General features: G+C 36.5%; 4 protein-coding genes and 1 pseudogene across 5 annotated transcripts; 2 read left to right on the top strand and 3 right to left on the bottom strand.

The window, feature by feature from the left end:
- Nucleotides 1-4386: 4386 nt before the first annotated feature.
- On the bottom strand, nt 4387-24418 carry LOC127428769 (carboxypeptidase D-like; annotated as a pseudogene).
- A 3316-nt stretch (nt 24419-27734) lies between these two features.
- On the bottom strand, nt 27735-31554 carry LOC127429198 (beta-crystallin A3-like). Its single transcript, XM_051678074.1, has 6 exons — nt 31469-31554; nt 30834-30906; nt 29555-29673; nt 29327-29468; nt 28799-28941; nt 27735-28298 (listed from the first exon to the last, which is right to left on the bottom strand). Exons 2-6 carry the CDS (start codon nt 30876-30878, stop codon nt 28151-28153), a joined length of 597 nt encoding a protein of 198 aa, XP_051534034.1. The 5' UTR covers nt 30879-30906; nt 31469-31554; the 3' UTR covers nt 27735-28150.
- A 2828-nt stretch (nt 31555-34382) lies between these two features.
- LOC127429195 (protein unc-119 homolog A-like) lies at nt 34383-67319 on the top strand. 2 transcript variants are annotated; one of them, XM_051678071.1, is made up of 5 exons: nt 34383-34856; nt 56432-56545; nt 57056-57155; nt 58298-58470; nt 59810-63288. In XM_051678071.1, exons 1-5 carry the CDS (start codon nt 34565-34567, stop codon nt 59830-59832), a joined length of 702 nt encoding a protein of 233 aa, XP_051534031.1. In that variant the 5' UTR covers nt 34383-34564; the 3' UTR covers nt 59833-63288. The 2 variants fall into 2 exon arrangements, with proteins under 2 accessions (XP_051534031.1, XP_051534030.1); XM_051678070.1 differs by lacking the exon at nt 59810-63288 and adding an exon at nt 65822-67319 and having other exon boundaries at nt 34389-34856.
- Nucleotides 67320-68541: 1222 nt separating this feature from the next.
- Nucleotides 68542-86392, bottom strand: LOC127429184 (solute carrier family 13 member 2-like). Its single transcript, XM_051678052.1, has 12 exons — nt 86250-86392; nt 83179-83307; nt 78574-78710; nt 78129-78367; nt 77521-77704; nt 75112-75234; nt 74081-74290; nt 73825-73955; nt 73563-73696; nt 70989-71150; nt 70672-70809; nt 68542-69628 (listed from the first exon to the last, which is right to left on the bottom strand). The coding sequence occupies exons 1-12, from the start codon at nt 86349-86351 to the stop codon at nt 69497-69499; spliced, it is 1821 nt and encodes a 606-aa protein (XP_051534012.1). The 5' UTR covers nt 86352-86392; the 3' UTR covers nt 68542-69496.
- A 9326-nt stretch (nt 86393-95718) lies between these two features.
- On the top strand, nt 95719-102048 carry LOC127429189 (vitronectin-like). The gene is made up of 9 exons (XM_051678062.1): nt 95719-95873; nt 95965-96084; nt 96844-97053; nt 97130-97269; nt 98796-98952; nt 99487-99636; nt 99743-99974; nt 101290-101453; nt 101627-102048. Exons 1-9 carry the CDS (start codon nt 95804-95806, stop codon nt 101746-101748), a joined length of 1365 nt encoding a protein of 454 aa, XP_051534022.1. The 5' UTR covers nt 95719-95803; the 3' UTR covers nt 101749-102048.
- Nucleotides 102049-110750: the final 8702 nt, after the last annotated feature.

Here is a 110750-nt window from a genome sequence, read left to right as displayed (position 1 = left end):
GGTTCACTCTCGGTGGGGCATGTGGTGAGTTGTGTGTGGATGCCGCGGAGAACAGCGTGAAGCCTCCACACACGCTATGTCTCCACAGTAATGCGCTCAAAAAGCCACGTGATAAAATGCGCGGATTGACGGTCTCAGACGCGGAGGCAACTGAGATTTGTCCTTCGCCACCCAGATTGAGGTGAGTCACTATGCCACCACGAGGATTTAGAGCACATTGGGAAGTGGGCATTCCAAATTGGGGAGAAAAAGGGGAGAAAAAAAATTTATTCTAAAAAAATTTGAAGCAATTCAGGTAAATGTAAGAGGGATATTTCAAAGTCTGTTAAATGTGCCACACTTCCTTCCGCCAGCTGGTGGCGCCACGAACATGACTCACAATAGCCACATCAATGTGATCAGCTCACAAGGCCAAACATTTGGCTTAATTTTGATGTAAATCAAATGATGCGCACAGAAGATATGAGACACTTCCTTTTTCCCATTTTTTGATGTTACTTTATCGCGTTGCCATGGAACACCGTTGGATATATCAAAAATCAGTTCACAATTTAGCATCGACAGTGCCTTGGCATGATGTCGCCCACATTTGGTACCTGTAACATGAAATCCCTAGGAGGAGTATTTTAAATTCCAGAGCATTCCAAATTCCTGTTGAGTGGAGTTTATGATGGTCAGTGCGAAAGTTTTCTGGCTTGAAGAGATCTATATGTGTACAAAGTTTGGTGAGAGTAGCTCAAAAGAGATGTGCTACAGAGCCCCCCTGCTGATCTCCTGGGATTTTCACACACAACAGTCTCTAGAATTTACTCCGAATGGTGCCAAAAACAAAAAACATCCATTGAGCAGCAGTCCTGTGGATGCCAGACTGATTCGAACTGACAAAGTCTATGGTGACTCAGATAACCATTCTGTACAATTGTGGTGAGAAGAATATTATCTCTGTATGCTATTCTGAGATGCGGGTTGGCGCTGGTTTGGCAGCACGAGGGGGACCTACACAAATGTGGCAGGGCGGAGGGTGGGGCCGTAATTCTGCACACCCGGCCCCTAATCATGCTGATCAAGCCCGAGAGGGATAAAGGCGACCGGAGGCGGCAGTTTGACAGAGGCAAGTGGAAGTTAGGCAGGTGGCTTTAATGTTGTGGCTGATCAGTTTATGTAGTCCAGTACTGTTCAACATAATGATAAATGATATTTTCAAGCAAATCAAAATAGACATAGGAAGATCACTATATGCTGACGATGGCACAGTGTGGAAGAGAGGTCGTAACATCTCACATGTAATAAGAAGCATCCAGACAGCAGTAGGTGAAGTGGAGAGTTGGGCCAATAAGTGGAATTTCCAATTATCTGTCAAAAACTCAGAGAACAAGGAAGCACAAAGAGGTCTAGTAATTTATATCCCGTCCACATAAGTGCATTCCTTTTATCTTTACATTTAGTCATTACCAGCCTTAAATGGAGTGGCTAAATGTAACTTTCTTGCACCAAAAGTAGTCTAATTTTGTGTCCATTTTATATAAGAGACATGTTCATAAAATGAGTAAAGCACCTTAAAAGAGGCTATTACAGTGTGTTTTAGCAATGATTCAGATATAAGATTTTGATGCCAATCAATATTGATATAGGAACTTTACAACACAAAGACATTTGTAATGAGCATCTGTTCACTAAAACCACAGAACTTTTTTTCTCTCCTTTGCATAAATTATCTTAGCTTCCACTAATGCTTGAGTGTTCAGTAGGGATTGTAAGAATGATAAAACCATTGACCATGCTGTTATAAATGGATATAATGATGCAATATCAGAGACCAATACCACACTCTAAGTTTAGTATTTAGTCAAATTGGATACACTTACATATATACACTCACTGTGCACTTTATTAGGAACACTATGGTCGTTATAAAGTGCACAACGTGGCTTTCTGCTGTTGTAGCCCATCTGCCTTGAGGTTCAACATTTTGTGCATTCTGAGTTGCTATTCTGCACATTACAATTGTACAGAGTGGTTATCTGAGTTACCGTAGCCTTTCCGTTTTCTTTCAGAGCATTGTTCAGTCAAACCCCCATTAATCACCATTCTTTCCTCTTTAAATCTTTATCATTTTCTAATCTTTTTTAACCTAACTCCCACAGCATTGGGCTCTGGATTTTGCAGAAAATGTTTAAGCAGACTATAGATCCTGCCATGCTCAAATGAAGTTTAGAAAATCAATGGCACTTACCTGCCATATACAGTACTCTGACAGATAGAAAGGCCCAGTTGTCCCAACGGGAGGAGTAATGTACATTCGTCCATTGTGCTACACATGAACATAAACGAAGAGTGGATTCCTCACCTCGCATATCCTGTGAGCACTGCATGAAAGCTTTCTGGATTTATTAAGAACCGAAATGTGGGGGCCTGGGTAGCTCAGCGAGTATTGATGGTGACTACCACCCCTGGAGTTGCAAGTTCAAATCCAGGGCATGCTGAGTGACTCCAGCCAGGTCTCCTAAGCAACCAAACTGGACCGGTTGCAAGGGAGGGTAGAGTCACATGGGGTAACCTCCTCATGGTCGCTATAATGTGGTTCACTCTATAATGTGACAGACAAACACATGCCGGGCAGCTGCCCATAACTCTCTATAATATGTGGTTCTCGCTCTCAGTGGGGCACGTGGTGAGTTGTGCGTGGATGCCGTGGAGAATAGCTTGGGCCTCCACAGGCGCTACATCTCCATGGTAACACGCTCAACAAGTCACATGATATGATACGTGGATTGACTGTCTCAGACGCGGAGGCAACTGAGATTCGTCCTCCACCACCCAGATTGAGGTGAGTCACTACGCCACCACAAGGACTTGGGAATTCCAAATTGGGGAGAAAAGGGGAGAAAAAAAAGAACCAAAATGTGATTTATGGGGGCAATGGAATATGAAGACCCAGTAGAGGCACGTAATAAGAGTCATGTAATGTTCTAATGAGCTGAAAGTTTAAACTCAAAGTTTAATTTCCTTCTACATTTATACCCAAAAAGCTGTGTATAACTTGCTGAGAGCTGTTTGCTCTAGTTTTGCTGAACGTGGACAGAGAGAGGTTACTTGAACCACACTATACGGCCAATTCCAGGAAACTTCTAATGGACTTTCCCACTCAGAGCTCTCGGAGGGTAGGAGCTGATATCATGGCAGTTTGCCAGAACGTAGTGAACATGACAACTAGATCCAAAGACCGGTGGAGGAACCAACCCTTCTATGCGTCAATGAATTTGACATTATCTTAAATGTACAGTAAAAGATGTGGGCACTTAAATGTTAGAGCTGAGGTATCTGTATAAAAATTACTATCAATTAAATAATTACATTTTGTCAGTACCAAGGTGCTGCAGCGTCCTTCATGAATACACATAAAAATATATGGAAAAAACTAACATGAACTTACAATGAACAATTGTATTTTTATAAATGAACATACATGAACATAAATATATTGACTGTTAATTCATGTTCCTAATGCATTTACTAATGTTAACAACAGAACCTTAAAGTTTCACCAGATTTAACTTAATTAAAATTTTTGTTTGTTTTGTAAACTCATACATATAGGCACAACTTATATTTGTCTACTAAACAAATTTTTTTTCTCCCCTTTTTTCCACAATTTAGAATGCCCAATGCGCTCTTAAGTCTTCCTGGTGGTGTAGTGACTCACCTCAATCCGGGTGGCGGAGGATGAATCTCAGTTGCCTCCGTGTCTGAGACCGTCAATCCATGCATCTTATCACGTGGCTTGTTGAGCGCATTACCGCGGAGACCTAGTGCGTGTGGAGGCTTAACGCTATTCTCCACAGCATCCACGCACAACTCACTACATGTCCCACCGAGAGCAAGAACCACATTATAGTGACCATGAGGAGGTTAACCCAACGTGACTCTACCCACCCTAGCAACTGGGCCAATTGGTTGCTTAGGAAGCCTGACTGGAGTCACTCAGACTGAACTCGCGACTCCAGGTGTGGTAGTCAGCGTCTTTACTCACCAAGCAACCCAGGCCCCCTACTAAACACATTTTTAAGCATTCAAGCATTAACTAAAATCATTAGTTCTTTAAGATAACAAGAGATATACATTCAATCAGGTGTCCAAATGTTTGACTTGTACTACATTTGATGTTTTGTTTTTCAAAAATCTCAGTGCTGTACACCCACCTGCTGTTCTTTTGCTTAATGATAACGATAGAGTACACATACAATAATCAGACAAAAGTGCAGATTATTTTAGAATTCTACAAACATCAGTCAATTAACTAATTGAAAACCATGTCTGCACAGAAAGACACTTTATTAAATAAAGAAAGACACTTTATTTACAAAATGGTGACATTTATATTGAACATTCAGCACCCCTCGACAAAGAAAGTGTCGTCCTCACTCTCACTATCACCCAGAAACTCCTGCCGTAAAGGCGACTTCTTGGAAACCACATCCTCCATTCGGAGGTTGTCCCCATTACAGCGTAACCAGCGAACCCCGTCACGTATGCGGCTGAACTTGGTAGAACGGAGGTGCCAGATGAGGAGAGCACAGATGAAGACAGTTATCAAAGATGCTAAAAGAGGATCATGCATCTAATTAATGCAGAACTGTTCAATATTAAGATCATTTTTGCCAGTTGAATGGTCTGTCAGGACTGGTGGCAACCCATTTATTCATTTTCACAGTAGCCTACTTATTAGTTCAGTTCACTTAAACTGTTTGGAAGCATGAGAAGCAGCAATATTTCAAAAAACTTGGCTCATAATTATGTTTTAAAGTTTAAGGCTGTGAAATAAAAATTCAAATATTTGAAGATTTAAAATTAAAATGCACATTCAATGCTAAAATAAGCATTCGAATTTTGGATATCTGCCAAGCACTAATGATAACTTCTTGGGTTAAAACAGTCGTAGTGCAACGAATAAAACAGAATGAGGGTGTCTCGAGACGCGTTTTAAAAATTGAATTTCGTTTTAAATTGAAAAAACAAAAAACAAACAAAAAAAGCATCTAAAAATGGTTTTCCCCATACCAGAAATAATGTCTTTAAAATTCGAATATAATTAGACTTTTTGGTAATACTTCAGTGAAAATTTTTAATTTAGTTTCTTATCCCCGTTGAAAGCCCTACTAAAGTTTTGAAGACATGTCCTAAGACCAGTGTTAATTTTTTCACAGTTTTTTGTTTTTGTCATTGTTTTAGTCTTTTGACAAAAGTCTCTTTTAAACTTAGTCAATATTTCGTCATGTCATATTCATTCATTTTAGCGAGTTTTACTCTGACGAAAATGACAATGACTTGCAAAATGGACAAAAAATAAACTGTAAAAGACCAAACTTTAATCAAATATTCAAACATTTAGGGAAAAATGTATAAAAAATGTCTAAAGTGTCAAACATAATAATTTACGTACTGTCTTTGTTGTGAAAAACCTGAGCTCCTGAAATAATAATGAATAGACTGAAGTATTACCTACTTTTTAGAAGTTAGACTACTGTACTCTGCAGTGGTGGATTTAGGCATGGACGACATGGGCAGTTGCCCAGGGCAGCATCACGAGGCACCCACACTTTTTCCAGAGCAGCCTGAATTTTTCACTTCTTAATAAGTGACTGAACAGTACTGACTGGCATTTTCAAGGCTTTCGATATCTTTTTATATCCATTTATCTTTATAAAGTTCATTTACCTTGTTACGCAGGTCTTTTGACAGTTCTTTTCTGCTCCCCATGGCTCAGTATCTAGCCTGTTCAGTGCATCCACGTGAGAGCTAACAAACTCATTGACTATTTATACACAGACACTAACTGCAATTTAAAAAGCCACAGGTGTGGGAAATAAATTTGTGTGTGTCACCTTGTGTGTCTGTAACAGGGCCAAACATTCAAGGGTATGTAAACTTTTGATCAGTGCCATTTGGGTGATTTCTATTATCATTATGATTTAAAAAGGAGCCAAACAACTATGTGATAATAAATAGCTTCATATGATCACTATCCTTAAATAAAAGACAGTTTTTTGCATGATCAGTCATATTTTCAAAAAATCAAATTTCTGCCAGGGTATGCACATTTTTGAGCACAACTGTATGTTTGCAAACAACTGCTTCCAATCTTGTTTTTGGTAATAAAATGTAAAACACACACATCACAAGCCTTTTCTAAATTTGTATGTCAGTACATAGGCTATATGTAAGGAATAACCTGTGGTATAAATATTTACATACAATTCTCATCGCAGTTTACAATTTCAGTCAATTTGGTATTGTAAGAAAAATTTTTATTTACAAACGAAATTGCTTATATCAATTTCATAGGTTGATTCTCAAAACTGTGAAGTCAGTGTGGGTATCTGTAATGAAATCACTCCACTGATGTACGCTTAAGGCCAGTTGGCCTTGAACCTGATAATAGTACTTGTGGCTCTACTTAAGGCAGGCCTGGGCTTTAACTGTAATCAGGTGTTTAACTTGTGCAACATTTTCAACATTGCAATTCTTTACCTCAGCCAGCCCAAATGGCGTTGTTTCTTTGGGATTAAGACTTCAGCATCAGGGCTGGCTGCAAGGTGAGGTGCATTAGAGTGGATGATGATCCCACATTGTGTCACAGAGACATCACAAAAATCTGAATATTGCCTCAGTATCTCAGGTTCCAGATCCAACCCTCTTTTCATAGCGCCTGTCTGAGGAATTCCTCTCAGAATGTGGGCTGCCAAGGCTTTGGCAGAAGACTCCCCGCAAACATGGCATATTTCACGGAATCTGCTGGTTGTATGTCGGGGTTTGCGTACCTGGTTTGCGTACCTGGTCCACAGCTGGCATTTTGACTGCAGTCAGGTTTCTGCCTCAATAGTAGCAGAGATCTCCCGTGACACCTTTAGGCTCTCCAAGTGGCATTGTTGCTTGTAGTTGGGCTCGAAATCTATTGGAAATTTAAAGTTGTAACTGTCAACAGGCAACTCAGGGGCACCAGGCTGTTTAATAATGTCTCTACTTATTTCAGGAGGGCACTGGTAAGGCACTGGTAATTTGACCCAAATGGCACAGGGCCAAATTTAGAGTCCACCAAATTAAGGCCCTCAAGCCCATGCAGCAATTTCTATATCCCCGGTTGTGGACGGATGTCTTTCAGTTTCTTCCCGCTGGCCATGACGTGAGGATCTGGAAGAGGCCCTGACATAAAAGTGAGATATTTCAAGTTTAATTTAGATTTCATAATAATGTCACCCGTCCTTTCACATTATAGCAGACACCTACACTTATCACCTCCCTGTACATGCTTGTAATGCAAACTGTCCGAAATACAGTAACTCTCCCTTTAAAAGTGTTTGTTAAGCTGCCCCAAACCCTGATATTAAGAATTTATCATAAATTGCCAAAGATAATAATATCAACTGAAGGCCTCTATGAAAAGCAATAAATACTTACCACTGTTATGTTTGTTATGTTAGAAATGAATTAAATTGTTTGTACTGGTGGGGGCTCATTCAGACTCCCCACCATATGCTCTGTACAGTGTGCACTTCACACTAGTCCTGACACTATTCTTTGTCTTTGCCACTGGTTTACACACCGACATGTCATTTGTTGCCTCTGGTGCAATTGCCTATAATATAATAATGATGAACAATTAATTGACAAAAGTCATTATAAACTGCTAGTCCAACATCATCAAGTGTAACAAATATTAATATGTGACCTGTGTCCTATGCTGCTGCCAGGTCTGCAGTGAGCTGGTGCACGACAGAGGCAATGGCACCGTCTTGAAGCCCATGGTACCGTAGTGAGCAGTTAGAAACAGAAATGCCACTATGTGATTGCATAGTGCTTTCCCAGCAGAGCAGGAACGTGACATGCACTTCAGTACTACAGGAACATCTTCAGAATCAACTGTAACCTGATAGAGACATGACAACACAAACATTTTTAAATTTCATTATATCTACAAAGAGTAATGGAATAAAAACTTAAGGATTACATACAAGTGTATAAGCTTTGAGCATTATTTTTATTTATACTTATTACACAGAATCTTTCTCAGTCTTTATTGTCCTCAAACAACCCACTTCTGTTTTTAAGGATATGTACAAAGTTGTCTTTTGGAATTTAGCGACACAAAATCATTGACATCAGACTGAGAAACACGCTGAACCACATTGGAACTTCTTAGGATACTGCAAATCTCTGCAATCGCAGCAAAACACAACCGAAAGAAAACTATACTCTCTAATCATAATGTTAGAGAAGTATTCATCTGAGAAACCTGAAGGTGATGAGTCTCCTCATATTTCCTCATGGACCTGTGACATTGCCCTCTCACTGTCACCTCATCGACAACTACATTCGAAACTGTGTTCCAATACAATGTTTTGGAGAAATGGTGCAACATTAACCATGAATAAGTTACTGAGATTTATCTTACAATCCAGAATCTGTAGCTAACAGCTGTAATATGGAAACGTGGTTGCAACAAGAGTTTGTGGTCTGTACTACAGTAACCTAATCAAGAATAGGGCCTAAAGACTTTCTATTTGCAAAACAGAAATCTAACAGATTGATGATATCAACTACCATTATCCTAGCACCTTCACTATTGTAAGGGCTAGAAAAGGCAAAAACACTTACCTACATAATCACACAGGTACTGCTCAATGAAGAATTTGTAGCCTTTATCAAGTTTGGAACATGTTGTAAGTGAACATTTGTCTGCAAGTCATTATACATCATCTAGCCATATTTGTGGCAAAGGGACTGGGGAACTCCATGCTGATGGCGCTAGCATTCCACTATGCTGGCGGAAGTAAACATACACCGCTTCAAGTCAGAACAGAAGTTGACTGGCGTCATGTGAAAAGGGCCTATTCTAATCCAATACACTTTTTGTCAAATTCTGCAAATATCTCCCCACATTCTGCTAGCTGTCCGTTTTGTGGGTGGGCTGAAAAAAAAAATCTAGTATTTGTACACTGCCCTGGCTCTGTAAATGGGACCAAACCAAAGTGGATCAGAACGATCCACACAACACTACTCCAGCCAGTCAGCAACAGGGGGTGGTTTTTGCGCATGCACAGGATGGGGGGTGGGGGCGGGGGCAGAGCGAGAGGGAAATTCATTAGAAGAGCGGTGGCAAATCTGGCTGATGCGAACTTTCTAAACTCCAAGGAGGACAAATGGCTGAGAAACACAAGAGAAAAAGGTCAGATGTATATAAACTAAAAAAAAAGAAAGATTATGATAAGTTGAGGGCTAGGAGCCGCGTCAACATCAGCAAGGCTTTTCAGTGGTGGAGAGACCTCTGAGAGGTAAAAGGCTTGAAGACGGATGCAGAATATAACAGTTTCTCAGAAATTGCTGAGTGCACCTTTAAGTTTTTCTGGCGATAGTTTAGTTACACTGCTTTGAAATATATAGACTGCACCGTTTAGGTGAGAATTTGATCTCACCTTTTTCAATCAAATGATGTAAAATATTTATATATAATTTGGTAAATTGGCTAATAATTTATATAAATTGCTTAGTTGTGTGGAGTGTGGTCAAATCTACAGATGGAAAAATTATCACCGCAGTTGTAACAGAAATGTTGTCAGCACGTATGCACATCCTTGCCAACAAAAGAGAAATCGATTTTGAAAACAGACCGCTCAACGAAAATGCGCAGAAAAGTTCACTTTTAATCACTATTCTTGAAGTGTCAAACGGGCATGTCTCATCTATGTAGGGTCTGTAGGGCTTGTAAAAAAGTGATAATGTGAAACTGATCCTGCAAATATCCTGATTATATTTGGTTCTATACAGCTGTGAGTCAGCCCTCTCAATCATGAACAGCATCAACTCAGTTTATTATTCTTTTGCCAATGATTATTACACAAAACTCTGGCTCCTGCATAGGCTATTGTGTGCAAATTCACAATATTTGCAGGACAATTTTTTTCCCTCACTGAATAGGATGATTCTTTATAGAGAAAATGGAAGAATACACATTTTATCTCTTTTTTTTTTTTTTTTTTTTTTCCAAAAAGAAAATTTAATTTAAATGCATTCTTTAGTAAACATGACATTTCTTTATGACCATTGTTTTCATATGTGGGTTGATAATGTGAGAGGGCTTTAGCAGATCTAAATGTTTCTCCTTAGTTTTCATAATTTGAAAACAATAGACCTAAAGTGTTAAAATGATATTGTTTTTTTTTTTTCATAGTAAAGTTTATAAAAAATTATTTGTTAGTAAAGAGTATAAGTCGTGTTTGTTTTTCAGCCAGATCTTATGAAGGAATTTATGGCCAGACCTCAACAAATTATAATTCAATATACAGAATAGTATTGCCTTGCCATGTCTCTTTGCCACTCATTGAGCAAATCAGTTGAATGGCTTAGTGAGTTAATACACTGGTCTGTAGGTTAAAAGGTCCAAGGCCCAAATCCCCACATCAGCAAGTATTTTTGATAGTATTTCACTACCTACTTTGTGTTAATGTAACTTTTCAACAAAGTCAAAAATTTTATTTTTTATTTATTCATTCTGTTATGCTCAATCTAGAAATTATTTTGAGCCATTATTTTGTGCAAATCAGGCAAAGATTGAAGGAGAAGTAGTAAAAAAACGATAATTGACAATCCAAGATGGCTGCTATTGGGCAGAGTTATACTGTATGGGGGTTCTTTTGAATCATCAAGAGGAGAGTAATCAGACAAAAAAACAGTTTTGTTTCTAGGACAAACGGTTCAAGAGATACGCGCAAAAAAAGTAAGTATTTGAACTGGTGGTGGTGCTATAGAGCATGACTTAGAGACCCAAAATTTGGTATGGGGGCTATTCATGCCCACCCCTATCAGTGTGCCAAATTAAATCAATTTCCTATGTACGGTTCATAGGGCTGCAATAGACTCCCACAGACTACCTTCGGTGCTTGGCCCCTAATTACATTTTCTTAGGAGTGCCAACCCTTCTACATTCTGTGGCTATCATTATTTCTGGATTATGCATTTGAATTCACAGAGTTTTAACAAAGTGTGATGATTAATTATAAATAAACCATAATTTTTTCATATCAGTGTTCTCATGCTTGAATCCAATTTGCTGATCATTTAAATTTGGTCAGTAATTGGCCGACACATTGGTACATCCCTTTAGGACTGCAACAACTAATCATTAAAATCAATAATTAGCAATAATGGAAATAATCAACAGTGAATGTCATTATCGATTAGTTGGATATTTGCAGTAAGCACAGAGAAGCCCCGTCAGTGCAATTGTATCCATCTGAAGAGCCGCAGAGCCATGCGTCACAGCAGTTTAAGGCAAGCAGCACCAGGCCAGCAGTCTCAGGCTGGAAGTTAGGGCAGAGCTAATGACAACACAACAATCATGGCAGAAAACACAATAAGTTGTTGTCTTTGTAATATCTTAATAAATCTATCATTATTTGGTGAACAGTGAATCTATATATTAATGCATAGTTTTTACCTGCTAACTACTCTATCTGTAGGTGTGTTTCTTGTTATTCTTACTGAAGCTTGAATTTTTATATATATATATTCAGTACTGTGCAAAAGTTTTAGGCACTTGTGAAACATTTTGCATAGTGAGGATGTCACTATGAAATTATCAATATTCGGTGTGGCCACCTTTGCCTTCAAAACAGCACCTGTTCTCCTAGGTACACCTGGACACAGTTTTTCTTGGTTGTTGGCAGATAGGATGTTCCAAGCTTCTTGGAGAATTCACTGCAGTTCTTCTATCTATTTAGGCTGTTCTCAATTACTTCTGTCTCTTCATGCAAACTCAGACTGACTCGATGTTCAGTAGAAGGTTTTGTGGGGGCCATGACATCTGTTGCAGGGCTCCCTGTTCTTCTATTCTAATCTTTTCTATTTGCTAAAGTAATGTTTGCAAGTCTAACATTTATATTTCCTACTGACACACTAAAGCTGATGATATAAATAACCATCTTAAGACAAATGTTTTTGTGAAACAGCTTATGTGTCTAAGACTTTTGCACAGTACTGTACACACACACACACACACATATATATATACTGTATATGTAGGTGTTGTTGCAAATATTAAAACCAAAATCTAAATTATTCTTTACTCTTCTCTAATGAAGGAGCTACCAATAAGACCTCAAAACAGTTGTGAAATGGCTGCATGGTAATAAACAGCAGTTCATGGGCACAGATGAAGAGCCTCGTTTCCTACAATTGGAAGAAGAGGACAAGGAAAGGGCCATCCCCATGTAAACATGTTATGAATTCAAAATCAGTCGCGTATTTCGCAAAACTGTTTTTTTTTTTTTTTTTTTTTTTTTTACCACAAGCGAGTCTCCGTCAAACTCTAATAAGCAAGCGAGCGCGCGCATCCGCGTCAGTCAAACCCATCGCAATGGAGAAAGGGAGCGTGATCATTTTGCATAAACTATCCAACATCATACCACGATTTCAGTTTCAATGTAATCAGTTGTGCAGATTTCATGGATATCAGACTGAAGTCTCAGCAGTCAAGGTGTGTTGGTTTAAAAAAAATAAAAAAATGTCTTTCTCCTGCTCATGTAATACAGTCTTTTCAGCGCGAGAATGAATTTGTACAGGGTTTACAAATGACTGTACTATATTAAACTGAATGTAATTCTGAATATAATGTATAATAATGCTAAGGGTCCTGATATTTGATAGCCCTCCTGATAATGCCACATTTAATGTCTGATTTCACTAGTAAATTTATACTATGACAAACATTATTTTACTGGATAAACATACAGGTTTTTTTTTTTTTTTTTTTTTTTTAAAAGAATAGTTTAGAAACATGTATTCAGTAAAAATACTATTTTAAAAACTATAATATTAAAATAATTAAATGTATATAATCAGTGACAGTGTACAAGCACACATATCTAACATAATTATGTATTTTTCAGCTGGGCAGAATAATTAATATTTCTATTCTCGTGTCACTATTGTCCTCTGCTGGGCTGATTTTCTGTCCCACTCCATGCCCTATGGATCATTTTACTCTTTAATGATGAGCATTTTTTAAGTTTTACAAGTGAAGGAACTGTTTTGCATATGTCCTGAAAGTAATAATAATAATAAATGTAAACGTAACTTTTCATGATTCAGGCTTTGTTCAAAGTTTTGTTAAAGTATAGAATCGTGAATTCAGTAATGTAAATCAAACCAAATCCTAACGCCCTTTATCAGATCAGTTTTTTGAAAAATCATATTTGAATAAAATACAGGAAATAAAAAAAAAAAAATTATCCGGATAACCGATTAATTGTAGAAATAATTAATGATTAATCGGTTATCAAAATAATCATGAGTTGCATCCCTTGTTTGAAGCTATTATAATCTACCCTTCAAAACTAGAATGATACATTAATTCTAGGGGACAGAAAAGTTCCCCTTATTGAACAATCACACAATCATATCAATACACTCTTAGCATTAAGGTTGCTGTGACAGTTTAAACGTACAAAAAATATGAAGTTATATCGAGAAGATGTTAAAAGTACCTCCAGCAGCATGCGGAATAAAGGCATCCTGTTCTCCATCCACAGTGAGAAAAGCAGAGGTTCAGATGGGAACATACAACAGCCCGTATACACAGTGATCTCAGGGCAGACAACCACATCCAAGCTGAAGTCCTGAAAGAGCATCATTAGTATTTGTAAGGGTTGTAAAACACTACAGCACATTTTCTGATATGTAAACAAATTTGCAAGTGTTGCAGATGATAGGATGTGAAAGGATCAAAATGGTCAAAATGGCTGTTATTTCTTATCCACGATTAGTTATTTGAACTGCATTATGTCAAACACTCTGGTAAGTCACAACAAGCAAGTCATAAGCCACATCCGTCATCAAAAGAACAACATTTGCACGTTACGAGAAACAGCAAATGTTGTCCAATACCATCATATTGCCGTGGTGAGCGCTGAACTGCGCCCCCTTCAGGATCCCTCCCGCAATTTCTTCTATTGAGATAAATCATCCAGATAACAAAACACACGAAATGAAGACGATTCCAACATTCTGTGTGACTGTAGCAGCATAAACAAATTTTGAGCAAATATTAGAATGTCTTAGATTCTTTTGTACATCCCAGCCCAGGTTACCAAGTGCATGATTGAATGACTGCTGGCCTACAAGGAGGCCAAAAATCTCAATGTCTTTTCATTTAGCTCTTTCGAGACATGTAAGGGATTTAAAAACAATGTATGACCTGCTTAAGTGTGATATTTCCACTAATATGAAGTGAACGAAAAAAGTCTAAGACTAGATTCTTACATTTTCTGCAGAAAACACGAGTGCTTCTTGACCGTGCAAAACTCGGACACAATACTAGTGTGTTGTTGCTATGTGGTTGCTAACAAACCGCAATTTTTGAGGTATCATGTCTGTAGCACAAAAAGGCTGGTTATGCACTGTAATTGAATACTTAAAGGAAAATTCCCGCCTCAATACAAGTTAAGCTCAAATGACAGCTTTTGTGACAATGTTGATTACCACACAAAGAAAAAAAAAAAGAGTCTTTTCCTTCCTTTCCTTTCCTTTAAAAAAAAAAAAAAAAAAGCAAAAATCTGGGTTACAAGTGAGGTACTTTCAATGGAAGTGAATAGGGCCAGTTCGTAAACGATAAAATATTTACTCTTTCAAAAGTATAGCCACATGACGTAAACAATATGCATGTTAACATGATTTTAGTGTGATAAAATCGCTTACCAACCTTTTCTGTTACATTTTATATCCAATTTTACAACTTCCAGGGGTTGTACAGCTTTTTAAGAGTGATATTCAAGCATTTTTCAAGCATTTCCAAGGTACCTTAATTATCTTTTTCAAGCACCTCGAAGCTTTAAATATTATCCAATTCTAAATGTCACTTGACAAAAATGCAATGATAAAAAAGTATCCTCTGTGATTTCAAACATTGCCCAATCTATACAAATTTAAACCCAAAGCCAGCTAAGACTGGAACTGTGGTAATTAAAATGCCACGAATGCTGTAGATTGACCTTTACTTGTATTGAACCCGCAATATTCCTTTAAAGGGATCATGAAATGCTATTTATTTTTATCATTTTATTATCTTCCCTGAGGTCCACTGATAAGGTTATAAAAGGTTTTTTGTACCAAAAGACTCATAATTTAGTAATATATGATCATTTTCCACCTTGTTTTTGTCCCTCAATCTGAAATGCTCGGTTTTGTCCTCAGTCTCCTTTACTTCAGTGTAAACTCTGTTATGTTTTGTTAACATCATGCAGCTCCTTAAATTCAGCCATTTTTGAAACTCAATCGGAAGAGAATGAACAAGTCCCACAATATTACAAAACTACATTTCAGGGTTTACACAGCACACATCCAACACATTGCATCCAAATATATTAAACTGTTCATCTCAAGCACAGCTGTTAACACTCAGCACCATAAACTATCAAACAGTCATGAAATTTGAAATATTCATGAATGAAATGGTTTACTTACTGATTTGCATTGGGTACAAATGTTTTTAACTGCCCCATACTTCAATAATAGTTGCTTTTCAAAGCTTGAATCATTTTATGACTGTTCACAAGCAATCCAAGCTGACATGAGCCAGAAAAAAAAACCTGCACACCCATAATCCAAAGAACGGTACAATGACGCACACACACACACACTGAGGTGCACATCACCGGAAACACATCGAAACGGTCAAAGACGTCCATCTAGTTCATGTTTACATACACCAACAATTAAAAATAGCGCAGGTGTGCGAAAGAACTCGTCCATGATGCGTTTGAGCTCAAAACAACAAGAGGCAGCAGCTGAATGAAAGAGAATTGCTTCTCCCTTTCAGAGTTGTAATTTGAAACAGCGTCTTTTAAAAGTAGCAAGATAAATGGCATCAGTCAAAGAATCTGTGTAGTTCATGTTTACATACAAAATATTCCAGATGGGTCCCCTTAGGTGTTATGTTAGGAATAGTTAGCCACACAAGGCCTGCTCTATTGACTTGAACTGCGCGCCAGCTCTTTTTAGACTAGGGAGGAAGTTTTGAGTTCTGAAATTTACAGTATGTTTTTATAGTACAGTTACCTCTTATAGTATGTCTACATATCGAGGGAAATTTGATTCTCCATTTCATGACCCTTTTAAGAGTTAGGGGGTTAATGTGCTGTTGGTTACCATGATGATTGTGTCTAGCATAGGGATATGTAGCCAGCAGAGCACCCCCATCCAGTGCTATAGAGAGAGAGAAACTCCCTTCCTTGATAAGATCCATCACTACATGGGTCTCTGGCTGCGTTGACACATTGCCTGAGTACAAACACAAACTTCTTATTAAATGCATCCAAATCCATTAACAAGATCTGAAGGAAATGAACAGTGATCAATGACATTCAATGTTCAACTTCAATGTGGTGAATTGCCATTGAAGAAATCAGAGTCCAGATCTGTGCCATGAGCATTGGTGTAACCCACACTGGAGGAGCATTGTCCTTCCTGTGCCAGCTCTCTGCCATCAGGGTTCACACATGGGACAATCAGTATCCTGCTCTGGTCAATCAACTATGAGAGAAAATAATCTTAAAACAGTATTATTAATAGACACATAATCTCCGTTCCAAAACCCAGTGAGCTAGAGAGACAAAAAGGTATGCAGCACAATTATAATATAGTACTCCTTTGCGAATAAGGCAATCCCAGAATGCACTGCGCCAAACCCAGTGAAACAATTCATACAAGAGGGCAGAGTGAGTCAAGAGAAATGTTGATTTTAAATATGCTTATATTTCATTCAAAACTGCTGAATGTCTTATTGACATCCGAGAGGAAACATCTTGTAGACGAATTGCTGATGAGCAAACAACCTAAAAAATTACGTCTTCCAGATGTAAACACACATCAAATAGACATCTGGGTGATGAACATGTACTATCAGGGAAGGTCCAGCAAAGTAATTCGCGAAGTATTGGAACAAAGCTACAAAGCTAATAATTGAAATGGGTGCAACATGAATAGAGAAATCCTCACAAAATCAAAAAAACGAGGAGGAGGAAGTGGATTTGATTGAGAAGTTTTGTGATGCCTGCCTTGGTGATGGTGGGGTTACTGCCATAGTTGAGGCAGAGAACAGAAGCAAACTCAAGCAGCAACTCTGGACCGACTGCTGCGTTCCCGTGGACACCGGCCACAAAACAGATTTTGGCAGGTTGAGGCGTCTCCAAATTACCAGAGATCTCCAGAGCCCTGATAGCTCTGAACTCTACACTCTGACCCAAACTTACTCCCCAGAAAGAGAAAATTAATTCACAATGTCAAGAGCATTTTATACTGCATAATGGACATTGTTAAAACTATTTTATCAGCATTACTGTAAATATGTTCTAAAATGACACCACAATGAAATTTGCTTTGTCCAATCTCCCACTCCTCTTAACTAAACTAAATTAAAATAAAATGTCTTTTGATTGGCTGTGATTATGCAACATCACACAGCAGTTTTTCGTTCAAGAAGGACAGTTTGAAACTGCAAAAAATTGCTTGTCATGGGAATCTTAAAGCATTGTGTCTGTTTAGAACACAGAGTTAAAAGAAAAGAGGTAGACCGATATATCAGTTTTATAGATTAATCTGTATATTTTTTATGCTTAGTTTTTAGTTTCTCTGTTGCCGTGTGGATTTGCTGTATCTAAATCTTTTATCATTGACATTATCCATATTTTTATCCTCACTTCAATGTATATTTTGTTATTTTGATTAGATAACCAAGTGTTCTAAATTGAAGCAAGGACATGCAAAGAAAAAGGAGACTATATGGAAATTTGCCCAGTGAGCACATGCATTTTGTTAATATTGAACATACATACAATATCTTGTGAATAATAACTAACCTTATTCCTCAAACTTTATCTGGTGAAAATGTTATTATATATACAGTTGTGGCCAAAAATATTGGCATCCTTGGTAAATATGAGCAAAGAAGTCTGTGAAAAATATGTCTTTGTTTATAAAAAAAAAAAAAGAAATTAAAAAAAAAAAAAAAAAACATTTGCCACAACTATTGGCACCCCTACAAATTCTTATGAGTAAAATATATCTGAAGTATATTCCCATTCATATCTAGGAACATGAAACTGTTCAGCCACAACTTTTTCTCCTTTTTCACAGGGGTATAAATATGAGGTAACACACAGGCCAAATTCCCTTAATCAATCACAGTGTGTAAGACCAAAAAATATAGTTATAATGTGCAGCAAAATGTTGCTGAGCTTCACAAAATGGGGAGTGGCTATAAAAAAATAGCTAAAGCATTGAAAATGCCCATGTCCACCTGTAAGGGGGTTTAGAGGAAAGGAGGAGGCGAGAACCGGCTTGACAACTTAATTTATTAACCAAAAACACACAACCAAAAACACAGCACAGCTGCCTGCAATTCTCTCTCTCTCGAACTGTCGTCCCCGGCCGCCTTTATCCCTCGCGCGCCCCATCAGGCTGATTGGGGACCCGGTGTCTCTCATTCCAGCCCGGCCCCGCCCTCCTCGGCTCTACACCACCATCAGGGCAATAATTAACAAGTTCCAATCAACTGGAGATGTGTCTATATTGTCTCCAAGCATGGTGAGGAGGATGGTTCGAGTGGCTAAAAATTCTCCAAAGATCACAACTGGAGAATTGCAGAAATTAGTTGGGTCTTGGGGTCAGAAAGTCTCCAAAACTACAATCAGAAGATCACTACAATCATCTACATCACCACAAGTTGTTTGGGAGGATTTCAAGAAAAAAGTCTCTGCTCTCATCCAACAACAAATTCAAGCATCCTCGGTTTGCCAGACACTACTGGAACTTCAAATTGGATTGGTTCTATGGTCAGATAAAACAAAAATAGAGCTTCTTGCCAGCAAACACCAGATGGGTTTGGTGCACACAGAGACATAGTCATATGGAAAAGTACCTCATGCCCATGGTTAAATGTGGTGGTGGATTTTTAATGTTGTGGGGTTGTTTTTCTGCCAGAGGTCCTGGACATCTTGTTTGGATACATGGCATCATGGACTATCAAATACCAACAGATAAAAAAATCTAAACCTGGCTGCCTCTGCCAGAAAGCTTAAAATGGGCCATGGTTGGATTTTCCAGCAGGACAATGATCCAAAACAAACATCAAAATCAACACAAAAATGGTTCACTGACCACAAAATTAAGGTTCTGCCATGGCCATCCCAGTCCCCTGACCTGAACCCTATAGAAAATTTGTGGGGTGAACTGAAAGGGAGAGTCTACCAGTGTGAACCTCTGAATTTGAAGGATCTGTGGAGATTCTGTATGGAGGAATGGTCTCAGATCCCTTTGAATGTGTTCTCCAACCTCATTATGCATTATAAGAGAAGAGCTGTTATCTTGGCAAAGGGAGGTTGCACAAAGTATTGAATAAAAGGGTGCCAATAACTGTGCCACACATGTATTTGACAAAAATATGTTTTTTGATAAAACTTGTGTTGTGTTTGCAGTTGTTTGATATCCATTAGAGGATAAAGTTTTGTGAATATTTTTGAATGAAAGATCAAAAGGATAAACAATAAAGACATATTTTTCACAGCCTTCTTTGCTCATTTTTACCAAGGGTGCCAATATTTTTGGTCACAACTGTATTTATAGAGCATTGTAACAAAGCAAATTCTTCATCATTTCAAAATAAGAGTTGTATTTTGGGATTGTTTATTGTTAAAAGTCCCGAGTTATGCAAAAAATATTTTTTTCTGGTTATTATTGGGATTAGGATTGGTTGAACAAACTGCATCAGGTGTTTTATTATATTTTTAACTCTTTTAGCCTCTATGTCTGTGCCTGTCATAGTGAGGAAAGACTAAGAAAATCTTTTTAACATTCTATAAATCAATTTTAAAAAACTATCATCAGATTAATCAGTTACTGGCCTTTTCCACCACCTTTGTTATTGGTTGACCTTTAAAAAAATTTTCAGGTTATTAACAAGTTAACCTCTATCAACAGCACCTGTGACATGCTGTTGATTACCACAGACAATAATTCGGACTCGTCCTTCAGTTTGTAAAAAACAAAAATGGTGTTTACAGAAATTAATGTACAGTGGAAGCCAATGGGGCAAGACATTCCAGAGGGTTTAAAAATTTATTTTTTGTTTAAAGTGCTTATATTAATTCTTCTGTACAAAATCTGTGTTACAGTATTTGAGCTGTGAAGTCGTCCTACTATTCACATCCATTATGCAAAAGTTACAGGGTTTCCTAGATTTCCATGGTCAAGACAGGAGTTTAAAGATTGTATATAACTCCCCACAGACAAGGTTTAATACCAAGGCTTCCCCCAAATGTTTTTCAAAAATGCGGCAATGAAAAGTAATCTATATACATTGATTGCATGTCACTCTTTGTGCACTTCAATATATTAGCAAACAAAGTGTAAAATATCATAGCTATCGCACATTTCGCTCAAGTTCTCTATAGTTTTTTATTCCATTAATGTGTTTATAGAAATCAGTTGAGGAACAGCCCATAGTGGCCTTTTAAAGTCTTTCTTCAATGGGAGTCTATAGCAGATACCTGTACCATTCAAATCAATGATGCAAAAGAACGATATTGATTAAACGAGAGGCTCTAGACACGTAATTTTTGGTCCTGTCTAGACACTGTGCTTATAGAGTTGGGGTACTCGAGTTTGGACTCGGACTTAAGTCCGAGACACGAGTCAAATTTTAATGGACTTGGACTTGTCACGGACTCGGATGCATTTTTACTCGAACTCAAGCCTTTGGGACTCTGGATTTTTTTCAGAGTCCAGCCAAGTCCATGACATTTGTGATGCAATGAAAAAATAAATAAATAACAAAACAGAAATTAATGAACCCATCTTTGTCTGCATGCAGCTGCATTAGCCCCTGAAGTCATAGACATAGCCAGAGTTATTTCACTGTTTAAGCAAGCACACACACATACACACGTGCACAGGCATACTCATCAGTCAACCAATACGCTTGAATGTTACTACAGAGACTACTGTATAACATCGACTACTGAGGTGCCTGGCATGATGAAAACATAATGATGGGTATGTTTCCAATGTAATAGAAACTAAACAAGGCCGTTTCACAGGACACAGGACCTGAGAGCTGGTAAAATTGCATGTGGTGTTTGTGCAGCCAAGATGGTGCTCGCATTGCAGTTTCATTGTGGTTAAAACTTTAAAATCAAGAACTTCATTAAGTCAAGTCAACCACATCATGTCTCTCACAGTTTACTAAAAACAGCTTATCAAAATAAAAATACATAAAAATAGTATTAATATTGGATATTAAGTCCTTTTAGATGTAATGTACTGTATCTACACATGCAGGCTTCTGTAGTCCCTTGTGGTCCACGCAGTGTTGTCAGCTTGAACTGGTTCATAATATCTTGATGAATTAACTGTGTCACTTTTTAAATAGTCAGGGGAAAAAGCGTTATTGCTAAAGCAGACAGCAACTCTAAACAGATAAACAGCACCTGTTTATTATTGATTGACTATTTTCAAAGCATTGACGAGCTGCTTAAAATGCATTCTTTTACAGCATTTGTCCACCATTCACAACATTCAACCATGCACAATTCAATATTAGGATATTTTGAGCAGTGAAATGTTTTGTTTATAATTTAATTATAGACTATAAAATAAATGTATTATTCTATGACAGAGTTTGTGTATGAAGCTAAACTTCATGTTACGAGATTAATTCAGTTGGTTATGATGTTTTTATATCAATTCTGTTAAATTTATGACTCAAAATTATTATTCTCCATGTTTTTGCGGTTAAAGAAGAGCTCAATTAAATTTTCTTTGGTTGCTATTTAAAGATTTCAGACTGACTGCAGACCAATGCGGCTGCCGCTCAAGCAAATATATATTTTTTAATCTTCTGCGGCAGCTGCTGCGAGACGCACATGGACACATCAGATTTAGGTACACGAGCAACACACAGAACTGCCCTGCATTGTGCGGTTTCCCGCAAATTAACTAGAAAATCAGGTCCATGATGATAACTGATTTAAATATGTTCTCATCAACAGGGTCAAGGGAACTAGGATACACTACTCTCCTAAACCCTACAAAAACAAAGACAGTTCAGTTTCATCGTTTTAATGATTTAATTAACATTTAAGATCAAAATAAACTAGAACTACAACTTGCTGTACCTTCATGTATACTTGCAAACAGCACAAAGAAGTGGGCCTTGATCCATTCCATCACTGTACGGGTTTCTGCTTCAATAATATTCCAAGGTGAACATGGTGACTATTACTTTGGCCAATAATACTCCAGTCTCCTGACACCATGAACGATTTCTGTTGAGCTATGTGAAGAGAAATCATGGTGAATACAGAAAACAACAATGAAACAACTTGCCAAATGTTTTTACTCATACCCTTTCATTGCTAATTCATAATTATCTGGGTTCATGGAGGGCATGATGTGAATTCTTGTGCTGTTGACCAGTTGTGTGACTAAAGAATCTTTGCCATAATTGCGGCACAAGTATTCAACCAGGTTAATGAGAATCTCACGACTGATAACCTAATTTCCATGCAGGTTACCCCCCCCCCCCCCCCCCCAAAAAAAGACCTCTGTTTGCCTGGTTAAAAATAAGAGGTTCCTGCCCTGCTCTGATCTTCCAGCAGAGTACAGGTGTGTGATGTATGGATAGACAACACTGAACAGCTGCAAGAACATCTCCATTTCTTCACACCCATGATGTCGGAAGTCCAATGCTGGGATTTGAGACATCGGGGTGGATAGTAAAAATGAAAGACTTTCTAAATTGTTTAAAATAGTACCCATTGCATCTCATGGGTTTAGTACATATTTATATAATCACCCAGGAGAACTAGCAGTGATGTCATATATTATATAATTAGCAGCAAGTGGTAATAATCACCAAACTTCCAGGTTGTGAAGTTGTGATCAGTTGCAGAAACAGAGATTGTTGCATCTGGGAGTGCAAAACCTCACACCAGTATGAGCCTTGAAATAAAACAACTGAAACAATGTAAAGAATTGAATTGAGATAACTGTTTACAGTCCAGTTAAATTGCTGAATGTGAACGGAATTTGAATTGAGGCAGCAAACAGGAACGAGAATTCTCATTTGAATTTAAACAAGGCAGTACAATTGTTGAAATGCAACTGCTGTGGTAACATTTCAGTATGAATTACACATAAATGTGCTTTTACACACATCAAACGATTTTTTTCCCTATGAATATCAGATGACATTTATATTTAATGTTTAAAATGACACCTAAGGAATTTGCATCTAGTTTTTATATGTTTTCTTATATTCAATATTTTAACTAATTTTTAGGACCATGGAGGAACAACATGCTCTAATTTCTATTTAAGTCTTCAAAGTGAAGCCAAACAACATAAAACAGGCTTACAAAGTGGAACCCTTAAACAGAATACCTAAGTTATGTATTCTTGCCCATTTTCTTAAACCAGTTCAATTAGTTGAATCTCTTTTTTAATTGCCAGTCTTTAAAGGTGCACTCAGTAATTTTTTCTCATTTTAAAAGTGTTTTGTTTTTGTTTTTTTTGTCAAAAATCCATTCTCCTATTCCAGTTTATTGTTCATTGACAACTATAAGTAAGCCATTTGTGGGTTTACCTCCCCAAAAGTATAAACACTGAGCCTCCTAGACACTATCAAAACATTAATGTTTATATTTTAAGTGGCTCGCTCAGCTCCACCCATCCCTTTCTAGCTCAATCTATACCATGAGTTTGGGGCATGGCTTCTTGTTCAGCCGGAAGTATATGAACATCGATGGAAGAAATGTACACAGGAAAATTAAATTTAGCTTCGGCAAAATTCGAAGACTGGCTAAACGATGCAGAGACAGAGAAGGACTAAAACCAGCATGAATACTAGCATTGCATTTACAAATTGGAGGATGGACAGATGAGTGGAAGAGGGCATTTAACACATAGCCATGGATTTTTTGCTGGTCTCCCCCTTCCCATGGCAACACAGTTGTTTTGACTGTAGTGGACTGGTTCTTGAAGACAGCTCATTTTATTCCCCTCCCAAAATTACCTTCAGCAAGGGAGACAGCGGTAGCTGTCATCAATCACGTCTTCCGTTTTCATGGCCTCCTGGTCGTCGTGGTTTCTGACAGAGGCCCCTAGTTCATGTCACGATTTTGGGCAGAGTTCTGTCGATAGCTGAGGGCTACAGTGAGTTTGTATTCTGGGTTTCACTCCCAGACAAATGGGCAGGCGGAGCGAGCTAACCAAGAACTGGAAAAGACCCTGCGATGTATGGCCTCCCGTAACCCTTCTTCTTGGAGCGAAAATATAGTTTGGGTCGAGTATGCTCATAACTCGTTGCTGTCATCATCTACGTGGTTATCACCCTTCCAGTGTAGCCTTGGCTACCAGCCCCCTCTGTTTCCTGCCCAAGAGCCCAGTGCTCAGGTTCGGTCAGTTCATGCATTTTTGCAGAGGTGCCGGCGCACCTGGAAAGCCACCAGAGAAGCCCTCTTATGGACTGGTGCTTGTGTTAAGAGGTCAGCGGACCTACACCGGTCTAAGGCCCCAACTTACATGTGCGGGCAGAAGGTTTAGTTGTCCCCAGGACATTCCACTCTGTCTCCCCTCACGTAAGCTGGGTCCCAAATTTAGGTCTGCCTCAAATTACCTCCTCACCTCCATCACATACACCCCGTTTTTCATGTTTCTAAAGCCAAACGCTGTAGAGCCAGTCTGATTGAGGGCTCTACAGTGTATTCAGTCAGGAGACTGATCGACATTAGGCGGAGGGGCAGAGGGTACCAGTATCTGGTGGACTGGGAGGGCTATGGACCTGAGGAGAGGTGCTGGGTCCCGGCGCAAGATTTCCTGGAACTCTGCTGGGGGGGGGGGGGGGTACTGTCACGGTTCCGGCATTTGTGCCAGCTCTTACTGTTGTTTGTCTTTCTCTCTCCCTCGTGTCTCACAGGTGGAGCCGGCACACATGATTAGTGTTTCCATGGGAACGCTGATCGTCTCAGGGAGATGGTGATCACAGCAATGATTTAATCATTTCTCTCTCCCTCGTGTCTCACAGGTGGAGCCGGCACACATTAAACTGTCACGGTTCCGGCATTTGTGCCAGCTCTTACTGTTGTTTGTCTTTCTCTCTCCCTCGTGTCTCACAGGTGGAGCCGGCACACATGATTAGTGTTTCCATGGGAACGCTGATCGTCTCAGGGAGATGGTGATCACAGCAATGATTTAATCGCCCGTTCCACCTGCTTCACTCTGATTGCACTCCCAACTTATTCCTTATGTTTCCCCTTTTTCTTTGCCAGTTTGTTAGCTGTCAGTGTTAACTGTGCTCTCTTGTGTAGTTGGAGCTTGCTCGTATGTCTGTTGGTTGCCTGTCTGTAGAGGTGTGGTTACCTACCCATTTGCTGTCGCCTTTGCCAGTTCGGTGCCCAGTTCCTGTGGAGGAGGATTCTTTGGTCTCTGCCTGCCTCTCGGGGGAGTTATCTTCTGGGCTTTGCTTCGCACCACACCAGCTTCAATGGACTCTCTTCGGATTGCTCCTGACTTCCACAATGCACACACCCATCATACGAACACACTCTTTCATTAGTCCAGTGGCTCGCTTGACTTTGCCTTCTCCAGCCAGGTGCGCCTTACCTTTGCCTTGAGAACTTTGTGTTAATAAATCCTTTTGAACTGTCATCTTATTGTTAGTTTTCTTTTTGTTGTGCCATGATCAACTCGCCCCAGAGCAGCTTAAACCCTCTGAGTAATAATTAGAGACACTAATATTTTCCACTTGGCATAATTAGTACAAAATTGGTTTGCACCGGGGGCAGGGTCAAACCAACATTCTTGTTGGGTGGTTGCCAAAATAACGTGCCTAAAAACTTATGTTTTCAAAACCAATTTCAACATCATTTAGGCCTAGTTTAAAATTTACCTGTAAGAAAAAAGTCTGTATTTTAGGTGCTTAACTGATCAACATTAAAGAGTTTAAGAGTTTCAAATTTGTAATCACCCTTTAGCTTTTGTTGCTGTTTGCTGTTTAGTCATGCTGTATGACATGCTATTATTATTTTACAAATATTGATGTAGTCTCTCAATTAAATAATAAAATCTGCATGTTTAACAATTATACCATAGCCTAATTAGAAAATATATTCATATATGACTCCAATTATTCATAAATAATATTGTATGTGTTTCTAATCTTATGATAAACAGAAAGTTAAAAAAAAAATTGTTGTTGTTCTAACTTTGTAAGCAAAATCCAGATCTGAAATGTAGGTGGCACTCTAATGCATTTTAGCCCTCACAGATGTGCTGATCAATAGACATTCAGTCTAATTTTCAGTTCATGCACCACCCTCATTGTTTAATTGAATATCTCTGAGTGGACTAGAAGCTTAATCTAGGTGTCATTAGACTGAGATCCTCCACTTTATGATGATCTATAACATTTTATCATCAATAGTCGAAAACATATTTTTCTGATTATTTTTTTAGCATGCTTTTCCTGCTGGATGGTATATTTTTTTCTGGACACCCAAGATTAACATTGGATTATTCAGCCAAGCAATCTCACTGATAAGTAAAAAAGGAATTTTTTTTTTTTTAGAAAACTGCCTAAGGTAAGAGCAGATATAATGTTTTTGACTACTTGGGGCTTACAGCAGCAATGATTGTCGCTTAAAAGAGACGCTTGTATTTGATGACTTACAGAAATCATATTTCACTTTGTGATTTATTTGAAAATCTTTCAAGCTGTGGTATTAGGACAACAAAATAAACTGTATAATCACATTGCTGCGAATGAGAGCTTTCATTTGATATATGACTTGTCCATTTAAGTAGTATGTAAAAGTAGACTTTTATTTTCATATAAATATTTATATCCCATTACCTCTAGGTGGGGCTTATTTGCGACGCAAATGATTTCAGCCCTTGTTTTGTTATTTTATGTAACATAAATGCAAAAGTGATGGTATTTTCTGAAAAGCTAAGATTCTAAGTTTTCAAATGATATGGCTCATATGGCTGACTTATGTATACAGGGACTTTACAGTTTTAAGCGTAAACTTTTATCGCAATATAGCGCCCCCCTTTGGACCTGCCAGCAGAGTTTAAGGGGTTTTAAGTTAAATGTAAAAATAGTTTTAATCAATTTTCTTTTTTTTAATGAAAACTCTTTAAAAAGGTTTTTAAATGTTTTAAAAATGTACTTTTATATATTGTCAAATGGTTTGAGTTCTTTTTGGGTTTTGTTCCCCCACATTTCTTACTTATACTCTTCATTACAGTCACTTATATCTTGATAAAGCAGCTTTGGAACTCATGAGGTGTACAATTTACATTACATTATTTTTATGTTTTTTATTTTTTCAAAAATACCTTGACATATAGCCAAACTGACAATTACACTTGCAGGCTCATCTATGTGTTGATATAGTTTGTACTGAATGCTGCTGATTCATACTAGGCATCCTCCCCATTTTACATTAGTGTTAATGTAAATGTTGAATTTTAAATTTTTGTTTTCAATTTTATGCCCATCTTTCTAAAAACGTCTTTGACCATGACTTCTGTGAACATCCCTTTTCTCTTGGAGAGTTCAGTGTTTGTTCAAATGTTCATTGCTGGGAAAATCCACACAAAACAGTCAGTTGATATAAATTATTCTGTTTGTTTTTTTTTTTGTCTTTGGTTTTATGCTCATTTTCTTTATTCATCAAACATCGTACAGAAGTTGACCATGAAAACTGCAATGGCTATGATCATGATGATAGTCATGACGGAAGAAGAGCAACTTTGCGGCTTCTCATCACACCACGTCCATTCAGCTGTAACCATACAGGACTTTTTCTTCTTTTTTTTCTGTCATCGTTCCTGCTGTCAATAGTTTGTCTCTCTTTCCTCATGTAGTGGGTAAAAAAGTGCTGTGGACTTGTTACATTGGTGTAGCACCAGTAAACCAGCCATCCTTGTCAACAAACCATCTTGCATGGCTGGAAATGGAGGGATAGAGGAAGTGGAGAAAATAAGGGGTCAGAAGGAGGAAGAGGGGAAGAAAAGGAAGAAGGACACAGCAAGGATCATCTCAATGCTGGATCCTGCGGATTGACTGGATCTGGGGGGTCTGAGCGTGGCAACCGTACTCCCTGTAGTGCCTGTACTCTCCTCCGTGGCAGTCACACTCCATAATGTACTGGTAGCCACGGTAACCGGGATACTGGTAGCATACAAAGCTAGTGAAAATGGAAGGCAACACAGAGGCAGCATGTAACCATGGAGGCCAAGTGGAGTATTTGATATCTTAAAGATTGACATTGTCCCTGCCTTTTCAAAAATAAAGCCACCATCTAGCCACCCTTTAAAGGAGCCTTAAATATCCTATTTATGTTCTCCGGTAACTTCAGTATTTATTTCAAGAGCTTTGAAAACCTCTTCTCATATGTTGTAAGAAATACCTATCTCTTATGATGGGATTACTGAAGGAACCATTGATAGTCTATTTAGAGTACTTACAGAAGCTAAGAGTACATTTTTCATAGAACTGAAAGGGCGTCTAATGGTTCTTCAGAGGGTTCCTCCAGTGTAGTATCTGAGGAACCCCAAATGGTGCCTCGAGGAGCAAAAAGATACAAAGCTAACTCGCCCTAAGAAACACAAGTGCTAATTTTTACATTTTGAATTTGAAGGAAGAGTCAAAATATGAGATTTAAGGCATTTGAGCAATCATACTTACGCGCCACTCATGACTTTGATGGAGCCAATCTCATTGTTACACCATCCCATGGCCTGCAGAGAGGGGTAGTCATCACACACCTCCCACTGTCTTCCAGACATGTTCTCACACTCGAAAAGAGTCATGCGGGAATCCTTTTGCATCTGTTTCAGAATGAAGAAAGAAAAACTTGAAGCATTGCCATGCCAAATGGATGGTAACAATCAGTACCCTATCACACAGTGGTTACTGTTACTTTCATGTCAATGATTAACCAGAGGGTGAACAAAGAGATGGTTCACCCAAAAATGAAAATTCTGTCATCATTTACTTATGGTGTTGTTGTTCCAAACCTTCTTAGGTGTTCCTTGGAAGAAAGAAAGGTTTAAATGAAGAGTAGATGATGACAAAATTATTATTTTTGGGTGAACTGTTCCTTTTAACTGTGACAAACCAATGTAAAAAGCGTTTAGAAAAGTACAGAAATATTATTCAGAATGTTTATTGGTGGGTGTATTTTATGTCTCTAGTGCAGATGGTATTACTCACAGCAGAACAGATGGGGCGAAAGGACATCAGCCTCTCAATGCGATAAGAATTGCTGCCACTCCAGGCCTCCCAGCAAGGGTAATCTCCCTTCTCCAGGATGAACTGTTGGCCATTGAAGGTAGTGTGCTCAAAACCCACCCAGCTAGAGACAGAAGAAGATATTAGGGGTTGTAACGAGAAAGAAAGAGAGATCTTCTCAGGCAATTAAAGATGCTTGTTTGTACTCACGCCCCGCACTCCACCTTCAGGGAGCGGACAGTCTCCATTCCGAACTCCATGATGTTCTGGCAGCAAGCGGTGAATTCACAACGCCTGCCCTGGAAATGCTCCTGGTCATAAACGGTAATCTGGAAAACATGGAAGCACATTTGTAACTCTGTCGCATGATTCACATAAAATTTTTAAACATGGTTGTAAAAGTAGATGTTGCTACTTCAGAATCAGCAAAAAGCAGCTTTAACCCATTTAAGGAGGTTTGTTGGTCTTAGATGACAACCAAGCTGGTCTAGTTTGATGGTTTTAGAGTGGTTTTAAGTATTTGTCAGATTGTCAGACTGGTAGCCCAGATGACCGACTAGATAAACCATCTGAAAAACCCAACATGATCAAACGGCATCCCCAATCAGATATTTTTGCATCTCAATTCAGGTGTGAACACATTTTCGTCTACTGATATCGTGTTATGCAAGCAACCTCAGAGACTAAGTTTTTGTCCCATGAGAACAAGGAAGAAATCACGTTCACATAAACAATGTTAAGCACGATTCGGAGGTTGCATTTTCTTCCTAAAATTACATTTATTACTCCACTGACAGTTAGGTTTAGGGTTGGGGTTTGGGTTAGGAAGTAGGGTTAATAAAAATATGCATTCCTGTTGACTGTATTACATCATTTACGACTAAAAACTCACTTTTGGTGCCACTCTGTGGACATTTCACCTAAAAACTGAGAAGGATTTAGCTGCAGGCAGAGCTCCAAAAAGGGGTGGGAGCTCCAAACCACCATATAAGGAGCCCCTTACCTAACCCTTTCCCTAACCTTAACCTTCAGTGGAAGTGACACCCCCTTTTGGTGTAAACCCACCCCCTTTTGGATAGGTCCGCCCTCTTTCTGAGATTCTGCCCCCAATTAGGAGGTCTCCAGCCTGCAGCTATAACTACTTGGAGAACTGGAGCTCAACACTTCCAACTTCGACCACTGGGGGGAAGTGGTTCAAATTTTGGTACACAATTAAGATTTGGAAATTTAGTAGACCGATTTCAGCAGCAAAACTTTTGACCAGTTGCCGAATTCTCTGTGAGATCAGTCTGGAAAACCAGCTTGGTCAGGCTGGAAGACCAATAAAGATTTTTTTTTCTTCCCCAGCAGGGTAGTCTAGAACACATAAAGAATTTCTACTTCTGCTAAGCTATCAGTTGCTCTTTGTTGCAAAGAAAACTATAAAATCGGTACCTTTGGGGTATGCCTGGCCCAAAAATAAAATTAGAAGAGTTATAAATCACTGTACCTTCCATGGTCCCATGGGCATGGACATAGGGTTTGTCAGAGCCATTGTTTCAGATATCTCAGCGCTGACTGACCTGTATGAAAGGAATCAGACATCATGTCAGAAGAGTTCATACATACGCAGTTCACAAATCATACTCTGCCATGTCCACAGACCAATGACCTCTGTTAAATATCTGTAACACTCTACCACAAGAATGCTATACATGATAATGATCAAGCCTATTAAAAAAGTTTTCAAGTATTTCTACTCTTCCTGTCTTATCCTACATTGATAATAAACAGTAGAATTGCAAAACTGTCAAAGACAATAACATGTAAAGCACTATTGCTGTCTGTCCTAAACCGATAGTCTATGTATGACAAGCCTGAAAGTGTTTGAACAATTAGAGTGAGTGTTGAAGAATCCTGTCTAATGCATATCAGTTCCACTAATGAAAGCCATCTTGTTTGAGTCCCTTTGTTGAAGCATAAATATCTTCTATTAATTAGCCTTGTCATAATTATATTTAGCATGTCTGATTGTATCAGTGGATCTGTGTTCGCTTTGTCATTTGTAATGTAATGCAATTTGTTGTTTTTTTAGCTTGTTTAATCACTATCTGTCTTAAATTTGGCAAAGGCACAGTGACTTACCCAATGAGAGAATGAGCTATGTGCGTTGAGGGGAATCCACCACGCGGTCTCCCGTTCAGTCATATGTGGGGCTATTTATACAGACGCTGCATCAATGGAGCTCCCTAACTCGCAGACCCGGGCTGCTGTCAGCACTTTGCTTTGGGCACCTTTTGTTTCTGACCTGAGCTGTAGTCCTTTCTTTCCTCCGTGCACTCTTCACATTGATGTGATCTCCACCAATGAGCAGCCAGGTAGGCCTGTGGCAACCGCACAGCCATGTCTCATGTCACACTACCTGATGATCAGTCCACTTTTTAAAAATCAAAGATCAAGGTCTGAATTCAGTGAGGCCTGAATCAATCTGGGACGAAGGCAGACTAATGACTTCTCTTATCAAATCTGTTGCATACAATACTAAACAATAATGATTATTTATATATTTCCAGTTTCCAATTTCTATAGCATGGAAAAACAAATACTGTTTTTAATCAGTGTATATTCCAAAAGAGATGAAGCTCATACTGCTTGATTAAAATCCAGACAAATTAATTAATGACATTACTTTAAATGTCTTAAATGTATTGTATTGTGTTGCAACTTATTGCAAGTGAAAATAATGAATGAGCGGGAAAATTTGTGGATTTTTAAAAAGAATATGAACCAACAGACTATATTTACATTGAAAGATGCACTGATAGATCTAAACAACATTTAGGCTTGTGGCATGCATTTTAGTATCTTCAGTATTTGAAAAGGAAATATGTCTTATAGTTTGTAAAATGACTTCTCATACTCCACTCAAACCTCAACCCAGGTCTCTTTTCAAAACAATGGCTGTACACAGACTGCAGTCAGCACATTGTTTAGCCAACAAAATGTCCAGAGTGGAGGTATGTGTGTAAAATGTGTGTAACGTGTGTATCTGTTAAGCTCTGTGTGTGTTTGTCCAATGTAGCTCTGGTTGTGTGTAAAAATGTCTGCATGCGCATATGTGTGTGTGTGTGTGTGTGTGTGTGTGTGTGTGTGTGTGTGTGTGTGTGTGTGTGTGTGTGTGTGTGTGTGTGTGTATTTCTGCTGATGAGAGCAGCCACACCATGATGACAAAGAGACGAGCCAGCTCAGCAGGCCTGTGAGATGAGCATGCTCTCTTTTACACACACATACACTCTCTCTTTCTTATTTTTTTTAATCAACTCAACCTTAATCTACCTCCATATGAACATTGCTATCTTAATAATGTCTGCTGCTTTTACAGATAAAATTTGTGTCAAGGACATAAAACAATTTTTGTGTCTAGATCTATTTATGAGACTGTGAGGGAAAACATATTAAAAATGCAATTCATAGAGACTCTTATATGATAAAAGTATATGTTTATTTTCTGTGGACTTGTGACAGTGGTTGTAAATGTCATTGCAGCACTTTATACCGACATTAAATTATTAGCTTTTGTTTAACCAAAACAAAACAAAAAAACTCTTAGAAGAAAAAATACTTACAGTAGCTTGTGTGTGTGGAGTATAAAGTGAAAAATGGTTGTGAAACCGTTCTGAGATCGCACTGAAGAAAAATGGAAAAGATTCAACTTTCAAAAAAAAAAAAAAAAGTTCTGAGTTTCATTTTAAAGTCCTACAAATATCTAATCTACCAAATCAATTTCCTCAAAATTGAATGTGGAGTAGCCTGCAGAAGGCCATTTTCAAAATCCTAATTTTGTTTGTCATCAGAAAATAACATTTTAACGAATGTTGTTTGAATTTACTGAATAATAATAATAATAATAATAATAATAATAATACAAAAATAAATTTAAAAAAATGTAAGATTGCACTTGTAAAGACCAAAAAAATTCTACCTAATAAAATATTTTTGAGCATAACTAAAACTTTTTATTTATTTATTTATTTATTTTAGGATTTTATTACATTTAAATTCAAATGTTTTTTTGTAATCAATTCAATTTATTAATGTACATTAACTTTTTTCTTCCTGTCTCTTTGGATGCTGGATATTCAATGATAGTAAGCACATTAATTAAAGATTAATTAGTACATCACGTAATAAAGAAAACTTTTGCTTAGTGTGGGGACTGATTACATGGTTTGCATGTAAGTGTGTTTATAATAATTGGCTGAACCAAGCAACTGGGTATGCACCCATAGTTGAATGACGAGTTAATGATTGAATTAAAATAGGCTATTTGATAAAGTTGATTAGAAGTCACGTTCTGTAAACGTCCCATTTGCTCATTCCCTAATATAAATGAAATGCTGTTTATAAGTACCTTAATAAATATGAGTCATGGGGAATAAAGGCCAGATACTAAACATCTCACAAAACAACTAAACCCAATTTTCCGAGTCACTGCGGTCAAAAGTTTTTTCAACCTGTCGTGTGGCGTCCTCTCGTGGACTGTCAAACTTCAACGCATCAGTTTCCTGTGGACTTGTGACCGTGGTTGTAAATATCAACGCAGCAATGCTGCAGTTTATGCTGGAATTATAAGGTCTTGCGAAACAAACAAACAAACAAACAAACAAAAACGTCTTCGAAGAAAAAAATTATACTTACAATAGGTTATTATTTTTCTCATATTTTAAATAAATAATGCTGCTAATGTTTACAGCGCTTTCACAAACCTTCTGCTGTATACCGCACAGAGACTCCACTTGCCGGAGTTCATCCAATTGAATTGTTTTGATTTTCCGAGTTGCTTTGATGCCGTTTGCATCAATTTGGGCCGTACCACAGGACAAACAGGGGAGACTACAAAACAGATAAACAAACTAGCCCTGCCATACACTGTTTATCTTTATTATACATATTTTATCTTTATTATAATAAATTATGAAGTATTCCCCCAATAATACAATTTACTCCACTGACAACAGCCTTTGCCTGTTGCCCCCTCTGACGTATAGTAGTACATCCCGCAGCTGGAGCGCGAGAGAGATTCAGATCGAGTGTGTAGACAACCGACGTTGATCGGAGAATAGGAGGATTTAAATACCTTTAAAGCGGGCGACCTGCTCAGCCCTTCGGGTGTGGGGAGGGTGACTGTTTTGTGTCTTTGCTGGACCGGGGGAGCAGGGGGAGAAGGAGGAGGAACGGATAATGAGCTATTCTTGTACCAGCACAGGCAACAGCCAGGACCCATCGAGCGCTAAGAAGTCCGTCGGCGTTAATCCCGGTAGTTGCAGCGGCGGAGACACCGGTAACGGCAACAACAGCTACAGCATCCGTGGCAGCCAAGCGAACCCGAAGCCCGATTTAACCGAGGCCATGAAAGTCAAGAAGGGCTGCAACACGACAGACGTGGGGGTCCCCGTCACCACTGAGGACGAATTGCTCGCGAACAAAACAATCAGCCCCGAAGATGTGCTGGGATTGCAGAAGATCACTGAAAGTAAGTGACCGACTGAATCGGAACACACTCGGAATATTTCGGAATATATCAGATAATGAGCAAGCCCACGGCACAAAGCTATTGAATAGATTGCGGTGTATCATCGTAGGAGACTGATTCACGTTCCCGTTCACTGAGTAATCACCGATCATCTTGTTTATGAACATTAAGACTGTTCTTTATAAAACGCGCCATATTGTAGATCTTAATAAGAAAGATAGTGTCGTCAAACAGGTAAATAACGAAGAACATGCTCAAGAAACAGATTCAGCCAGTGTGTTTCTCAAGCAGCAGGCGTTCAACCAACAGTCAGCATCTCAGTCTGTTGCTCAATATATCCTTAGTAAGCTTATAAATCCTTACTGATCATACTGCTGAAATTGAAGTAATCAGGGGTAATAGATGATTTAGGTAATTGAATGAAATATATGGCATACACTGTGTCAGTCCTTAAGGATCAGCTAAAATTAACCACCTCAGTTTGTTCATCCTAAGTATGGTTAGGTAACAGGTGGCAAATAAGCCCTCTCCATTACTGTTTTTAAAGGCCTGTCTTATGGTTTATACAACATCAACATCTCACGGATCTTCTTGAAGAATCTACACATAAACCTCTCATAACTGCCACCAATAAGTTCATGATTGGATCATTTGAAACTTGTGTAGCATGCTCAATTAGAGTGAAATTGAACTTGAGCATTGTTGGGTGTTTCACACAAAACCTGTCAAGAAAATGTCCTGGACCTATTTTACTTTAAAATCAAAAGAAACAAATTATAATAATATTTTGCATATAGAAAATTTTGAATTATTGTCAACAGTTATTTACCCCCTTATATATTTATGCATTCTTATTACTGTATTGCCAAAAAAAGATGGTAATGTGATATTCTCTTCACCGCAGCGTGAAACCCCCAAAAATTACAATTTTCATAATTACTCACCATCATGCCATTCCAGATGTGTATGACTTTCTTCTGCTGAACACAAACGAAGACTTTTAGAAGAATATCTCAGCTCTGTAGGTCCATACAATGCAAGTGAATGGTGACCAAAACTTTGAAGCTCCAAAAAGCACATAAAGGCAGCATTCAAGTAATCCATAAAACTCCAGTGGTTAAATCCATGTCTTCTGAAGACATCTAATCAGTTTTGGATGAGAACAGACCAAAATATAACCCCTTTTTCAGTGTAAACCTTGGCATCAACAGTCTGCTTGGTGATCAAGTTCGATTACACTTCTTAGCGCAGTCTCTGCGCCTACATCAAGCTCTAGGAAGTGTAATCGAGCTTGAAATCATGATCGTGCCTGAATGTAATAAGATGTACAGTGAAAAATGATTTATGTTTTGGTTTGTTCTCACAGAAAGCCAGTTAGATTACTTAAGTAGACATTAATTAAACCACTGGAGTCTTATGGATTAATTTTATGCTGCCTTTATGTACATTTTGGAGCTTAAAAGTACTGGTCACCATTCACTTGCATTATATGGACGTACAGAGCTGAGATATTCTTTTAAAAATCTTTGTGTTCTATAGAAGAAAGTAAGTCATTCACATCTGGGATGGCATGAAAGTAAGTAAATTATGAATTTTTATTTTTGGGTGAACTATCCCTTTAAGTGTCCTGAAAGTAATGTCACAATGCAAAAAATCTTAATTATTCTAAATTTTGGCATGATTTTCTTTTTGTATTAATATTTAAATATGACCAGGACATTTTGACAGGCTTCTTGAGAATCACCCCATTTCCATTCCCAGCCAATTCTTGAGCTGGTTGATGTGAAATTGATTGGTCTGAACTTGCAGCCTCTGTAACACTTATGGCCATATATGACATATTTCGCACTAGTCACCGCATTTCCTTCGTCTGTTTCTGCCTCGCTCTCTCAATTTCCTTCTTATTCATGCACACAGTGTTTATCAAATAGTTCTTGCTTCCACTTCCTCACCCACTCACTCATATATTTACACTTCCTAAGCATTTATCCTTCTCTTCGCAGCCGTCTTGCTTGGTTTATGGTTAATGTGCAAGTGTGTCATCCCTCTTTCCCATATGACCTTAAAAGGATCTACAACATATTGGCATGACTCAGACCCTCTGAAGATTCTTGTTAACCACAACTTGTCTGGTTGGTTAAATACCTGTTTTAAAGACCCTTTGAAATTGCATGAAAAGCACTGTTTTATTTCTTGTGTTGACGGAAGTTTGGGTGGGACATATCGAAGGGCACCCCATGGGTATGAACCATGATTTACTTGCTAGGATGTTGCAGGTGGTATTAGGGGGAGGGGCATTCTCATTAAGGCTGTCAAATTTAAAATTAGAAAATTCATAAAGAATTCACATTCTTTTTAGAATATTTATGTAATGTGCTGATACCTCCCATTTTATATTATATCTAGTGTTTTGTCTTAATGTACATTAATATGTATATTACTGTGCCTGTTATACTACCCTAGCATTAAAAGCAGCATGTAAGGATCAGCAATGTGTTTGGACTAAGCACGTAGTAAAATATAATGTGAAAAGACTTACATGCAATATTTTACTACAAGTGACTCTGAATTCAGTACAATTATGCAATAATTAAATACAGAAAAAAACAAGAACCAGTGTTTTCTTGTATATTATTTTTAATATTAATATGCATAATATTGTACATAAACTATGCCTTTTACATATACTATACCTTTTACATATACTATACCTGTTAGTCTTAAAGTATATTATTCCACGTGTATTTATATCACTATATCTTGTGTTATATTATTCAGGCATTAATCCAGGCATTATAAAAAGAGAAGTTTGGACTCATAGCAAAATGTTAAAACATATATTTAAGATCTATATTTATGCAACAGCACACTTTACTCATCTCACTCGCATAAAAAGAAGACCGATTCTATATTCCTCAAAAACATGGAAAGAACAATCAAACAGTTATGCCAAATTAGGTAAATAAATGCTTTAACAGTGTTCAATATATGAATCTCTTGCATTGACAGCTGAATGCTGAAGGGTCTGGGCAGGAAAATAGTATAAATATGGTTGTAGAACTGCAACAGTTCCACCTACTGCACAGGGCTGTGTACTGTGTCAGACGTTCGTCTCGCAAATTTGTCATGGATTTGGTGTGAACTTATGGGCCATTTAGACCGATCACATTCTTGGGCTGAAACAAACACAGTGCAACAAATAAAACAGAACGCAAGTGTCTTGAGGTGCATTTTCAAGGCTGAATTTCCTTTGAAACTGACACTGCATCAAAAAAAGTTCATCTTTGTTTCCAGCCCACTCAACCAGCATGTTCATTTGCTCAAAGCAGTTACATAATTTCACCTGTTTGCAGTGTTTTACTTATTAAGTCTTTGTTACGAGGAGGAGGGTGTGGCCGGGCCGTGAGGGTGCACGGCCAGCGCTGAATTAGATGATCAGCGGGAGAGCGCGATAAAGGGTAGCCGGAGTGGCCGGTTCGAGAGAGAGAGAGAGACACACGCGGCCGCGTTGTGTGTGTCTGTGTTCATGTTTGTTTTATGTTGTTTTAAGTTTGAGTTTCTCATTAAACTTTGTTGACTGTTCAGCCGGTTCCCTCCTCCTCCTTGCCTGTCCTTTAACTGTTACAGTCTTCCTGTTGGGCTTCAGTGAACATCTGAAAAATCCTGCCCACACAAATCAACAAACCTGTGCTTTGCTCACAGTATACATATGTATTTTTCTTTTTGGTGGGTTGCTTTGATTCATCAAGAAACTCTAACCTCAGCTCTGATGAATGCTGTGAAATCTTGTCCGTTTTCATCTTAGTTCTTTTCTTGATTTGTCAACATTTGAAATACTTTTGCTGTTCACTGTCAAGACAAAGCAAGACTTTGCTCTTTATGTATTTTGAAGGGCTAAACAATGAGCTTTTCACCTCCGTGATCTTATAAAGAAGGGATTGTTTACCTCTCTCTATATATGTTACTTGGCCCAGTTAACCTGACTTAACCTTATATTTTAAAACTTGATCATAAACTTGAATTTATTTACTAAGCTGTTAACACAAATTTTCTGTAGAACAATTGATAGAGGCTGTAAAAATAGCTGTTGGCACCTAATTATTCTCAAAGGGGCCAATATTATTACCCTGAGCTAATTCATTGCTTACCCATATAAATACTAAAGCACAGTTTGAGATATTTACCATGGAAACTATTTCTGCAGGTTGGAGGTGGGACCCCTTGTCACCACCTCATTAGTGCGAGTCTCCAGGAGACCCAAAGCTTTAGAGAAGCCTCTCCCTGCTAGACCTTGAGTAATAATGGAGAAATGTTTTTAAGGTGTACAGTTATTACAAAGTGTTAAAGTGGTAATTTCAGTACACTCAAATGTTTTTTAAAATATTTTATTTTAATTAAATTGAGTTATCTTTGATATAATAAAAAACCTACACTGGCACCCAAAAGTTTGGAATAAAGTACAGATTTTGCCGTTTCAGAAGGAAATTGGTACTTTTATTCACCAAAGTGGCATTCAACTGATCACAAAGTATAGTCAGGACATTACTGATGTAAAAAACAGCACCATCACTATTTGAAAAAATAAATTTTTGATCAAATCTAGACAGGCCCCATTTCCAGCAGCCATCACTCCAACACCTTATCCTTGAGTAATCATGCTAAATTGCTAATTTGGTTCTAGAAAATCACTTGCCATTATATCAAACACAGTTGAAAGCTATTTGGTTCGTTAAATGAAGCTTAACATTGTCTTTGTGTTTGTTTTTGAGTTTCCACAGTATGCAATAGACTGGCAAGTCTTAAGGTCAATATTAGGTCAAAATTGTCAAAAAAGAAACAGCTTTCTCTAGAAACTCATCAGTCAATCATTATTTTGAGGAATAAAGGCTATACAAGGCTTGAAATTGCCAAAAAACTGAAGATCTCATACAAAGGTGTACACTACAGTCTTCAAAGACAAAGGACAACTGGCTCTAACAAGGACAGAAAGAAATGTGGAAGGTCATATGTAAAACTAAACAAGAGGATAAGTACATCAGAGTCTCTAGTTTGAGAAATAGACACCTCACATGTCCTCAGCTGACAGCTTCATTGAATTCTACCCGCTCAACACCAGTTTCATGTACAACAGTAAAGAGAAGACTCAGGGGTGCAGGCCTTATGGGAAGAATTGCAAAGAAAAAGCCACTTTTGAAACAGAAAAACAAAAAGAAAATGTTAGAGTGGGCAAAGAAACACAGACATTGGACAACAGATAATTGGAAAAGAGTGTTATGGATCTTAACCCCATTGAGCTTTTGTGGGATCAGCTAGACTGTAAGGTGCGTGAGAAGTGCCCAACAAGACAGTCACATCTATGGCAAGTGCTACAGGAAGTGTGGGGTGAAATGTCACCTGAGTATCTGGACAAACTGACAGCTAGAATGCCAAGGATCTGCAAAGCTGTCATTGCTGCACATCTTTGAAGTAGTTTAAGAAGTTCTGAATTTTTTTTTACAAATTGTAATAGTAATTTTTCATGTTATTGATGTCCTGACTATACATTGTGATCAGTTGAATGCCACTTTGGTGAATAAAAGTACCAATTTCTTTCCATAAGAGCAAAATCTGTACATTATTCCAAACTTTTGACCACCAGTGTAATTATGTTGTTAAAAATTAAACAAATTTGATTGAATTTTGTTGTGAAATTGAAAAATAGACTAATATATAAATATTTTTGTGTAGAAGACTACTTTAGAATAAAAGTTCTGTAGTAAAACTTATCTCTATGTTAAAGTAATAATTCACCAAAAATGTAAATTTTTTAAATAAGTTTTTAAATTTTAGCCTTCATGTCATTCCAAGCCTGTGTGCTGCTGTTTTTTCAATAAAACTCAATAGGAGAAATTTTAAAGAATCTCTGTGAAGCTCTTTTCCATATAAGGACAGTTCATTGTGACCACAGCTGTCAAGTTTTCTTTTTAATAATAGGCTTGATTTAATTAGATCTAATCAATTAGATGTTACAAAAATTAGAAAAGTAAACAGTTGATACATAGTTTCTAACAGTTCAGTTTGGGTTTATCAAAAATTGCTCTTAATTATTACTTTTCTAAAGGGGAAATGACGTCATTTCCAAGTAGCAGTGTATCAAGTGACATTTCCTGTCAATGCAAAATTGCACACACAAAAAAGGGCTTGACACATGAAAATGAGTTGATACACCGTCAGCACCAGGAAAAGGAAGTATTAGAAGGTCAGAGGATGTTCAGTGAGATCATTGTTGTTTTCAGTCACTGCAAATGTCTTTCCTGAGTGTGATGGTCTTAAATTTGCAGTATGATACTATTAGCTGTCTGAGAATTTTGGTTTACAAAATGTAAACCAGTACCATTTTTCTGTTCTCACTCATCATTTGTGTATGGTTTGGGTTTCTTGCTTTGATGATAATGATTAGGTCGTACAATGGCTTTCCCTTAGGTTGACTCTCTGAATTCAGAACTTGGCTTTCAGGCAAAATGGAGTGAGTATGGTGAATTAGGCCAATTTCTTTTTTTAAAGTGGCCCAATTTACCTGAATTCACCCTTGTTCTTAGTCTTCTTGAACAATCAGGTTTGCTTGTATTTTTGTCTGTATGTTTTCATTAGGGTTTGGCCTCTAGTTGACCCTAGTTGTAACCTTAGCTACCAGTAGCAGAAAGTCAACCCCTATTCACCAAATATTAGCCATCCAACATAGGGTTTCTACTGTATTTCACTTCCTGTTTTGCATTGTTAACCATATTTCAGTCTGTTGAAGTTCAGTTCTTGTAAAACTCGATTACTCCTAAATAAATACAGTGGTCTTAATGGATTGTAAAGTGGATATGGAAATCTAAAATGCTTTATTATTGGGTAGCTTAAATAATTTTTTAATTTTTTGGACTAATTTAGGCAATATTTGAGAACACCTGCCTTCAGCTAAAATTAAGAGATCTTGACAAGAAAATACACTCTATTTGTCTCCAGTCTGAATTTAATAAAATACAGACAGTATAATTCTAACTTTGAGCCTTGAAAATACTGAAAAGTCTATTGGTAATGGTATCTATATTAATGTTTACTTATTGTCGATTCTCCTAGACAATCTTTAACAAATCAGATTCTCCAATGCCCTCCTTATGCTCTGGATGCATCCTTTGATTACATGGATTGGTGGCCATGAAAATCACTGAGGACAGTTGTGCTTCATGGGGCTAGAATATTTTCCTCCTCCCCGTCTCTCTCTTGGTCGCTATTGTTTTAAACAGACACTATTAGATACAGTTGTCTGCATCGGTATTCTGTTGCTAGAAACTTCTTATTCAGTAAATTCACGTTTTAGACGTTGACCATCAAAATGTAGCTTTTTGTAGGCGCTTTCATTGATCAAGTACTCAAAATGGGCATACATTGATTTCTAATCCACATCTAATGAAAGATGAATACAAATTAATGTGAATTTTACTTGGAATGGAGGAGGAACCCATTCCTTTCCATTTATACATTTCTAATTTAAACCTAAAATCCTGTTCCAAGACTATGCACACAATAATCACAAAGCAATTATACAAAGCTGTACTACAGCAGACAAGCAAATCAGGAAAAAGTTCATTATTTTTCTATATTCAACAATTGTGGGTTTGTTCTTTATGACTGCACTCATTACGCACAATGTGTAAAATCGTGCTTGAGATATTTTCTGCAAGGCAGCTCATTTTACTTCAGATGTCTTTCATCAGATCCTTTCCATAATTTAGCATTGTTTATGTCTCACTTGACTCCGGGTTGGACATGCCTGCTTATGATGCCTGAATGATATTGTTATTTTATGTAATAGCCCAGTAGCAATTCTGTGCTTAATTTGAAGCATGACCCTGTTTCAGTGTTGATTTAATGAGATCAAATTGACAGTGATTCAAAAGCCTCCGTAACCACATCTTCTCCAGTAAAAATAAACACACTCCTAAAAATACAAAGATCCCATCTACTAGAGAAACAGTTCTCTCACCTCCCAGTCTTACTCACTGTAGCAGAAAAGTGAACTTTACAATATGAGCTTGTTTAGGTCAAGAAAAAATGGTAATTTATGAAAGGAGGTTTGGTAAGTTGTTATAATAAATGTTGAAGGTCAAATGTTGAAGTTTTGTGTCGCAAAACACAGTCTTTCTTTCAGATACTGATATGTTAGTGGAATTGATTTTTATCAATGAATATTTAGCCTTTTATAAAAACTTCAAATCACTATTAAATGAATATTCCGGGTTCATTACAAGTTAATGGACAGCATTTGTGGCATTATATTGATTACTACAAAAATGGAATTTGACTCGCCCCTCATCTTTATTAAAAAAAGCAAAAATCTGGGTTCCAGTGAGGCACTTACAATAGAAGTGAATGGGGCCAATCCATAAACATTAAAATACTCACTGTTTTAAAAGTATAGTCACAAGACATAAACAATATGTATTAAAATTATTTTGGTGTGATAAAATCACTTTCTAACCTTTTCTGTATATCCACTTTTACAACTTCATTGCCATGACGATGAAATGCTGTATACTCTAAAACCCTAAACTGACTGTAAAAACAATGATTTAAACAACTTTACAGCTCCAATAATACAAGTTTTAACAGAAGAATTAATGTAAGTGCTTTTATAAAATTATAAGCTTCACATTTCTGCCTTTAAACCATCCAGAAATTGGCCCCATTCACTCCCATTGTAACTGTAACCTCGATTTGTACCTTTTTAAAGAAAAGGAGGGACGAGTCGAAATTATTTTTGGGGAAATCAACATTATACCACAAATGCTGTCGATTGAGCTTAACTTGAATTGAACCCGGAACATTCCTTTAAGCTTATTGTGACCATCTATGTTTTATGACCCTTATGTCAAAGTTTCCCATTTTTGAGCTTTGATTTAAAGAAACAAGTGAGATTCAACTTCTGTAGCTCTGTGCTCTCCAGTGTCTATATCTGCACCTTTAATCTCCAGATGGCTAATCTGCCAAACTTAATGCGCTAAAAATGGACATCACTCCTTTGCAACAATTTGTCCTTAGCTTAGCCCGACACCTTCTGTAGAGCATGATAATCTACAATGTAAACACCAGACTCTCTGTTCTTTGTTAATCACAGTAGAGCACAACAGTCTGGTTCCGGAAGTAAAAATCCCATTCATTTATCCCATAGACTAAATGATTTTCAATGATAACTTATAAACCTTTAAAGACAGACGTACCATGAGCTATGAGGTTGTTCATCGATGGTATATGTTTCCGTTGAACCATCCGTCTGCGTTATCTCAACTTCATTCTTTAAAAATCATGTTTGATAGCGGAATTCATGGTAAACAACTTAAATTACCCATGGTACAGCAGAGAAAGATTCACCAATCAGAGAATCGCGTCTCAGAGCGACTGTGTGCTCCCATGACACACTGTGAATGACGTAATCGAGTCGGTTTTCATTCACCCTTAAACTACGTATATATTTGTACATATCTGAATATCTTGCAATAAACGTAACCTATATTGTTTCTGTAGTTATAATCAACAACCTAAATCAGTAGTTTTATAAATTCCCATAATTTTGTATTCAATTACATCATTTTGCAATGCTTCATGGGATTGTAGTCTGTGCCCTCATGAAAGACTGTAAGTACACAGCCTTGTACCTCTGTCTTTATGTACGATTTTCAAATACTTTTTTGTCTCAAAACAAAGTTTGTGATGTTGTGATTCTCCGTGGAGCTGGTTGGTTTGGTTCATGGCTTACAACTATTTTATGAAGGATTTTATAAAAAGTCAATGGAAGAGTTTAATGGGGAAAATACTTCCGGAACCCAAACTGCTGAAAAAGTGGGCGGGCACTGTTGTCCTCTAGTATAGTAACTCCAGTAGATTAGGATAAAATCGGAAACATAATTTGTTTATGGATGGCCTGATTTGAGTTAATATCTCTAAACAATTACTGTTGTATGACTTAAAAGATTTTACAGACAGATTTAAAGGGGCTATTGTTTATCGATGAGGCTCTTAGTTTACAGTCTCAAAGTTTTAAGGCCACCATAAATTGTCAGTAGAGACCAGGTTTTCTGGACCAGTGTTTGTCCTGGGTTTACGTTGAATGTTTACAGATAATGAGGCACATATTAATGAGAGAGTTTGGAGACTGACAGTATTAAAACTAATCTGAGCAGTTCTTTGTAGAGCAATACAGCTAGACTGAAACAAACTGGAGATACTAATGCAACTCGTCACACGAGTAATTTACATATTTGTATACAGTCACAGTCTGGGACCATAGAATGTTTGTTTAATCAGACAGATTTGTTCAGTTTGGAGGCAGTGAAAAGACACAAAGAGAGAGAGTACACACAACACACATTTATGCCCCATTCACACTGGCTGAGCTTTAATCGTTGGAGGTTGCGAGGTCACGTATTGTTGGTTACTAGTTGGCGTCCCTACTGCTGGGCGCGCTAACGTTATTATATTTTGAAAATCTGTTCGCAAATGAGGTATTACCAATTTTAAGTCATCATTTATTTTGACAAATACATGTTCTTGCTGCTAAAACTTAACATTGTGCCACAATGAGCAAAGGCATCCAAGTAGCGAAAAAAGAAAATGGAAAAACTGTGTATTTGGATGCAAAAACGTAATCGCTGTGAACGGCCCTTTAGAACATGCATGGCTGGCATGCATTCAATGACTTCCAGTGCCCCAGTATTTTCTTTTTTTTTTTTTTTTTCATGATCCACAGACATGAACCACATAGACTCATGTTTTCAATTCATTTTCTACTATTTTGTTTTAATTCATCAGTAGGCTGCTGGGTTTGTCTCCATGGTGTGTTCTCAGTGGCCTAGCTTCTCACACCAGCACATTTGCAGAGCTGATGCAGAACGATCAAGGGTCATGTAAAAACTGCCAAAGGCACAACACTCATGTCTGTGCTGCCTGTGAAGTGCATTTCTTTGCTGGGCATTTATTATGCTGAGCCTAAATCCACCAGACATGCTTGTGATTTTGTGACCTCTATCAGGTTTTCTTTCTCTCTCTAATGTGCATGTGTGTTTGTGTGATGTGATAAGAACATCTAGTACCTTGAGGTTTTTACCTCTGGTATATCTACTTCCTGTAAAGATGCTTGTGCAATAGCCTTTAGCAAGACAGTTCAAATCCTCTAAGCTTTCAAAATCACAATATTCGTGTGTTTCTAAGTATCATCGAAATGGTGTGTGATTTATTTCCAATGACAGGAAGTGATGGCTAATAAGTGATTGTTTGTACACAACATCTAGTTTGTACAGTAGGGGTATTCAATATGACAAAAATCTTATCACGATATTAATAATTTTACATATATATCACGTTAATGATTTATCACAATATGGATTTAAATCACCCTTACCATAATGCTAAATTTCACATTATGCCACATTTCAATTTGATAGGTTGCTGACCAATATTATTATTATTATTGTAAACTTTCATCAAGAAACAGAACATCTTTTCAAATCAGTGCAACAAAGAAAACAGTACAAAAGTACAAATATCCAACAAAAGTACCACTTACGGGCTCTTAATGATTTAAGTCATCTCTATAGAGAATATAAGAATATCTGAAGGCAAACATGGCTGATTATCATTCAAACAGAATTTTAGTAACAATGATTGTTTAGCATGAAACAGTGTTGTAGCTTTTTTCTCATCAATGGGTTTTAGAATGTTGGGCTGTCTAGCCGTTTGAGAGGTTTGACTTTGTAGCACTTAAAGGTAAAAAAAAAAAAAACGGGTCACGTAGGTTTTGTGGTCTGTGGCGTGATTTTGAGTAGTGCGATTGATCCCACTCTGCACCCTTCTGTCTCTGGAGCACAAATATCGGGATGCCTGCTGGACTCGCGCGCACTTGCATCATCCAGAGATAGCTTGCACGACACGCACATGAAAAACAGATGCGCGTTTCAGATGAGAAACATATTTAGCGCTTATGAAGCTCCGAACATAAGATGAATGTCATTGAATTTGCTGAATTTCATTTAAATGTTTTAATGCAGGAAAAACCTTGTCCATGTCTCTTGAATTCTCTCAGTCTCACGTGAAGGTCTGCCCACAGATAGATACGCACTGCATACTGATATTTATGTATCATGATGTATACGATACAGCAAATCTCTATCGATTGACACTTCATATCATCGCCACAATATATATAATCATATCGCCCAGCCCTATTGCACAGGTTTGGTTTTAGTGCATGTGGTTGCAGCATACATTGGACTGGGATTACATGTCTACATTAATGATACAGATTACTGTGCTTTGTAGCTGAATGGTTGTTAGTTTATTTTAGGCTTATGTGGTCTTCTGGTTGGTATTTGTTTTGCTAATGATACATGGTTGATTAGCTAGCTGTTTTTCAGTTCTTACGAGAGTGCAGGTGTTTTGATATGGCAAATGTGTTGTGGTTGTTATTGTGGTTGGGTGAGTATGGTAATGATTATCCCCATAGCGCATGTTAAACAGCAGGTTACATTGTACCTAAAGGTCTGTAAATTACTGATGTTCTTTTTTTAAATCAGTCATGTTTCACAAATCTGTTTAACTTTTTTGTGCTTTATGGGCCTATATTAATACCATTTTCAATTACCACAATTCCTTGATTTCCCAGGACCAGAATTAACTTTTTAATTTAGGTTTTTAGCTAACTTGGTTGGTTGGTTGGTTAGTAGGATGGATGGATGGATGGATGGTTGGTTTGTTAGTTAGTAGGATGAATAGTTGGTTGGTTTGTCGTTTGGTTAGTTTCTACTAACCAACATATTTTGTTGGTTAACTGGTTTGTTGGTTGGTATGTTTATTAGTTGGTTTGCTTGAGGGTTAGTTATTTAGGAGGTTGGTTAGTTTGGTTGGTTAGTAGATTGGTTGGGTGGTTTGTTGGTTGGTTAATTTTATCTGGTTGGTTGGTTGGTTGGTAAAATTGGATTGGTTGGTTGGTTAGTTTTTAAATAAAGTTAGTTGGCTGGGTTGGTTAGTTGGTAAATTGTTTAATTGGTTGGTTAGTTTGTTGGTTTGGTAGTTTGTTTGGCTGATTTAGTTTTTTTTTTAATTGGTTGGTTAGTTTAATGGTTTGTTTGGTTGGCTGGTTGGTTTTGTTGGCTGGTTGTTAAGTATGTTGGTTGGTTGGTCAGTTGGATATATGGTTGGCTGGTTTGTACATTAGTTAGTTGGTTATTTGGTTGGTCAGTTTGTTGCTTGATTGGTTGGTTTCTCACCACTGGCATGAGATTTTTATAGGATCTGTTTAATGGCAATTACAATTGGTTGACTATTTACTTATGTAATTACTAATTTAATAATTATTAATGGTCTTTTTGGTCATGGATTAACAGTATAGTAGAGAGAGGAGAGTGATTGTGAAGAGGGGGGAATGGAAGGGATTGGGGAGATTCAAACATGCATTGCTTGCATGAGCACCATGCTTCAGTGTGCTAGACAGCCTCCACTAGGCCATGGCCCTGATAAAAATGTTAGCTACATTTGTAAAAAAAAAAAAAAAAAACGACATTTGTAATGTAGCTTACAGGAGCTGTTGAGTGAAACCCTTCCGGAACACTCTACCTCTGCCGCCCACCGTGTGACATGCTAGTGTGACACAGGCTCATTCCCAACTCATTGACACACACCTGCTACTCTGTGCATTACCTCACTTTTCTGGGCCATCTGCCCAAGAGCGGATTACACTCCACCTCTTATTAATGTACTGCTTCACATATTCCTAAACTCACACAGGCACTTTTTATCACTCTGTCTCTCTATCATACAAAAAGTTGGCATAGTTGTATAACCAGATGGAGTGATGGGGTGCATGGGGAGTTTATTTATATAATGCTTTATTTGTGGTCAGTGAACAGCACTTGATTTTGTTCACAAATTAATTTGTGCTCCTCTGAAGGCGTCGGTTCTTATGTTGCTGAAATTGAGGAATTACATTGCAGCAATAATCCTCCCTGTATGTATGGCATTTAATTTTGCCTTAATTCTGAAAAGTAGTAAAACAACATTCAGAATTTTTCCACCAATAATGCAATATCTTCTCTTAGAAATCAACCAATTCGATATGGATTTCATTGCTGACAGTTCTGGCTGCTTAATGCAACAGGTATAAAGAAACGCATGGAGTCTTGCAAAGTTTCATCTGGTTTCTTTTTAATTGTACAATGTATAATAGCCTAATAGACTCTTGGCTGAGATGTTTGACCTTTTGACCTCCTTGCAAACGGCTGTGTGCACAGTTGTAACAAACCACGAGGGACCAAGGGCTGTCAACCTCCAAAATGTACAAGAAAAGCACCATAACAGTACATATGGTTGCACTATATTCCAAGTCTTCAGAATCCATATGATGTTTTTGTGTTAGGAACAAGTTGTCATTATTTAAATTAAGCCATAGCTCTCACATAAATACTAATAATATATAGATAGATGTCAAAATTCAAAACCCAGCATATTCAGCTAGAGAGCCGTCATATGCATTATGGATCAGTCGGCTTGCTATTCAGACTCATTTCAGATTCATAGCCTGTTTTTGTGTGCGTGTGAGAGTGATGCCTTTACAAAACCAGCTTTGGGTGGAAAAGGTCTGATTGCGTGCTGTGTTTTGGTCAGAGTTGCAGTTACATCACAGAGAGAGAGAGAGAGGTACAGGGAACCTGCCTTCACTCTAAATCCCCGATCACCTACCAATCCACCACTGCCAAGCTGAGACGCCTTAAGCCGCTTAGGACCTAATCTGGACCCTGAGCACATGTACTGGTAGTCCAGGGAGAAGGGGCTAAATTGCAGCATGTGACTATGGGAATGGTCCATCCTTCCGATTGTTACCAGAGACGTTGTAAGGATGAGACAGGTATACATATGAATGGGGGAAATTGTAACGCTTAAAATGTCAGTTTACTTGAGAATGCGCATGTGCATTAGCTGGATCAGTCTGAAAAAGTCTTGTTTTTTTTGGGGGGGGTGGGGGGGTGGTGGTTAATGGCTGATGCAGACATCCAGAGAACAGGGTGGCTGACAGGCCAATACAGTGCCGATATATCACACAATTTAATATAGTAAATAAACATAAAACTGCTAAAAATAATAATAATAAACTCTTTAGCACTATATTTACTCAATTTCACACAAAACTAAAAAATAATATGGTATTTTAAATGGTAGATAGCAGATTTCTGTTTAGTCATCAAATTTTAGTAATTTATTAACACATGAAGAAATTGTTAATATATTAGGAAGGAAATAACAGTAGTCCAGCAACCGTGAATGGCATGTCCACGTTAGCAGTTGCATTTTTTTCAAAAAATACAGAATCAATCCAATTGTACATACAGTGCATAGTGAATAAGATATTTACTTAAACCACACGTGAAGAGCTTTTACCTTGGGTCGCATCCAAATATGTAGGCAGCTGATTTGCTACCTTGCTGCCTAATCAGTTAATGGCTTAACTGACAGCTGTTTTGAATGAATGGAACACTTAAGGAAACTGGTCTCCAAACAGTTTGAAAAGCACCTTATTTTCATCCTACCTCTGTATACAGCCTCTGGAGGCAGCATTTTCCTGGTTTCAGACACATCCTTGAAGTTGCACTCACGTGCTCGTGTGGATCCACCGCGAGCAGCAGCAACCTCATGACAGTTTAAACGGCAAATCATGATTTGTGATTGAGAGGAACATTTGATCCTGATACTGAAGTTTTTGATTCTGGCTGATAGAATACATGCATCAGAGGAAGATGAGATATTAGATGAGCGCTCGACGGGAAGAAAACCCTGGATGTTCATGAATGACATCTGTTTAAACTAGATATCTGCATATTTGCAAACGGTATATAATAGAAGTTTTATTGATATTTGCCATTTATCATTTGAAAAGTTCCAGGGAACTGTTGAGGAGAGACTGTTAGAATACATGCTTTAGAGGTAAATAAATGAGAGCTCCACAGGATGCTGGATCTGCTGACGTTGTGTGAGGTTGGTTTATTACATCTGTTTAAACGAGATATGCACATATTTGCAGATGGTAGATGATATTAGTTTTATTTATATTTGCCTTTTTATCATTAGACAAGACAGTTAAAATTTGCAGGGAACTGTTGAGGAGAGAGAGGGAGAATGAAACAGTCGAGCACTTTAACATTATGAGCTCAAACACGTCTGCTGCGGCTCTGATATGTGGGGCGTTTAAATGACACCGTGTTGCACACTGGTCTATTATTGTAGAAACACAGTGGCATGTAACAACAAAACGAACTGTGACTGGTCGTTTACATGTCTCAGTTGCTTCACATGCAAGCAGGCGATTTTCGGTGCCCTCAAGAAAAAATCGGCCGATATTCTGACTTTTATCATTATTGCATCAGCCGATTTATCAGCCTCGGCGATATATCGGTCGACCACTAATGCTAATATTAGCTGTTCTGGAGATCAAGACCTGTTTACTTGTATGATTCTTTAAAGCTGATGTGTGTAATTACGTTACTAAAAAGAATTGCAAAAACAATCATTGTTTTCAAACAGATTAGAAAAAACTCCCCCGTCTTACATTGGTTGTACAAACAGATAGTCCCACCCCAAACTCACACCATTGGATGAGCCAGAGTTGCTGTGTCAGTCTGGACAGGTCGCTCAAACATACAGAGGAATGTTTTGATAGTGTCACAGAGCCACAGTTTTAAACTTTTAGGTGAAATGAAATCATTAATGCCTTATAGTTGCCTTCAGATATTAAACTGGAATTGAGAAAGAATTTTAACCTCTTTGACAGCTTTAATTGGCACACCTCCAACTTGGAAAATCAGGGTAAACATTTTTAAAACTGGTAAAGACATTGTGGTGGCGTTCATGCATGATAAACTTTTAAGTATAATTCCACAGAAAGGCTATTCCATATTGTAGAGCACATCTAAACGCTTTCAGCAGGAGACATATATAAACACAGAGACAGCGCGCAACTGCGAAAGCTGTCTGGGTAGCGCACGTAGATGGGATAACCATGTAGTGGAGGGGGGCCCAATGAACATTTGTCCCAAGAATTCCTAACTGCAGCCTTGCTTATAGTTGTAGCTTAAACTGGGACAGGAGAAAGGATTACGTTGAAAAAATTACATCCCTTTTAACTACATCATTGAGGTTTTAGTAAACAATTATCAGTTGTATGTGATAAAGAAGGTGTTTTTCGTGCAATGATGTGTTATCACAATGTGAGACAAAATTAGAATTGTAGCTAAAAGGGGCTTTATTTTAAACCTAAAATAACATTATTCAGCCCTAAATTCACAGATCGCTCCCCAGAGTGTCTGTTCAGGAAATCAGACAAGAAAAAACTCTGAATATTAAGTGCCAACGACTTTGCATATTAATAAAGAGCTCATTTGCAATTTAAATAGAACTGTTGTGTAAGCCCTGATTCATTTCATGTGATGTTTTTATTCACCTATGTTGTTTGTGCTTGTATTTTACTGCAAAGCTAAATGCTGTATGTTAAAGGTTTGGATTAATATTTGTCAGGAGACCATATCGATTACTATATTCAAGATGGAGCTGAATACAGCCAAAAATACACAAGTTTTTGTGAACAATCAATTATGAATCACAGTTCTTGCCCTAAAATACTAATTACTGTTGCTCTGTGTTTAGCAAAAGGCGGAATGTGATGGACTCATGGAATTTAAGGGCTAATATTTAATGGTGTCTATTTACATCAAATTCTCTAAGCAGGAGCTAATTTATTTGTCAAGTAACAACCCACGGGAACAGTCACGCTGGCATCTGTAATAAACTGCCTAAGGATGAGTCAGAAATCTGATCCGTACAATTTATGGGTACATCTCACAAAATATACCCACAACGACTACCTAGAGAGCATCAAACACTCACACTGTCACTTCTGGTTGCAGGATTACTGAAACAAAAATAGTGTGCACTGTGAGAGCATGTGCATTTATTGTGTATGCTTTCATCCCTGCTGAAAGAGACGCATCCTGACTTAAAGGGATAGTTCACCCAAAAATGAAAATTCTCTAATCATGTACTCACTCTCATGCCATCCCATATGTGTATGACTTTCTTTCTTCTGGAGAACACAAAGAATATTTCAGCTCTGTAGGTCCATACAATGCAAATGAATGGTGTCCAGAACTGTAAAGGTCCAAAAATAACACAAAGGCAGCATAAAAGGAATCCATATGATTCTGGTGGTTTAATCCATGTCTTCTGAAGTGATGTAATCCTTTTGGGTGAGAAACAGATCAATATTTCTAAATCCTGTTTGCTATAAATCACTTCTACATACATATATTTAACCACTGGAGTCATATGGATTACTTTTATGCTGCCTTTGTGATTTTTGGACCTTGAAAGGTCTGGTCACCATTCACTTGCTTGTATGGACCTACAGGGCTGAAATATTCTTCTAAAAATCTTTGGCATGAGGGTGAGTAAATGAGAGTTTTAATTTTGGGGTGAACTATCCCTTTTAAGAATTAAAGTATTAGCAGCCATTTGTGCTGCGGACTAGAATTATACCTCAATTGCTGCTTGTTAAGAAGAGATGTGCTATTCTTTTTTCCCCTAAGCGATCAGACTTGCAATTTTCGCTTGGCGGATGATAAAAAAGTTGTTTATTTCAAAATCCCAAAGACTTGCACTGGAGGGACCTGACTGTATCTGAATGTCAGAATATCATAGAGACTTAAGGGTAGGTTCTTTTGACTTTGGCCAACACCTAGTAATAACACCCAAGTAACCACCTATCAACACTCTTAAAACCTCTCCGAACACCTTAGCAACCACTTAGCAATGCCCTGGCAACCACCCAGCAAGTTTTGCACAGGCAAGCACAACTCGTGTTTTCTTCAGAAAATGTAAAAATTTTGTTTTGTAGTATGCTAAGGAGGGTTGCTGTTTGTTAGAAGTAAAACTGTGTTGAAAGCACATATTTGGTTGTAGAGACAGAAGTTGCTGTTAAGGAAAGGAAATGATTGCTCGGATGTTTAGTAACAGTGCAGTGCATGCTTGCATAGGAATCATGTACTGTCATGTCTGAGGCAATGTTGGTAACAATCACTTAAATGAAGTCTTCATTGTAAAAGAGTATTGAATAAGAGGTTGCACAAGTGCATGTTTACTCAGAGGCTAAATGGAAGGATTTGTTGGAAAACAAAAACAGCATTGGTCTATTATGAAATTCTGTCTAGGTCTTAATGCAAAGACCTGAGGTGAAAGTTCATGTGTAATCACCTGGATAAGTCTTGTGTGATCAGCTGGAATTTTTCTGTGGGTTTATGTTAGGGCTGCACATTTAATCGTGGGATTGAAAATACAATGTGCTGAAATTTGCATTATGTGTGCGAGACATACTGGCACTTTTGTGTTTTGTTTTTTGGCACTTATACTTTGGTGTCTACTCTTTATTGTAAGCTAAGTGTGTGCAAAACTATTCCTCCAAATTGTGGTATCATGTGCTTGTAGGTAGTTGTTGCATACCCTATTTAAAATGTGAACTGCTTTTGAAATTAGATTGAATGTCCTTTTGTGCTTTTAGCATTTATATACAGTACTGTGCAAAAGTCTTAGGCACATAAGATGTTTCACAAAAGCATTTGTCTTAAGATGGTTATTTATATATTCAGCTTTAGTGTGTCAATAGGAAATATAAATGTTAGACTCCCAAATATTACATTTGCAAATAGAAAAGATTAGAATGGAAGAACAGGGAGCCCTGCAACAGATGTCATGTTCCCCAAAAAGCCCCCCACTGAACATCGTGTCAGTCTGAGTTTGCATAAAGAGACAGAAGTAATTGAGACAGCCTAAATAGATAGAAGAACTGTGGTGAATTCTCCAAGAAGCTTTGAACATCCTATCCGTCAACAACCAAGAAAAACTGTGTCCAGGTGTACCTAGGGGAATTGGTGCTGTTTTAAAGGCAAAGGTGGTCACATCAAATATTGATTTAGCATTTTTATGTTTAGTGGACTTTGTATGACATTATGTGATAAATGAAAACTTTTTATGTCATTATTTCTGAAGACATCCTCACTATGCAGCATTTTTCACAAGTGCCTAAAACTTTTGTTTATGTTATTTATGTTTTTGAGACGTTAAAGGCATTACATCAGTTAGCATAAATAGTTCTGATTCAAAGTAATGGCCAGCATCATACAATCACTGCCAACTATGTTAAAATACAATTTTGCATAATAAATTCTGAATCTAAGTATTGATTACCATTGTCCCATGTCATCCAACATGTTGAGTGGTCCAAACATCATCTGCAGCGAAACTGAACTTTTGAGTGAATGCACTTAGCTGCATAGAGAGCTATAGGATGCTCCCTTGCTCCCTATTTAGTGAATGACTGCACTGGTCTCAGAACAGTTTGAAATGCACCTTATTTTCGTCCTAACTCGTATACAGCCTCTGAAAGCAAAATTTTCCAGCTTTCGGATGCATCCATTGATTCTTAATGTAATAATGCACAGTGAATATAGGATATTTTAAATGAAGCTGAGCATATAGTCCACGTATGTGGTCATTGTGTTTAAAAGCATTCAGTTTCGCAATAAATCACTCAGATTTTAAAAATGGCATATCGGATGAAACCAGAGACTAATCTTATGACTCAAACAGTTTTTAATGTAAAAACGTAATTCGGTTTCTTACCAGATGTAATTTTGTTGGCGCTTCAACCAAACACAAACTCCACTGTGATCGGCACCATGTTTGGTCACGTGCGTCGAAAGTTTAACCTTGTACTGACAGCACAGAGTCTCTTGATCTGAGATCAGTCGGTTTAAATTAAATTATGCATTGCATATAGCAAAGCCAAAATACAACGTCCACATATGTGGAAGCGGGCTTGCATGAGGTTAAGATGTTTTACATTGTGACATTATTTTCAGGACACTTGAGCTCATTTTACCCCCAATTCTCATTATCGTAACATGTCCGGACGTTTTACTATCTGTGTTTCCATTGTTTTTACGGATGAATCTCATTACTGTAACAGTAATTGTTTTTACTGTATTAAAGTAAAAAGGCGCTGTTGTGCAATCATTTTTGCTGATTTTAATTTGAAAACAAAGGCAGTACCAAGGGAGTTCTACTGTGATGTATAAATCATCTACAATTTAAATAATAAATTGTGGTAAATTGTGTTGCGGTAGTGAGATTATCATAAGGACCATTTTCTTTTGCATTGCGATAATGAGAATTGGGGGGTAAATGTGCGTAACTGTCATGAAAATAATGTCACAATGTAAAGAAATATTTAATGCCCTAAAAGTAGGCTTAATTATAATTTAATTGGCAAAATATAATTTATTTTGATTTTGGAGCAAAATAGACCTAAAATAGACCAGGACATTTTCTTTACTGGTTTAGTGAGAATTACCCAGATATGCAAACCACTGATGAAAGTTATCATCACAAACATATTTTGCTGTAAAAAAGCAACAACATAATTTGTACATGTAGCTAAATGAGTATCTTTTTTCCCACAGACTATCTATGTAGTCAAGAAGACAATGTGTACAATATTGACTTCACAAGGTTCAAGATCAGGGACATGGAGACAGGGACAGTGCTGTTTGAGATCACTAAACCTCCAGCCACAGGTGAGTGTGAGCGCTGGTTGTGACTCAGTTACACAGCCCTTCCTCCATCTCAACTTCCGAAAAGTTGTGGTGGTTATTACTTCCAGTCATTGATGTGTGAACAATGAAGTTTGGGAGGCGTACTTGTAAGCTTAGTACCACTAGACAATATCTATTCTCTAACTTGCCCGTCCTGTAAACAGAGTGGATCGCATTTGACCCTACAATGAAAAATAATAAATTTTTGATAAGATAAATTAGTAATGTGGTGTAGTAGTGGCATGTGATATGCTAACATATCATATGTCTTTTGTCCTTACAAAGGTATATTGGCTTGAACTTGCCAAAAGGAATTTGGCATTTGACTTGCAAAAATGTTTCAGGCTAACTTCCCTTTCAGAGACAGTGGTCATTTATTCTTGATTTTGCATGATGAAACACATGTATGAAAATGTCCTCTTCAAATGTGATCTTAATTTTGATCTACAGTGATGTAATCAGTATGATTCTTGTGATGTTTATCTATTTTAGATAAAGGTGGGGATAAAAGAGATGTTGATCCAAACGCTGGGCGATTTGTACGTTATCAGTTTACGCCAGCTTTCTTACGGCTACGTCAAGTAGGAGCCACGTAAGTGCAATCTTAAAATCAGTGAGTGAATGTGTTTCCTTTTAATGTATCTATAAAGCCAAGCTATTTGGCAAAGCTATTTTAGTTTGATTTATCTTTAATTTAAAATGTTTAAGATTTCTAACAGTAGAGTGAAGTTGCTAAAATGAGCCCTTGTAGAAAATTCTCTATCTCAAAGAGATTAGCAAGAGTAATGAAAATAAGGGCAGACAGCTGATACTCATTAGTGGAGCAGTATTACCTTCCAGTAAAATAGTCTCTTGCTTATTGAGGTCAGATAAAATAATCACAATACATCAGCATAAACCATTTCTTGAAATTAACGTTATAGAGTTAATCTAATCATCATGCTAATGGGCAGAACATAGAGATATATACAGTAATTTTCTCATTATACATAGATTGCAGTTCACATGATACTTGGAGGAATAAAATGCTCAACAGGAATTTAAAAAAAAAAAGCTCATCTAGAAATTACTTTATTTCTGGAATACAAAAAGAGAAAAAAAAAATCCTGGCTGCTCTTCCATATTATGAAAATGAATGGGGACTGGTTCTGTCAAGCTTCAAAATGGAATTTTTTTTTTTTACCATAAAAGTAGTACATATGATGTGTGTGCTATATTCCAAGTCTTCTGGAGCTATACGACAGCTTTGTGTGATGCCATTTGATGGCATAGACCCTAAACACATATCTTGTGACCAAACATCATTGGTGTTAATGCTGCCATATTTGATTTTAGAGCTACAGCAGAGGGGAATATTTTAAGTGAATGATGACAAACATTTTGGTCCGTTCCTCACACAAAGCTATCATATGACTTCAGTAGACTTGGAAAAATGGCACACTACTCATGTGGACTACTTTAATGATACTTTTATGGTGCTTTTCTGTCATTTTGGAGCTCTGTCGCCTTACATTATATGGAAAAGAACAACCAGTTAGAAAATGGTGATAGAGTTTTCATTTTTGTGTGAACTATACCTTTAGTGTAGGCTTTGGTAGATATGGCTGCCAAACAACTATCTAAACTTCCCAAGAAAAAGGACTATGGATAAATATATAGTGTGTTATTTGTGCTTCCATGGAAGAGCCAAATCCCAAAATTAATATCTTCTATTCCTTGGTGTTCCCTCTGTAGCGTTGAATTCACAGTGGGAGACGTCCCTATCAATAACTTCCGGATGATTGAGAGGCACTATTTCCGTGAACAGCTGCTGAAGAGCTTTGACTTTGAGTTCGGCTTCTGCATTCCCAGCAGTAAGAACACCTGCGAGCACATCTACGAGTTCCCTCCACTCTCAGATGAACTCGGTAAGTGTCATTAACTTTATTGGGCTGCGAATTCCAACAATGAACCCTGAAATTATAAATGGTGCCAGGTGTAACCCCTTTGAAAGGCTGTAATCATCAAAGGGTGTCTGTCAACTCATTTGCTATTTCCATTTATTTTCAGAAGAATAATACAAAGGGAATTTAAATCTATGAAAACACTTGAATTGCACACATGTAGTTAACATGGAGGGTTCAATTTGGATCTATAGTGCAGCAGTCAATGCTTGTGCTCTTGACACATCAGAGCCATGGTGCTGTGGCATGGCAGGAATGGGTCATGATGGTTGACTTAGGTTATGTCCACATTAATCCGGATACATTTGAAAACGACGTTTTCGAAACGCTCTCCGTCCACAATGGTGTTTTCAAGTGTTTTCCGAAAGTTTCTCATCCACACTGAAACGTTTGAAAACTCTTAAATCCCCTTAATACGCATGCAAAAAAATTGCTGTTCCCTGTAAGGTTTGAAACGCATTTGTCCTCGTGTTTTTAAATTGTTTTGGACTGTTTCGGTTTGTGAACGGCACAAGTTACTTAAATCAGAAATGTAAGACTATTGCTTTGTTAGTAATGTAATTGTTATTGTGATGTCAAGACAATTGACAGATCTTGTGCATACAAATTATTGTGCAAATGAACTGTCAATTTAAGAGGTTTAAATGCAAGTTTATCATAAAATAATTTAAATTAAGACTAAATTAAAATATTTAAATTAAAGTTAAATTAAAACGTTTTAATTAAGAAAGCATAATGTAAACAAATAACTGCTGGGGTTCAAATATGAGTAATGATAAAAAACCTATCATAACCCTTTTTTTTTTTCCTTTTGTCTTCTGCGTACAATGGATCAGAATCCTGCAAGTGCCCCTGTACAACATAACACTTATCTTTAGCAATGCTATCAAAGTGAATATCAAGCACAACAATGTCACTACCAAAACTTGATTGTTTTGGGTTGAATGGATCACATGACTGCGTCACATGACAACAAATACGTCATTGTTTTCGTTTATCTCTGTTTCCCCTGTCCACACTACAACGTGAAGACGGTGTTTTGAAATTTATCGACTTGATAAGCTCAGTTTTCGCTGTCAAAAACGGCATCTCCGTGTTAATGGAAGGCTATAACGTAGAGAAAAAGATATGTTTTCAAACGAAAACGTATTAGTGTGGACGTGGCCTTAGAGTAGTTTAAAATGCTTTGTTTTGTGGTTTTTGTTATGTTTTTAGGGGGCCAAGCAGCAAAGCTGCTGGAACCCTATTGTAATTGTACTGATTTTCTTCTTTCTTCTTTTTTTTTTTTTTTCTGCCCTAAAAGTGTCTGGGCGTCAGAGACTGTAATTCGTGGAGACACCAAACTTGGCAGGATGATCCCAAATCCCCCTCACTACTCAGGCACACAAATGCACACCCATCTGACCCTAGGTGGCGCTATAATAAACACATTTATATTTTGGCTCATATCTCTGCAACCGTAAGGGCTAGAGTCAGGCCCTACAAAATGTATATCTCAGTCTATAATTTTTTCCCCGCCATTCTGAATTTTTTTGAAAAAACTACTTTTTCGAACTCCTCCTAGACCGTTAGTCCGAATGGCATGTAATTTGGTATAGATCACAGGGATTAAAGTTCTCCATCGCTATGACGGATTTCTGTCAATAGAGGGTATGCACTGGGTGGGTGTAACCGCAGTGACGTCATGTGCATACCCTCTATTGCAAGGGTCTTCAACAGTGGTACCGCAGAGGGTCCACATTATTGTTTGATCCACCTTGGTGACATTTTTAATAATCACTTGCACGCGAGCAACAGCAAGAGACAGGAGTATGAATTATCGACATATTGAAGTCCTTCGCAGCTGCATGCCAAATCTTAGTGTGACTAAACTGCGGTAGTCAGCAGAAGCACGCAGCCCAGACAAGCCCTTCACGTGACCACCACTTATCACGAGCTGCTCAATGCATGACACACATCAGGTTCAGCAGCGCTGCAATGGAGGGTCACGTGAGTAAACACGTCTGCTTTGCATTGGTCGCGCTGTGCGGTTGAGCAGATGACAGCCTGCTTTCAGAACAATAGCATACTTGCCTGGTGTAAATAAATAGTTACCGCTGAGATTATCAAGATGGCATACAGGGTCCGTGTATACACAAGACGGTGACTCTCAAATCAACATAATTAAAGGTTTAAGCTGGTTGGCTGGTTTTAGCTGTTCACCCAGCCTAGCCAGGCTGGTCAGTTAGCAGGTTTCAGAGGGGGTTTGAACACTTTTTAGCTGGTCAGGCTGGGAGACCAGCTAAGACCACCCTGACAAGCTTAGACCAGCCTTACCAACTAAGACCACCCTGACCAGCCTGATCAGCTAAGATCAGCATGACCAGCCTGACAAGCTAAGGCCAGCTAAAACCAGCCAACCAGCTTTTAGTTGTTTTATTTTATTAATATTATAATTTTTATTGTATTTTTTTCTGTTGTGTTATGAGGTTGACTTAAATCAAAACATTGTTTTGTGTTTGGTGATAAATAAAAACATGCACTGAAAAGTTATCTAGATGGTTGATTATTTGTATGCCTAAAAAGTGTGTCATGCATTGCAAAAAGTATCAGTTTTATTTTATAGATTGAAAACAGCTTTGAAATTACGCAAACTGGCAATAGAAAAGCTGTTCTAAAACATCTTCCCTTAAACCGCTATTGGTCTTGAGGATTTAAATAAAGTGTAGGTTAAAGGAATATGACTTAGCCTGAAAAATTTTTTTTTTTTTTTTTTTTTTTTTTTTTGCTTTAATCTCTGACATCACCTCCTGACAAAAAATTATCAAAATAATTTTGATACGTCAAATCATTCAAAGATATGAACGATGCAATTCCTTCGGTTTAATGCGATTTGAGTAATTGATCAATATCTACTCATCACAAACTCCAGATGTAACCAATCTGATGCACATAGTCAAAAGGACGTTTAGAAGATGTCAGCAAAATTTCGTACAATTTTGCCTCTAGGGGGTGCTACAGCTAAAAAAACTGTCATAACTTTGCAGCCGTTTGAGTGACAGAGTTCAAATTAAATATGCATCTTCAAATGCTAACATATTCTTAAAAATTCATTTCAACAAATTAACAATAATGGCTGTCAACGGCCAATCAAATTTCAGTACCTTATAACTCATATTGGGAATGGCTGTGGGTTATGGAAATTACTATATACAAGCAGGATATCTACATGAAGCCGCATATAAAATTTTGTGACAATCGGCCACACGGTGGGGCTATAATTGGCTCATTTGTGTTTTTGCTAATATCTCCGGAACCGTATAGGCTACAGTAAACATTTGTAGCTTTTCTGAATCCACCAGTGCCCCTAAATCATATGGTCACTTGAATTTTCATTTCCGCAAGAAACGTTTTCTCCAATTTTGATTTATTTTTCCAAAAAAACTACTTTTTCGAACTTGTCCTTGGCCGTTTGCCTGATTCTCACGAAACTTGATATACATCATTTGCAGAACCTCCTGACAAAAAAATGTCAAAAGAATTTTGATACGTCATATCGTTCCAAAGATATAAACAAATATGTTTTGGGGCTTGGCCTATAATGACTGTTAACCTGTATTTTGTGAGCGCAATTTTCAAACTTAACAAAACTTTGTACACAAAGACAAGATAATGGTAACACGCTGAGTTTTGATAATTTTTTATGCTAGGGGGCGCTATAACTTAAGAAAATCCTAAATGTGCAACTGTGCTCAAAGCAGTTGAATGAACTCCAGAACTGTATAGGATAAAAATATATATATTTTTTTATTTCTGTGAATCCATCAGTGCCTCCAAATCATGTGGTAACATGAATTTCCATTTCCGCAAAAAAACTTTTTCATTTTGATTTATTGAAAAACCTACTTTTTCAAACTCATCCTAGGCTCTTTGCCCGATTCACTCGAAACTTTGTATACATTATCTACAGACATTCCTGGTAATAATTTATCAAAGGGATTTTGATATGGTAAATTGTACAGAAGATATTAGCTGATAGGTTTTTGGGTATGGCCTATTATGACTAATTGACCCATATCTTATGAGCACACATTTTAAACTTAACAAAACTTAGTGTACATGGACAAAAGAACATTCTGAGGTAACATGCAAAATTTCATCAGTTTGGCATGGCTGTAACATAAGAAATACCTAATTTCTGAACTGTATTTAAGGCCTTCATAGGCATAAAAGGCAGTACTGTTTGTCCACCAGAGAGAGCCACATAACTATAAATCATTCAAAGAGTCTTAAAAGAGTAATTAAAGGTAGATTAAGGTTGGGTTGCACCAACCAGGATTAATCTTAAATTTAGATTAAATCAAGGTTTATTTGATAATTCTGTTGCACCAAACTTTAAACTTTGTTTAAAAATAATCAGGGTAACATTTAAATAATCATTTTGATCCTTATTTAAATTTAACAGTAAATCTGAGTTGACTTTAATCCTGTTGCTCCATTACTTTAAACTCTGATTTAAATCTCAGTTATGGATTAACTTTAAACTTGCAGGTAGTTTAAATATTAAGTTTACCTACAATAAAACATGAATGACTTTGTAAGAGAACCGTGAATATGCCGTCAGCCCTCTGAAGGCAGTTAGGTTTTTGTTAGGGTTCCACAGGATCTTTACTGTCAAATCAGATTATTTTTGTCATTTTTCCATATGTGCTTACCCCAATAATTGCCGCCTGTGGCTACAGTGCATCTGGAAAGTATTCACAGCGCTTCACTTTTTCCACATTTTGTTATGTTACAGCCTTATTCCAAAATGGATTAAATTCATTATTTTCCTCAAAATTCTACAAACAATACCCCATAATGACAACGTGAAAGAAGTTTGTTTGAAATCTTTGCAAATTTATTAAAAATAAAAAACGAAAAAAATCACGTTCATAAGTATTCACAGCCTTTGCCATGACACTCAAAATTGAGCTCAGGTGCATCCTGTTTCCACTGATCATCCTTGAGATGTTTCTACAACTTGATTGGAGTCCACCTGTGGTAAATTCAGTTGATTGGACATGATTTGGAAAGGCACACACCTGTCTATATAAGGTCCCACAGTTAACAGTGCATGTCAGAGCACAAACCAAGCCATGAAGTCCAAGGAATTGTCTGTAGACCTCCGAAACAGGATTGTATCGAGGCACAGATCTGGGGAAGGGTACAGAAACATTTCTGCAGCATTGAAGGTCACAATGAGCACAGTGGCCTCCATCATCCGTAAATGGAGGAAGTTTGGAACCACCAGGACTCTTCCTAGAGCTGGCCGCCTGGCCAAACTGAGCGATCGGGGGAGAAGGGCCTTAATCAGGGAGGTGACCAAGAACCCGATGGTCACTCTGACAGAGCTCCAGCATTTCTCTGTGGAGAGAGGAGAACCTTCCAGAAGAACAACCATCTCTGCAGCACTCCGCCAATCAGGCCTGTATGGTAGAGTGGCCAGACAGAAGCCACTCCTCAGTAAAAGGCACATGACAGCCCGCCTGGAGTTTGCCAAAAGGCACCTGAAGGACTCTCAGACCATGAGAAACAAAGATTGAACTCTTTGGCCTGAATGGCAAGCGTCATGTCTGGAGGAAACCAGGCACCACTCATCACCTGGCCAATACCATCCCTACAGTGAAGCATGATGGTGGCAGCATCATGCTGTGGGGATGTTTTTCAGCGGCAGGAACTGGGAGACTAGTCAGGATCGAGGGAAAGATGAATGCAGCAATGTACAGAGATATCCTTGATGAAAACCTGCTCCAGAGCGCTCTGGACCTCAGACTGGGGCGAAGGTTCATCTTCCAACAGGACACTGACCCTAAGCACACAGCCAAGATAACAAAGGAGTGGCTCCGGGACAACTCTGTGAATGTACTTGAGTGGCCCAGCCAGAGCCCAGACTTGAACCCGATTGAACATCTCTGGAGAGATCTAAAAATGGCTGTGCACCGACGCTCCCCATCCAACCTGATGGAGCTTGAGAGGTCCTGCACTGAAGAATGGGAGAAACTGCCCAAAAATAGGTGTGCCAAGCTCGTAGCATCATACTCAAAAAGACTTGAGGCTGTAATTGGTGCCAAAGGTGCGTCAACAAAGTATTGAGCAAAGGCTGTGAATACTTATGTACATGTGATTTTATTTTTTCATTGTTTTTCATTTTTTTTATTTTTTATAAATTTGCAAAGATTTCAAACAAACTTCTTTCACGTTGTCATTATGGGGTATTGTTTGTAGAATTTTGAGGAAAATAATGAATTTAATCCATTTTGAAATAAGTCTGTAACATAACAAAATGTGGAAAAAGTGAAGTGCTGTGAATACTTTCCGGATGCACTGTATATTGTTTTTTGGTTGGGTTTGGTGTTTTTTTGATTTTGTTTTTTTTGGGGGGGTTGCGTTATGTTTAGGGTTTTTTGTTTTGTTTTGGGGTTTGTTTTAGTTTAAGTTTTGATATTTTAGCAGGAGTTTTTTTAAATTATTATTATTATTATTATTATTATTATTATTAGCATGCTGTACTTTAGCTATTAGACATTTTGCATGGTAAAACCCTGTCGGAGAAGATGTGTCATTAAATTCGTAGCTGTTTTTTGGCATGGAATTTATGGCCTTGCGTCATGTGAGTTGCTAAACATGCCTCAGGACTCCAGCATTCTGTTTCATTCCATTGAGCTCCATCCAGCTGTTTTTAAAAGCAAGAATATCTTCTATTTAAAGGCCCTCTAAGAAATGTGTCCAATCAGGGTCAAGTGAACACAGATGATAGCTTATCATACTTGGATTTGGATTAGTTGACTAGTCATTTAGGCAACCTACAGACAAGTTGCTTTTGAAAATATGTAGTTTTACACCTCTCAATCACTATTATATCAATCCATCAACCCTTCCAATTCAATATAATTCCATTAATTTTTATTTGTATAGTATTGTAAACAACACATTGTTCTAAAGCATCTTTACAAAGGATAGTGACCAAAAAAACCCACATTAATTTCCAGTCACTTTTCTCTGTAGCTCTTATAAAGAAGCAAAACCCCCAAAATAAAATAAAATAAAATAAGAAATTTGCAGGTTCATTCTAATTCTCTTCTCACTTTATGGACTCGTGTTGACAACCAAACTAATTTTTAGAAGACATGTAAAAGGGTCATAAACCTAAGGGCTAGACTTAGAATAAATCTTTGTTATTTTATTGTGTAGCACAGTAGAGAACATTATCTCTTGGATATTTATACAAACATTAAAGGGCTAGTTCACCCAAAAATTTAAATCAATCATTTACCCTCTTTTCTCTTTATTTCAGTACGTGAGATGATCCTACATCCCTACGAGACACAGTCTGACAGTTTCTACTTTGTGGACAACAAGCTGGTCATGCACAACAAAGCAGATTACTCTTACAGCGGAGGCCCTTAAAACACCAGTGGGAGGAGCCAAAAGCAGAGAGTTTGACTGACAGACCTAAGAACCAATCACATGTCTTTGTCCACCAATCATGCCCTCCTTGAATCGATGGCATAAACCACTGCCTACAGTCATACTTTCATAAGGTGTTGTCTGATACATACATATCCTATTCTCATTTGTTCACGGAACATCAGCAAGTAGAGCTATTTAAATGTTTATTTTACACCCTAAACATGAGCAAATTAAAATATGGTTCCATGTTTTGTAGGGCAAAGCACTGTGATGTGAATGGTACTTAGGTTTTGCATCTTCTCGAGTGTGTGTGTGTGTGGATTTTGATTTCAGTGCTTTTTTTGTGTGTTTGTAGACAGTGCTCACAATTTATGACTGATAAGATCATTATATATTGCTGATGTCAAATATTTCTTTTTCCATCTGAATAAGTTACATATCTTGATATCATATTTCACACTTGTGAAATTTTCAACCTGAATAGAACATATAATTTTATGATGAGACCTTGACACAATAATCGATAGATTTGTGTTGCATTAGATATATTTTGATACGTGAACTAAGTTGAAATTTGCTTAATTTTGAGATGTTGTTATTTGTGTGGATACAAACAAACCAGCAAAAAAAAAAAAAAAAAGAAGTGAATTAAAACCATTTAAGATCTCTTAAGGGTGAACAGCTGACATGGATCTACAGTGCTGTGCAGTTTGGTCAACAGGATTCACTTGGTAACGTAATGAAATCCTTTGCTTTCAAAGGTCTGCATAAAGTTCCTGATGGCACGCAAAAAGATGCCGTTTAAGACGTTCTGTGTAGATCAATTGTTAAATACATCTAATAGAACAGAAAAGGGATTATAGCACATGTTACAATTTTAAATGTCTGGTTTTTGTGTTCTCTTTTGTATTGTAAAAATCACAAGGAAAGAAATTTCTGTTTTCAACTTTCTAAAGTACATCAGTGATCAAGAGATGGCTTCTCCTCATATGTACATCTAGCTTTCCCTTTCTCACACATTTCAGTGAGTTAGGCCCCTCATGGATGTTTAGTGCATTTAGCAGAGGTTAGATTTAATGTTTTATCCAAGGATGTGTTCTATGTGTATCTATGATATTTTTATTCATAGTGCAAAAAGTGCATTTAGGAGAATGATTTAAGAAATGCTCTCTGTCTTTGGTTAAAGAGGCACTTTCAAGACTCTACTCAAAGTGTAAGAACTAAAATGAATGAACTTGAATAATGTTTCTAGTCAAAGATGGAACAGCTTTATTTATGATATTGATTGATTGTAAATGATTTTGAGGAAGAAAAAAAAATGTTTTGAACAGTTCAAATTCCAATCTGGAATAAAAGAAAAATAAATGTATATGTTAATTTTTTTTATTTGTAATTATTTAAGTTTTCTTTTAGCTGTTTACATTGTTTCGTAAATTAAAGTATTTTTTTAAACGTTTCATTTTAGTGTTTAACTTTAGCAAAGTTAAACAGGGTTATCAATTTGCATTTTTAAAATAATTTAAAAGTACTTTCAGGTACTCTTATCAGCTCTGTTAAAGGCCAAAGAATATTTCCAGTTTCTGCGTACCGGTACGTCTCGTGCACAGTCAGTTTCATCGTCAGCACAGAGTACGTTGTCATTGACTACTAAAAATGTTGTACTACTAAAGCACATATAGTTTTCTCATTTACATTTTGCCATCATTTCATCGGTGGGGGGGAGGGACTACACCCTCTGTTGCTTAAGAGCATGTTTCCCCATTGACGAGAAGAGTATAGCTGCAGGCAGAGCTCAAAAAAGGGGCGGGAGTTCCAAACCACCAACAAAGATATAGGGAGCCCTTAACCTAACCCTTTTTCTTACCCTAAATGTGAGTGGAAGTGACGCCCCCTTTTGGAGTAGCCCCACCCTCTTTGGTAGATCCCACCCCCATTTGGAGGTCTCCGGCCTGCAGCTATACCTACTTGGCATTGATGGCCATTCAGAAACAACCATGGATTTTTACAAAATTTTTTACAAGAAACATTTTGATCACAAACATTTTATTACATTGCACTACATCTTTTTCCAGTGACCGATTTTTTGTTTTTTTTGTTTTTTTTTTGTTGGAGAAGCAGATTTTATTATCATCTCTTCAATACAACACAAAGCAACAAATGAATTATCTATTTACTCTTCTACTATAAATACTGATGGTAGAAAATAATCCAACATCATATTCTGCTGTACATCCTGAGGTTGTGTGATAAGCTTACACTACTAAATTATTGTATTATTCTCCTAGTTATTTACATTGTGGCAAATGACAAAGGAACTATCACACTTGCTGGAAATTCAGTCACTTGCTTCTGCATTGCAAAATAAGGTGGACACTATGAAAGGTGAGACGGAATGAGAAGGATTTAGCTGCAGGCTGAGCTCCAAAAAGGGGATGGAGTTCTAAACCACTAGCAAAGATATACAGAGCCCCTAAACTTAAATATTTGTGGAAATCTCACCCCCTTTTGGAGTTGGCCCAACCCCCTCCTGGAGTAACCTCACCCTCTTTTGGAGATTCCCCTATCTGTTTGGAGATCTTCAGGCTGCAGCTATACCAACTTGAATGGAACGGCAAATGAAAAACTTATAAGTCTTAATTCCATGAATACCATAATCTGTTTTTTATATTGATATTCAGAAAAAGTTATTGAGGCACATTGGAGATTCAAAACTCCCATTCTTATAAAGAACTTCATGTAATGTTTCACCATTTTCCCCAAGATGTTTTTAGATTCAGTAAAACAAGTGGCGTTTTCAAGATGATTTTAATAATAAATATACATTTTAATTACAAATATTAACTCCCATTTATCAGCAACCGTTGCTGCAGGTATTCTACAAGGTTTCAACACATTTTTTTTTTTTTATTTCAGAAAAGGCACTTATTGTGAAAACTGCTGTGAAGTTTAGAATTAAAATATTTGCTAGTAACAATAATTATGGGGCATTAAAAAAACATCTAAGATTAATCAAATGTTAATTAACATACAGTATTAAACTGTAATAAAAAGTAAATACAGACTGAGTGATCCAAAAAGGGATATAATATAAAACGTCTGAACAAGAGCATATAAATTAAATGAATTTTCGTAGAAAGTAAAAAAATAAAAGCTCTGCAGGTACCTTTCTGATGAACTTATAGTTCTGCTTCCACCACTTCGGGGCAGCAAAAGCGCTTCATGGAGCTGACTCACATTTACAAACTCCTCATACATGCACTATGCTGTTGAGAGTGACATTTTAAATAACTAAATATGGGATACAAAATTCCAGAGGCCATAAAATCTTACTGATCTCTTCAGACAGTAACCAAGAGTTCTTGAGAAGATACAGTGAAAAGCAGAGGAATGAGACAAAACTGAGCATTTGCTCCAGAGGGCATTGATGAGGGGAGAAGAGATGCAACTACTCTTGCATACTGTGACCCTTTTTTTGCTTTTCATGGTATTTTTTGGATTTTATTCCCCTCTCTGTCCCTTCAGTACACTCACTAAACCAAAGGGTTGGTTGGAAAGTTGTTCATGGTGTTCCATGTGTGACATTGGCCCATGTGGGAAAAGTGTCTAGCTTGAACATGGCCCATCCCCACGTGTTGATGCCAAGGTTGATGCACAGAATGCCAATGATGTTGAGCATAAATCCTGCCCTTGCCTTCAGAGAGAGAGCACAAAAAATGTGTTAACATCAACTTCTAGATCAGTGGTTCTCAAAAGGTTTAGCTTCAGGACCCAGATTGCACATTGGGCATCACCTGGCAACACAATGCAGTACCAAAATGGTTTATCATACAAAACAAATCCTTAAAATTAAACACTGAAATTATTAATATTATTTGACTTTAGGAGAAGAAAAAGTCATAAACATCTGGGATGTCATGAGGGTGAGTAATTAATTTTTGAGTGAACTGTCCCTTTAAGATTAATGCTCTGTCAAGTTTTAATCAGTAAAACCTACCTCCGTACTCTAAACCTTAAACCTGAATCTAACCGATAGTGTCATAAAAAGCAAATGTGAGATGAAAAACACAATTTCTGAAGTGACCACGTCATTTTGTGGTGCTTTTATGATACTATCGGTTCACATGTCAGCTCGCACATGTCTGGTTCTTTGCAGCTTAACTAATCAGTTACTGAGCAATTTGATTGCCTTTGCACAAGCTTATAAAAGTAGCTGGTTATGTAATGCAAACATTTAAATGTGTGGCCTTATAAGTCATGCACTATAGTAAAGGTGTTTTGATGTGATAAGATAGCATTGTGTGTGGAACAGAGTGAAAAGTAAGTATATACGAACTGTTAATCTGCCTAAATTCTAATTTATCTAGTTATTTATGGAAAAGAGAATAAAAGTCATTGTTGCTTTAGCGCACCTAGTGTTCATTTCACTAGAAAACTGCTGCAGTTTGTACGAGCCACATATAAATCATTTTGCAAAAATGTAGGTATAGTAATATTTTTCTATGAGAAATTTTCTATGAGAATTCTATGAGATTTCTCTTCCCTTTTAAAAGTATCCCCACTATGCAACTAATTGCATATTATTATTTGCATTCAGCATTGTTTTTCCCAGCTGTCCAGAAAATCTCTGCAAACCACCAATTGAGACCCACATTCTAGTTTGTTGGAACATCATGTTGGACGATTATGTCAGGAAATTTAACAGGAAGAGCTCATTTAAAATGTGATAAATCATACCATGTCCAGGACTTTGAGGTTGCCATAAGAGAAGGCAATGGCATTGGGTGGAGTGGCTACAGGAAGCATGAACGCTAGTGATGCACTGATTGTGCAGGGCAGCATGACATAGAGAGGATGGAGCTCGATCTTTGTGGCCTGAAGATGAAGACAACACATTCTTAGAGCTTCATGTTGTGACATGTTGTGCAATATAGCTGATGCATTCTTTATAGTTTTTGTCTCTAGTTGTATTTTAACTGTTAGCAAACAGCAAATAGCATAGGCTAATTCAAGCAATGCTAGTTATGTTGGTTGTTAAGCTGCTGTGTACTGACCATAGAGGCAAGAATGGGCAGGAATAAAGTGGTGGTGGCTGTGTTGCTGGAGCATTCAGTGAACATTCCCACCAGCAGACAGAGGATCAGGGAGATAGCGAAGGGTGGGATATTCTTCAAAGGGGCCAGACTTTCACCCAACCAAAGGGACAATCCAGATTCCTTTACACAAAGATTAAGAACGACTGATTACTATCATAATCCCAGAGTCAAAATTAGTTAGCGGTGCTTGCTAATTATTTGCTAAATGATACCTCAGATCATGTGGTTTGTTAAAGAGGTGCACTTTTATTTATTTTTTATACAATTGATCACACGATTGTGTCAGGCAGACAATAAAAATGGGCAACAAAAGCAGACTTACACTGACCCAAGCCATGTCAGAATATTATAGAGACTTGGGCCAGTAAGCAACACCCTAGCAACGACCTAGTAACAATCCAGAACATCCTAGCAACCACCCTTTGAAACCCCTGTTAATTGGTTAACTTGTTATCTTACAATGTACAGTGAAAATTAAAATTTTACTTAAGAAAATACGAGTAATTTTACGGTAAATTGTTGTAAAAAAAAAAAAAAAAATCTTATACCTTATACTTCTAATATATATATATATATATATATATATATATATATATATATATATATATATATATATATATATATATATATATATTAGAAGTATAAGGTATTATTTACCTTATAGTTAACGGTGAAATTTTTTATTATAACAAGACAAAACAAGTACCTTTATAGTAAACTATTGTTAAGATTATGGTGAAATGATGATTGGGCATTCCCAGATGTCCTTGTGTGACCAATCACATTTAAATATTATGTTTCCTTTTTTATATCAGTTATATACATTGGGGTGTTTATGTTACATTTTATGTTGTTTAGTTAATGTTTTTTGTAGGGCTGGGAAATTTTAATGCATTCATTTATGAGATTTTTACTTCCTAAAATTAAATAATGTTTTTTCCAATTTTCTATGGATAAAATTAGCATATATTCATTTCCAGGAGGTACACACTGGACTCGACTGCACATCCTAGCACAGTAACTGATTGTTTGCAGCAGTGCAAATTTATTCATTGTTACTATGGTGGTTAACAGCACATTTAAATGTGCAAAGGAGATTTTTGTAGTTCCAGTGGGTTGGTATAATATTAATATAATATTATTTAATGATATACTGTATATGGTAGTTTAATGTAAAATATACAGGCATTAAAATGACATACCGTAATGCCTGAAACATGGTCTCTTTTTTTTTTATGATAATTTAACAGGATTTTTAAGAGGGCATAGCAATGAGAAGTACAACTCAGAACATCCTAGCAGCAACATAGCAACATGTTTAACCCCTTAAGCTCTCGTGAATTTTTGGGCAGCCGCCTGCAATTTTTCACACTCAAATTTAAAAGCTCACCATTCACACATACTGTACTATGGACTAAAAGTGTCTAATTTTTCATAAAACCCCCCAAATAAAAAAAAAAAAAAAGACTAACATTTTTCATAAATAATATTGTACAATATATGTTTACAATCTTATGATAAACAGAAAGTTGAATATATATATTTTTTGTTGTTGTTGTTGTTGTCCTAAATCTGTAAGCATGTAATTCTCATTCTGTTTGCTCTATCTCTGTTTAAAAGTCTTGTTTCATTACTCTAGTGTCAGAGTTTTTGCTCTAATGTTATATTTTGGCCACTAGAGGCCCTCGTTGTGTTTCATTTCAGTTTCCTGCCATTGTATCATGTGTTATTGTTTTCACATGTGCCTTGTTCTGGGCTGTGTATTTAAGCAGATCACTTCCTTTTGTTTCTTTGCTTGGTTATTGATGTTCCTAGCCAGTTGCTGCTATAAGTCTGCTCTAGTTCTAAGTACTAAACTTTGAAAGCCTTTTGGATTGTTTTTTTCCCTGTGTTTATTTTTGCTGTTTTTTTGTGTCTTTTTCCTGAATTCTTTGGAGATTATTTTTTTCCTCCTTTTGGATCCTTTTTGGACTAAAGATTTTTCTGTTTTTTGGTTGTAAGAAATTGCTTTTTGTACCCTTTTTGCTATTTTTGTTAAACTCTTCTGAGTTCATTTAGGAATGTGTCTGACTATTGGGTTCAACTCCCTTCTGTGACTCAGTGGTGGAAATTAAGACTCTTGCGCTAGAGACCCAAGTTTGAATTCCGGCTCTGACAATTGGATTGCAGCAGGTACTGGAAAGTAATAATTTTTCCTCTATCACCTTCCGTCACATAATGCAGATCTGAAATGTTGGTGGTGCTCTAACGTATTTTAGCCCTCACAGATATGCTCGTCCATAGACATTCAGTCTAATTTGCAGTTCATGCACCACCCCCATTGTTTCATCGAATATCTCGGCCTCTGAGTGGACTAGAATCACAATCTAGGTGTCATCAGAAAGCATGACCATGACTTTCATGGTGCCATGTTTTGCCTAGGCAAGCACCCCTCGTGATTGTTTCACAAAACATAACAGCTTTTATTAAGTAATAATACAAATTAAGTAATTGTAATGAATCTGATTGTAATATGTTATTGAGTCATCCTACCTCACTGCCACTTGCCAAGGCAAATCCTCCCCCCAGCAGCAGGACTATGTTCCAGGGCATACGTTCATGCACCACCTTCCAGTTTAGAAGAGTTGGAGGAGCCTTTAGCTTGTGCCCCTTCTCCTGTTTTTCTCCTGTTTTGTAAAACGGATGACCCAGCACTGCTAGTTTAAAACCTGTTTTTATTTTTTTTATTTTTATTTTTTTGAACTAAATGCAGAACAATCTTTCCAAAACAAACATGAATATAGACTGCTCTTACCTTGCTGCTCTACTCCATCTTCATCATTATCATCGTTTTTCTCTTTGGATGAAGAGCAACACTCTACCTGAGATGGAATAACGAAGAACAGCGACGACATTAAAATGGCCACAGTGCCATCAGTGACGAACCTTTGAACAGACAAGTAAGAGGAAATAATTCACATGCAAAGCTTGAGTGACTCGGTGACACTCAATGATTTTAAAAATTGATAAAGGGATCATTCATAAAGGGATATTTGGTGAAGCAGACTCACTGTCCATTTTTGTTGAAAAGCTCGCTGGCCCAACCTGGCATGAAACCTGGTTCTCGTGTGAACCACAGTATCACCAGCATGACAAAGATGGCCAACACTGCACCCTCGGCAAAAGAAATCCGACCCAACTTCTTATATTCATTCTTCATCACACTGTAAGCGTCTTTGTCTCCCTCGTTATTCGTACCGCAGCCAAAAGATTTTTTAAAGCTGTTCAAAAGGATAGTTGAAGATAGTTGGATGAAGAATGTGTTAAAATAATTTCAGTTTCCACCTTTTAACTTTTACATTAACAACCATGTAATCCAAATATTTCAAAGGAATATTCTGGGTTCAATACAAGTAAAGTTTCATCAACAGAATTTGTGTTCAGTGAGGCAACTGAAGTGAATGGGGCCAATTTTTGGAGGGTTTAAATGCAGACATGTGTAAAATTTTATAAAAGCATTTACATTAGTTCTTCTGTTAAAACTCGTGTATTATTTGAGCTGTAAATTTAAATCATTTTTACAGTCATTTTAGGGTTTGTTGACATTATGTTGTCATGGCACAGAATTTGTAAAATTGGCTATAACTTTACACAGAAAAGATTTAGTAAGCATTTTATCACACTAAAATCACGTTAATGCGCATATTGTTTGTCTTGTGGCTATACTTATGAAAAAGTGACTATTTTAATGTTTATGGATTGGCGCCCATTCACTTCCATTGTAAGTGCCTTACTGGAACCCGAATTTTAGGTTTTTTTAAAAAAGAAAAGGAGGGGCAAGTCAAAAATGTTTGTGGTAATGAATATTATGCCACAAATGCTGTTAATTGAGCTCAACTTGTGTTGAACCCGGAATATTCTTTTAATGTAACTTCAAGAATCTTCCCTTAACATTTCACGATTAGCCCTTTCATTGAGGTTTATGGCATTATGACTGGCATCACAATTCAGATACAAATTATAGCTGTCTAATGTAACTATCTAATAACTCTTGCTGCCTTTAGACACACTGTATTCTGTGTAAAGAGGGGAAGCTACTTACTTAAAACCCAAATAAAGGCATTGCAGCCAAAGCCAGGAGAGCACCAGCATCAGCACCATGTTAGGGAAGGCAAAACCAAACCAGCTGGCAAAGTTAATCACATCAGCGTTATCTGGAAAAATACTGTAAAAAGAGTGCAACATGAGATGAGACCTGATCAGCATATATCATGTGGCTCCAGTTCTGTATGCACATCTTTATGCTGTAGGCCTGTGCGCAATTTTTGGTCACCTTTTGCCTTAACACAACACAATAATAATTATATTTTCAGTTTAAAGAATCAAATACATTTGGGTTATTTTAGGTTGTTGCAAACTACGTCCATGTAATTCCATATTTCACATGTAAAAAAAATTCTTGTTATATACAATTTCATTACTTATTAAGAGTAGGCAATAGAAAAAAATAGTAAAATAATATTTTTTTCAATATACCAAAGCTTTTAAGTCAATTGACAATTTAACCACATTTTAATCAGTTTTATTTTTCAATTACTTTATTGATTGTTGATTATGTATATATAATAATATACTGTGTATTATATATATCATTTAATAATGATACTTTATTAAATTATAACAGTATAATTTAACGTATCATATATATATATATATATATATATATATATAATTTATATACAACATTAATATTAAATATATTAATATATTTTTATATATTCTTTTACAATATGTCAGAAGATTCTATGTCTGTGATCAGTCTGGTCTGTGACATTACCCAATAGATCATGGACATTATGACTTATTTTTTTTAATATACAGGTGCATCTCAATAAACTAGAATGTCATGGAAAAGTTCATTTATTTCAGTAATTCAACTCAAATTGTGAAACTCGTGTATTAAATTCAGTGCACACAGACTGAAGTAGTTTAAGTCTTTGGTTCTTTTAATTGTGATGATTTTGGCTCACATTTAACAAAAACCCACCAATTCACTATCTCAAAAAATTAGAATGCATCATAAGACCAATAAAAAAAAACATTTTTAGTGAATTGTTGGCCTTCTGGAAAGTATGTTCATTTACTGTATATGTACTCAATACTTGGTAGGGGCTCATTTTGCTTTAATTACTGCCTCAATTCAGCGTGGCATGGAGGTGATCAGTTTGTGGCACTGCTGAGGTGGTATGGAAGCCCAGGTTTCTTTGACAGTGGCCTTCAGCTCATCTGCATTTTTTGGTCTCTTGTTTCTCATTTTCCTCTTGACAATATCCCATAGATTCTCTATGGGGTTCAGGTCTGGTGAGTTTGCTGGCCAGTCAAGCACACCAACACCATGGTCATTTAACCAACTTTTGGTGCTTTTGGTAGTGTGGGCAGGTGCCAAATCCTGCTGGAAAATGAAATCAGCATCTTTAAAAAGCTGGTCAGCAGAAGGAAGCATGAAGTGCTCCAAAATTTCTTGGTAAACGGGTGCAGTGACTTTGGTTTTCAAAAAACACAATGGACCGACACCAGCAGATGACATTGCACCCCAAATCATCACAGACTGTGGAAACTTAACACTGGACTTCAAGCAACTTGGGCTATGAGCTTCTCCACCCTTCCTCCAGACTCTAGGACCTTGGTTTCCAAATGAAATACAAAACTTGCTCTCATCTGAAAAGAGGACTTTGGACCACTGGGCAACAGTCCAGTTCTTCTTCTCCTTAGCCCAGGTAAGACGCCTCTGACGTTGTCTGTGGTTCAGGAGTGGCTTAACAAGAGGAATACGACGACTGTAGCCAAATTCCTTGACACGTCTGTGTGTGGTGGCTCTTGATGCCTTGAGACCATTCCTTGTGAAGTTCACCCAAATTCTTGGATCGATTTTGCTTGACAATCCTCATAAGGCTGCGGTTCTCTCGGTTGGTTGTGCATCTTTTTCTTCCACACTTTTTACTTCCAGTCAACTTTCTGTTAACATGCTTGGATACAGCACTCTGTGAACAGCCAGCTTCTTTGGCAATGAATGTTTGTGGCTTACCCTCCTTGTGAAGGGTGTCAATGATTGTCTTCTGGACAACTGTCAGATCAGCAGTCTTCCCCATGATTGTGTAGCCTAGTGAACCAAACTGAGAGACCATTTTGAAGGCTCAGGAAACCTTTGCAGGTGTTTTGAGTTGATTAGCTGATTGGCATGTCACCATATTCTAATTTTTTGAGATAGTGAATTGGTGGGTTTTTGTTAAATGTGAACCAAAATCATCACAATTAAAAGAACCAAAGACTTAAACTACTTCAGTCTGTGTGCACTGAATTTATTTAATACACGAGTTTCACAATTTGAGTTGAATTACTGAAATAAATGAACTTTTCCACGACATTCTAATTTATTGAGATGCACCTGTATGTGTTGCTGTTATTTTCGAAGGTGTGGTGAGAGATATAATAGGATACGTGACAAACTTACTCGTCCATCTGACCCTTAAGAATGAGATTTGGTGTGGTCCCCGTTAGGGTGGCAGTTCCTCCAATGCTGGCGGAGTAACACACAGAAAGACTCATCCCTTTAGAAAGACGAAGATACTTCACCTCACGCTCCTTCCTTCTGCGTTCAGACAGTAGATTGATTCCTGCCTCTGGATCTGAGCTGACTGTGAAGACAAAAAGGATGTTTATTGAACAGCATGTATTGAACAACTTTTTTTAATGAGCAGTTCAATGTATTTTATTAATCATTTATTTTATTGTTTATTAATATTATAAATATAATATTTATAAAACTTAATATTTTCTAATAATAATGTGATTAAATAAATCTTCCAAGTAATATTGTTAATCTTCTTGAGTGTAGGTTGTTTGCGGTTGCAAGGCTACATATGCACTTGCCGCATTAATATAGAATGTTATACAACAGCTTCAAATGCGGTTTATCCAATCAGACTTCAAGGTTGGAACTATCTGTTTGATAAATATATTTAATGGATTTTTTTTTTTTTATACTGGAAAAAGGCAAATGAAGATTAAGAAAATGACTTTTTTCCATTATAACCAACCATGTTTAGATGTTAGACATACTATTGGGTTTGTCTCCAGTGACGACATCGTACGAAGGAGGTTTGGCATCGGAGACCTCGGCCAACTCAAAAGCTTGGTTGTCCTGCCCTTCCCTCAGCTCCTTCTCATCAGCCTCTGCCTCTGTAGCACTGAGCTGCTCGAGAACAGCCTGAGAAATGGGCAGCATCATGGCTGTGGTGGCTGTATTGCTGATCCACATGGAGAGGAAGGCTGTTACAATCATGAATCCCAGCATCAGCCTGCAGTAAATGACAAAAAAGGGCATCATTTAAAGGGATGATTCACCCAAAAATGAACATCTCCTTTTGTGTTCCACTGAAGAAAGAAATTGTCATAATTGTCATTTTCTGGGTCAACTATACCTTTAAATACTGTGTCAGTGAGATAGTTAAAGAGATGATGGAGAGAAAAAAAGTATTTTGATTGTGTGTGATTGTGGTCTTACAAAGCAGGTCGAACTCCCACTATTAGGAGAACTCGAAGGGCGATGCGCTTATGGAGATTCCAGTGTTCAACTGCTATAGCCACCAGCAACCCCCCAATGAACAGCATATTTGTGTCTTTTAAATACTGCACACATACCTGAGAAACACATAAACACATTCAATCCCATGTTTAACTGTGGTCACCATGCAGCACCAGGGCTTAAGCCATAAATGTTTTACATGATGTCAAAATGACCAGTGCTTCAGTATCAAAATAATAAATATGAATATATTTTAATATTAAGTTATATATTGTAGTATTTAAATTAATGATAGTTATTTTTACAGTATCATACATAATACAAAATTCAAACTAAATTTAGTACCTACGCACTGCAAGAGCAATGCTCGTGACCCATGGTTGCAGCTGTGTGCATGGTCAAAATGTCAGTGAGATATGTCATTAAGTTTCATTCTGTGCCATTTGAGTCATCACTGAGTCTGTGTCATGTACTTGACGCCATCTCCTGGTGACCACATGTAATTGTAGTGATTGATCAGATGACTCTCTGCCTATTTATGGAGGACTATCATCACTGGTTGGAGTAATCTGAACCCAATCTGATTGGTTTAGCATTCCATGACGCTACAGCATTTCCGATGATGTAATCTGATCCTGGAAACCTAGCATGTTTGTAGCAAGATACTGTGTGCACATATTGTGTGGCTTATCTAATGATCTATGCATTCGATTACTTTGTGTGTGGGCTCATTTTAAGGATAATCACCTCCTCTAAGTAATGGTATGTGATATTTTATGTTTATTTTTTTCATGAAGTTATAAGCGATAAGGTATAAGAGCAGCACTTGTTCACATGAAACATGTATGTCAAAGACATACACTATATTGCCAAAAGTATTCGCTCACCCATCCAAATAATTGAATTCAGGTGTTCCAATCACTTCCATGGCCACAGGTGTATAAAATGAAGCACCTAGGCATGCAGACTGCAATGTTGGGGGCATTTCAGGAGCTCAGTGAATTCCAGCGTGGTACTGTGATAGGATGCCACCTGTGCAACAAGTCCAGTCATGAAATTTCCTTGCTACTAAATATTCCACAGTCAACTGTCAGTGGTATTATAACAAAGTGGAAGCGATTGGGAATGACAGCAATGACAGGCCACGTAAAATGACAGAGCGGGGTCAGCGGCTGCTGAGGCGCATAGTGCGCAGAGGTCACCAACTTTCTGCAGAGTCAATCGCTACAGACCTCCAAAGTTCATGTGGCCTTCAGATTAGCTCAAGAACAGTTCGTAGAGAGCTTCATGGAATGGGTTTCCATGGCCGAGCAGCTGCATCCAAGCCATACATCACCAAGTGCAATGCAAAGCGTCGGATGCAGTGGTGTAAAGCACGCCGCCACTGGACTCTAGAGCAGTGGAGACGCGTTCTCTGGAGTGACGAATCACACTTCTCCATCTGGCAATCTGATGGACGAGTCTGGGTTTGGCGGTTGCCAGGAGAACGGTACTTGTCTGACTGCATTGTGCCAACTGTGAAGTTTGGTGGAGTGGGGATTATGGTGTGGGGTTGTTTTTCAGGAGCTGGGCTTGGCCCCTTAGTTCCAGTGAAAGGAACTCTGAATGCTTCAGCATACCAAGAGATTTTGGACAATTCCATGCCCCCAACATTGTGGGAACAGTTTGGGGATGGCCCCTTCCTGTTCCAACATGACTGCGCACCAGTGCACAAAGCAAGGTCCATAAAGACATGGATGAGCGAGTTTGGTGTGGAAGAACTTGACTGGCCTGCACAGAGTCCTGACATCAACCCAATAGAGCACCTTCGGGATGAATTAGAGCGAAGACTGTGAGCCAGGCCTTCTCGTCCAACATCAGTGTCTGACCTCACAAATACGTTTCTGGAAGAATGGTCAAAAATTCCCATAAACACACTCCTAACCTTGTGGAAAGCCTTCCCAGAAGAGTTGAAGCTGTTATAGCTGCAAAGGGTGGGCTGACGTCATATTAAACCCTATGGATTAAGAATGGTATGTCACTTAAGTTCATATGCATCTAAAGGCAGATGAGCGAATACTTTTGGCAATATAGTGTATATTTAGCTATTACTGTTTAGCTATATTTTTGTCATATGACAAATGGCTATTTTATGAGTTTGTTGTTTTTACCGATTACAATAGCATGTACAGTGCAAAATTATCATTTTCAAAACAGAACACTTCTGATTTGTCTGCAAATTTCAAAGCACTTGTTCAGTTTTGGTCATAATGCCTACATGCATTGTAAAGTACAGCTTCTAAGCTTCAAAAAGATACCTATTTTGTGTTGGTCAAGATTGTATTTATTACTGTTTTGATTAAAAAATAACAAATTCTCCCTGGCCCCCCAGTGGGCTTAAAGGGTTAAGAAACGATGCCATAAACCTTGCAAACTTTGCAAATCTAGCAACTGTTGTTTTGTCATAATCACCTATTTTCGCCTTTTTACAGCCTGCTGTCTTTTAAAACAACTTAAATCAATAAATCAATAAAAGAAAGCCGAAAGGGACACAAATAGTGTTGAAAGCACGTAATTTCGGATGTTTGAGCATATCTGAGGTGTAGACACATGTTAGTGGGAGTAATAGTTAAAGATTTAAATATTCTAATTATAATTTAGAAATGACTGCCCATCGATTGTAACAAACTTTGATTAATATATTAAAGTGTATTATATTCCAATATTTCATCAAAGGATGGTCCCATATGTAAACACAGAGGTCTGAGCTAAGTCCTAAATATCCACTCATCCTAGAACCGCCTGGTGTCACTGAATCTGACATACCATTGAACTGAAAAACGACATACTTATTGACTTACGTATTATAAACGTATTGCAGATGAGCAAACAACATAAAAAATACGTCTTCCATATGTAAACACACACATCATATAGACATCTGGGTAATGTACGGGTGCTATGATGGAATCGGAAAAAAATAGTTACATCGCTAGCTTTCATAAACAGTATATACTGTAGCTATAAATACTGTAAACCATAAGTATAATAAAAGACTCTAATGTTAAATAAATAGTTACATTTATTAACAGAAATAATTGGCAAATTAATTAGCCAAACTAGACATAAAAATTTACAGTAGTCATAGAAACATTGCGAATTGCATTAATATACGATTCGCTGCGTCTGAATATCCATTCTTCCCTACTATATAGTATGCTAAAAACAGTATGCCAATGGATTAGTATGTCCAGTAAGCGAGAAATCACCGGATTACTTACTATTTCAGGTGAGATTTTGAGTTGCGGTTCGACTGGACACTTTACGATCCCATAATCCTTCAGGAGCTGAGCAGACGTCACGTTCAAAATGCTGGATTTAAAATTGGCAGAGAACCGCGAGTCGGACGGCTCTTCTCAACTGTAAGTGCTATATATAACAAGAAAATAGTGTCTTGTGCTTAAATGGTGCTTGTTAATCTAAACCAGAGTAGATTATTTTAGCCTTTTTTGTTATGACGTCTTATTACAATGGTCTCTGGAATACTTGATTCTGATTGGTCAATGGTGCCATCTAGCGGTCTGATATTTCTGAGTAACAATCGCACATCCAGGGATTAAGACATGTCAGACCGGTCATCCGGGTATTGCGAGTCATCTTTCCTACTTCTTGTATCACTGTGCGATCTCTACAAGAAAGCTAATAAAATAATTTCAATTCAAATCAGTGTTTACAAAATAAACACCAACTGACCTCTGACGCAAACCGGAGTTGAAATTCAGCTGTGTAGTGAATTTCTTTCTTCTCACATAATTACATAAGTTCATAAGTTCCATACAAATCAGTATTTTATGTCCATTTATTTAGTTAGTTAGTAGCCATGTAATAAGTGGGATAATGTACAATCAGCTTGTGGTTAGTGCAAAAAAACCCTAAAAGTGTTAACTGTACAGGTTAACTGTACATTATCCCTTACATATATTCAGATCACGGGTCAATACCAACGTTCCCTGATGAAGTATATCTGGAATCTGTTTATATTACTCACATGCATACTGAAAGAATGGACTGTTTTACCGACCAGGAAGTGTGTCCTTCTTGAAAAACAGTAAATACTCGACAGAATGCAATTTCAGATACAGCTATTGTGTTTTATCAGCACAACGGCTTCAAACGCAGCTCATCCAATCAGAATTTAGTCGGAACTATCTGTTTTATGAACTACTGACTGAAATCAGACTACAGAGCATTGATAAGCATAATCTGCTCTCATTTAAACAGGAAAGAAAGATATGAACAGTAGATTAAAATCTGTCTGGTGTCATAGCGTGGGGTGTTCATAAAACTGCGTTTATGGCCCATAAAGTTTGCACAGATAGAGAACTTATGCTGATGCAGGTAAATCTCTGTGGGCATGTGATGAAGTCCTGCGTCAGTTGTTGCTTTTAAATAGTTTTCTGTGTGTCTTAAGTTCCTGTTTCATGACCATTTACCCTCTCATCTGAATCATACTATCATATAGCCAACAAATTCATTGTAAAACAACTGATATGCGAATAGTTTCCTTGTTAAGGAGATGTTGGGGTGCAGATTTTTAAACCATACCTGTCCAGACGTCATGATGCCCATCATGGGGAAGAGGATAACAGGCAGTAGGGCAGTGATGGCCAGTGGCATGCACTCTGTGCACCAGTACAGTGCCATCAAGATGATAGCAAAGCCACATTTCGCTTCCTAAAGAGCAGAATTGTCACATTACAAACAGGTGTCACTAGATCAGTCAACTAAACACTCTGTATACAGTACATCACCTATTCAAGTACTATATAAAATCATTTCTAGGGGAGAGAATTGGATGCGATTTAGAAATCATAGGGCATATCATAAGATGTGATCTCATGTCTAAGGGATCCTCTCATCTCATGTTGTCTAAGGGGAGGAAAGGGCAGGATTCAATGTGGTTATTTATACCTATATTATTTATTTTATCTCTCTGCACAGTGAAGGTGCCTGGGGGCAATATCTTATGTTCTCTAATCTCTTCAAGACCTATTAAGACACATCTATCACTCTCAGAACACTGATAAAAGCAACCTTGAGCATAAACGACCACAAACAACTTTTTTAATGTAAGGAGGCACTATTGAGTTTTATGACTAGAGGAAAGGCATTGCAATCTTTTTAAACTTTCTGAAATGTTGTTGTTTTGTAATTCAATTTTTAATTAGCACATAAATTTCATAATTTTTTCACTTTTGTAAGGGCATGATATTTACTTATAAAATAATATATTTCTAATAAACTCACAAAAGGGATCATAAACTTCTAATTATTCCTCTTATTTTTAGCAGAATTTGGGTTCTCAAGGTTACAGTAAAGCGCTTCTGGTGTAACTGCTGGTCCCATTGCTTTACTTTCTTTGTTTTTAACTCCAGCTGTTTCTGGCTGACCTCTGCAAGCTGTGTAAATACACTGATGAGCCAAAACATTATGACCACCTGCCTAATATGCTGTTGGTCCTCGGCATGCCGCCAAAACAGCGCCGACCCACCGAGGCATGGACTCTACAAGGCCCCTGAAGGTGTCCTGTGGTATCTGGCACCAAGATCTTTCAAGTCCTGTAAGTTGTGAGGTGGAGCTGTCGTGGATCGAACATGTTGGTCCAGCACATCCCACAGATGCTCAATCAGATTGAGATATGGGGAATTTGGAGGCCAGGGCAACACCTTGAACTTTTCGTGTTCCTCAAATCATTCCCGAGCAATGTGTGCAGTGTGGCAGGGCACGTGTCAAATTGACATCCACATGAAAGGCCAGACCCAGGGTTTCCCAGCAGAACATTGCCCAGAGCATCACACTCGCGCCAGACGACCTTCTTCCACTGCTCGAGTTCTGACACTCACGTGACCTTTGTAGATGCTTTCGACTGTGGACAGGGGTTATCATGGGCACTCTGACCAGTCTGCGGCTACGCAGCCCCATACGCAGCAGGATATGATGCACTGTGTGTTGTGACACATTTCTCCCGTAACCATCATTAAAATTTTCTGGGACTTGTACCACAGTAGACCTTCTGTCTGTTCGGACCAGACGGGATAGCCTTCGTTGCCCTCGCACATCAATGATCCTTGGGCACCCAACATCCTGTCGCCGGTTTGTGGTTTGTCCCTCCTCAAACCACTGTTAGTAGGTACTCACCACTGCTGACCGGGAACACTCCACAAGCCTTGCTGTTTCAAAGATGCTCTGACACAGTTGTCTGACTGTAACGATTTGGCCCTTGTCAAAGTCGCTCAGGTCTTTACTCCTGCCCATTTCTCCTGCATTTAACATGTTGACTACGAGAACTGATTGATCGCTTACCATCTAATCTACCCAGACCTTGACATGTTGCCTTGTTAGGTGATGAACAACATTATTCGCTTCACCTGTAAGTGGTCATAATGTTTGGCTCATCAGTGTAGTGTCCCCAGTGTTCAACAGATCATAAATAAATATATTTTGCTTTTCAGCTATTATTGCTGCATATTCAGCTGCCCATGAGGCTTATTTTTAATAGAACCATGTTCACCTGCACTATAGGCAGGGTTGGGAGGGTTACTTTTGAAATGTATTCCACTACAGATTACAGAATACATGCTGTAAAATGTAATTTGTAACGTATTCCGTTAGATTACTCAAGGTCAGTCACGTATTCTAAATACTTTGGATTACTTCTTCAGCACTGGTAGATTTTTTCACTTGTTTTGACTATAAAAACTCTGCCAGTACAGTAAGACAAAATACACGTTAAAAACACATTCTCTGAAAAACCTAAATATCTTATGCAGTGTTGTTTCTAAAACAAGATCAATCAAATGGATCTTGTTTTAAGGATTTTTAGATATTTTTACAGGAAAACAATACAAAAATTATTATCAAGAATACGATTTTTGCCCTAATATCAAAGGTCTTACTAGAAAAAAAGAAATTATGATCTAACGTGGATATAAAAAATATGATCGTGCCTGGTAACATGTGCATGTAAAATGGCTAGAAATAGCATTTTAGCTTAGCGTAAAGCTGACAATTTACACAAGGTTTATTTCTATTTCTTCTGCTCCAAACTTACTTCAAACTTACTTCTCTGTCTGTTCGTATGACTATAACATATCATAAAGTGTTTCACCGCTGTTCAAGTGCACTTTGATCGCATCATTTATATGTATAAATGTTTTCCATCTGAAAGGACTAAATATTAAATTAAACAAATGACAATAAAACGCAAAGTAATCTCTTCAGTAATCAAAATACTTTTTTAATGTAACTGTATTCTAATTACCAATGATTTAAACTGTAACTGTAGTGGAATACAGTTACTTATATTTTATATTTTAAATACGTAATCCCATTACTCCCCAACCCCGACTATAGGGATATTTTATTGATCTGAAATCTGAACTATACCACCATGTTCACATTCTTTCTTTGTCACTTTTTTAATCGTTGACAATTTGGGCAAAAAGAGTGTTGTACCTAACATCTCCTTTTGTGTTCTACAGAAGAATGAAAGTCAAACGGATTTGGAACAACATGAAGTACGTAACTCATTGTTGGGTAAACTATTCCTCTAAGGGCTCTGCAGATCATTTTTCTTAAAAAACTTCAACACACAATTAAAACACATTTTTACTCACTGGAGCTGGGATAACCAGAGGCAGGGGTAGTATCAGTAAGGGGGTGATGAAGATGATCAGGTAGTTTCTATGAACCCACAGCCATCGGAGAACTCCTTCCATGTCTTCTGGCCCTAAGCTGCAGATGTCAGATGTGATTTGGATGGAGACAACACCAAAGTGCTGATTATGTGAGCAGAGCAAAAGAGGCTGAGAATGATCAATGTGTTTATAGGCATCATCACATAAGAGAAATTAAATATTAACTGTGAACAAGGGGAGGGTAAACAGGGGAATGAAAGGGGAGGCTAAAGAAAGACAGCAAACAAAAATGAATTATTCTGTGGCCAAAAGGTTAACCCTTTTGTTCTCTTTTGTTATCTTTTTCTTAGGCCAAAAATTCATAATATGTTGTTCCTAATGGAATTATTAAAAGCATATGTGGACTCTTCACACTGTCAATGTCATAATGGAAGAGCAACTGTCACTCTGATAAGTGTCTTTTTTCCACTGGTGTTGTTATCCAAAGAATGTTTCCCACATACTGTAAATGTTATCAGACATCAGATATCTAAGCAATGTGTGAAAATAGTTCATTCTAGGTCACGTGCCCCATGAGTCTTTTGTTTTTTTAAAAATCTATGAGTTTAAATGGAGATTTAATGAAAGTCAAACAGCAATAATGGGAAATGGCAAAATTAGAGGTTGCGGAGACAAACAAAACTATATATCCAGACATACATTGATATCTCTATTAATGTTTAATATATTCATAGTTCTATATCTGAATGAAATCCTAAGGATTTTCTACATTCCTACAGTTCCTGCAGGATTCGCACCAAAACGGGTTATTATTGATGGGAAAAAATTTGGTAATATGTTAGAAAAATGTGACAGTTAAAAAGCAGGATATAGACAGATGAAAACAAATAAAAAATATTCCAGCTAAGGCACACCTTATTCCAGTTCTTGTGGAAAGGTTCTTTGCATTCAAGAGTATTGTAGGGCCTGTTCAGTTTGAAGAAGTGGATAAACGCTGTGTTGTCATCTTCTTTAGCACAACCCTTAATAACTACAACTAAGAGGTGTGTTAATAAATAAAAAATAAAAGGTTAATAAATGAAAATTATTGAATGAAATAGGGGTGAGTTTATCAGAAAAGACTGCCAGGTGCAGTGGCTTAATTGGATCTTACAGGCCCCAGTGCAAAGAACCTGTCGGACCCCCTCCTTGGGGGGTCTCAGTAGTTTTTCCATTCCCCGTCGGGCCCGCGGTCGTTTTTATGATTCTTTTTATTGGTCGACCTTTGCGGGCTCCCTCTCAACCCGGGCCTAGGGTGGCTGTCCACCCTGCCCTCCCTGTAGTTCCGCCCCTGACCAGGTGATCAGAGACAATGAGTGATTCGTTTTATAAATTATTTAACCTGTTCATAATTCTGAACCGATTATGGTTACACAAACTATACCTGAATTAACAAGTGAATTGGTTTCCAGAAGATGTTATTGAAGTTCTCAAGACTTACTTTCTTTTTCTTTTTCTTTTTCTTTTTCTTTTTCTTTTTTCTTTTTCTTTTTTCTTTCATCTTTTTAATTTTTCTTTCTTTCTTTTCTTTCTTTCTTTCTTTTTCTTTCTTTCGTTCATTCTTTTTTCTTTTCTTCTTTCATTCTTTCATTTTTTTCTTTCTTTCTCTTTCTTTAATTCGTTCTCTTTCTTTCTTTTTCTTTTCTTATTTGTTTGTTTGCTTCTTTTTTCTTTCTTTCATTCTTTAATTTTTTTCTTTTTCTTTCATTTTCTTTTTCTTTCATTCTTTCTTTTTTCTTCTTTCATTTTTTCTTTCTTTCTCTTTCTCTTCTTTCTTTTTTCTTTCCTTCTTTTTCCATTCTTTCTCTTTCTTTTCTTCTACTTTTCTTTCTTTTTCTTCCTTCTTTCTTTCATTTCTTCTTTGTTTATTTGCTTCTTTTTCTTTTTTCTTTCATTCTTTCATTTTTTCTTTCTTGTCTTTTTTCTTTTTATTTTCTTCTTTGTTTGCTTTTTCTTTTTTCTTTCATTCTTTCTTTCTCTTTCTTTCTTTTTTCTTTCTTTCCTCCTTTTTCTTTTCTTCTTTGTTTGCTTCTTTTTCTTTTTTCTTTCATTCTTTCTCTTTCTTTCTTTTTTCTTTCCTTCTTTTTCCATTCTTTCTCTTTCTTTTCTTCTACTTTTCTTTCTTTTTCTTCCTTCTTTCTTTCATTTCTTCTTTGTTTATTTGCTTCTTTTTCTTTTTTCTTTCATTCTTTCATTTTTTCTTTCTTGTCTTTTTTCTTTTTATTTTCTTCTTTGTTTGCTTTTTCTTTTTTCTTTCATTCTTTCTTTCTCTTTCTTTCTTTTTTCTTTCTTTCCTCCTTTTTCTTTTCTTCTTTGTTTGCTGCTTTTTCTTTTTTCTTTCATTCTTTCTCTTTCTTTCTTTTTTCTTTCTTTCCTCCTTTTTATTTTCTTTGTTTGTTTTTTCTTTTTTCTTTCTTTAATTTTTTCTTTCTGTTTCTTTTTTCTTTCTTTCATTCTTTCTTTTTCTTTCTCTTTCTGTCTTTTTCTTTCTTTTCTTCTTTATTTGTTTGATTATTTATTTAATTTCCTTTATTTCATTCTTTATTTCATTCTTTCTCTTTCTTTTTTCTTTCTTTTATTCTTTCTTTCTTTGTTTGCTTCTTTTTCTTTTTTCTTTCTTTCATTTTTTTCTTTCTTTTCTTCTTTGATTCTTTTTTCTTTTCTCTTTCCTTTATTTCTTTTTTCTTTCTTTCATTCTTTCATTTTTTATTTTATTTTTTCTTTCTTTTCATTCTTTCTCTTTCTTTCTTTCTTTTTCTTTACTTATGTTTGTTTGCTTCTTTTTCTTTTTTCTTTCATTCTTTCATTTTCTCTTTCTTTCTCTTTCTTTCATTTTCTTTCTTTTACTTTTGTTCTTTCGTTCCTTTCTTGCTTTCTTTCCTTCTTTCTTTATTTTCTTCTTTCTTTTTCTTTTGTTCTTTCTTTCCATTCTTTATTTTATTCTTTCTTTCTTTTTTCTTTCATTCTTTCTTTCTTTATTTATTTATTTCCTTTCTTCATTCTTTCGTTTCTTCTTTATTTCTTTCTTTCTCTTTTCTTCTTTCTTTGTTTGTTTGTTTATTTTTATTTTTTCCTTTATATCATTGTTTCATTTTTTCTTTCATTTTCTTTCTCTTTCTCTTCTTTCTTTCTTTTTTCTTTCCTTCTTTCTTTTTCCATTCTTTCATTCTTATTTTCTTTCTTTCTATTCTTTCTTTTTTCTTTCTTTTCTCTTTCCTTTCTTTCTTTCATTCATTCATTTTTCTTTCATTTTTTTCTTTCTTTCATTCTTTCATTCTTTCATTCTTTTTCTTTCTTTTTCTTTTCTTTGTTTGCTTCTTTTTCTTTTTTCTTTCTTTCATTCTTTCATTTTTTCTTTCTCTTTCATTCTTTCTTTCTTTTTCTTATTTGTTTGTTTGCTTCTTTTTCTTTTTTCTTTTCTTCTTTCTTTCATTTTTTCTTTCTTTCTCTTTCTCTTCTTTTTTTCTTTCCTTTCTCTTTCTTTTCTTCTACTTTTCTTTCTTTTTCTTCCTTCTTTCTTTCATTTCTTTGTTTATTTGCTTCTTTTTCTTTTTTCTTTCATTCTTTCATTTTTTCTTTCTTTCTCTTTCTCTTCTTTTTTTTCTTTCCTTTCTCTTTCTTTTCTTCTACTTTTCCTTCTTTTTCTTCTTTCTTTCATTTCTTCTTTGTTTATTTGCTTCTTTTTCTTTTTTCTTTCTTTCATTTTTTCTTTCTTTTCTTTCTTTTTCTTTTCTTCTTTGATTCTTTCTTTTTTCTTTTCTCTTTCCTTTGTTTCATTCTTTAATTCATTCATTTTTTCTTTCATTTTTTTCTTTCTTTCTTTCATTCTTTCTCTTTTCTTATTTTTTTGTTTGCTTCTTTTTCTTTTTTCATTCTTTCATTCTTTCATTTTTTTTCTTTCTCTTTCTTTCATTTTCTTTCATTCTTTTTTCTTTCTTTCTTTCTTTCTTTCTTTCTTTCATTTCTTCTTTCTCTTCTTTGTTTGCTTGTTTTTTTCTTTTTCTTTTTCCTTCTTTCTTTCCTTCTTTCTTTCTTTCTTCTTTTTTCCATTCTTTCATTCTTATTTTCTTTCTTTTTCTTTTGTTCTTTCTTTCCTTTCTTTCCTTTCTTTCTTTTATTCTTTCTTTCTTTCTTTCTTTTTCTTTTGTTCTTTCTTTCCGTTCTTTCTTTCTTTTCTTCTTTCTTTCTTTATTTCTTTCTCTTTTCTTCTTTCTATTATTATTTGTTTCTTTCATTTTTTTCTTTCTTTCATTTTTTCTCTTTCTCTTCTTTCTTTTTTTCCTTCTTTCTTTTTCTTGTTTGTTTGCTTCTTTTTTCTTTCTTTCATTCTTTCATTTTCTTTCTTTTTCTTTCATTCTTTTTTCTTTTCTTCTTTCATTCTTTCATTTTTTTCTTTCTTTCTCTTTCTCTTTCTTTCTTTTTCTTTTCTTATTTGTTTGTTTGCTGCTTTTTTCTTTCTTTCATTCTTTAATTTTTTTCTTTTTCTTTCATTTTCTTTCTTTTTCTTTCATTCTTTCTTTTTTCTTCTTTCATTGTTTCTTTCTCTTTCTCTTCTTTTTTTCTTTCCTTCTTTCATTTCTTCTTTGTTTATTTGCTTCTTTTTCTTTTTTCTTTCATTCTTTCATTTTTTCTTTCTTTTCTTTCTTTTTTCTTTCTTTTCTTCTTTGATTCTTTCTTTTTTCTTTTTTCTTTTCTCTTTCCTTTATTTCATTCTTTAATTCATTCATTTTTTCTTTCATTTTTTTCTTTCTTTCTTTCATTCTTTCTCTTTCTTTCTTTTTCTTTTCTTATTTGTTTGTTTGCTTCTTTTTCTTTTTTCGTTCTTTCATTCTTTCATTTTTTCTTTCTTTCTCTTTCATTTTCTTTCGTTCTTTTTTCTTTCTTTTCTTCTTTCTTTCATTTCTTCTTTCTCTTCTTTGTTTGCTTGTTTTTTTCTTTTTCTTTTTTCCTTCTTTCTTTCCTTCTTTCTTTCTTTCTTCTTTTTTCCATTCTTTCATTCTTATTTTCTTTCTTTTTCTTTTGTTCTTTCTTTCCTTTCTTTCCTTCTTTCTTTCTTCTTTTTTCCATTCTTTCATTCTTATTTTCTTTCTTTTTCTTTTGTTCTTTCTTTCCTTTCTTTCCTTCTTTCTTTCTTTTCTTCTTTCTTTCTTTTTCTTTTGTTCTTTCTTTCCGTTCTTTCTTTCTTTTCTTCTTTCTTTCTTTATTTCTTTCTCTTTTCTTCTTTCTATTATTGTTTGTTTATTTTTATTTTTTCCTTTATTTAATTCTTTCAATTTTTTTCTTTCATTTTTTCTCTTTCTCTTCTTTCTTTTTTCTTTCCTTCTTTCTTTCTTTTTCCATTCTTTCTTTCTCTTTCTTTCTTTTCTTCTGCTTTTCTTTCTTTTTCTTCTTTCTTTCGTTTCTTCTTTCTCTTTTCTTCTGTTTCTTTCTTTTTTCTTTCTTTATATTTTTTCCTTCTTTCTTTCTTTTTTCTTTCATTCTTTTCTTTCTTTCTTTTTTCTTTCATTCTTTTCTTTCTTTCTTTTTTCTTTCATTCTTTTCTTTCTTTCTTTTTTCTTTTGTTATTTGTTTATTTTCCTTCTTTCTTTTTCTTTCATTCTTTCTTTTCTTCCTTTGTCTTTTCTTCTTTGTTTTTTGTGTTTCTTTTTATTTTTTCTTCTTTCTTTAATTCTTTAATACTTTCTTTCATTTTTTGTTTCATTTTTTGTTTAATTTTTTTTTTCTTCTACTTTTCTTTCTTTTTCTTCTTTCTTTCTTTCGTTTCTTTCTCTTTTCTTCTGTTTCTTTCTTTTTTCTTTCTTTCTTTTTCTTCTTTTTTTCCATTCTTTCATACTTTTTTCATTCTTTCTTTCTTCTTTCTTTTGTTCTTTCTTTCCTTTCTTTCCTTTCTTTCTTTCTTTCTTTCTTTGTTTTTCTTTCATTTTTTCTTTCTCTTTTCTTTGTTTTTTGTTTCTTGTTATTTTTTTCCTTCTTTCTTTATTTCATTCTTTCTTTCATTTTTTCTTTCTTTCAGTCTAGAAAATGCTTTGTTTGTTTATTTTCTTCTCTCTTTTCTTCTTTCTTTCTTTTTTCCATTCTTTCTTTTTATTTTTTATTTTCTTTCTCTCAGTCTAGAAAATGCTTTGTTTGTTTGTTTGTTTGTTTCTTTTCTTCTTTTGTTCTTTCTTTTGTTTCTTTTTTCTTTTTCTTTTCTATTTTGTTTGTTTGTTTGTATTTTTTGTTTTATCTTCTTTCTTTCTTTCTTTCTTTCAGCCTAGAAAATGCTTTGTGCCTTTGCAGTTAAACTTTTACAGTTCCATAACTTCTCTTTAAAAAATTCATAGTTTTATGTAGCCTTGTGTAAGAGATTGTGGCCATTATTTTACTTTTCACAAAACTAAGATAAGGGTTAATATTTAGTCATAGACAGCATGAGCTGTAAGCATTATTGAAGTCCAATAAAATCATAAAATTCTGACTTTTCATAATACCCAAAAATGTATATCAACATTAATTATTTATCTTTAGAGACTTTGAACCCTTAATTTTTCTCAATTAATTTGGCAAACATTATCTTCCTTGTTTAAACCAAAGTGGATCATGTGAGCTAACTCAAAGTACTATCAGACAGGGAGGACAAAAATAGGTCTATTATTGTATTGTTGACAGGTAGCATGTGACTCTACTTGTGTCTCTTTTTGCGCTACATGAGTTCGGTACATTAAGAAGAAGGAGCAATGTGTCATTTTTGAAGTCCCTTGTCCATTGCAATGAAAATATCCATCTTAACATTTTCTTATGGGCTTAATGGTTTTCTTTTAACTATTATGGCTGTAACTGCCCTAATGTGTGTTAAAGGTCCAATATAATGTACTTAACATTTTTCCAAAGCTTTGTTCTTCCTTTACCACTCTATAGAGTCTGTTCCTTAGAGATTAAGTTCCTTGCACATTGCATAATCCCACCAAACTACCTTTGGAGTGTTGCGGTATGTACAGTAAGGGCAAGTTTCAATAAAACACTGACTGTAACTTTGGTTTAAATCTTATAGTTAAAAACAAAGGAACAACATTTAAAAGTCCTTCACAAAGATCTGGTGCTAATCTGGGGGAATAATGTAATACCCGTTTGTGTTACTGTGTCAAATTCCCATTGCTGCAATACTGTAGTGTTTCCTTTCCTTGGCAAATGAATAGATATTTCACTTTACATGGCCATAATGGCAGTAGCTTTATGGAGCTATTCAGTCATAGACAGCATGAGCTGTAAGCATTATTATAGATGCAGATTTATTACAGGAACAAGACAAGCTAAGTTTACACTATCTGTACTCCAAATGTTTGGCTGTTGTCCCAATACGATGGATTGGGAAATAATTACAAGCTCACACACTATAGTTTCTGAACTGTTAAAGGGGTAGTTCTGCCTAAAATTAAAATTCTGTCATCCTTTACTCACCCTCATATTGTTCAAAACCCTTATGAATTTCCTCTGTGAAACATTCACATATTTTTTCGATACAATGAAAGTCATGAGGGTGAACTATTTCTTTAAACAACCATGACTTCCTGAAAAAAATTCCATTGCAAAAATTACTTTTGAGAAACTACAAGGGCGTAGGTTTGGTTTGAAAGTTGTTAGGGACATATTACAAGGAGGATAATATTCAAAATGTTCGGGTTTTAAGAAAATGCTAGAATATCAGTCAATTAATATAGGCAAAATAACATTATTTCCTCATATAGGTTATGTAACAAGGCACAATTCCCATTTCTCTGGCCCATCGATTCTTTTTTTATTTTATTTATTTATTTATTTATTTTTTAATAAACAGTTTATTCTACTTTTCTTGAGGAAGATATTATTTCTGGGTGGTAATTCATGTCTTTGCCATATTGTTTTCTCAGACTTTCCTTGTTTTTGAATTTGGACTTTTTATCTTTTTCTCATTGACCCAATTATATATTTTTTTTACCTCAATAAAAGACAAAGTCCATTCATTCTGCATATTATCATCTGATTTATAACTTCTGGCAGGACATCAAGTTACTGGCTAAAAAAAAGTGATATGAGTGTTATCTAAATACAGAGATGGGATGGTCACTGAAAAAAGTTTACTATTACAAATTGCTAATCACCAACTAAAAATATTTTTTAATTAATTAGTAACCTACTTCAGTTATATTTTACAATAAAAGAGTAGATCTTATTAATATCTACTTATTAATAAATTATTCTCCCAACTATTATTTTTTTTCCTGGTCATTATTTTAGTTCAAATAATTAATTTCAGCAATATACAGTTAATGAACTTTGTACAAATATGGAAAGATATTGTACAAATAAAAAGAAATGAGAGAAAGAAAGAAAGAAAGAAAGAAAGAAAAGGCATTTCTTTCATTTTTATTTTACAACACGCATATTTAACCTGTACAAGTCTCAATACAAACAGAATACACTGAAGAAAAAAAATATTTTATTGTGAAGTAAATATAGCAGAAAATATTTACTAGTCTTTTTACTACTTTAGAGATGTGTACACATAAAAACAATATTCAGGGGTATCAAAAGAAAAGGAAAAAAGTTATACATCTGATAAATTATTCAAACTGAACATATTAACAATTCAATCATTACTTTACTGTTTTTACATAATTCTACCATCTTATTGTCATTTTGCTATTCTATGAGAAATAAATAAAAAAAAGTTTTTTCTCCGACCATTATATTTTATGTATAAAGAATCTTCCATAAATAATTACAAAAGGTATTACAAAAGAAATGATGACATTTTATGGTGCAAAAGAAGTAATACTTAGGCATTTCAACAACAGAAATCAAAGTCACATTGATTTACAGTTTTATATTGTATAATGGATAATGGCATATTTTGGCAAATGTATGGCATTGTGTTATATTGCTAATAACGCCAATGATTTCAGCACCTTGGCCAGTACACTTTTTCACAGAAATCTGAACAGGCCTTGGTGAAATCTTTTTGATGCAGATTCCTCTCTTAGATAATAAACCATTGTAGTGAAAGTTAAGTATAGCAATAATCTCTAATCTCCCTTTTCTCTCTCTCTTTGCTCACTTGTGGATGACCCATTTTGGTTAGATTGAACATCAACTATTTTAATTAATTTTAACCGTTTTAATAAACTAAGTGCAAGGAGTTACTCCTTTTGTAGCCTGCGGTTGTGTGCTTTAGCTCACAGTTCAATACTTTTTTCCGGTCACTGATAGAGCCAGCCTCATTAAACCATATCAGTTTCAGACCAGTTTGGTTAAACCTGTATTATGCCCTCTTATAATAGAATTAACTTGAATGCTTTTATCACAGCAGATAGGCCTACAACTAACAGAACAACGTTTTGGTGATCATTGATTATTTCAGAGCAAAACCAACAAGCAAGGGTGACTTTTGGAACCATCGATCCCCAGAGCTGTCCTTCATCATTGTATCACACTGTTATTGGAGAGAGGTTTGGGTTTGGCACTGGTGGCTGACTAAAATGGTGCCATTAAAAATGAGAATCGTGATTTTATTTTTTCTTGTAATAGCGATGTCTTTTGCTGTGGAGGGTAAGTGTAATATGAACCACTTTGTTGGTAATAATTTTTGGATTTATTTTCATTGGTATTTAAAAAAATGCACATTTTGTATTTCATGAAGAAACGTGCTTGGGACGATGTCAAAGTGGCTTCGATTCTACAAAGAAATGCCAGTGTGATACCATGTGCAAGTACTATGGAAGCTGCTGCGAGGATTTTGACACCACTTGTCGAAAGAAATGTAGGAACAGATCTTTAACTTTTATTCCAACCTACAAAGTTTCTGATAATTTGATAAATGAATAACAAATATTAGTTAATGTACATTAAGATGTACCATTAAACTTTGATAAATATATTGTATTTTCATATACAGTGGGGTACAAACATTAGACTTCTAGTGAAAATGATTCTATTTTGCATTGTTTTCTAATCTAATACAAATTTCACATTGTCATTCATTACAAAATTTCATTACAAATAATATTATCAGCATAACAATTTGAGTGAAATTTCATGACCTAATTTAATACCTATTAATGACATAATACTTTTGAGCTGGCATGGCAAAACCTGATGATCCATGTCATTCCAGCATGATTTGAGAATTCTCCAAAGAACATCTTGTGCACTTTAATGGAAGTAAAGAAAACAGACCTCTGGTACAAAGCAAGTATGTACTGTAGTTAGTCATGTACTTACTGTATTTGATTACTGACCTAAAAATAGTGCATAATGTTACAATTATACTTAAGCAAACAAGTTATAAAAATGGATGTAAATTTACACAGAAAGGCTTAGTAAGCAAAACAGTGTGAATTTTAACATTTTTGGATTGATCCCATTCACTTCCATTGTAAGTGCCTTACTGTAGGCTTATATAAAGATCAGGAGGGACAAGTCAAAACTTTTTTTGTGGTAATCAAAATTATGCCACAAATGCTTTCATTTGAGCTTAATTTTTATTGAACCTGGAATATTCATTAAAATTAATTTACAGTTGCCCGTGGTGACACGTTTGAGGAGCCTGAGGAGAATTTGACCTTACTAACCACAGAAGAACCGAATGTGGCAACCACCATCGCTCTGCCCCAAACTACTGCAGTTTCCATACCTACACTTCCTCCCGATCCAGAAGCTGTCACCTGTAGCGGCCACACCTTTAATGCCTTCATGCAATTAAAGAACAGTTCAATATATGCTTTCAGAGGTGAGTTTAAAAGTCGAACGCAACCATTTTGCCTTTCTCTTGGACTTCAAGCCCCCACTTGTAATTTGTGTTCCAGGGGATTATTTCTTTGAGTTGGATGACCGATCTGTCATGCCTGGCTATCCCAAACTCATTAAGGATGTGTGGGGCATCTCCGGTCCCATTGACGCTGCTTTCACTCGCATCAACTGCCAGGGAAAGACTTATATATTCAAGGTTTGTTTATTAAATATAACAATAAACTAAGTTCCAATAACCTTTTGTAAAATTTTGAGAAAGTTCTCACTAAACCTCCTTAGGTGTAAACTGTAGTTACAGTATTTTGACATGTCAGACTGATCACTCTTTGAATTTGGCGACAGTAGGTCGAAAGTTCTGCTACTAAAATCGGTCTGTTCTAACTGAAATTTGAAACCATGGGCCCCAGTGGCCAAAGCTGGAAGTGTTGTTGAGGTTACATGTCCACAGAGTGGCTCCAAAAGCAAGTTGCATTTTCAGTTGTAAAGGATTTAAAACAGTCAATAGGAATTAATATTCTATTAAGTTAACCCCCAACCCTAAACTAGGGTGACCAGACGTCCCGATAAAACCAGGACAGTCCCGATTTTTTCAAGCTGTGTCCCGCGTCCCGACAGAGTTACAGTCGGGACACCTTTTGTCCCGATAATTAGTCTTGGCTATAGTTTGATTACTTAAATAAGTGTTTTAAATTGACATGGCTGTGTTTCGTGCTTTTTCTTTCATGAGAAAACAGCAGAGAGTAACGAAAGAATTGCTTATTCACACAATTTCATTTCAGTACGGTAATTTTCTCCATGCAACTCCCTGCAACTATTCTCACCTCCGCCCCCTTCCACCACTGCTGCTATCCCAGGAAAATAAAATCTCCTTGCCTGCTAGAAGCCAAAACTAAGGAGGATTGGGTGTTATGTTAATAGCACCACACATTACAGGTGAAGTTAATGAAATTGCAAAAAAACATATATATTTTCTAATAGGCTACACCTCCGCTAACATATGCTCCAAAATTTGGACTCAACACTTTAGTCTCTCATTGCAAAAAACAAGTGTCACCACTCATATGTCCTGATTTTTTGTCATTGTTATCTGGTCACCCTACACTAAACCTAACAATCAATAGAGTAAATGTAATTTTAGAGCGAAAATGCAACCATCATATCACACACCACTGAACGTGAAAAATTCCTGCTTTCAGTGTGACCAGAACCCATTTCCCGGAGATTCCTCGCCCAACACGCTACCAGTAGCACCACAAGGAAAAGTAATCACATTTGAATTGATGCAAAAAATGTCTGTTGGGCAATAATGTTTGTCAGCAATTGCTAGGATGAAGTATGGCACTTGTCAGCAAAGGCGTAGATTTGGCTTGAACATTGAGAGGGTTGCACCGTGAGGCATTTACCCATGTTTAACTACACATTTTGTGGAAATTGAGTAATGGCTTTAATTGGTCCTCTTAAATTATGATTTGTCTTGTGACTGATGGGTTTAGCTCAACTGCTCAACTACGCTCAGATTCAGAGAAAATAAGTATATGAAAATTTCAGTAAATCTTCATTTCTTTTTCCCTAAATTTTTCTCAGTTTCAGCATTGTTGTCAATGTGTTTTGCCTTTGTATGTCAGTAATGCACAGCCATAGTATGCCTTTTTTTTTTTTCTGGACAAAAAATATTTAGAGTAGAAGGTTTTTCTCTTAATTTCACTATGTGCTTAATCTCAGGGCAATAAGTACTGGCGTTTTGATGGTGATGTCTTGGATGAAGATTACCCAAGAGACATTTCCGTGGGATTTGAAAAGATCCCAGATGATATTGATGCTGCATTTGCAATCCCGGCTCCAGGCTATCGTGGGAAGGAAAAAGTGTATTTCTTTAAAGGTTTGTAAAGTAAATTGAAGGTTCAGAAGATCAGAAATATGGTTATGCACCATAACAGCCAAATACAATGTCCAAACTTCTAAGCATCATGAAACATGTTCTTTGCAGAGTGAGGTTTTGCAGAGCTATTTAGTCAGCATTATTTGTAGGCCAACATGGAAGAATTATTCACCATGGGTTCCCCCAGGAATTCATAAAAAAATTAAAAGCATTGCTGTCCGCACACTAGAGATTCAGAAAAAAGATCTAGTAAAAATACATAATTTATTTAGTTCTAAATTTGCATGGTGCAAAGTGCAAGTGAATTACAAACCAGACCAACAAGAGCATACATATTAGCACATCGCTTTCCTAAGTACTCCAGAACTTTTCCTGTGGGAAATTCCAATGGATTTTTAGAACAGCAGTTTTGATTTGCATGTAAAATAAGGTCTGTGGTTAACATGCTAATTCTCTTCAGGGTTTTAAGACAACAAACTGAACAACTCTATCAGTCTGCATTGATACATTTGACAAATCCATTTGTCCTCACAGGTGACCAGTACTACCAGTATGAGTTCAAACACCAGCCTTCCCATGAAGAATGTGACCGCATGACCAAGTCTTCACCCTCTGTTGCTTTTACACGTTATACAAATCTGTACTGTGACTTGGATAACATGTTCTCCTTGCTCTTTCAAGGCTGTAAGTATGTGCAATGAGTCTTGTAAATGTTCATTTTGCAGCAGTTATACCAATCTTATTATACCTGCTATAACTGTTTAACTTTCATTGTTACCTCCCCACCCAGTTCAAGGACATCACAAAGGGCCACGTTTCATCTCCAAAGACTGGGTTGGCATCAAACCTCCTGTGGATGCTGCAGTGGTGGGAAAACTGTATGTATCTCCAGGGCCCTCACCTTCCCCAGTGACCAGCTCAAGCAGAGGCAGATCCAGACGGAGAAAGAAGGCCAGGGGCCGAGGATCCAGAGTTAGCCGCTCACTGTTCTGGGAAGACTTTGGCTTGGACTATGAGGAAAGGTCTGAAGGCACAAATTCTCATTGAGTTAGATAAATACAGGTGCTGTAAGCTAATTTTTTATTTTTCTTATTTACCATGCATCAGTGGTTCCCAAGCCTGTTCCTGGAGGTCCCCCAACACTACACTTTTTGGATATCTCCCTAATAAAACACACCTGATTTAACTCATCAGCTCTTAATGGACTTCAATACCTGAATTGGGTGTGTCAGAAAAGGGAGATATACAAAATGTGCAGTGTTGGGGGGTCTCCAGGAACAGGGTTGGGAACCATTGCCAAGCATAAAATGTCCCTACTACCTGACAGATATCACTGAAATAGGTGTTCTATGAAATCACACAAGAGGGGAGTGTCCTGCGCCTTTTTTAGCCAATCAGAAAACAAGCCAGTCAGAAATGCTTTCTGCCTGTAAATCATTTTGCAAGTTCGGAATAGAGCGCAACAGTCTGGTTCCGGAAGTAAAAATCCCATTTATTTTATTCATAGGGGAATTAACTTGTATAACATATAACTCTAAAGACAGACCTACCATGAGCTCCGAGGTTGTAAATCGATGGTATATGCTTCCGCTGAAGACATTAGTCCATGTTATTTCAACTTATTTTGAAACAATTGTGTTTAATAGTGGAATTTTGAGGTTAATAACTATGTTATCCATGATCCTGCTAAGAACTATACATCAGTCAGAGAATCGCGCCAAACAAAGCTTGCCAAAAGAGCTATGCAGTGACCATCCACCCCCATGATGCACTGCAAATTACATTATCAAGTCTGTCACCCTACACTCTCAAACTACTTATATGTTGTATATATCTGAATATTTTGCGATAAACTTAAAATATATTATTCTGAACTTTGTCAACAACAAGCAGTGTTTCATGGGATTTTAGTTAATTCCCTCATGAAAAGCAGTAAGTACACAGTCTTGTATCTTTATCTTTTGGCTTGATTTTCAAATACTTCAAATCAAAGTTTTTAATGTTGTGATGTACTTTGCTGGTTGATTTAGTTTATGGCTTAAAAGGATTTTATTAAATCCCTATGAAAAAAATGAATGGGGAAAATACTTACGTAACCAATATTGCTGAAAAAGTGGCCGGGCACTTTTGCAGTCTCTGCTGACATTGGGGTTGGCTGACATGTCTTTGGAGGGCGTGTTAGCCAAATGGCTTTAATTAGCGAAACGGCTAAAATTGCTTAAAGCATATTTAAAAATGTATTGATGAATAGAGAGGAGATATTCGCATTAATGTTTAGGAAAAGTACATTTGTTGATGTATATTATATGTGTCTTAATGTGTTTGTGGGTTATGTAGGTATCATGGGGCAGAGAAGCATGGAAAAAATCATAAAAAGGGTCGGGGAAGACGTCCGTCATTTTCTTTCTTTGACATGAGCTACGACCCAGAGGACTATTTAGATGTGGAGGTTGTCCAAGAGAAGGCCACACCTGTCCAGAATGTCTACTTCTTTAAGAAAGGTACAACAGTGTCATTCTTTTGAATGCTGAACTACTTCAAGCTTAATAGACATTTATTTATGTGGGGGTTTTTTTTAATGTTAATACAACATTATGTATTGTTATCCTTTTTAACTATTGATAACAATGCTTTAAATATGCATTACATGGTATCTGTGGTATTTCTCTTCTAGATAAATACTACAGAGTGGACCTGCAGACCAAAAGGATCGACTACGTAAACCCTCCATACCCAAGATCCATTGCTAAGTATTGGTTGGGATGTAAAGAGAAGGACTTGTCAGAGAAAAAATAAGAAGCAAGGTTTCTACATTTGAGTTGAAAACAAAGATTTTCATGTTATTACTAAATTAGAAGCTAATTATTATAATAATTACATTAATATCTTACATATTAATATGTAATATGTTTCATTACAATAATATCTTACATTATGTAAGTTTAGCTTGTATTAGAATAAAAAGCTTCAAAAAACCATATCCTATGTATAACCCCTTGCGATAGCAATGCTTATTGTTGATTTGGTTGCCAAAATAAAATGTTCTTGTTATAAGTATCAAAATGTCAAAGATAATAAAATGATTATTCAGTGTAATTAGTAGTGCCTCTTATTTTGTTTGTCTCATAAGTTAAGGATGGGTTCAGAGTCTTCATAAGTACACAAACATACACACAAACACTGTAAAAAGAGCTGATATTGAATGCATATATATTTGTATTATGATTTTGTATTTTTTCAGATATCGTCACAATTGGTATATATAAATCTGATTATAACTCTCACTGTTATCTAGGCTTATAGTCCTTAATTAATTATCATATTTTGATAAACGTCAAGAGTGGAAACTGCTGAGCACCATGAAAACTATATCGACTGATAAGAGCAAATTACAACCTGTGTAAAAAAAAAAAATGTAAAGTCTGCAAAATATACAATTCATTTGATATATTTAATCATTTAATTCAAATATTTAAAGTCAGCATGAAATCTAAATTGATCCTATTATTATTTTATTAATACACATGTCTGGTCTTCTTGTGAATGATTCTTCAGTGCACATTATTCAAAAGAAAAAAAATGGCCATCAAAATGTAACAGCTTGTTCTGTCACTGAAGTAACTTACTTTTTTGGCTGACATCACATAGATTGCGTAGGCTGTTGGTAAATGTTAACCAATAACCAAATAGTTATTTAGGCTTTGTTTTTGGCTTCTGTTGTAAGTAATGCAGTCTTTCTAAAATCTTGTCAATTGTAAACTCAGTTACATTCATGTAATAAAGGCTACAGAAATAATTGCAAATATCATTAGATTTAAAAAATGAATGTTACCACTGAACTGGTAGGCTATACGTCAAGGTACAAGGGTGAACTTAACCTTGGTTCACAGTAGATAGAGGCTCAAATAAATTTAGCCTTATTCCTGAGACAAAATATCACATCTTCACCACAATCCAGGGTTGGCTCTATTATGGCATGGAATGCCCCAATCAATTTTATGCTCCATTCAATTCCTAATGAATAAAATCAAGCCTTTTAGCTCAACCAATGGTGGGAGCCGGGGCGAGACTGAACACTAACAGACGTGTGGCGAGCCATAAGGGATGGGATTTGGGAAATCTCTTTGGAAACTTGGATTTCTTTTTGTCTCAACCCATTAGTAACATAAAATTTACTACATGTATTTCATAAAGCTATCCTGTGAACTTTAACTGAAAAAAAATCAGTAGGTCTCAATTGTCCGCACATATTTGATTTTTTATTTGTACCCATCCCCCTATTTAAAAGTATGGGGACACTAAAGGAAATAGCTGAAGGAAGAGCTCCAAAAAGGGGCGGCATAGATATAGGGAACCCCTAACCGAACCCTTTACCTAACCTTAACGGTGTGTGGAAGTGACGCCCCCTTTTAGAATTGGTGCAACCCCCTTTTGGAGTAACCATGCCCCATACAGGAGTAACCACGCCCTCTTTTGGAGATCCTGCCCCCATTTGGAGGTCTCTGGCCTGCATCTATACCTACTTGTAAATAAGAGGAAATGCCTCATCTTAGCCAATCAGAAGATGCTTAAAATGATGCTGTGAATAAATAACCAAGATAAATAAAAAATCAGAATTCTGTGAGAAACTAATTTGTGATCTTAATTGTCTTCATTTTAGATACGATTGGATATTTGTTAACCAATCCTATTTTCCGTTAGTAAAGTAAGGGGCGGGACATTTCTAGTTTTTTTCAGGGAAATGCTGAACGCGTGTAATGATGTTGCTGGCACTGGCAATGACGATGGAGAAGTGATGAACCCAAGTGCGGTTTTATTTACAATAGTGAAATCCAATAACCCTAATTATAAACGTGAACTAAACAAAACGTAAATATGAACAATGAACATAAACTTGACTTAATATAAATATAAACTAAACTTGGCTTGGCTTGGCTTGGCTTGGCTTAAACAACGTTACAAACACAATAACTGACATCAGACAATGGCAAACATGAGGGCTTAAATACAAGGACATGGTGAACAAGTAAACAAGACAACCAATCACGAGACTAAACTATAAACAAGATAACAAGACTAAATGAACTATAACCAATGAAAAGACAAGACTAATAACAATCAAACGTAAACGTAATCAAACAATAAACCAATGAAAACAAGACACATGAACAGGGGAAACACATGACAAGATCACATGAGGGAACAGGAAATCACATGACATGACAGGAACAGGAAATAAACTTGAAAATAAAAGACATGAACACAAAAATGAAGAAAAAAAAACACATCTAGACATGACAACACGCAACGGGGAATGCCCACCTCTATGGTCACTACTACACCACTGACCCTTCTCCTTTTTATAGCAGAGAGGCCCTTTTCTCAGGTGTTATTCCTGCGCTTTGAAAATATACTATACTATAATTACAAAATATATGAAGAAAATAGAGATAAAACATTGTTTGTTTAACATCAAAGCATACAATTTTTTATTGGTGACTCTTTGTAATTTACCTTCTCTATTCAATAGTAGGCCTCATCCTGTTTGTGTAATGTTCATGTAATAGGAGCTTGCAAGAAAGCAACAAATTCTGCAGCATTTGAAGTTTTTTCCACAATAAATTACTAACAATATTTTTTAATGGAGGGAAAGACTTTGAAGATGTATCAGAGGATCTAATCAATAAAACATGTACAGTATGTTTACATCGATGTGAATAGCTTACCTAAACAATAAGAGGAAATTTGCTAATATTAAATGAATTTGCTTCTCCATCAATTACTCTTCCACAACCAAGAATGAAAGGGGAAAAATAGGGAAATAAATAAAACAAACATGAAGTGGAGAACATGGTTTTCACTTATACAATCTAAGATATATATCCATATGTGTGATATGTAGGAATTCATAGAAACATATGTGTGATTATGTGTGCATTTAAGAAAACATATTACATACAGTATATAAACATGGCATTTGTCTAGTATTTTGAAATATATGTTGCATATAAGTATGTGACATATTTTTATCAGTGAAAACCATACATGAACATACAGTACATAGTACAGTGTATGTGTTTACATGTATTGCCATATCAGATCTTTCTTCCCATAATCACATGATGTTTCATATATTGTCATTTCTTGTATCTTTCTGTATCATTATCCTGTGCGACATTCAGTTCAACTAAGTTTTATTTCTATAGTGCCTTTCTCAATATATATTGTTCCATATCAGCTTTCCGGGAAGTACCTTAATATCTCAGAGAGCAAGTCAAAAAAGTAATACATTTTCAAAAGGTAGTATATATATTAAATTTGGGTTTGTGGCCAGTTGATGATATTATGAGAACTTGAGGAAAATGCCAAGCTCAAGGGAAGTATGTTCTCTTGTAAGTGTCTTAAAATATTACAGTGAGTATTGTTTTTTTTTGTTTTGTTTTTTTAAGATCACAAGCTTATGAACCTATTGCTGTTTTTGCACAACTGTGCTTTTTGCACATTCTGTGGGTCTTAGGACATTCAGTGTGTTTTATGACTATTGCTGCTGACTATTGCAACTGCTGTTTTCATTTTTTACTATTGTTATTTTTCTATGGCTGTTTTTAACTTAAAAGGATAGTTCACCCATAAATGAAAATTCTCTCATCATTTACCTACCCTCATGCCATCCCAGATGTGTATGACTGTCTTTCTTCTGCTGAACCAAAGAAAGATTTTAGAAGAACATTTTCAGCTCTGTAGGTCCATACAACGTTGGTGAGAAACAGAACAATATTTAAGTCCTTTTTTTTTAAATAATTTCAAAGAATGGAAATCACCAAAAACATAAGAAGAATGTGACAGTGAAACTGGAAAAAAAGCACTAAAATGTTGATCTGTTTCTCATACACACCTATCATACAGTAATGGCCAAAAATATTGGCACCCTTGGTAAATATGAGCAAAGAAGGCTGTGAAAAAAAAAAAAATAATTAAATCTGTATTGTTTATCCTTTTGATTTTTCATATGAAAAACTAACCTTTAATTGAAGTAAAACAATTGTAACAGGGAAAATATCTCATTATTAAATAAATATTTTTCTCCAAAACACATTGGCCATAATTATTAGCACCCTTTTATTCAATACTTTGTGCAACCTCCCTTTGCCAAGATAACAGCTCTGAGTCTTCTCTTATAATGCATAATGAGGTTGGACAACACATGAGAAGAGATCTGAGACCATTCCTCCATACAGAATCTCCACAGATCCTTCAAATTCAGAGGTTCATGTTGGTGGACTCCTTTAGTTCACCCCACAAATTTTCTATGGGGTTCAGGTCAGGGGACTGGGATGGCCATGGCAGAGCCTTGATTTTGTGGTCAGTGAACCATTTTTGTGTTGATTTTGATGTTTGTTTTGGATCATTGTCCTGCTGAAAGATCCAACCATGGCCCATTGTAAGCTTTCTGGCAGAGGAAGCCAGGTTTAGATTTTTTATCTGTTTGTATTTGATAGAGTCTGTGATGCCATGTATCCGAACAAGATGTCCAGGACCTCTGGCAGAAAAACAGCCCCACAACATTAAAGATCCAGCACCACATTTAACCATGGGCATTGGGTACTACTTCATCTCTGTTCACCAAACCCATCTCTGGTGTTTGCGGATAAAAAGCTCTTTTTTTTGTTTCATCTGACCATAGAAACGGGTCACATTTTAAGTTCCAGTAGTGTCTGGCAAACTAAATATGCTTGAGTTTGTTGTTGGATGAGAGCAGAGGCTTTTTTTTCTTGAAACCCTCCCAAACAACTTGTGGTGATGTAGATGATGTCTGATATTTCTTTTTTAGACTTTCTGAGTCTAAATTTCAACTAATTTCTGCAATTCTCCAGCTGTGATCCCTAGGAGATTCTTTGGCCACTTGAACCATCCTCCTCACTGTGCGTGGAGACAATATAGACACACGTCCTTTTCCAGGCCAATTCTTAAGATCTCCAGTTGATTGGAACTTATTTATTTCCCTGATGGTGGAAATGGGCATTTTCAATGCTTTGGATATTTTCTTATAGCCACTTCCCATTCTGTGAAGCTCAACAACCTTTTGCCGCGCATCAGAACTATATTCTTTAGTGTAACCCACTGTGATTGATGATTAAGGGAATTTGGCCTGTGTGTTAACTCATATTTATACCCCTGTGAAACAGGAAGTCATGGCTGAACAATTTCATGTTCCTAGTCACCCAGGTGCACTAAAAATGTAAAATATGAATGGGAATATACTTCAGATATGTTTTACTCATAAGAATTTCCAGGGGTGCCAATAATTGTGGCCAATGTGTTTTGGAGAAAAATATTTATTTAATAATGAGGTATTTCCCCTCTTTCAATTAGTTTTACTTCATTTAAAGATTAGATTTTTGTGCATTTTTTTGAATGAAAGATCAAAAGGATAAACAAAGCAGAATTTTTTCACAGCCTTCTTTGCTCATATTTACCAAGGGTGCCAATATTTTTGGCCACTATCTTATCACTTTGGAAGATATGGATTTAACCACTGGAGTCTTATGGATTACTTTTATGCTGCCTTTATGTGCTTTTTTGGATCTTCAAAGTTCTGGCTACCATTCACTTGCATTGTATGGACCTAAAGAGCTGAAATATTATTCTAAAAATCTTTGTTTGTGTTCAGCAGATAAAAGAAAGTCATACACATCTGGAATGGCATGAGGGTGAATAAATGATGAAAAAATTGTCATTTTTTGGGGTGAAATATTGCTTTAACTGTGAACACTGCACTATATGCATCTATCTCAATGTATATTTCGTTAATCCTGTCTATTCTGTTGTATTCTATTCTATTCTATTCTATTCTGTTCAACAAATAGAAGTCAAATTATTAATTAATTAATTATATGTCTATTCTATAATCTATCTATCTATCTATCAAGTTGAGGATGTTTAATGGCATAGAAATGGAAAAGAGGATATGCTTGTACAGTATGACTGTGAACTGAAGTTTTAATTTCACTTCCTTTAGCAGCTAGAGAGGCAATGGCATCCTCTAGTGGCACAAATGAGTGTGGCACTGGTACGGACACTGATTCTGATGCGAGGGGATGGCAATAAGGTGATTGAGAAAGAGGCTTTGAGTGATCACAACTCCAACAGCAAAAGAAACATTCCACGCAGTTCTGTGCAAGTAAATACTTGGATAGCTGTTGCAAAACATCCTAGGAATTCAATAACAAGAGGTGTTGAAATGTCTCAGAATATTATTGCCATGCAATTATGCTATCATTACAGCAGATGGGGCAAAGCATGAAGAGTTAGCAGGGGTGTTAGGGAAGTGTTAGGCTTTTGAATCAATCATTAGTTTTGGAATTTTTGTTCAGGAGTGCCAAAAATTACACACTTCACCTTCAAGAACAGTTTGGGGGGAAAAGTAAGACCTTTATCCACATGAGACTTGCAAGCCACTGGTTGATTACAAAAGCATTGTTCTAGAAGGACAAAACCACATCTGTGAATGTTTTGGCCATAGGTGAACAGTTTGTAGGGATCATAAGGTTTTAAATTGACTTGAAGGAAAATAAATCCAATAATTACCTTTTACACCTGCAATACAACACGTTGGACATTGTGTTGTGGTTAATAACGGGTACCTAATATCATTGTAAAGCCAGTAACAGGTTATACAAGTTCATCCAATATGTAGGCTATAACATAGACTTCGTGAAGTTGCTGGATGTGTCTGTAATTTCCTCACATTTTTCACAGGTCCAATATGGTCTCAAAGATAACCAGAGTTCTTCTGAAGAATGCTGATAGTAGCATGTCACATCACACTAAACTACTTCCTCACTAACTTTAATTAACATTAACTAAATCATACCTGCTTGCTGAGTAGTTATCGTGGTTCTCTACATTACGATTTGGATGTCCCTTTACTGTCCTGGAAGAATTTAGGCAACATGTCAGGCCTGAAGAAATGATAATGATTTCTCTTGACGCTAGAATGTGGTTTGAATATATTAGGTGTAGAAGGCCAGTGGGTTAGCTTGTCTTGGAATTGTCATTATCTCCATTATAAACACATGTTTTTACAATGGCCGGTGAATTTCGTTTACTTTAGCGAGCCCATGTTCCTTGAATAATCTCTTGCACACAATCTTTTGCTTTTATTCCTTTTGTCCTCACAGTAACCAAGACAACGTGGGACACTGGAACACAAATCCATATGTGTTTCAAATACTCAACCTTCCAATTGAAGCTCCCATATGGCTTAATAACAGCAAAGAAGCATCATAAGTTCTTTGTTCGGGTGTCTGCTCTGTGTATGAATGTGCTGTATGTATGCGTGGTATGTGTATATATGTGTGTGTTTGCATTCATCGAGAATCTTTGCAATGAATACTCTGTCTTTTCCCATTCCTAGGGCACAGTATTATCACAAAGGTGCTAATGACGTGTCATCGCAGCTGTGTTCCTCCTCCTTTACAGTCGGCAAACACCTGAGGCCATCTCATTGTTTGATGTGAAAACATCCACCATTTATCCTGTCAGTTTGGGAAAGAATTTCAAGGAGTTCGGATAGTTTTCATACTTTAGAGGTACACTGCTACTGAAAAGAATTTTTGATGCAAAGCCAAAATTATGCCACAGAGATCCACCTGAAAGAGATCAAATGGGTTATGATAGATTATGCACAAATCCTTGTCAAATCCTTGTCAAATCCTTGTCTATAAAGAACTGTTCTTTGTACAGGGCCAGTGAAGAGGTGGACAAAAAGTACCATTTTAAAAGCATTTTATTATAGAAACTCTACAAACCCAATGCAAGTAAATAAAAACAAAGTGCATAATTTTCTAGGTAATTTTAAATAAATCTCTTTTTAATGTTCTCTCAAATACGTAGTTGGATGTAACAACCTGTCACTTTTTTTTTTCTTTCTAAATAATTAACCACTTCCTTTAAACCAGAAAAGAAAGCAAAAAGTTTACATTGACTGAATTAGCTGATATTAGTGTTATTTATTCTGCTTCCTAGACTTGTCGGAAATCATGAGATTAATCATGATTGTTTTATTTTGTTAACAACTGAAGTTTTTAACAGTAAGAAATAATAAAAAAAACATTTAATGTGTATACTGTCAACTTAACAACAATTCTCTCATCATTTAATTACCCTAATGCCATCCCAGATGTGTATGACTTTCTTTCTTCTGAACAGAAACAAAGATTTGTAGAAGAATATTTCAGCTCTGTAGGTCCATACAATGCAAGTGAATGGTACCAAAACTTTGAAGCTCCAAAAATCAAATAAAAGCAGCATAAAAGTAATCCACACGACTCCAGTGGTTAAATCTATGTCTTCTTAAGCAAAATAAGTGTGGGTGAAAAACAGATCAATATTTATATTTTTATCAATATATATTTATCAATATATATCAAAGTCCTTTTTTTTTTATTATAAATCTCCACTTTCACATTCTTCTTCTTTTGCTTTTGACGATTCGCATTCTTGGTGCATATCACCATCTACTGGGCAGGGATGACAATTACATTAAAAAGAACTTAAATATTGATCAGTTTCTCACTCACACCTATCATATCACTTCTGAAGACTTGGATAAAACCACTGGAATCATATGGATTAATTGTATGCTGCATTTATGTGCTTTTTGAAACTTCAAAGTTCTGGTCACCATTCACTTGCATTGTATGGACCAACAGAGCTGAAATAAACTGAAAAATCTGTGTTTGTGTTCTGCAGAGGAAAGAAAGTCACACACATCTGGGATGGCATGAAGGTGAGTA

Source organism: Myxocyprinus asiaticus, chromosome 38, assembly GCF_019703515.2.
Source record: "Myxocyprinus asiaticus isolate MX2 ecotype Aquarium Trade chromosome 38, UBuf_Myxa_2, whole genome shotgun sequence".
Classification (NCBI taxonomy): Eukaryota; Metazoa; Chordata; class Actinopteri; order Cypriniformes; family Catostomidae; genus Myxocyprinus; species Myxocyprinus asiaticus.
This window is presented reverse-complemented; position numbering and strand designations above follow the sequence as displayed.

What these genes read in the sequence shown, in the direction of transcription:
- LOC127429198 (XM_051678074.1), bottom strand. Translation starts at nt 30,878, where the DNA reads ATGGCTCTGACAAACCCTATGTCCATGCCCATGGGACCATGGAAG. An exon ending in TGCCCATGGGACCATGGAAG is followed by an intron (nt 29,674 to 30,833) that starts GTACAGTGATTT and finishes CATGTTTTCCAG; the next exon opens with ATTACCGTTTATGACCAGGA. An exon ending in ATCAAAGTCATGAGTGGCGC is followed by an intron (nt 28,299 to 28,798) that starts GTAAGTATGATT and finishes CATTTTCACTAG; the next exon opens with CTTTGTATGCTACCAGTATC.
- LOC127429195 (XM_051678070.1), top strand. Translation starts at nt 34,565, where the DNA reads ATGAGCTATTCTTGTACCAGCACAGGCAACAGCCAGGACCCATCGAGC. An exon ending in CACTAAACCTCCAGCCACAG is followed by an intron (nt 56,546 to 57,055) that starts GTGAGTGTGAGC and finishes TATCTATTTTAG; the next exon opens with ATAAAGGTGGGGATAAAAGA. An exon ending in TCCACTCTCAGATGAACTCG is followed by an intron (nt 58,471 to 65,821) that starts GTAAGTGTCATT and finishes TCTTTATTTCAG; the next exon opens with TACGTGAGATGATCCTACAT.
- LOC127429184 (XM_051678052.1), bottom strand. Translation starts at nt 86,351, where the DNA reads ATGGAAGGAGTTCTCCGATGGCTGTGGGTTCATAGAAACTACCTGATC. An exon ending in CTTAAGGGTCAGATGGACGA is followed by an intron (nt 75,235 to 77,520) that starts GTAAGTTTGTCA and finishes CTCTTTTTACAG; the next exon opens with TATTTTTCCAGATAACGCTG. An exon ending in TGCCTTTATTTGGGTTTTAA is followed by an intron (nt 74,291 to 75,111) that starts GTAAGTAGCTTC and finishes CCTTTTGAACAG; the next exon opens with CTTTAAAAAATCTTTTGGCT.
- LOC127429189 (XM_051678062.1), top strand. Translation starts at nt 95,804, where the DNA reads ATGGTGCCATTAAAAATGAGAATCGTGATTTTATTTTTTCTTGTAATA. An exon ending in TTCAATATATGCTTTCAGAG is followed by an intron (nt 97,054 to 97,129) that starts GTGAGTTTAAAA and finishes TTTGTGTTCCAG; the next exon opens with GGGATTATTTCTTTGAGTTG. An exon ending in CTCCTTGCTCTTTCAAGGCT is followed by an intron (nt 99,637 to 99,742) that starts GTAAGTATGTGC and finishes CTCCCCACCCAG; the next exon opens with TTCAAGGACATCACAAAGGG.